The sequence below is a fragment of the Alligator mississippiensis genome, chromosome 2 (assembly GCF_030867095.1).
Source record: "Alligator mississippiensis isolate rAllMis1 chromosome 2, rAllMis1, whole genome shotgun sequence".
In the NCBI taxonomy this organism is placed as follows: Eukaryota; Metazoa; Chordata; order Crocodylia; family Alligatoridae; genus Alligator; species Alligator mississippiensis.
The window spans coordinates 201,148,061-201,284,617 of record NC_081825.1 but is presented as its reverse complement, the minus strand read 5'-3'; the positions used below and the strand labels follow the sequence as shown (position 1 = coordinate 201,284,617).

The 136,557-nt window shown below is 42.2% G+C and overlaps 1 protein-coding gene and 1 long non-coding RNA gene across 3 annotated transcripts; both read right to left on the bottom strand.

Moving 5' to 3' along the window:
• Positions 1-16,837: 16,837 nt before the first annotated feature.
• PARVA (parvin alpha) lies at positions 16,838-129,488 on the bottom strand. 2 transcript variants are annotated; one of them, XM_006267792.4, is made up of 13 exons: positions 129,259-129,488; positions 49,887-49,976; positions 49,731-49,801; positions 48,937-49,039; positions 46,426-46,566; positions 44,244-44,359; positions 35,092-35,150; positions 34,110-34,129; positions 30,408-30,469; positions 29,811-29,879; positions 26,375-26,476; positions 25,484-25,556; positions 16,838-22,410 (listed from the first exon to the last, which is right to left on the bottom strand). In XM_006267792.4, the coding sequence occupies exons 1-13, from the start codon at positions 129,392-129,394 to the stop codon at positions 22,334-22,336; spliced, it is 1,119 nt and encodes a 372-aa protein (XP_006267854.1). In that variant the 5' UTR covers positions 129,395-129,488; the 3' UTR covers positions 16,838-22,333. The 2 variants fall into 2 exon arrangements, with proteins under 2 accessions (XP_006267854.1, XP_019332547.1); XM_019477002.2 differs by lacking the exon at positions 129,259-129,488 and adding an exon at positions 72,574-72,768.
• On the bottom strand, positions 88,382-92,348 carry LOC132248700 (uncharacterized). The gene is made up of 3 exons (XR_009460042.1): positions 89,606-92,348; positions 89,067-89,136; positions 88,382-88,488 (listed from the first exon to the last, which is right to left on the bottom strand). It is a non-coding gene; the product is annotated as an uncharacterized LOC132248700 (long non-coding RNA).
• Positions 129,489-136,557: the final 7,069 nt, after the last annotated feature.

The window sequence follows — 136,557 nt, the reverse complement described above, 5'->3', positions numbered from 1 at the left end:
ACCCCTTTGTTTCTTTTCTTTCTTTTTTTCTTAAAAATCTGTGGCCTGTTAGGCAGACTAGAAATTGTGACTTTGTATTGGAGTCGGTCATTAACAGGAGTCTGAAATAGTACCTAGCAAGGTCAGGTTTGGATTTTTAGCGATCTGGATTTTCAGAATGGATCAATGCTGTTGCTGAGCTGCTCCCAAACATGCTCTGTTTTCAGGCCCCAAAACTACCTTGCAAAAATCCCCGCAAGACTAGCTAGTGTGTGTAGTCATTTTCTCTCCTATTCCTGGTCAGTCCCTGTTCAGGATCCTGCAGCTCTGGGTCCTGCAGCACAGAGGCCAGATTATCTTGCTCCAGAGGCCAGCTGAGACATAGAGGACCCCCACGTACTAGCAAAGGGACCAGATTTTACAAAAAGAAATACAGCGTATCATGGCCGATATACTCCCACGTGAATAAGAGAGGGGAGAATGCTGAGTTAGTTGCATTTCTTATCCAGAGGCCTCAGTCTACTGATTGGGTTCGACGTTGCCCTCAGTCATCTTGATCTGGTAGGCACAACTGGGTTTTTTTCTGTATTTGTTCAAATATTAAGCATATTCTACACACCCGAATAACTCTAATATTACATTAGATATGTAATAGATATGCTAAACCAAATAGTGCAGAGATTAAGAGGCAGTGTAGGAACAACAAGGTACTCCTTTGTGTATGTTTAAAAGAAAAACAGCAGCCCTACCCAAGGTGATGTAGCAAAAAAAAAAGTGAGCACTTTATGTATATGAGTATGAAAATCCCAAACATTTTCATTGCAGCAGTTCTATTACATATTTTTCTTATTTTATTTGAATGTCCTTGTTATCAAATTTCCATGACTGCTATAAGCCAGCAAAACTTTGAGGATACAGATAACACTACAGGACTACAAGCCCTGCTTACTTTAAAGTTACCTAGACAGTCAACATCTCTCAACAGTTATGGGAAATCCTGCCTGCAACTTATTTATGGTATTTGTCCTTCAGCATTTCTCTGAGGTAGGGAATTATCACCAATAATTCTATTTTACTGATAGGAAACTGAGGCAGAGAACAAATAAGATGCAGATCAAAGGTCTGGAAAACCAAAATACTGTTGGTTTTCAGTTGGAGTGGGATGCCCAAATATATTTAAGGACCTGTACCGAACTTGTTCAGCCCAGATCACACAAGAAATTGTGGCAGAGCAGAGAATGGAACTCACATCTCTAGATTCCTAGGTTAGCACCTGGCCCACTGCTTCATACTTCTTGTTAAAAGTCACCATTACTCACAACTGGCTGGACTAAACCAAAGCTATTTCAAGCCATTTCAGTGATATCCTCTGAACTGTTCTTTCAACTCTTAAACCTGTAACAAACATACATAAAAAAAGTACTGGTGATATCTGAAAGTACAAAGATTAGTAGTTGAATAAAACATAAGACACTTCTCGGCTAAGTACAGACAGTCAAAAAGTGCAAGACTGAATCAGTTCAGTCTTTGCAGGTTAGTCTAAACTGCAGAGATTAATCTGAGAAACAACTGGACACACATTTACTTTTGATTCACAAAATGCAGCCACATGCCTGCAGTGGCTCAGGCAAGAAGCCAGGGGGTGCTACAGCATGGCTCTCTGGCATGTAGTCAGCTTGGATTGTCTGTTCACTTTCTCTTCCTGCTGCCCCTGAGGTCTCTGGGATTTGCAGTCTAGAATCACTACAGCAGGACTCTCCAGGGTTGCTCATCACTTCCTTTTCCTGCTTCCAGGTGCCTCTGGGATCTGTAGTCCACAGTTGCAGCCAGCAGTAAGTTTCAGTAAGTTTAGCAGCAGGGCAGCTCTGTGCTTGAGGAAAGGTGGGTTTAACCACCCTCCCTGCCCCCAGACCTGAATTAGGGTTGGGGGGGAAGGGGAGTGGGCAGTCTCTGCCTTCACCCCCCGAACCCTTCTCTGCTGAAGCAGACAGCCCAGTCCAGCCCAGCCCAGCCCAGGGCTGGAAAGCATGCTGGGATGCTGGGGGACTGTGACTGAACTTGAACCAGGAAGGGGTCTGGGACAGAAGTTTCATAAACCAGTTTGATGCAAATCAGTTAAGTCTGATATTACATTCAACCAGGTTTATCTTAAACCAGTTCCAGGCATTTTGAAACTGGTTTATGTCAACTGAGCTTCTGTTCCATTACAGGTTTAAACCAGTTTTTGATGACTTAAACCAGTTTATGTGTAACTTCTGTCCCTGTCCCTGAGGTTCAGTTAATTAGTTTTCCTTGTTTTACAACTCTGGTTAGGAGGGGGTTAACTTTTGTAGAGATGGAGAGGAAGAGTCTTTGTATTTGATTCAACTGATGCATAGTGTTGTCCCGGCATAACTGTGAAAACCCTGTAGATGTTGCTGATCAAAAAAAGCATCCTGTCTGAAAAATACAAGTGTTCAGTGCTGATACATGAAGCATTTGTGATCATGTCAAGGATTTCCCTTAAACCAAGCCATTTATATGGTTGAATATACATACACATCTATATACACATCGATAAAGAGCTGCTCTTTGACTTTATTAGAGTATTTACTAAAATAAAAAAGCCATCCAACGGTCACCACAAGATGCCAAGTCATCAAGTAACCTGATCGTGCTATCCCATCTGTTTGAATGTGTACAAACATTTATCTGTTCTTAAAGTTCCTTTCCATTACTTCTTTCCTCCTGTTATTCTTAACCTTGCCTTTCTGAATTGCCCCTGAATGACTCTGATGCAAACTCACACTCCAGAGTCCCATTTCAGATACTGCTCTGACTCACCATGGAAAGATTATTCCCTTCCCCTCCTCATTCAGCAGCTTGCACTCCTTACTTTTCTTATTTTGTAGTCCAAAAACATGGAGTTAAAGTCATCCTTAGTGTAATTCCACTACAAACAAAGAAATGACACCAGTGATAGATTTGTCCCTTCATTTTAATTTAATTTAAGTTACTTATTCAGCATGAATAAAAATAAAAGCTTAGTACATAGCATGTTGTGCTGTGACAACTATCTTAAGTACCATTTTGGTTTTGGACAAGCTAATTTTCTGTATCTGTATTAGAGCTAAATTTTTACACTGAATTTTACACAAAAAGAAAATTAAAGTTACTATTCAAGATAGCTGACTATTGAGACATCTGAGTTTCAGCAAACGTTACTACTATGAAGGTCCTAATAATAAAATGTTCTTCTTAAAAGATTTCCTTTATTAAAAAACATTCTAGAATGCATGCAACTACCATGTACCATTGCCATCTAGTGGAAAGGTAAGTAAGAACACAGGTTTCCTGTAGTTAAAACTTACCCTCCATGATGGTCAGTGCTGATTAATTTTAGATAAATTAGAACACCTCTGGAAGACATACTGTAAAATCCATAAGTCTCCTAATGGTGGCTTTTCTGTTCTGAAAATCAATAGTTTCAGGTTTAGTCTCTCTCTCAGTATACTTAACGAAGTATTTGATTGGTCTTGAGAAACTAACAGATACATAGTTTCTCATCTTAAAGTACAGAAACTTAGCTCATCCTCTTCTCTTTGATTAATATAACACCCACTAATTCACTCATGTAAATTTAAAAACAGAATGTTAATGGACTCATATGGTGTCAGGGACATATTTCAAAGACACAATTGTTGCAAAAGAGGAATGGCATTACAGCATAAATAGAAATCACGCTATTGCAGTGCAGTTTCTCACTGGTTAGTCTAACAAAAGAAAACTGTAGTTTTATGTAACCAAAGGCATATTCAAGATTTGGGAAGGTTAGCATATAAAGCTTTAAATAAGGATCTTTTTTATAAAAGTTGTTGATGAGACTGACAGACTGGTTTCTTGTACCCGCTTCCTCAGTGTATTTACATCTGCTGTAACTTTCAAACAAGTCTGAAGAACTCAAGAGCTTGAGAGTTATTCGTTAAAATAATATTACCAAGGATGCAATTTGCCGTCTTCCCCGAAGAGTTGAGATATAGCTGAGAGTGTTGCAGATGTACTGTAAAGCCTCAAAAGCAAAATATACTGTCTATTTTTTGCTAGGCTCATGATCATTTACAGTTCACCCTAAAACTCCCACACATTTGTTTCTTAATGTCCCTCATGCTCTGTTAAACCTCACTGCAGCAATGTTCCCATAGGAATGTGGCCTTTTGCCAGCCTCTCTCATGAACATTTCATTAATCTTCTTGGCTCTCATACAAACTACAAAACATTATTTGTTAGCAATTTAACTGTTTGCCTTCCAAAGGTGCCAAAAAATCTGATCTGCCCTGGGCTTTCATTAAAAATCTGAGGACAATTAGATGGTAAATAAAGTGGGGTTTTATTTTTAGCAAGACAAAGTAGCAAAAAATGGAAAATGAATGTGTCTTGTTACTGTACTTTAAGTGTGTGCTGCACTTAAAAGCAAGGCTGAGAATGTATTCAGTTTCGCCAAGTATTCAAATCACTATCAAATATGAAGATCTAGCCTTTTACAATTAGCAAAATATATTTTAAACTGTCATTTTTATTTGAATATAGCAGACTATTCTATTAGCTTGGGGTTCTTTAATATTACAGGCCATACCTCCAACTCCTCTCAGAGGAACATTTATTTTAAAATATATAAGACTTCTGGCTTTATGAAGTCTGGTCTGATCCAAAGTCCATTAAACTTAGCAGAAAAATTTCCCCTGATTTTACTGGGTTCGGGAATGTTACATTAGAGCATAGGCGACGCGTAGGGAGAACGTGGAGGGGGGCACTTATGCCCAGATTTCTGCACTGACAGCAGGTGCAGGGCGCAAGGCTGCAGCCTGGCTAGCACAAGCATTTAGCAGTGCTGGAGGTGGCACTGTCGTCATCTTGAAGTTGTGCCCCATACCCCTTTAACACTTACGCATCATCTATGATGCATCAGAGGATGTAACATTCTGTGTGAACATTGCTTTCCAATTAGGGGAAAGCCAGTGATCTGGGTGAAAAACAGCTCCAAAATCTGCAGAGTTGGTTTTAGCACCCAATTCCAACCCCAGATGCACACACACCGCTTCTATTCATCAGAGGGAAACTTCACAAAGCTGAGACCCATGTGTCATAATATGCCATATGAAGTAAGTAACATACTTGATTTCAGTTGTGTTTAAAAAAATCAATGGCCATAAATGTTGATGATTTAGCTTACTACAACAACTTGAACTTCTACCTTCCTTGACTTTGTAGTGTAAAAATTGTAACCTTGACGTGATATCGCTCCAGATTTATACATTTAGCCAGAATAAATTGTTCAATTAACTTTTCAAATCTCACTTTGTGATTTCACCTATTTTGTTTGCTTCAGTGGCGAGTCATATGATACCAGGCCTTTATACACTGCCATTTAAATTCCTAATCTAGATCACATCCTTTGGGAATGGGTTGGTTTGATGAACTGGGGCCAGAAAGAGAGAATGGAGGACAAGTGAAGAATACAGATTAGAGAGAGGACACTGCATTGCTTACAGGAAAGGATAGGACCAGAAGAAGGGTAAAAGCATTGGTTAGACTGGGAAGGAACTCAAAAGAATGAGAGGGAGAACAATGAACACTTAGAGATCTTCTTTTTCCCTCCTTACTTCTCTAAGCAACAAGTTTCTTTGGGATCCATCTGAACTAAGCACTTTTGAGGGGTTCCCAGAACTAGCCTGATTTAAACTTTTTCAACAGTGTAATGGGCAAAAAAAGGAGGGAACTATTTCTAAATATTAAGTGGTCCTTCATTTGCCTACAGTACTGTAAGTGAATGCATAAATATTTGGCTGAAGACTAACTAACCTGAGACAAATTACTGTGTGCTAGGTTGGGTTTTGGCCCTTTGCTTAAATAAAGCCAAAGGGAAGGAAAAGATCATGCAAATTAGGTTGCAGAGAGCAGTGGATATAGTAGCAATTAATGAATTCAATTCTGTTTTTAGGAATGGCAGCATAAAAAAAAAAGGGGGGGGGGACATTATTAGTGTGGCTATAGGGTTTTGACAGCTGGGAGGTGGATGACAGCGCTAGGAGGTCTGCCAGCTGGGATGTGTGACATGTGAGGGAGGCAGTGGAATGATGGTTTTAATGTCAGTTGGAGAAGGGTAACAGAATGGTTTGTGGCTGAGACCTGACTGGAACACGTCTGGGAGGGTGAGAGCAGCTGTGTGATTTTGACAGCTATGAAAATGGTTGGACAAGGAGGCTTTGGCTTCTGGAAGGTAAGGAAGACTTGTGTGGTAACACAAAGGTTTGGTCTGAGGACTCAGAAGTGTTGCAAGATTGGAGAGGTTTGCTAGAGTTGCTCCCAGAAGTTAGCAAGCGGGTGAGCCAAGTGATGTAGAAGGAGAGTAAGGAGATAAGCGTTGGATTTTTGCATCTAGGAAAGGAGACAGTGTGACTCACAGATGGTTTGGGAGAGTTCAGGTGGTTCTCTAGCCTGTGTTGACACAAGGTTCAAGCCCTCCCTGAGACACACTCGTATTTAATTTGTCATTAGGACTCAGTGTTCTGCATTTAGCTTTGAAAGGGTGATAACTCTTAGTCAGAGCAGTAAGATACCAAATATTAATTTTGGCAAAGCTATGCTGCTGTATGGACTAGGAAGCTATGTGATTAGATGTCAATAGAGTATAACTGACCTATTTTGTTATTTTTATTTCATAACTAAAACCAACTCAGGGGAGTCCTGAACACACAGACCTGCTGCAACTCACACTGTAAGTGGACTGAGTGACTGAACTAGCTGGTTTACTAAAACTGTATTCTGATTACATCGTAAGGCTTTTTTTTCCAAGTGGACAAGCTCTTTCAATTTTGAAGATCCCCATCCTGAGTGTCACAAGAAAGGGAGCGTGCAGTGTGTCAGACAGCACTGCTGTCCTCCAGAGCAAGAAGTTATAAATAAACATGGGATACAACAGGGATCTGCAAGAGTGAAAGCCAAGATCAAGGCCAAGTGTCAGAACACTCCCTGAAAAGAACGGTGGTATGCAGTGCATCCTGCGTATTCCATCAATCTGCAGCCTAAATGGCAGGTAACAGGATATTGTGTACAAGGCATGCCAATGCTGGCATAGTACTGAATCTCGTGACCGCCTAGGCAAGGTTATGCTGCTTAGGCAATGTTGGTTAACATCGGATTAATAGAGCAAGATAAGTATTATCAAATGATATTGAGGCAGGGGATTACTAAAAGAAATGGCTTAAATTATAGGAATCTCTTTATTCGCCACAAAAAAAATCTTATACTTTCTACTCACAGGGATTGACATCTTGGAAATCTTTGCCTGACTAAGGAGTCACAGTTTACCCCTGAGTGTTTTGTATTGTGAATAAGTGACTATAGTCTGAATCATCCTACCATCAGCCACCTTAGGTAGGTGGGCACTGGGGAGATGCAAGTGGTGGCACAGATGTTATGAGCTTGACAGAGAATTTACTGGGTGAGATTCTGGTGACTGGGGAAGAGGACAGGCATCTGGAAGGGTCACAAGAGTCCTTTTCAGCCTTAAAATGTATGAATTCTGGTGGGATCCTGGTGCACATAGCATCTATGTAAATTCACAGCTTGCAGAGAATAATTTAACTTATTGTTAGCCATCTCTACTCCTTAGTTGTCTTTGATGGGAGATAGATTACCAGGGATCTAGGCCCAAGGTGCCCCGTGAGACCCACCTTGCCTCCCAGAACAGGGCACTGTGGTATGCAACTGCATGAAACCTTCATGTGGCATCCTGGTCCTGCTCCTGCCTCTCAATATACTGCACACAACCTCTAGAATCAGCAAGGAAAGGGCAGCATCAGACAGGCCCTTTCCATTACTAGATTCACATAGCGACATCATCTGAGGAGCTAGATGACTTTTGCTCACACGGGCCCAAAGAAGGAAGATCTGGTTCCAAAAAACCCACCCACGAGTATCTTGCATGTAATCAGTAATCTGCATATTTATATTATCTAGGGAATCACAAGAAACAGGAATAGGCATCTGGTGCCAGAAAGCTTGTCCAACATCTCTCCCAACTATACAGTTAGTCAAATAAAAGATATCATAAAGACACTATGCTTTTTGCACATTTCCTGGCCCATCATGGCTACAACAATATTCCAACCCTACTAAGGAATCACTTCACTTGAGCTCAGTTTAAGACATGGCCATTATTTAAAGCAGGGCTGTCCAACTTCTGAGCAGCCAGGTGTCACAGCCCCCCAGCCAAACAGACCAGATACTTCCTGGCCCCATGCCATGCCACACAGCAGGCAAATCCCTACTGTACCACGCCAGCACCCCTGTGGTGTACTACATGCCCTCTCCCTACTGCACCAGCCTGGTGCCCCCTCGCCACATTGGGTTCCCAGTTCCCACCCTGGACCCTGAGCCACAGACTCCCTTAGGCTTGTGGATTGCCTCAGCCCTAAGGGTGGAAGGAAGAAAGTGGAAGCTGAAGGTGAGAGGGGGAGTCTAGATACACTGACAGCAGCAGTAGGAGACATGGGGAGAGCAGCACCCAGACTGGAAGCCACAGGTTAACCCCTGAAGGGCTGCATGTAGCCCAGAGGCCACCAGTTGGGCAGCCTTGACTTAAAGCATTGACACGCTGATATGATTTCAGGGCAATACAGATAAGCACAGAACGGAAAAGAAAAACCTAGTTAGCAGTAATAGGAGCTTCGGAGACTAACATTCAAGGGGTATGTATCTAAAAATCAGTGCAAATATCTAAGATGCCACTGCACATTGGTGTTGGTCTTGCTTCTATAGGAATAATTTACTGATGTGTTGTAGCGATTATGAAACCACTAATAACAAATGCTGAAATATTTCTCTCTGGGGGACTAAAGACACTGCTTCCAAAGATAGAAAGTCTCTGAAAAGAAGAGGGTGGATCTCTTCAGATGAAAGGTACTAAGTTTTATATGCATGTCTAATTTCTTTGCTTTGACAGAAGGTGTCTAATGTCATTACTTAGGCAGTGAGGCAGGCAGTTTATGGGTCCTCAGTATTAATTTGAAGCAGGCTCAGCTGAGAGACAGCAATATAAAGTATGCTGAGCTTAAGCTTCCATTCTAAGTCCCACGTTGCCATGCCAAATTAAGTCTCACTTAAAGCCTGACCCTCTTTCTTCAGTTCCACTCATTGTACTATAGTTAAGACAATGACACCTGGCAAAGTGGAAAAGAGACAAGTCAATTAAGGGTGCATATGTTTGTTGTAGTTATTTATCTACCTAGGTTCTTTTATGGCTGGCTGGGCCACTACTACTTTTATGTAGTATATGAACACTTAAAAAATCATCAAGCATTCATACTAAGATACAGTTCTCTCTCTTTTTCCTAGTCTATTTTAAGTGCTTTTGCATTGCTGATTATTTTTTGTCTATAGCATTGATGTCATTGTGAGAAGCATCATATCAAACATCTGTAGGCCTGGTTCTTACTTCCACTGAGGCCTGCTCTAGAAAGATAGGTATAATTTACACTCCTGTTAGAGCCTCTGTACACTGCTAGAGTAGCATGAAAGGGCCTTAATGTAACTAAGATTTGGGCTTGAGTTCTGCAGTTTAGGCTGAAGGTGCTGAGAGACAGTTAATTAATCTTAGTTAGCAATTATTTGTGTCATTCTATTACTATTGCTTCTGGTGGCTGTATGATGGCCAGTACTGGTTTAGATCCTATCTTCATATTTGCATTTAATAGGTATGCTTAGGTGTTGTTTCAGTGAGAGAGCATACTTTCCCTCAATTCCCTATGCTATAGGCTTTAAGTCCCATTCTGCTCTTCTAAGTCTTTTAATTTTATCTTTACAAAAGAGTGAACTGCAAGAGCCAGAGCAGCATTGTTACAAGAAGTGTAATGATATTATATACCTGAGTGAAGTCTGCAAGATTTGGAATTATGGACTGAAAATGCACTTTTTAAATTTAGTAATGCTCACATTCACTACTGGTTCTTTTGTTTTGTAAACCTGGAAAAAGAGAATTAACATGATCTCGTAACATGTATTGTAGGCTTCAAATGATCTAATATCCTTCACTTGTAAAGAGCATTTATGTGGAATGTCAACTTAATTGAAACCAGAAAGTTTATATGATGGACTTTGCCTCACAATAAAGTATATGAAATGAAGCAGTTAATGTATCTTGATAATGAAGTAATGCTGATATTGTGGGGTGGGGTGGGGTGGGAGGGAAGCTAGCTAGAGGTTATGATTCTGTTTCAGCTGTGCGCTGCCTCCACAAACAGGAGGTGGCCTCTACACAGTGAAGAGCCCACAGGTGTTCTAATTTTGTCCTTTCTCTGTGCTCACGTACTACTGCAAACACCAGTTCAGAAGGATCAACAGGTTTAGGAAGCTTGAAAAACCAGGAGTGAATTACTTAACACTTTTTAATATATTTACTTTTAAAAATATATGTTCTATTGTTTTGAACCCTTAGAGATTTTCCTAAATGCAAACTGTATGCATTGCAGAGGTAGCACTAGTGTGATCAGACACCTCTGTAGGTACAATGGCTGCCCTAGGCATATCCCAGTTTGCTACATTATACACACAAGCCTACAGTCCATACCTGAACCTGTACAGAGAAGTTAGCATTGTTACTGATTATTTCTATGCCAGCTGCCTACAGGCAGCACTGCCACTTCACCAACCCATGGCATATCTGCATTGTTGAATGTACTGTACCCTGAGTCCTTACCATTAGCAGTACACTGTAGGTAATTTACTCTACCTCACTTATTGTTTTGTAGTCATATATTCATTATCCTACACAGAGAGGCAGAGTAGGTCAGTGTGTACGAATCAGTACTCAGGTTCTGTTCCCAGTTCACTCTCTCTCTCTGGTTTACCTTGTGATGTTGAGGAAAGCCATGTGCTTCTTTTCTTCTCCCACCCCTTGTCTGGGAATGTAAACATTACAGGACAGGGACCATTTCTTATGTTAGGTTTCGAAAGTGGACCCTCTGTGCACTTCTATAAAATAAAGACAAATGACACATGCACATCAAACAAACAGCTGAACAGTCAACTAGATCAGGTGAGTTTTATGTGCCTAACAAGTAGTGCCAAGGCTGAATATGTAAGGTACTGTTCTGCTACTTCGTGGATAATTTGCTTTCTTGGTCACTCTCAAGAGACAAGGCCTATATTGCCCTATTTCCTTCAGCCTGCATGTGGGCAAGCCCCTAATGACTTCTTACTACTTCCAGGATTGGGCAAGAAGTAATAGCAAATGGTATGTATTCCCTTTGGGCCAATTTATGTAATAGCCATACAGGATACTTTAAAGGAAGTAGGCCTTAGAAGTAATCTAGTGTACAGAATGTAAGAGGATGTGTTGGCCACAATGGGACCTTAGAGCAGGCCTAATGTAAATGAAAATCATGCCTATACTTAAAAGCCTCAATCATACTTGATTGAGGCTTCTAACAATAATGCCAACCATCTCTCATCCCACACAAACTTTCATGTAACACAGGACCTTGTTTATATCGGGCTTAATCTGCCAAGGAAAACAAAGGGACTACTCACATGTTTAAAGTTAAGCCTGTGCTTATGTGCTTTGCTGGATTAGGGCTAGACTACTCAGCATCTTGCAGGATTGAATCCCTACTCAGGATTAATTTCACCCCATGTACCTACAGGAACTGTTTGATGGAAAAACTAAGGAGGGTTGTTTTCAGAAAAAATATTACTGTAAAGTCTTAGTCATACGTTTTTTTTTCCCTTTTATGTAATGTAATAGTCTCATATGTTCACCTAATATAATAGTTATAAATTTGGCATATAATCCAATTGACTAATAATTCAGAGACATGACTGTAATCAGCATAGTTGATTACTCTAAGCTTCCAAAGTTCTGAACAGTGAATTGTACTGATTAGTCATAGCTGACAACTTCTGAGCCTTAATATGCTAGCATAGTATTAATTTTCACCTTATTTGAATAGTGCAAACATCAAGGGGAGAGGAGAATTGTTTAACATGGCCATCAGATTTATGCACAATGAAACTAAATGAAAGCAAATAAATAACAGGCTGAATATTTCCAAACTGTGAGGTCCTTTAGAGCATAGACCATTTTTAGAAGGAAGGTAGTAAAAACTCCATTATTTGAGGTCTGCAGCCTAAAGTACGATTTAGATATCAACACTGTGATCCTGATTCCCTTCCCCCTCTCCTCCCCTCAAACACTCAAACCCCATCAGTGCCTTCTTTTGTAACTTTAATGTTTCCCAGATGTTTAGAGATGAGCCTTTGAGCATAGCCAGAACTGCCTCCATCTTGACAGGGCTAAGGAGGTCAGTGCCTAGCTCGCAGCTAGGCCTCAGTAGGAGCCAGAAGCTAAGGAAGCCTCCAGCTCCATCTCTTCCACCTGAGGAGCTCGAGCCAATAGACATGCTGGAAAATGGCTAATACACCAACAGGATTGGGATCTATAACTTCCTTCCTATAACATTTGCAGATATAACTTCCTTTTAAAATACAGTTGGAGAGGGTATCCTTTTATATAATGGCCTAAGCACTAAGCACTTGCATAGGAAGAGAAAAAAACCCTTCTTTGCCTGAAAAACTTCCTATTTCCTGCCTCTGCGGAAAGTGCCCTAACCACTGGAGTACCAGATAGGCAGGGGGAGGGCATGCTCTCCTTCCCTTTTGTTGAAACTCTTACACTGCAAAAAAAAATACTCCCGGAGATTTAGGGAAGAAAGTGAGAGTGCTTGTATGTGCAATCCGAGTGTGCCTGGAGTGTAGAGATGGAGAAGGGAGACCTTGGGAGAAGGGAGATCTTGGTTTTGATCCTTGACCCAGGGAATGTGTATGCATTTTATCAAATTGCTGTTTAATAAAAATACAAAAACTGACTTTTGATCATGGACAGGAACCCAGACCCCCCTCTGCCTAATTGGGTGCTCTCCTCACTAGGCTACAAATTTATGCTCCTTCTTGCATTGTCCCTGGCTCAGTGAGTCTTGACTTAGCTGCAGTGGCACAGATTCAATGAGAGGTGGAGAGTACCTCCATGGTAGTCCACGGCCTGGCAGTTAGGACATTCTGGGAGGTGGGAGATGTAGGCTGGATCCCTCCCCAGCTGAGAAGAGCAATAAACCCAGGTGTCTCACTTTCTCAGTGAGTGCCCTTACCATTAGGCACTAGGCCTGTGCGAAGCGGCTAGTATTCGATTCGGATTCAGCTGATTCAGGGACAGTGATTCAATTCAGTGATTTGAATCACTGTCTTCATTCAGTTCAGCTGAATCTGATTTGGAGATTCAGCAGCAGCAGAATCTCCAAATCGACCAGGCCAGGCCCATCCCCTGCTCCTCTCCCAGCCTGGCAATGGCTGCCCTGCAAGCTGCCAGCACTTGGGGAAAAAATGCCCTGGCTCAGCAGGTGCTGCTGGGCAGGGGACGATCCCCTCTGCCCCATGCTGCATGGAGACCTCTGCCACAAGCCCCCTGCCAGCTCCGGCCCTTTAAGAAAAAAAACAAACCTGAAGAAACCCTGGGACTCACTGCGCCTGCCAGTGTGGGGGCAATCCCCACTGCCCCTGCTGCTCCACAGGGGGCTCTGCATGAGCCCCCGAAGCCTCGAGGCTGCACCAGGATTGGTGAGTCCCAGGGCTTTTCTTGGCGTTATTTTTTCTTGAAGGGCCAGAGCCCTGACAGGCAGGGCAGCTGGGGGGGGGGGGGGCAGGGGAGCAGAGCCCCCCATGCAGTGTGGGGCAGTGGGAATCACCCCCTGCCCCTAGTACTTACCAGCTCGGAGTGGCTGCAGCTCCCTGCTGCAGCCACCGGGGACTGTCTGAATCATCAAAGCTCTCCAAATCTTTGCCAAAGATTCGGAGAGCTTTGAATCGATTTGGACCTTTAAATTGGTCCCCGGATTTGATTTGGATTCAGAGATTCGGCCACCGAATCGGGCTGAATCTCCTCCAAATCGAATCACCACCTGAAGCTTCGCACAGCCCTACTAGGCACTCATATACGAGGAGAGGATGGTGCAGAACAATAAACTTCCCCTTCTCCAGCCACATTTAAAAAGAAGTCAGCTATGCTCAATTTAAAAGGAAGAGCACTGGCACCTATTTTCAGGAGAGAGGTCAAGGCTGTGAATACGAAGTACATGGAAGTTATTTCCCTGCAACCCTAAGGCTGAGGGGTGGGATTGAAGACTTGTCCCTGCCCTCAGCATGGTATTAGGTAGCTATACCGTTTCCTGCTCATCCTGCTGCCTATTTTGAGTACCACTCTGAGAGACCTACCCATGTACTATGAGAAGTGTAGGCACTCACCAGGGGTTCTGGATTCTACTCCCAGAGTCAAGGACTTAAAGGTTAAGAATTGTGGCACCTAACTTTTAGGTACTTAAGGCCAGATCCAATCAAAGACTTAAGTCCTTTAAATTGGTGTGTGCCAACCATCAACCCTCCTGGATCATGGTGTATGCATGAGGGCCACCCAGACCTTCAATACATATGCCTGTTGGCTACAAATGTCCAACTTGGGATCCTTAAAATTCTAGTTTATGAGGCGGATTGAAACATTGTAATCATAAACCTTGGGGCTGGTCCACACACACACATGCACACACATACACACACACACAGTAGCAGGCTACAGAGTCAGGTATACCTATCCTAGAAGCACTGGAGTCTGTCGTTGAGGCTTCTTTCAGTGTGGTGTTATCTTCCAGAAGGGGGTTGCCGGCTGGTCCTTCTGGCTGGACAGGTCTGGTCGAGTTGGAGATCAAGAGGGCACCACTGAGGGTCACTTTTCACTGCCTTTTATCTGTCCCTGGCAGACTTTGGTGACTCCCCAGTTTTCTGGTTTGCCCAATCCAGGGGTCATTGACCCTCGTGGGACTTCCCCCCCACCTCGGTGGCTACTGGACGGCATCTGTCAGCCCCAGGGGTTGTCCGCATGTACGTGCAGGTTTGGGAGTCCGTTGATGAATTTAGAATAGGGCTCTGGGAGCGGTCGATCTGCAGCTTCCAGGTGATAATTGCTGCCTGCTACTATGTTACACATTCAATCACTGATTCACTCACTCTTTCAGAGGCCAGCCTGATACAGAGAATGACAGTTTGATTCCTGCCCTTGTTAACATTGTTACAATGTATAACATATTCAGTTGAAAGTTGAAAGGTGAGGAGTATAAAATATAAGTTACAAATGCCATGGCACACAAATAGATAAAAATACCAAACTACAAGGGAAGATACAAAATGCACACATACAAATTTTAAAATACAATTCCTTATCTTACAGTGAAAGAGAGAGGAAGGAAGAAAAGGTAGAAAAAGAGAAACATATCCAAAGAGGGGAGAGCAAATGCAGGCAAGAGGAAAAGGGGGCTTTCTGCTACATGCCTAGGCAGAAATTTTTGGTGGAACGGAGGCTGCGCAGAGCTTCCATCCTCCCTTTAGGCCATTGAGACAGAATCCAAAGACCAGACTGAGTGTAGGTTTTTAGTGCCTCTATGGCTGTAGCTGTATAGGTGTCTGGGAATCAAACCCAGGTCTCTTGTATGGTAGATAAGGATTCTATCACTGAACCACAGGGGATTCTTTAAGTCCTTTAAAACTGGACTGAATATTTACTAGTCAATATTTCTGCTCTGGTTGGAAGTGGGTAACTTCACAGATCACTGACTCCTAGTGACCCATCACTAGATTCTTTGTTAAGATTCGAGAAAAAAGGGCACATGGATTTATGATTTTGTTTGCATCACTTGCATTCAACCTTGTGGTCAAAATCATATTAGAAGTCCAATCCTGAGGTCTTTCATATGCAGTTCAGGTCATGGAATTCACAGCCTCTTTTGTTTCATTGCTTGATCATGCTACTGAAGTGTTAGCATCAAACATCCTATTTTATTAAGTTAGCAATAACGGAGCAGGAATGCAAACTCTAAACATGGCTTTCTTACAGCTCCTTTATACACACACAGATCACAGCAAAAGAAAAAGATATCGTTATAAAAATTAGATCCCAAAAGCCAGAGATTGAGTGAGCGACTTCTGAGTCCTGGCCAGATGGTAGGGCAGGATTATGCTGACCGTTGGAGAGCAGGAGGAGGGCAGGGAGGAGACAGGAGGAGCAGAGTCTTACCTACTTCAGCTCCCTTCACTCTGAAGCAGCTGTAGTAGTGTGGGCTTGGGCTGCTTCAACTGGGGGACAGGATTGCTGCAGGATCCCTGGAGGCCACCATTGGTACCTCACCCACTCTCCCACAAAGAAATACTATTGGGCACAGGGCACAAGTTCTATGGCCAGACAGTGCAGGGCTACACTCTGGGGAGTGTGCCTGAAAGGGCACAACCTCTAAGTCAGTGCCTGATTTGAGTGCCCCTCTTGCTTCACCCTCCCATAATGCTACTGATAAAACTTTTCTAATGACACTTGAACTAACTGCAATTGCTTTCCATACTGAGGATCTTTAAGTCATTTATATAGGTTATGAATACTGCTAAATAACACAATTGATATATTTTATACATTAATACACAGTGTCCAATATGCCAACAACAGAGACAGGCTGTGCTCTGCCTACACTATTTCAAGTCAGGTATGGCATTTTCTCAAGTCTCTGATGTTAAGCAACTCAAGCATATGTTGATGTGTCTGTTTTGCCAACCCACTTTCAGCTGTCACCAGCCTCCACAGAAAATAATAATACACACCAATTATTTCCATAAGGAGATAATTGATATACAGGAAGATTCATTTACAGGATTTAGAGTTTAGGGAATATAAAACCACTTAATCTTCTTAATTTTTGTTCCGCATATCATCTTTAACATAGACAATAAAACATAGTTCTGATTTTCAGGTGCAATTTTATTGTGGATAATAACACAGCTTCCAGAAAAAGCACAGGAAATATTGATACAGTAGTGTCTCTTTTATGTATAGGGTATATAAAATACAACTTTATAAAAGCAACTAAACCTGCAGCTGAAGTCATACATGTGAATTTAGATAAACCAATACTATGAGATATATACTTCCTATAACAAGTACTGAAATGTTTTTGACTTTGTTGCACATGTAACGAAGTTAATCTTGAACTTTAAAATCAAATAATGAAATGGCACTAATAATACTGCAGAACATATAGTTATAAAACTATTAGACATTAAATAAACTCTTTCTTACTGGGTAATGGGTAAAAGTACAAATATAAACCCAAATGCAAAGAATTTAGTCCTAATAGATGTTAAATGACTCATATTTCTTTGGAAGGTAGAAAGTTTGCGATGCTGAGGCATGTATACTTTGGCTCCATTATCTGCTTAAAATAGTCTATTTTGCATGTGACCACATTAAAAAAATATTCTAATCTAATTTCATTTTGTATGAAGAATTTAATCTGTGACTTATTTTTACACTGACTTTAAAAACCCAGTAAAAGTTCTCACGGTAAAATGATATACACCACTCAAGAATGTGGCAAAAAAGGCTACAAGTATTATTCAAGGCACTACTCTATCCTGGGCTGCATGGCACAATTAGAGGTTTCAAGTGAAGATAACGTTTTGATAGGAGGTCAAGAATACCTGAAAACAGGCCTATAACTGATACATGATATACTGGATATTCACATATCTTTCTCTCCAATGAAGTACAACCTATCACCTACCTCATGACAGAGAATGCTCTGGTCTTTTGGTCCTTCATGGCAGGCTAACTTTCTGTCAGCCTTCTGTGGGCTGAAAAGCCTGTTGGCCCTCATATCACAATAAGCCCATAGAATGTCAATGCGCTCTCAAGATACTGTCCTTTTTAAAATACTATCACTAACCTAGAAACTTTCATCATTTAAAAATAATTATAATTAAAGCTACAATTGGCTTAAAGCTTAAACTACCTCTATGCCACTTATATGAACTATGGGTCAAATACTGTGTTCAGTTGCACTTTTTTAAGTCAGAAATAACATCACTGTAATTGATGACAGAATAGGTAGATTAACACTTACTTTCACATAAGGAAGGTGCAGGTCCAATGTTAAGTGAAAAAAACCAACTAACTAGAAGAATATTACTTTTTTCTATATTTTCCTATATCAAAGTAATAAATATTATATATAATTTGTATATTAGATTTTGTAATCCTTTTATAGCCTATTTAAATCTCTACTATCAGAAATATAAGCAGTGATCCACTCTTATAGGTCAGTATGTAAAATGTGTTTGTGTTTAAAAATAACATACTATTCTACGTTTACCCTGCATTCTCATATCCATAGGAGAAGCTTTTCGTTTACATGAAGTTTTTGCTGTAAAACAGATGTTCATGTAACAGTTTAGATTAGGTTTGCAAAACAGTGAGATTTTATGGTACCAAGGGTCAGACAATTACAGTACTGTAGGTATTTAACAATTCTGTGCATTGATTTTTTTTTAAAGATAGAATTAACTGATACACACAAAAGCTAATTATGTCATGACCAGAGCAGCATATGAAAAGAATTTAGACAAATGCGCAACTGGAGGCAAACAATTAGTCTTGCTATTTCTAACCTTTTATCTATGCATATATAGAGAACTCTCTTCCTGAAAGAAAGGACTGCTATGACAATAAGGACAATGAAAATATATCCACTTTGCTTATACGGGATGTTCAAAATATGTCAGATTGAACGATCTTTCTAACTAAGATTTGTAGAAAAAAAATGGTCCTAGCATTCTGACTGTTACTAGCATATAGGACTGCAAATGGACAAATGACATGTCAAGTCACTGATGGAGGGAAATCTGAAACTTTCTGGCAAAATATTAAAATACATGGAAATTACTGCTGATGCATGCATATACTATATATCATGATTGACTGATAAACTATGTATTTTTATTTTTAGCTTCCTAAGAGGTAATTAAAGCTGGGTGCATCTACATATGTGCTTTACTGTGCAGTAGACTAATCTATACATATGCTGCAACAAGGGTGCAGTAAATTAATTTAGTCCAGCACAGGACAGTCCTGTCAGACAAAGGTATTATCTGACGGTGGAGTAAATTACTGTGCTTAAATGCACGTGTAGACGGTGACATCAGGATTAGTTTACTCCAGCTTAAATTGCACTGAAGTTTATTCAGTTGCACATGTTGACGCACCCACTGAGATGTGGAACAATGGAAAAAGATCTGATCATATGTACAAATGTGTGTATTGTGATTGGGGGCAACAAGTCTCATTATTTCCATCTCAGACGGTGGACAGATGAAACTCTACAATATAAAAGGGAGCAGGGAAGAGAGTACAACACCTGCAGGTGCATGTCAGCTGATCCACTGTAACTCTTGTGTGCCCCTAAACAGGGCTGGTTTAAACCAGTATGAAATGGTGGCTATATTACTGCTTCATCTGTCCATGTCCTTAAAAAAAGCAAATAAATATTCTTTTCTGAATTTCTAATTTCAGAAGCTTTAGGGATTTTGGCGCAAAGTAAAAATTGCTGTGTGTTTAAAAGTCATTACCCAAAATGTAGGAATATCTAGATATTTCTAATGAAGATATTTGGAATGTATATAACTGTACTGACTCTTTAGTTCAGGGAACATCCTAGTTTATTGCCCTCTGAACTAAATACTGACCTTTTCTTTGCCTCAGTCGATATTTACCTTCAGAATAAAGAATCTTTATAACCACCTCTCCAGAAGTCAATATCTTCTCATTATTTAACATCACTTATTATCCATCAAAGATAATAATCACATAATTTCTTGGCTTGATTTAACACTAATGATTTCACTGGAAAAACTGTAGACAGAAAAAAACTACAAAATAAAATATTTTATGTTTTGTATAATAAGTAAAATAAAGCTGTTACTTATATTGCTTATTAGCATTGCATTCCTTCAGATAAACAGAACATAGGCAAGATTATTTTTTCACCTCTACCAATTTTACAGTGGTATACATCAGGCTTCTTAAGGCCAGAATAGATCACTAAGACCATTTAGCATGATTTTCTGTATAACACAGTTTTCCCCAAAGTCAGTCCTTCCCTGAATATATGTAAACGCTGCTGAACCAAATAACTTGTGGTTAACTTACCACATTTTCTTCGGAAGAAAACTTATCATAAAATTTAAAATGATACTTAACTCACAACTCCTTTTGGTAACCAGACTTCAGTGGACTTGTTCCTGATTTATACCAATACAGTGAAATTGCCAACATGGATGGCAATGTCTATGGGTATCTATACATGAGCCAGGAGGCTGCTCCAATGCACTGTAATTACAGTGCGTTGAAGCAGATTTGATTAATCAAGTCTGCTGGAATGTGGCAATTACTACACTTCAGCAGCCCCCCGCATCTCATGCATCAGTGTCCCCATGATTATAAATGATGGCAGGGGCGTTTTATCTGAAGCTCATTTGATGAGCTTTAGATAAAGTGCTCTCGCCACCATTTTTAAGTGCAGGGACGCTGACACATGAGGTGCTCTGGGCGCTTTAATTAGTGTGGCTCTCAGAGCCCCCTACTCCCAGAGCACATGTAAAAACACCCTATGTGCCTGGAGCCTGAGATTGGGAGGAGAAGAGAATTTTGTTCCAGTTTCATTTTCCTTTCTTCATTGATATTGCAACTGAAAATGTAAAAACATTACAGTTTAGAAATGGAACGTTCTTTTGCATATCCGTGGAAATTTCCCTTCAAAAAGAATTTCAGCAGGTCCAAATCTAAGAACAATGTTTGGGATTTTAAAGGAGTAGGGATGTTTGTGGAAAATATCAGTCTTATTTGTATGTTTTATACGCCATCAGCAAGACAAATCAATCATGAAGTAGCCAAGGGGGCAGAACATGACTAATTCTTTGTAATTAATCTAAACTAGCAGTTATGTCTTAATGTATAAAATAGGCTATAGAGTGAAACAGGTTATTAGTTGTATCATGTATTACATTTATATATATTTTTTCTAAGGTAAAGGCAAAGGACCAGATCCTATTCCACTTCTATTACGTGCAAAAGCTGACAAAGAATATGGACAAGCATTCATTTGTAGTGCTGTCAGGTGCTTCAGAACTTTGCAACATTACAAAAGTATAGCACTACTGGGGGTGTATAGTGCTATACTTCCAGACATCTAAGTGGACAGTGACAAAGTTGCCTCAAAGGCAAGCTGTCCAGCTGGAGGATGCTGGGAGAGGGAGGACTGCTCCTTGCCCCCAGGAGAGTCTGATCATGGACTACCTGCCCTCTCCCCTGTTGGGGAAGGAAGTAGGCTTTCAGTGATCAGCTAGCAGTTGCTAAAAAGCAGCAGCTGCCAAAGAGAGGCAGCAATCACCTTTAGGGATGGCTGGGGTGAGGAGAGATACTCTTTTTACCCCTGCGATCCCTGGTAGTACAGACATTCAGTCTCCTGGGAGAAACTCTCCTGGGAGTGAGTTAACTCTGGTTCTTCCTGAGTTATCTTTCTCCTAGAGCGGCCATTTTTGCTCTAAGAGAAAAAGCTTGAACTGCATGCTTGTTTTCTAATGAGAGAACAGTGATTCTCTTAGTAGAAAGTGAGTATTTGTTATTTCCCTTTATTTCTGTTTTCTACTTTTACTTTGGAGGGTAGGGCTAAAGATCCTACATTTAGGAAGGGGCTGTATTATTAAGGTACGTTCTAGTGAAATTTTTACTTGGAACTAAAGGTCTTTTTACGCACAAAATTAAATGAACAAGCTATTCTGAGTGCTTTTATCATGTATATTTAAATCAGAACATCTCATTATTACAAGTCTGAAGGAATAGGTAACTATGTCAGTTTGTACTTTAGGAAGAACCCATCATCTTAGCTCCACTATGAGTCATCACTTCCTATATCTTTACAGGCACACTGTTAGTACAGTGCCCAATACATACTGTAGTGAACATTATAGCAATACAATCTTCCCTCCAACTAGAAAAATATTTGTACATATTTGTGAAATTAACACACAGCTGAAGAAAATGTCCTAAAATTGATTCAAAATTCCAATCTTATTAAAGTTATCACGTATTTATGTTGTTGTTTTGAGTATTTTAGCGCAGTGGGAATAGGGGGATTTTACTGACATACGGATTTTCTCAGGAGGTACCTAAATTGTTTTCTTCAAATTTTTTGTTTCACAACTTTAGTTAATTTTACATAGCTCTCATTTTAAATATAGTGTATCGTAAATATTTTAAAACCATCAGTTCAAAAAGAGAACTCCTGTGAAATGATTCAGCTCCTTGAAAAATACGAATGATGCAAAGGAATGATGGTGACGAATGTGACTGTCAGAACAGGTTGCTTCATTGATAGATATTGATAGGTCCCAAATCAATTCCTCATTCCACATTCCTGTATTTGGTAAATAAATTGTACAGCACTCTCAGTGTGGACTTCAAGTCACAATTTACAATATCTAGAAAAAGACGGGGGAAAGAAGCATTACCCCTTTATAACTTCCAAGAAATAATTAAAAAAAAAAAATATATATATATATTTGCAAACGTTTAAGGCACCAACCCAACCATCACTTTTATATTGCAAATGACAACAGACAGACAATTTCCTGATTTGCTAATATGACCAAATGGTTAGAGGCTGATATGCAATAATTTGCACCCATGATTATTTGCATTAAAATACATTCACAGTTGATTGTGGGAGAAAAATTGCAGATAAAAAAACTGCAGGTAACTTTAAAAACATTTGGCACCCAGGGTCTCATCCTACAATGGACTTGTGCCCATATGCAATGGCTGCAGGACTACGCCCACTACTAACTCTGTGGATTTATCTATATTAGGGACAGATATTTTCATCACAGCTCAGGTTGATAGCATTATAGTTTACTTCATACTGAAGTGAGAATTTTCTCCATCAGGCCTGGAGGGGAAAAACTTTCAATCATGTGATCTCTCTATTTCCTAACAGAAGAGTTCTCAGGATTTTAATGGAAAAATCACTTTGTAAAAATATTTTTGACTATCCTGTTAAAATGTTTATAAACTTCCAACACCTCAATATTATTCTACAGAATCATTAAGACATCTTAAAAAGGTAGCATTTCCATTTAGTTTTATAGATCTGAATCCTGTCCAGTTCATATAGAATTCTTTTAAATTTCTGTAGAAGCATGATTATTTTAGGACTTTTCTGGAAAGAGCTCATGTCTATGGCTGATCTGTTAAATGAAGGTGACACCTAGAAAAGCCAGTTCTTGGCCATGACTCTCCTTTATAATTCTTCCTCAGGCAATGATTAGGTGATATGAGTTGAGTACAAAGATTCCTCCAAGAACTAGGAAGCCTTTACAGCTTCTGGACTAACAATCTTACTGTCTCTTTTGTACTGGATCAGTCCCTTAATTGTAGAATTACTTGTTCTGAAAAAGCCACAATTTCATTGTGTTTTTTGTTCATTGTTTTGAAATTATTCTCTCATGTAGCTTCTGATTTCATTTGCACTGCAACACAAACACTGTACCATGCTACACGCTGTCAAGACCTTAAAAGATAAAGGCTTTTGTTAGAAGAGTTATGGACAGAATTTCTTGAAACACTATGTGTACTGTCTATGTGCTGTAGTAACTGTTTTGAAAAGAGCCATGACAACTGGCAAACAAAAAAGCCCAAACATTAGACTTTTAAGTCTATACTGACTTCACTGAGAAGCATACTCCCAAGTTATTTAGGTGCTTTTGAAAAATTGAAGGCTTCTATTTTTTTAAAAATTGGCCAATGACATTAAACATCATATTTAAAGAAGTCACTTAAATTCAATGAAGTAGTAAAAGGCACAAATAAAGTGGGGAAGAGAACTTTTTCAATATGTTGCAAATATTAGAAATAATCTGGGCACTCTGAAAAAGTCATTAGTATTCAATATCATATTTTCTGATTTTTTTGTAAATATGTTTTTCATATTCTGAGGCACTTTGCAGCATTTTTTCATCAAGAAAATGCAGAGGCCATGTAGGAATGTGAAGATTACTCAGTATACACATTTAAAGCAAATTCCTTCTCATATTCTTTTGCTCACTGGATATTTTAGGCACGGGCATTGTGCCCAATGTAACAACACATAAAACAGATGTGTATTTCCATTCACATTGGGCAGGAAGTTTCATATTAAGCATTTCAATAATTGCATATGAAATGTTATATATATACTGAAATGTTTCTATGGTTGATTTATACTGGAATGGTTAGCTGCCCCTGGAGCAGCAAATACCTGAAAAATTGAATGCCCTAAGAATTTTAAACCTCTGCTGAGAGTGTGGAGTCATAGCTACTTTGTTTTCCTTGGATCCCGAAGTTTCAATATTTTCCCCTTCTCACTTTTACTGTCCTGAACTAACAGTATTGTAATACAGTTGCTGTCAATTTAGCTAAGCAGGACTGCAAATGATTGTCAGAGCCATTATAAATAGATAAACTAGGACCAAATAGGTTCAAAATATGGAAGGAGATGAGAAGCCCAAATGGTTGTTCCTCTGTCAGTTTTTTTGGAAGGGGAAAAGGAAATCCCTGTCTATTTCCCTTCAAAAAGTGCATCCATGGCTGGAGGGTTTACATGCCACAATAACCCAGCCTAGATGCATGCATTTCCTATGGCAGTACATGGCTGATATCCTGGTCCCATTTTAGTTGACAGTAAAACATTTATCTTTAATGGGACCAGTGATTCTTCATCGGGGTGCTACACAGTGTTAGCATTATTAGGTTTACAAACATGATTCACAAGACAGACCCAGAGATTTCAAATAGAAATCCATAACTGTTGTCTTTCCAAATTCTTTGCAACAGTAAAACTGCTCTATTATTTTTCTGGAGTCAAAAAAAGTGAAAACTAAAAAAGTTTGATTTAGACTATTATCCTAGCAACAAAAAGAAGGCAACTGTGGATCAGATCTAACCCCAAATTTATATGCTTAGGTTCTCCAGTCAAAGGCAAGTCCATGAATATTTGATATTTTTCTCTTCCTTCTGTAACATATAAATCTTCTGCAAAACTCTTTTAATTAGATTGCCTACTAAACCGTTCAAAATATGCAAAGGTGGGATGGGAGGTTATTTACATGTGTGGTTGATTTCCCATTTATTATTTTATCATTTTTCCTTTCAACAAATATTATATTTTGTTACTGGTATACAGTAGGCCAGTCAGGGAATGAGAGAACAAGGAGATTTCTACATCCTTTGCATAAGCACTTCTACTGGCCAGTGTGGAAATTACCAAGGAGGATTGAGGAACACATGTTGAAAAGACTTTTCTGACAAGAAGCAGCTTACATTCCCATGCAATACTTATTGCTGACTGCAAGAGAGCTGGCCACAAACCATTGACAATTTGAGCACTCTAGATATATCTTGCCTTTCCACATGTGGGTTAGAAGGCTTTTGTGTACCCTTCACCCTACTGGGAAGCTATTATACAGAATATGACTTCACTTTCTGATAAGACAATACACAATAAATACAGTAGGATACCTTCTGGCCTTGGTTTTGGTTTTTCCAACCCTCCATCCTGCATAAGCTCAAATGAGAAGGACACATTAAGGACCTGGCAATATAATGAAGACATTAATTATTGAAAATTATTTTCAGCCCAGTGTACAGTGTCAGCATAGGTTGTGTTTTAAAGACAGATGAGTCAGATCCTTAGCTGAAGGAAAGAATCAAGATTCCACATATCAGCTGAGGGTGTGACCCAGACAATTCAGAACAATAATAATTGTTCTACATATTACATTTGGGAAGAGCAAAAATAAAATAACAGCACATGGATGAGTACTGAACTGAACAGAAATTGGTCTCAACTTTCCATGGAGAGATAAGTCAAACTGGAAGTTATAAAATAATTAACAAAAAAAATAGCAAAAAAGCAATGCTAAGTTCCATATGTTGCTCTGTATTGGAATCGTCCTGGAAATCAACTGCTATTGAGTGTGAAGACCAAGGGCATTGTGTAAAGTTGTATATTATACTTACAAAGTTACATGATTCATTATTTCTAAACAACATGAAACTTCACTACGTTCAATTTCTGTTTCTCATAACTTGATTTTGCTACTGTTCCACGCACATACTTCCTATTTAAATCAATACTGAGTACAGCTCAATGGCAACAATACACACTGGCGGCCAATAAACAGTTAATATTTGCTAAATAGTTAATACAAATTTTCCCTCGAGTCAGAAGTGGCAATAACTGTGGCATTTCAAAGACCACTGTGTGGTAACTGCTTACCAATAGTGATCAACACAGTCCTCTTTTGAATGGAGGTACAGTATATCCATCTAACACAAAAAGGTTTGCATGATTTGTTTTACAGGATATGTTTTTCGTTATATAAATACGAAACTCAACAGCAGAATTACCTTTTGTTCAAAACTATCAGGAGTCAAGAAAAAGCTGTGCAGAGGTACGAAATAGCCTTCCAGGAGACCCATTAGAAGCACGAGGTACACACCGTCTGCAAACTGTCAGAAGTGCATTCTGAGTACATTTTCTAAAATAGTATTTTACTGTTTCATTTGATAGACCATATAGATATTGCCTAACGCAGAATGGTTAGGAGACCAACCTAAATATTTTCAACCATATCCAAAAAATGCCATCTATTTTGACTTCTCATGATTATATCAAGTTTTATATTGTGTTATGCTTCACAGTTCAATTGATCTCATGCTGGAGGTGTGTTAGAATGCCACTGAGGTCAGCAGGTAATGTGCAGTTAAAGCCAGAGACTGAGTAGACTTGGTAACAGGGCAGAGGAAGTGAATTCACCCCTGAAGGAAGATTTAAGCTGATGGGGTTGAGTTCCTATCAGTGAAGAGTAGACGATTAGGAAGGACCCACTGATACAGCTGCGAGGTCTATACCTTCAATTTAAATCCTATTGCCCCTGCAGGAGAGGCTCAGCTCTCTTCCACAAATAACCTGTGACATGACACATAACCGCAGAGCAGGAAAAAACAGAATAAATGTAAAAGCTAATTACTGCACAGAAATTTCAGTAAGTTGGGAAGAGGGGAGGGAATTAAAGAATCAAGAGATTTGTCCAGAGGGCAGTAAAGTCCATGTTAATCTATTTTATAGTGTAAAGAATTACAGGTAGGTGATGTCTAGCTGTTATGGTACTGCTATGTTGCATAGAGAATATAACTCCAGATAGCTTGTACAGGGTTTTAAAACATATAACTGTAATTCTTTAAACATTTTTTCTCAACATTTCAGATCACATTCCTTATTTGGGACTATGACAGTGTGATAACTGTAGACCTTTTTTGAACAGATACAGTACATCAATCTAACATAAAAGGGCAGGCATGGCATGTGTGTTATAGTTATGATTCAAGTTCCGCAAGATCATTAACGTTCTGATTTAAAAAAAAATATATATATTATTTTTATACTTGTAATACATAAAATCAGATGATTGGATTTTATCTGAAGATGAGTTAAGACCACGCACAAAAATATTTTTGCCCAAAGGGAACATTTCTCAGTCATTCCTGATTTCCTCTAAAAAGAGATTTAGAATTGAATAGCCATTTCAATCTTATCTATAGCATCATGAACACTGCCTATAACATATCTTCACTTAATCAAATTCTGTTTATCCAATTCCCCAGGTCATCTGAAACAACTCATGTCTCCCTGAAGCAGCTCATCCTTTCCCTGCTGTTAGAAGAAAAAAAAAAAAATCAGCTGCTCAGCTAAGCAAACTGAATAAATGCTTTAATAGTTGCAGGGCACAGTTGATTAATAAGAGTTCATCAAGAAGAAAACAGTGGAATAAACAAACACACTTAAAAACAAGACTTTCAAAAATATGAGACTTTACAGGCTGCCTCCCATTTGATTTCCTTCATCTTACAAAAGCCATACCATTGGGGGATGTAGACTCAGTTAAACCAGTGTTTCTGAGACTTCCTTTTAATAGAAAGACTATTCTGCTGACACTACACCTTTAATTGGTAAACATGTAGACAGATGTCCCTTCTACCTACTTCAATGTGTAATTTCTAGGGCTGTGCGAAGCTTTGGTTGCTGATTCAATTTGGAGGAGATTTGGCCCGATTCGGTGGCTGAATCTCTGAATCCAAATTGAATTAGGAGACCCATTAATCTCTCTGAATTGAATTGGAAGCCTCCAATTTGATTCGGAGAGATTTGACGATTCGGACATAGACACAGCTTTATATGTTTTTTCTACAAACCTCAAGGTACCAGGTGGCTTGTGAACACTGAGATGCTGGGGCAGATGGAGTGTCCCATGGAAGTGCGGGGGGATCCCCAGCACGCTCAGCAGTGGATCTGGAAGTGGATCAGAAGCACTTCTGGTCCATTTCTGGGTCCGCCATGGAGTATGCGGGGAACTGGTGACAGTAATCCGAATCAGTGAATCAAATCACTGTCCCCCGAATCAGACCAAATCCGAATCAAATACAGCCCGCTTCGCACACCCCTAGTAATTTTCTTGTGGCAACCGCGTCGTTTGCAAGCAACAGGTTAATAGGAAAGAGTTTAATGTATTGTTAGTCACTTTGAAATGGATTTAGTGCCAAAAACAAGAGGAGCAGCAAGCACCAGGGCTGCCTATACACGTGCTTGTTCGCGTTCTAATTAGAATGCATCAGAGCAGACTCAATTTAATTAAAACACTCCAGCATCACCTCAGTCACATGTTTTAAGCCCCCCATGAATTTAAAAATGTCTGTGGGGGCTCTTTATCTAAACCTCATCGAATGAGTTTGTGATAAAGTGTCCCGTGGCCATTTTAAAATGTGTGGGGGCTTAATACATATGACAGTGAGCCATTTTAATTAGAGCAACTTTCTGGGAACTGTTCTAATTAAAATGCACCCCTCCCACCCTCGAGCACATGTAGAGGCAGCCCAGGTGACCCTGTGTGAATCTTTCAAATCTAGAGCCCAATCATGCTACTACTTAAACTTGAGTATTTTGGGTAATTATTGTCATGTAAACAGTCCCAGTGAAAAGTCTTGATGCCATCCAATGAGATTGTTTATGCATAAAGACATAGTTAGCCATGTTAGTCTAAAGTCAAGCAGAAGGCAGGGTAGACATGCACCTTGTAGACTAACCACCAAAGTGTACGTGTACCCTGACCTCTATATGCATAAACTAAAGACAGTGAGAATGCATTTGCCAACTTGGAATTTGACCAGAACACCAAGACAACATTACTAACTTCTGGAAAAAGAATCATGGGATCTTTCATGATCAAAATTAGTCAATAATTACCTTATTAAGTGTAATGGTAATTTTAATGCTAATGAAGATATAAATCTGTTAGAGCAAATTCACATTGGGTATGTCTACACATGCCCCTACAGTGCCATTGTTATTGAGCCATCATTAAGTACTTCCATGAGGAAGTACTAAATGATGGTGCAGTAACAGCCCATACTGCACCGTGCATGTACTGTGTGGTTATTTTTAGTTATTATGTCACCATAGTGGTGCACTATACTGAGGGGCATAGCTGCAGAATCACTATTTTTGCCCACAGATGTTATGTCGCCATAGTGCATTGCAACAGTGATGTAGCATCATGTGTAGATGCGCCCAGTTATTACTAGAAACTGCTGACTGTCTTTGTTGAACAGGTTTTTATCTTTACATGAAAGACATATATATAATTAAAATAATCCTAAAAAGGTTTCTGGATGAAATAATGATTTCCTTAGAAATGGCATAATATGAATCTACTAAGACCTTTGATTAGGTTAGGACAGATACAATATAGTTCAGCCATCCTTATTAATTAGGACTATGCAATCCTACCTGTGTTTCCAGTTCTGTAACTTCCAAATTTAACTTATTCAGGTGCTTGTTGACAAAAGTGATGAGAGTCTGAAACATGAGAACACTTTAGTTAGGGCATAGAGCAGTTCTAACTTTTCCGGTAATAGTTTATTAATTTAAATCAGCAATTCATGCAATATTCATTGCTCCTAGATTTAGTAGATTTCAAAAAGAGGAACATAACTGACAATCACATAAAACAAATAATGAAAACATAGCTATAAATACACTGGTTTCTCATCAAAGTATCATAGTCAAGAGTTGCGCTATTAGACTATGCTTAAAATTGATAGAAGCTGAAATACTTGAGGTAAGATTACTGGCTAATCCTTTTGGCTTTAGTGAAGCTATGCTAGTTTAGACCAGCTGAAGAGTTTTACATAATATACAGTTCTACGGCAAATTTCTTTACAATGGAGACTTCTGTATCTTTCTCTTGGTCTGTTTCAAGGAAAAATACTGATTAAAAACAATAAATATACCATTGACAATAATCACATTCTTTTTCAGTGTAGTTTTAGTTTTATCATGTTACATATATGTGCTCTTTAACACACCAGGAAAACACTTTCTAACCTTTTTCACAACATTGAGCTTGTCTGGAGCATGGTCAAATAACGTGTCAAAAGCATCCCGTTCTGAAAAAATATTCAAAGAGGTTAATACAATGAGCAACAGTTATCCAACTGCACAGTGGGCACATCTACATGTTCATTAATGTGCTGTAATTGGCACTACTGCACATTAACACAAATTAACACTTTTTAAGTAATGATAATGCACAGTAGACTAAATCTACTGTGCAATAGCATGGTTGTTGCCAGCCGTGCTAATGCACAGTAGAATTAGTCTTCTGTCCATTAAGCATCTCGTGTAGACGTGCCCAGTAAAGACTAATTAAGGAATATAAATCTTAAGGACAAAAGCATCATCAAAATCTTTGAATTTAGTTTGTGCAGCAATAACTTTCAGAAACTAACTTTCTCTTAAATTATCAACAATGCTGCTTTTCTTTACGTATAAAAATCTAGGTAATTAGTTATAGATAGAAAGCCACATTAATTCAAGCAGAAGAACATGAGTTTGCACTTTTTGTTACTGGGATAAGAACATTTTGCTTTGAGGGCCAAAAACACATACAGTGATACTTACTAGGGCTGTGCGAAATTTCACTGGCCGTTTTGTTTCGACTTGGTTTTGACTCATTTCGAGGTAGAAACAGCAAAATCAAAAGAAACAAAGGGCCTTGAAACAGCCTCAAGGCTAGTTGAAACGTTTTGAAAGTTGAAATGATTCATCCATAGCACTGGGGATGGAAGTCAGTCCAGCTGAGCTAAGTTCCCATCCCTGGTGCTGGATCTGGCCAGGGATCCCCAGCCAATTGAGCGAAATATCGAAACAGAGTCGAAACAGCCTCACTGTTTCGACAAAGCAAAACGGAACAGCTGTTTCAAATCGAAATGAAATTTGATACGAAACACTGTTCCATCCAAACCTTGAAACTCAAGGTGAAACGGAGCGGTGCCGTTTCGCACAGCCCTAATGCTTACCCTGATTTCTGACATGGTTGTATTGCTATTTTCACTGCATTCAGAAAAATTGTCATGCCACAGTTATAATAGGACATTTTGTATTGATGAAATGTATTTTTGGGACATTTTAGGTTGCAAGAACTGCGCCCCCTCCACCCCCGACAAATGATTACGTTTCTAAACCAGTTAATCTCTAAGAGTACAGCCACACATGCAAGCATGTGCACTTGCAGCAGCTCAAATAGAAGAGGTGTAACCTTGTCGTGGAGCAAACTGTGCCACTTGGGGCAAAATAACACTGCCTGGCTCCTCCTGGATCTGCAGCCAGGGGGAGCTAAAGCTCGTGGCCAGCACCTGTGCTGTCCCCAGCAATATAAAAAGCTACCCTGTCCTGGCCCCATCAGTACAAAAAGCTGCCCTGGCAAGTAGCTTCAGGGCTACTCGCTCTCAGGAGCTTCTGGGGCCCAGCCAATTGGTACCTGGGGATACTACCCCTTGTGCCAGCTAAACTGCTGAAGCAGCCCTGAGAGTTCCCTGCACCCTCTACCCACTGCAGTAGTCTGGCAGGGAGGGCTACCACCTGGCTGTGACCTGCTGCGCACCTGCCAGCCTCGGATGACCCTTTGGGCCAGCTGCCAGTGGGCTGTAGCTGCAGAGTTGGCCTTTGTGCGGCACTATTGCCAAGTGTGCCCCCTGCCTGGCCATTTGGGCAGCTATCACCCGGAAGATGTTCCAAGTGTGGTGACTTGCTTTGAACTGTCAAAGCATGTCCTCCTGGCCCCAGTTGGCCAGGAGGTCAGCCACAGCCAGCTGGGTCCAAGGTGCCAGCTCTGAGCAGGCAGGGTCCTGCTATTGGCCACCCTAGCAGGAATTCTGGTGTTCCCTATTGGAAAACTGAAAAATTCCTGATAAAAAAATCCCAAAGTCACTCTGTAAAATATGCCAAAATCCATGTTTCTCCACAATTAAAACAAAAGATTATATATATATATATAGAGAGAGAGAGAGAGAGAGAGAGAGAGAGAGAGAGAGAGAGAGAGATCAGTTAGGCAATGTTTTATTGCTATATCTACAGTGTTAAAGCAATTTGGAAGACTACCAGTGTCTCCATCATAATAATAAAGTGAATTCTAAATATATGTTTCATGAATTCATGAATATATATTTTGCTGTCCCCCACAGAGGGGGGGGAGGGGGTTCCCCCCCCGACGCTGGGTTGTGGGGGGCAGAGATGAGGGGCTCAGGGTGGCCAAGCGGGGAATGGATCATGGGGCTGGGGGAGTGGGTGGGGCCGGCAGGGGTCCCCTCCATGGTCCCCTCCCCCCCTCCCCAGCCCCCCAACCCCTTACTTACCAGCAATGGAGGCCGGGTCCAGCTCCCTGCTGCTGGCATGCTGCCTGCCCTTATGGGCAGGCAGCGAGCTTCAGCACCAGGGTGAGGGCTAACCATAGAGACACTCTGGCAGCCAAAGCGTTTCTATGGAGGACCTAGCCTCCAGTTGCCTCAGGGCACAGTCCCAGACTGTGCCCACAGTCCCCTGCCCTGCTTTTTTCTGTGTAAGATTTTTTTGACCCCTGGATGTCCAGGGGTCTAATTTTGTACCTGCACTGCAAGTCTGCAGTGCAGGGAACATTTTCTTGTCCCTGCACGTGCCTCTTACAGCGTCTCAAAGGGGTTTGAGGTGCTGCAAGAGGCACATGCAGGCTCGTCTGGACGTGCCCTAAGAGGCCACCATGTCCTACATTCTGACTGAAATAAGCGTGACCTCTCAAGGAACAGGACAAATGGCCATCCCACCCGGAATAAGAAGTCTCCAATAACAATGCACCCAGTGTAATTGCAGTGGCAGAGAATGACCCCATAGAGATTTCCATTTATTCTGTTTGAACAGAAAAAGCTAAAGCAAATGTCAAATATTCTTGGGGGGGTGGAGGGGGGGGTAGGGGGAATGGAGAGAGTCCCACTGACTTCAATTTTGGACTTTGTATGTACTAAGGCTCTACTTGGAGTAATTAAGGTATGGCAACCAGGGCAGCTCCCTGGGAGCCAGTTTGGGTGGGGTGGTGGAGGAAACAGGTGCTCTACAGATGCACAGTTGCACCAGTAACATAGCAGCAACTGGAAGTTTCCTCTGCCCCTGTGTGTGGCAGCTGCTGTGGGCACCTGGTAGCATCATCATGCTGTTCAAAGTAGTACAGTATAACGCAAAAGACCACACCCCTATGACTGCAGTCTTTTTGAGTTAGCTGTAAATAAACAATGTAAACCTAATCAAAAGGAGCAAACACTATCACCGCAGCAATATTAAAAGGGACAAACTCAGCTTAATATCAATCCTTATCAGCTAAGAAAGACCAAGTCTTTGTATTGCAAAAAGATAAGAGCATGGTAACAAATTATGCAGAAGATATGACAGTTTGATCATGACGTATCATTGCATCACAGTGGAAGCTTGTGACTATTACTACTTTCATACTTATGTTCTGTGTTGAAATCACCCAACATCTCTAAGATCAGGACATTTGCTGCCAGCTTCTACTAAAGATGGCAAGACTGATGTCAAAGTTTTTTTTTTCTTTTGTTAACTGCCACCCCAATCTGTCAGCTATATACTTTATATATTAACCAAGACAGCTGCAAATCCTGAGCTTATTTACAGTTTGAATGAAATGACCACCTGCAGCAGAATTAACTAAAGTAGATTTTGGCAGCCTCAAGAAAATGATAGCAATCAAACAAAACTTACCATGCCTTCCTGAAAATGCCCTATAGTAAAAAGCAAAACATAATTATATGTAACTTATTTAGTTTACTGCATGGCTTGCTTTAAGCTGAATAACAGAACTGCATATTGGCCAGATGCTCAATTTTGTATAAATGGGTACAGATCGATTGAATTAAATAGAGGTCCTTCAATTTACTCCAACTGAGAATCTGGCTCATAGTATCTTGATCAACTAATATTACAGGTACTGGCTTCAGTAACTTATCATGTTAATGCCATATTGCAGACTTCCTATTGTGGAATCTGCATGCTTCTTATGATTGGAAAGAAAGGATTGTGTGTGTTCATTTAAAGGACTCTTTTCCCAGTGCCTAGATTAGGTGATTACAGATGGTAGTGTCTTGTTCCATTTGATCCTTCATATAATTATCACACTTGAATAATAAACCCATAAAGATTAATGATGAGTCATTAGCCCAAACTCTTTCCACTGTCTTTGAAAGTAGGATTTACTATTTTCTTACTGTTGCCATTTACTCTTCTCCAAGTTCAATGGCTGATGAAATAATAGGAACATTCTTTTCTTTTCTGAAAGACCTTAATTCTTTATCACATAAGCCATATCAGGTAGAAGAGTGAAACATACCTGTTCTTAAGAATTCTCTCAAGCCAATCTGAAGGCAATTTTCTATTTAAAGTATCTGAAACAGGATGCAATATTGATGCCTTCAAATGTTCAATATTGACATAAATTTGCTACCCCTTTCCTTTGGTCCTAGTCTTTTGGAGTTTTGTAGTTCCTTGTTTCCTCACTCCTTTTGGTAATGTTACATTTTGAGAGGCATGTTTGGAACCCTTGTAAAGGCTAAACTATAATCACTGGCTGATGTCTGATCCCTCCTGGAACCCCAATAATGAAATCTAAATATCAGCAAATGGTTGAATTTCTCAGACACATCTGTGTTCAATTACTGAACTGTTGGCAGCAGTGGTGTTGACATACTCAGTGTTACCAGTTATTTCCTCTTGGATTTGTCGGGACTGGAGGATTCCTTCTCGTTTCTAGAAAAAAAGAAATAGGGATTATTATTTTAGTAGAGCTTCATGTTTAAGATACTGAAAGAAAGCCTATCATCAGAAAAGAAGCACAAAAGTAAAGGCTTTTTTTTCAAACCGACTTTCTAATATTATACCCACTTGTACAAATTCCTTATAATTTTGTCTAGACAGTTTGCCTATACAACAATAATAAACTTGAAACACCACCTATAGTAGGATATATTTCTTCCTTCTCCATCCTCCCCTTCCCCCCACCACACACACTATTCAAGGGATTCAATTCAACTCAGCACTTGAAATGCTTAATGCATGAGAAGGAGGTTTACTGAAGTGGTGTGCAGGTTTGAGTCCTACTTTCAATAGGCAGTGTGGGCAGATGGTACCCACACCGCCCATTTTTTTGTAAGCCCTCCTTCCCATTCACATTATTCTTTCTGACATGTTCTTGTGCTCTCTCTCTTCACCTCCTCCTCCTTTTTTCTTTATAAATTTCATCTTTTCATATTTGGCTCCTCTGTGCTTCAAGGGCTGTATGTGTTCAAGAAGAAAATGTAAAGTGGAGACAAATTTAGATTGGTTTTGAACCAAAGTCTATGTTGCTCTTTCTACAGACTCCATGTAGACTTTCTATAGACTACATGTTTTATTGACTAGGTCCTTATACAGGAAACCCATTGCACATGCTAATTAGTGGACATTACTAAGGAGCTACATATCTAGCTCTGAGTCTAACAGCAGTCAGTCTGAGTTTTCTGGGAAAGGCTGGGGCTGAGGAGACTGAGGCTGCTTTACTTACACTGACCACAGCCATTGGCCTTTGTGTCTATATTACACATATGTTTTGCCTTAATCAGCATTCCTTTTTCTAATTTTATTCACTCATTGTAGCTAAGTTTTGTAATACAGAAAGAAAAATGACTGGGCGGTACATATTGAGGGCTATAGATTGTACAGAAAGGACAGGGTGGGGAAGAAATGGTGAGGGGTTGCGCTCTATGTCAGTGAGCAATATACATCAACCCTCATCAAGACGGAATCCAAGGATGAGGAAGTAGAAGGATTGTGGTTTAGGCTACATGGGGGGCAAGGAGAAAGGGATTTGGTGGTAGGGGTCTGCTACAGACCCCCACATCAAGGGGAAGAAAGAGATTCGGGGCTCCTGAGGCAACTCTCGGAGACCATAAAAGCTAAAGAGGCAGTAGTCATGGGGGATCTAAAATACCCGGACATCTGCTGGGAGTCACAGACAGCAAAGTCCCACCACTCACGCAGGTTTCTAACCTGTGTACAGGACCTCCACCTGACACAGGAGGTACACGATCCCACTAGGGGGAATGCCATACTGGATCTGGTATTGGCAACGGGAGATGACATGGTAGCGGACCTCCAGATCGGTAGCCATCTGGGGGACAGTGATCACCTAATAATAGAATACACCATAAGACGTCGAGTGGGTAAGGTAACTAGTAGGGTGAAAGTGCTAGACTTTAGAAAAAGCTGATTTCAATGAACTCAGGCGATTAGTCAAGGATGCACTGCAGAGTAGGAGATTTGAAAAGATGGAAGCCCAAGAAGGGTGGCTGTGCCTTAAGGAAACGATCCTTCGGGCACAAAGCAAGACGATCCCCGAGCAAGGCAAAAGAGGGAAAGGGGCCAGGAGGCTTCCCTGGCTGACCAGAGAAATCCAGGGCAGCCTAAGGGACAAAAGGGGAGCGCATAAAAAGTGGAAACAGGGAGAGATCACCAAAGACGAATATACCTCCTCTGCTCGTGCTTGTAGGGAGGCAGTTAGACGGGCCAAAGCTACCATGGAGCTGAGGATGGCAACCCAAGTAAAAGACAACAAGAAATTGTTTTTTAGATATATAGGGAGTAAAAGGAAGGCCCAGGGAGGAATAGGACCCCTGCTAAATGGGCAGAAACAATTGGTGACGGACAGGGGGGACAAGGCTGAACTCCTCAACGAGTTCTTTGCCTCAGTGTTCCTAAGCGAGGGGCACGACAAGTCTCTCACTGGGGTTGTAGAGAGGCAGCAGCAAGGTGCCAGACTTCCATACGTAGACCCTGAGATGGTGCAGAGTCTCTTGGAAGAATTGGATGTCTTTAAGTTGGCAGGCCCCGATGAGCTCCATCCGAGGGTGCTGAAGGCACTGGCCGACATCACTGCAGAGCCACTGGCGGGAATATTTGAACGCTCGTGGCGCATGGGCCAAGTCCCAGAGGACTGGAAAAGGGCCAATGTGGTCCCCATTTTCAAAAAGGGGAGGAAGGAGGACCCGGGCAACTATAGGCCAGTCAGTCTCACCTCCATCCTTGGCAAAGTCTTTGAAAAAATTATCAAGGCTCACATTTGTGAGAGCCCGGCAGGACAAATTATGCTGAGGGGAAATCAGCATGGGTTCGTGGCAGGCAGATCGTGCTTGACCAATCTAGTTTCTTTTTATGACCAGGTTACGAAACGCCTGGACACAGGAGGAGGGGTGGATGTCATATACTTAGACTTCAGGAAGGCCTTTGATACGGTATCCCACCCCATACTGGTGAACAAGTTAAGAGGCTGTGACTTGGATGACTACACAGTCCGGTGGGTGGCGAATTGGCTGGAGGGTCGCACCCAGAGAGTCGTGGTGGATGGGTCGGCTTCGACTTGGAAGGGTGTGGGCAGTGGGGTCCCGCAGGGCTTGGTCCTTGGACCAATACTCTTTAATGTCTTCATCAGTGACTTGGACGAGGGAGTGAAATGTACTCTGTCCAAGTTTGCAGATGACACAAAGCTATGGGGAGATGTGGACACGCCGGAGGGCAGGGAACAGCTGCAAGCAGACCTGGACAGGTTGGACAAGTGGGCAGAAAACAACAGAATGCAGTTCAACAAGGAGAAATGCAAAGTGCTGCACCTAGGGAGGAAAAATGTCCAGCACACCTACAGCCTAGGGAATGACCTGCTGGGTGGCATGGAAGTGGAAAGGGATCTTGGAGTCCTAGTGGACTCCAAGATGAACATGAGTCGGCAGTGTGATGAAGCCATCAAAAAAGCCAATGGCACTTTATCGTGCATCAGCAGATGCACGACGAATAGGTCCAAGGAGGTGATACTCCCCCTCTATCGGGCGCTGGTCAGACCACAGTTGGAGTACTGCGTGCAATTCTGGGCGCCGCAATTCAAGAGGGATGCGGATAACCTGGAGAGGGTCCAGAGAAGGGCCACTCATATGGTTAAGGGCCTGCAGACCAAGCCCTACGAGGAGAGACTAGAGAAACTGGATCTTTTCAGCCTCCGCAACAGAAAGTTGAGAGGCGACCTTGTGGCTGTCTATAAGTTCATCACGGGGGCACAGAAGGGAATTGGTGAGTATTTATTCACCAAGGCGCCCCCGGGGCTTACAAGAAATAATGGCCACAAGCTAGCAGAGAGCAGATTTAGATTGGACATTAGGAAACACTTCTTCACAGTTCGAGTGGCCAGGGTCTGGAACGGGCTCCCAAGGGAGGTGGTGCTCTCCCCTACCCTGGGGGTCTTCAAGAGGAGGTTAGATGAGCATCTAGCTGGGGTCATCTAGACCCAGCACTCTTTCCTGCTTATGCAGGGGGTCAGACTCGATGATCTATTGAGGTCCCTTCCGACCCTAACATCTATGAATCTATGAATCTATGAAAAATAGGCCAAGCACCAATAGCATATATAGTCTAGATACTGTGAATTATTTACTGTATTCCCCATCACACAAGGCAGTATGCATACACAAGGCAGTAAGAAGATAACTTTATGCTGATCCTAAATTTACTTACTTACTCCCTAAATGAAAGTATACAGAGAAGAAACATGATGGAACACTGGTTATTCCTCTATGCATGAAGTGTAGTTGTCATGTGGCTAATTAGCAATGAGGAGCACCTGCGAAACAGGAATGTTGTTACTTCCTCCCTTGCAGAGAAGAGATTGATCCCTCTCAGTGCACAGTCCTCCTGTTTAGACCCCACGTTGAGTTGAAGATTTGATCCAGTTGGATTATATTACTATTAACTAACCTTACTATAATATGTGTGAGATTAAATTTCGTTTACAGGAGAAAGTAAAAGCTCTTCCTTTGAGTTGCGTCAAGTCAACTGAAGTCTAACCACAAGACTGGCTGGCTGATTGGCTCTTCATACAAAAACAGTTGAAACACATCTATCCATCTATCTGTCTATCCATCTATCTATCTATCCATCCAAAGGTGTTTCAACTGCATATATATGTGTGTGCGTTACCCCTAGGGCCCCTCGACCGTGCCAATTCAACCTGATGGGCACCCTCTATTCTCGCCCACCACATCTTGATGTATTTATAATATAGGGAGTTCCCAGACCTCTTGTGGGTCCCATTTCAAAAACAGATGTCACGGGACACCCCAGCGTTATGGGCTATATGCGTGGCTCAAACCACCCCTTTATCACACCCCAAGCCTCACAGATGGCATTGATGTTGTCCGGTCTAGGCCTTGCTGTGATTTGGCCCCCTTGTCCTCTCTGGGTTCTCCGCAGCTCTGTCTCTGCGCCTCACTGGCACCTGGGGTCTGGGCGCCCCAAATGCCACGCCCTCTCTGGCGCCAGGGTCCCCACGCTGCAGTGGGCCCCCAGTGAGGCCTCCTCCTTCCCCAAATAGCCTCACCTGAACCACTGGTGTTATACAACAGCAAACAAGACATAAAACCCTGGGCTATAACATAATACAAAAGATCAGGGTATGCTCTGCCCCTTTAGAAGAATCAGATTCGGTCTCTGGCACTAAGTGTCTAGTAGGCAAGGGTACCTCACAGGGTGCCCTTAGCCCTAGGGTGCCTCACAGACTGTCCTTAGCCCTAGGTGCAGCATGCCAGGAAGTTGCAGCATCACTAGGCACTTCCTCCCTGGAGGCTCCTTCCCCTCTGGCTGCTAGCAGGGAACTGCCTTCCCTAGCTCCAGCCTGGGGTTTATATGGGCCCATGGCCCTGCCCCTTCTGGTCAGATGACCAAGTGCAGCTGCAGGCTAATTTGCTCTCTAGCCTGTTGCCCTGGTAACTTGCACCTGGGCTTCTGTCTGTCTCTGTGGACTCTCCCCAGGTAGTTTCTGTTCTTCTAGGAGCAGGCACCTTAGTGTCCTGTGACAATACATAAAGGTTGTAATATCTGGTTGAATACAACAATTGTATGTAGTTAAAACTTCCTTTAACTATCTGAAGGGTGGTTCCAAAGAGGATGGAGCTAAGCTGTTCTCAGTGGTAGCAGATGACAGAATAAGAAGCAATGGTCTCAAGTTGAAGCAAGGGAAGTTTAGGTTGGATTTTAGGAAAAACTCTCTCACTAGGAGGGTGGTGAAGTACTGGAATGGGTTTCTTAGAGAGGTGGTGGAATCTCCATCCTTGGCGGTTTTTAAGGTCCAGCTTGACAGAGCCTTGGCTGGGATGATCTAGTTGGGGCTGGTCCTGCTTTGAGCAGGGGGTTGGACTAAATGACCTCCTGAGGTCCCTTCCAGCCCTAGTTTTCTATGATTCTATAAGAACTTCTACACATTAAAAATATACACACATTTGGGTGACATTCATAAAAGTCTCAAGAAAAAGGAGGATAGCTGCTGAGACAGCTTCCTTCCCAGCACTGCTTAAATGACTCAAAAACTGCGTTATTTTGAGCTGAGCCATGACCTCAAACTGTTGCCTAGATAAGGGTCTACATTGCCCCAGGAACTGGGAAGGTACTAGACTGTAACAGAGAGCTATAACTGGGTTTTTCCCCTCTGCCCCAGGGCAGAAGGAAACCTTTTTTTGCCAGTACAGTTCATTTCTCCTCCTGCACTGGATCAGAGATGATGCTAATGTATTATGGAGCCAAGGCTTCACCCACTCGCTGCCCCGAGGGAGAATAATAGCACAGCAGTGGCAATTGTTCTCCCCATTGCGTAGGCAGTGGTGATGCAGGGGAATAATGAGGCCCCTTATATACCATTGGCTGTGTGCGGGTGAGCAAGTCTTAAGAGGTGACCAAATGACACTGTCTGGTGCTGTTAAAGAACAAATACTTCACTAACTGGAAAATTCCTGTTAATATTAATGGGAGTTCTATACCTAAGTCCCTCATTCTTTGACAGGAAAACAGGCACCATGCTTTGTTCTAGTCCAGTGATTTTCAAGCTTTTTGGCTGCATAACCCCTTTACTTGTAAAATATTGCTGCTTATACCCCTTGCACCCAATGCGTTTCTGCATGTTCAGCTTCTGATCAGTTAACGTGTGACAGTGCCACTACAGTACTTATAGTGTGCTAACCAATCAGAAGTTCCACTGACATTATTACATTTTGAGTACATACCCCTTGGCAAAACACTGCATATTGCAGGGGTACATTACTACAGTCTGAAAACCACTGCTCCAGTCTATTGCTAGGCATTTCACCAATAACATTAATGACATTTCCACACTGTCCAAATACACCACGCATCAACTTGACATTTCACTTCACATTGGTCCACCTACATGCTGTGTTTCATAAAGTATTTTCCTTTGCTTTTGACTTGCAATGAAAGAGTAGCATGGAAGTCCCAGACACAGCAGTTGGAGAATGGACCTCTAAAAAACTAATATAAGCATTTCAACACTTTCAAATGCTTCATGTAGCATTTCTTCTGTCAATAGCTGGCAAAGTACCTTTTCATTGTGTGGGTTGTTTTAAGATAGGTGGGGAATAATAACTATCCCCAAAAATAAAAATAAATACTAATAGAAATTTGGAGTTACTCATTCCAAACTGTATGTCAAATAAATATGTTAAAAAAACCACCCAATCTTCATGTTCTACTTTATCACCATTCAGAGTGTCCAGTACAAGTTCCATTGGACAAGGAAAAAAAATCCAACTGTATCAAAACACTAGATTTTGACTTAGGTCCCTAGTTGGATATTACATTTAAGCAGAGCTCATTGAGAGTAGTAATTCACATTCTGCAGGAGAGTTGGACGTTTTGCACCTTTTTTATTTCAAAGTGGATTGAAAATCTGAAATTCTAAACTGTCTTCTTGTAAATCTTCATTTTGAATAAAAATGGTTTATTTACATAGTGTTGAAATATTTTGTTTTGACTTATACCAATGAGTTTCATTGCAACTTTTTATTAGAACACAGTGTATATTTTATTGGCTCTTGTCTTATTAATATTTTGTACTATTTTGCTACTTCATTAATACTGCATTTTATATAAAGTTATAGACCGAATGAATCAAAATGCTTTAACATGTTTTGACATTTTCCCCATAAACATTTTTCTTCACACAAAATGCTTAGAATTTTCAGCAAAATGCTTAGAAAGTTTTTTCTATGGAAAACTGAAATAACAGACAATTGCCTGTTATAGAAAAATGTGAGTCATTATACAAATGTGATTGGTGTTATTACTAGTAAAATATTATATACTGGTATTCCTTAAATATTATTTATTGCTAAAATAAAGGGCAAAAGAATACCATAGGGTATTTAAAACAAAGGAAATAAATGTCGATTAATAGATTTCTATTGGGGGAAGATGAGTGTTCACTCTCATGACAATGGAAGACAGTAATTTAACAATACTTCTAGGCCATTTCAGTAACATCTGTAAGCACGCATTTCAGTTTATGAAAACATGAACTGATCACAGATTCCTCTCTGTCATTGAAGGCATTAGACATTACTGAATTAAAACCAATATCTTGAATAGGGTATGTCTGAAAGTGAATATGGTTTTGCTCTGTGTTTTTTTTCTCTTTTCCTCCCTGGGCTTGTTGGCAGCCTTTCTCTGACTGTGAGCCCAATGCTACCATCTACACTAATATAAAACTTCCACTAAGTAAGAGACCTTTATGCTCTGAAAACACCATTGGCTTCAGTAGAGTTATCCTTGATTGATAAGAGTGTATTAACAAAGAGGCAAATTGAGACTACTGACTTCAAGAGTTTTGTCTGAGCAGACTCAATATAGAAGAACATATGGTCCAACTCCTTATATACATATACATTTTGTTTCTTTCCTGTCCTCCCTAGGTCCTTTGCCACAAGATGACATGATTGCTGCATTCCTGACTTCTTAGGCTGTCTTCATTAGTATTTTGAGAGAAATGTTGATTATTAATATTTTAAAGCATCCACATCAAGAAGAGAAATTGCTTGGTTGAAAGTTGCTTTCCTCTTAAGTCTTACATTTGTCACTGCAAACTCACAACAAGTCACTTTCGTCCCCCTAACTGGAATTCTGTCACCAATGAGTTGGATAAAAGTCTTTCCAAAATGCATCTGCCAGAACTTCCCCTTAAGATTTCCAGTTCAAAAACTTGTCTGATATATGAATGGGGTTTTTAAAAAAAAGCAGCTCATTTTTTTAGATCTGAAGGGAGTCCAAGTAATACTTGCAACAGACGTTACAGGATAGCACCAGTAAACAAAATAAATATATAAAAAAGGTAAGGACTACTATGCCACAAAAAATAAAGGTAGAGCTGGTATGTAGAGAGAAAATAAATTCAATGGGAATGGCAAAACATGGCAAGTGCAAATCAAACTGAATCTAGTAAGAAAAATGACAGACAGAGTAACCTGGGAAATTGAGGCAGATGAGACTCTAATAGGGAGTATGATTGGCACAAAAGATCAAATTAATGGTCTTATGAGGGTGACAAAATTATGATTAGACTAGATTAGTGTGTATAAGGCTGAAAAGGAATACTTATTCACCTAACATGAATTTGAATTTAATAAATGATGACAATTCATCACTCACTACAAAAGCAGATTTGAATATCTACGCTGTCTAGTGAGATGACCGTCAAAAATGGGAAAAATATTAACTTTAGAGATCACACTGTGGGATTTATATACAAACGCATTCCAACAATAATAAAGTTTAATACATTTTTAATGTCATAGTCTGGCCACTATGCAATCAAAATAAGATATTCAGAGCCACAACTCAGTCTGGGAAAATACTTGTTCTTCTGCCTTTCACTTGTGAAGCACTGTGAGCCAACTCAGCATAAATATGTTTTACATTTATTACTCAAGAAATTCATCAATCAATTTCAGCACTCTCACAGCTGAGTTACACCTATCTTACCTGGACAACGACGACTTGAATAGACACATGATCTGGAAGTCTGATTGGTGCCCGAAAATATTGTGATAATGCAACCAAAAGATGAAGTATTGCTACAAGACTCTTTGCATGAACAGCTGAAATAGATATTAAAAGCACAAGTTACATAAGGCAAAGCAACGTAGGCAAATATTTCATTTTGCTTGTAGGGATTCATGGGCATATGGGATACATTTCCCTTGGTACCTGGACCAACAGATGGGTGCTTTCAGGGTACCTTTCTTTCAACTGCCTTCCATAAATAGAAGGTAGTAGGAATGCAGTACTCAACTGTATTCCTGAAGACCAAGGTTAGATTTTGCATTATGTCTGGAAGCCATTGGCCTGGGAAGATGGAAATCTAAACCTGATTTAAAAGCCAGATTTCAAGTACAGCAGCTCAAACTGCTGTCTATGCACTCCCCTTCATCCTCTTTATTTGAGTATGGATTTATGGACTATCAGAAAGATATTTTTGTATTCATAACATGCACTTTATTCATTTTTAAGTGTCACAATGTCTGTAGGATGATAAATGAGCCTATTTTGGCTGAAGCATTGAGCAATAACTTAGCAAACTCAATGACTCAAACATTCCTCATGAACTTGTTACAGTTATTCTTGTTATTTTAGTTTCTTCTCAGCAGGTTTCATACGGGTAGTTAACACTAACAAGACTTACAAGATATCAAAAGACTTACTGTAGGAAACCTTTAATCAAGTATCAAACTGCTGGCCTCAGCATAGAATCTTATTTTTAACTCTTAGTACTTCCTTTCTTCTTCTTATTGCTTGCATCCAGATTTACAGTGCATTCATTTGCTTCTCTTGGGTAGTGCTCTAATGTGATGGTTGACAGCTACAATACAATGTTGCATGTATTTCCATACATGAAGTAACCAATAACTACTAAGTTATTTCACAAGTAAAGTAGTAAATGATTCCCTGAAATGTTCTCTTTCATCATTTCCAATGCAATTTTGAACTGTGCAGTGGACCTCTCTGTATCGGCCTCATAACTTGCCACAGTCTACAACATTGGCAGGGTTGGGGGAGGAAGGAGGGGGGGAGCTGCTGAGGGGGAAGGACATGCTCTGGGAGAGTTGTATAAAGAAGCCTGCCCCACACCTATGTGTACAACAGCTGGCTCTGGCAGCTGCTGTCAATCTCCTACTTTCACACTAAAAATTTGGGAAACACATGTAACACATTAAAACAAAGACAAATTTGAATTGTAAGTTAAATCACAGGGCCCCTCTACATGCCTTGCATCCTGCTGCGTAGCCGAGAATGGAAAAAAACCACGATGAAAATAACATGATGGGGCCACATGAAGGGGAAAAGTTATGGGGAAGAACTATGCTTAAAGTTCATCCTGCCTCATCATAGTTACATCTCTCCCTTCCACGTGGGACATGTGATGAAAGATAGCATGGCTCAGGATGGGGAGAGAAGACAGGAAACAGCTGCTATAAACATACTGGGCAAAATTTTCAAAAGCAGTTGGGGATTTTGGGTGCCCAACTTGAGACAGCTTGATGAAACCTGGTTTTCAAAACTACTGAGTATCCACCTTCAGAAAATCAGGCCTTTTTAAGGTGTCTTAAATTGAGCAACCAAAGTCTAAGGCACTCATAAATCACAGCCATTGTTGAACTTTCTGCATTGTTAAATAAATATGAGCATATACCAGAAAAGATTTGGGCAAAATCCATGGGAGTTAGTTATCTTCAGTGGGTGCAGGATTTTACTTTAAATATTCAGTTGGCCATAATCCATTTGAACCACATGCAGGCAAATGTCATGTGTATGCACTGTATATGAGGCATCTGTGAGCCTAAATACTGCATTTTTAATGCACGTAGTCCCACTTTCATATGCACAAATGTGGTAATGAAAGATGCAGAGATATGTACACCTTTGAATACATAAATGCCAAGTGTTTAAAGAAGTGTAGCTATTTATTTCTCTGGAGGTGAAGCAGTACTGGAGAAAGAAAAAATGTTGTTGAATGTACACCCCTATTCACCATACTGTGCAGCTTCCTCCACAAGGAGCAGGAAAGTGGCCTTCCTTAGTGTAGTATAGTTATGACTTGTAGGTGGGGACTCTAACATCTATCCTATCAACGTCTAAGTGCTTCACTGTAAAATATGCAACTTACAGTCAACATTCCACTTGATGTTCCTTGGAGGAAGTTTAAGCGTTTCATTGATCTTTTCAAGCACTGTCTGTAGCTTTTGCTTCTGAGCAATTTCAGACTGTGTGACTTCAGCAACATTCAGTTTCTCACTCTCAAGTTTCTCTGAAGTGATAATGGAAGAAAAGACAGTTAGTCTGCTCCTTAACCCTAGATACCATGAGCAATGGAAAGACATTCCATTCCCCACACTCCAGTGCATTTTCAGTAGATACAAGGGTTCATGGTTGAAAAAAAAAATAAAAAAAAAATCGATGACTGATTTCTTGGCCGGTCCATGTAAGGACATCTTTTTTTTTTTTAAACTTCAGAGGACCTTTAGTGTCACTTATTAATCCTAAGGTTATAACCCCCTGTTTTCTCATTGTTTCCTGTAAACATTAAAGCCAAGTAGTAATGAAAACCACACTACAAGCTAGCAAGGGGTGGATGCAACTCTAGATCACTAAAGGTAGACGTTAAGCATGCTGCCTTCTTGGCTCTTCCATAAAAGATATATGGGACAAAGGTTAATTGTACTATAGACTAGCTTTTTTGGTGGTCAAATAAAAGTTTTGATTTGTCCAGTCTAGATGAACTGCCTCTTCTTCAGCCCCTAGAACAATATTTTTAAAGCTTCTGTTTGAGTGGTAGAAATCAGGTTGTATCATAGTCATGTGACTAGAGATGAAGCATCCAGGAAAATAATTCAAAGATTTTAATACACATAAAAGCACATAAAAACATGGGCAGCCTCTTCGTAAATAAACTTAGCCTACATCTACTCTCAAAACTTTTACTGGCTTTTAAATCAATTTAATTATAACTGGTACAAATCCTTAGGTTTATATCAATTTAGCTTAATTTGGTGAGTTACTGACTTAAGCTAAATCAATAAAAGCTAGGTATTAGTCAGTGTAAGTGTGTCCACACAGGGGTTTGCAGTGGTTTAAGTAAATCAATTAAAAAAACTATTTTAGTTAAACTATTGCAAGTTATGTGCACAGACAGGGCCTTTAGTAAATTAAAGACAGATTAGGTCTGTGTAATAAGAAAATGGAAAACACATTTTCAAGGTGGAACAAAAAAGTAAAAGTGATGGAGAAAAAATCCAATGAGCCACATACTCCTACCTCAGAAGTATCCACATCCAAACTAAATGGAGTAACACAGAAGGAAGTAAGAGAAAAAACAGGCCCCATTAATATTAGTAGCAAAGATAATGGCTGCTAATGTTTTTTGTCAAACTGCCAGGATCCTTACAACCATTAATTAACACGTAAAGAAGACTGCACAAAAACCTCCCTGATAATGGCACCAGAAATAAAGCAATTGATCGCCCACCAATTTAATTCACAAAAGAAATATGTTGTTCAGCTTGCAAGGTCTGGTCTTGCTCCCATTGAAGTCAATGGCAAATCTTCCCAGTATGAATGGAATCGGGCTTGTTGGCTTGTTTCCTGTAGTAAGAGCCACATGATATCAATGGGGGTCTTCTGCAAATCTAGGCAGGATTTCACTGCAGGCCCTTTAATCTGTAGAGACCTGACACATAGCCAATTAAAGTTAATGGAAAGATTTCTAATTATTTCAACAAGCATTGGATCAGAATCCAACTGTATACATTATTTCTGCCTGTAGCAAGTTAGATTATATCTGATGGATATTTTTAGATTGCACGGAAGGTCTGCCCATATAGATAAAATTCCCGGATCAGGGCCATATATATTCCATCACAATATGTTCAGTATCTTAACCATTCATAGAGGCAAACTTCTCCATATCCATGGGCTAGAAGACCATTATTAGAATGGCTCACAGATTGTTTCAAGATCCATTTCAAATACAGGATAAAAATTTACCAGAGACTTTATGAGCTGTAATAAGTAAGAAAGTGGCTTCTAAACCAGCAGTTAATGGTCACTTGCCAACTCTGAATTAAATGTCTCTTTCCTCTATCTTTTTCTCAGCTGAAGCTCAGCTTGCAGCCCACTGGGTATCATTAGTTCACTAACATTAAGAGCCAGGCAACAAAGCAGATAGAAACTCCAACTTTCCAGAGGAACTTTGAGATTTAAATAAACTATGGTATGGGAACCTGAACAGATTAAAAACATCCACCATTGTAATGGAAATACCCTTGCTTTAAAACTTAATTTCCACTTGTAACATGGTTGAGTTTCTACAGAACATATGCAGATAATAAATTTAATCAGAGCTTAAGCTGCTGCCAAGACTAGAACCCTCCCTCTAGCATCCTGGGTATGCTTTATGTCCTTTCTATCAATTCCAGTGCAACATGCACTGTGGTGTACCTAAGAAGATGGCACTTCCTCAAAACTGCAATGGACAACCTTTGCTCAAAGCTCTTATAATACCAGGCTAATTTTATATCATATGAAGGCTGCAAATGTAAGATGACACCAAACCTCCTCTAACACAGAACAACTGATCTACTTACTGACAGTGTCCCAACAGCATATACATATTTCTTACCAAATAATTTCTGTAATACTTGTCCATCATACAGGTCCTCAGCCAGATCTTTCACAATGATCCTTTCTCCTACCAGTACATCATTAATCCAGTCAATTAATACCTATACAGGGAACACAAATTTGACCATTTATGCATAGAACGTTTACAATTTAAAACATATTACACTGTACATGGTTGGGAAATACTCAGCGTAGAAAACACCAATGCTACAGTGGTTTGACTACAACTGGTATGGAATTACAACAGAAGCAAATGGAAGATGTGTAGGCTACAAAGTGATAAAGAACTTCTGCTTATTATATCAATGGAGACTGAGTGCATTACACAGAGGAAATATTGCATTAACTTTTCTTAGAAAGATGACTTAGGATAGCACAAAACTCTGCTGACTGATTCAATGTTCTTTTAAGTCAGTGTCTTTCTATTAATTTCAACAGACCCTAGATCACGCTCATAATAAGAGAAGAAAGTTAAGTGAATTGCAATAAGCAGATGCCCCAGATACAAGATAAAGAAACCACAGAAAGAAAACAGGGCAGTCTTAGATTAAAGGATGGATTCAGAACCAGAATTCTCCCACTTCAGACATTAGTTCTTGTACTCTTGGGAGCTCTATGCATCTCATCTGAAAATAGGTACTGAAATGTACTCCTTTATTGATGCATGTGCACTATGTGGTTTAGTTAATTCATGTCTGCGTGATGCTTTCAAATAAAAGAAATAGGTACACCCCCCCCCCCGGTTCATTCATTTTCAGTGAAATATTAAAGTGTTTGCATGCTTTCCAGTACCTTTGTTAGCTCTTGTAATTTGGGGTCATTTCTTGAATTTGGATCCACCATTGTTCGGACCTCATTTTCCTCTAGAAGGGTTAAAAATAGATATTAGAAAATGATTATATTTGTAGAATTTTATTTACACACGGCTTTTTTGTTGAGATGCATTACCTAGCATAGTGTCCTCAGGGTCTATCTCAAATGGAATTGGACTGAGAGGTAAGTTAATGGCATTCATTCCTTCTTCCTGAAGCTCAGACACTGAGGGGAAAAAAAAAGCTCAGTTATATTTCAGCTCAATTATACCTACTCTTTTATTTGCACTAAAGTAACATTAATGATATCATTTTCTTTATCAGAATATGACCCACTTGCATAAGTCTCTGAGAATATTTCCAGCAATAAACCATAGTTAATAATGAAAATAAGAGAGACAATTCAGAAAACCCTCTCTTATCTGAGTAGCTATTACATGGGTTACCACACAGAAGTCAGAGGGGTTAGCAAAAATAATTTCCTGGGAAAGGTCCATTTTTTCTCAAATGTTCAAAGGCCGAAATCACATTTTTGTGGGTGAGGGTCTACCACTTAACACCGAAGAGCCATTTTGGTTGAATGGCATGACAATTTCCACCATCTGTGCCATTGGTCTCCGAGTCTGACAATTTAAGCATAATCAAGTTGGGACAGAAACAAAGAGACAGGAACTCTAAAAGAAATACTCAGCATGCATCATGAAACAGGAGGTATTATGTTATTTCTCTTTCTCAAAAGAGAAAATACCAAAAATCTTGGTATTTGATATTGTTTTTTGTCTTTCTCATTAGAAGGGGGCATGGCCCTCTATCTGGGATCTCTTGAGCATATATTGACACCATTTCATAGAAGCAAGGCATTGGCTTTCTCATTAGCAGGGGGCAATACCAAAAATCTATACCAATCTGACCATGGGGTAAAATTCCTTCTTGACCTCAAATATGGCAATTGGCCTGACCCTGAGCAGAGGGGCAAGACCCTCTAGACAGGAACCTTTGGCTTTGGTCCCAGCAGGAGCACTAGTCAAAGTTCCCACCCTTCGCTGTAGCCAACACCCAATGCCTCTGAGGAAAGCTTAAAAACATGCTGACACATGCAGCAGAAAGGGGATAGGTGGGGGAAAGGCAACCAGCAAAGTCCAGAAGCATGGGAAATACTCATAGTAGAATATACACCTAGATCATCCCCAACCAATGGCTGTCCAACCTCTTCTTGAACACTTCCAATGATGAAGAGCCTACAGCTTCCACTGTCTCACTATTCTAACAGTGAAGTTTTTCCCAGATACCAAATCTAAACTTACTGTGCTGCAACTTCAAGCCATTAGTCCGTGTCCTCCCCTCTGCAGCAAGAGAAAAAAGGTGTTCTTCCTCTTCTTTATGGCAGCCCTTCAAGTATTTGAAGACTGCTATCATGTCCCCTTTTAAGTGCCCTTTCTGCAAGCTGATCATGCCTAGTTCCTTTACCCTTTCCTCAAATGACTTGCTTTCTAAGCCTTTTATCATTGCACCTGGATTCTCTCTAACTTCTCCCCATCCTTTTTTAGAATGCTGAGGCCAGAACTGCACACAGTACTCCAGATGAGTTCTAACTAGTGCCGAGTAGAGCCACTATCATCTCCCTTGTCTTGCACCTAATGCTTCTATTGCTGCATCCCAAAACCATATTTGCCTTCTGTGTGGCTACATCACATCTCAGACTTGTATTGAGTCTGTGATCTTCCAAGACTCCCAACTCCTTTTCCATACTGCTGCCATCCATCCAGGTGTCACCCATTTTATATTTATGTTCTTGGTTATTCTTTCTGAGGTGTAGCACCTTGCATTTGTCCACATTGAACTTCATCCTGTTAGTTCTAGCCCAACTTTCCAATCTGTCAAGATCTGAATCGCACTTGCATCCTCCAATGTGTTCACAGTCCTTCTCAGTTCCATGTCATCTGATAAACACTAATAAGCATGTTGAACAGCACTGGGCCAAGGACAAACCCCAGTAGGACTCCACTCAAAACCTCCTGCCATTGACCTGGACCCATTAATAATTACCCTTTGCTTGCAGCTATTGAGTCAGTTATCTGTCCACCTTGTAGTAGTTTTATCTAGCCCACATTTCTCCAATTTATTTATGAGGCCATATGGGACCTTGCCAAAAGCTTTGCTAAAGTCCAGATACACTCTATCCACAGCATTCCCTTCATCCACGTAAGTAGTCACTTTGTCAAAGGAGGAGATCAAATTTGTTTGGCAAGATTTGTTTTTCATAAATCCATGCTGGCTGTTTCTGATCAGTCTTTCCTCCTCCAGATACTTGCAAATGGCCTTCCTTAGGATATGATCCATTAAATTCACAGATATTAAAGTGGGGCAAACCAGTCTGTAGTTCCCTGCATTCTCCTTTTTGCCTTTTTTAAAGAAGGGCAAGACGTTGGCCCTTTACCAGTCCTCTGGTATATGGTCCACCTCCCACAACTTCATGGGCTGGATCCAGATGTGCAGGAGTGTGAAGTTTGTGTTGCCGCAAACCTCTTTGTGGTGCTACAAACTGCACATTAAATCATGCATGGCGCTGCTAATTTGCAGTGCTGGAGCAAAATTTGCTACTGGGACTTACCTGGTAGCAAAAAAACCCCAGAACAAAACAAAAAACAACCCCACCCACCAAAAAAAACAAAAAAAAGGAAGAAAAAAGCAGTGCAAAGCATGCCAAAAAGTGGCATGTGCTGGGACAAACGTGGAGATACAGAGCCCCTGTGCTGAGGCACGCTGTATCCAAGCCTGTCACTCCCCAGCTGGTTGGGGCACAGTGTGTCTTGAGATGGGCTGGCTGCTTCCCTTTCTCTGTGCAATGAGAAGCCCCCATGCTTCAGGCAACCTGTGCCCCAGTCAGCTGCTCCCTGGCTGGCTGGGATGCAGTATGCCTTGAGATGGAGAAGAAAGCAGCACTGGGCTGGCTGCTCCCATCTCCATGTGCCTCAGTGCAGGGGCTCCACTGCAGAACCCCCACACTGAGGGACCTTGTGCCCCAGCCAGCCATGGAGCAGCTGGCTGGGGAGCAGTGTACCTTGGGACAGGGGAGCAGCCAGCCCAGGTTGTCTCCATAGCTGGCTAGGGTACAGGATGCCTCAGCACAGAGACTCCACGTGCCTCAATTTAGGGGCTCTGCAGTAGAGCCCCCACACTGAGGCATGCAGAGACAGGGCAGCAGCCAGCCCAGGGCTGCCTGCTCCCCTGTCTGGAGGCACACTGCACTCCAGCCAGCCAGGGAGCGGCGGCTTTGTGCAAGGCCTCTGCAGCAAGTGGAGATGGGGGAGCAGGCAGCCCAGGGCTGGGGAGCAGGCAGCCCAGGGTCTGCTCCCTCATTTCCATGTGCCGCTCTGTGGCTGGCTGAGGCAAGGCTGCCTCAGCATGGGGGCTGCCTGCTGGCTAGCACCCTGCACTGCAAAACCCAGTGCTCCAAACAGACCCCACTGCAGCACATGGAGCAGCAGGACAATTTGTCCCAATCCAAAACACAAGAGCAGGGGCATGTACTGCAGCAAAAAGTAGTGGCACAAATTTGTGCTGCTGCAAACTCACAACCTTGCTCGTGTGCATGCAGCCACAGAGTTCGTTGTCAAGGACTCAGATCTCTTCTGCCAGTTCCTTCAGTACCCTGGGATGAAGTTCATTTGGTCCTACTGACTTGAATTCATTCAGACCCAACAAAAGCTCTCTAACCATCTCTTTTGTTATCTCCTCACTCAGCTTGGGCCCTTCCTTTTCTAGATAAACCTTATGAGGTGTCTGGCTGCAGCTTAATTTTTTTGTGAAGACCAAGGCAAAGGAGCTGATGAGCAGATCTGTCTTCTTTGCATGTTTGGTTAGGAGTTCCTCCTGGCTTGTTAACAAAGGACCCACGGCTTCCTTGGTCCTTCTTTTCTAGCCAACATACTTATATAGAGAATATAGAACCCCTTCTTGTCATCCTTCACCTCCTTTGCCAGGTGCAGCTTGTTCTTCATCTTCGCCTTCCTGATTTTGTCGGTTCAGGTTCTTGCTATTTCCTGGTAAGCTTCCTTGGTGACCTGCCCATCGTTCCATTGCCTGTATGCTTTCCTTTTGCATTTTAGGCACTTTAGAAACTCCTTGTGCCACCACATTGGTGTCTTGCCATTCTTCTTGTGCTTCCATCATGTCAAGACAGTTTGTTGTTGAACTTCTACTACTGTGCCCTTTAGGAGCTCTCAGCCCTCTTGGGTGACTTTATCCTTCAGTCTATCCTGCCATGCCATCATGCCTATTAACTCCTTGAGTTGGATGAAATCTGCCCTTTTCAAATCTAGCATCCTAATTTTGCTGACCTAATGTTTTTCCAGTCTCAGCATCTGGAATTCTATCATATCATGATTGCTTCTTCCCAAGTTACCCATCACCTTCACCTTCTTCACCACTTCTTCCCCACTGGTTAGGACAAGATCCAAGATAGGGATCCCCTGGTTATATCCTTCAATTTCTGGAACAGAAAGTTATCCTCTACACAAGGTCGGAACCAGCTTGACATTTTGTTTGGCTACATTGTTCTTTCAGCAGATGTCTGGGTGCCTGTGCTCTCTAATTCTAGCTGTGCAGCTGACTTGGTTTTAACTTCTCTGCAACAACTTCTTGTGTGCAACATGGATAGTTATCTCTTCCTAGAGATGTTATAAACTTGAATTAGAAAACGAGTGCTAAGAATTAGGTGCATTATTTGTGAAATGATTTGGGACCTCCTGAAGGGACGCTACTACTACATACACTGTAAAATCTATTGACACTATAGTTACTGCAATATTCTTTACCTTTAAAATCAATCTTGAAAAAGCTACTATCTTAAATAGTAAAAAACTAAGCGTCCTCTATCCTCTTTTCCTGTTAGTATGTATGTGTATTTACACACATGCACGCATACACACACACACACAAACACAATCCTAAGTAACCTTGATAGAAATAACAATAAAATAATGTTATAATGCTGACAATAACAGCTCTTTGGATCGTTATATGTTGTCTGAAACTGAAGGTTGAGAACCATGGACCAAACTAACCCTCTTATAACTCCATCAAATTTGGAGGAGTTACAGCAGGTATGAATTTGGCCCAGCAGGCACAATCTCAGGAACTAGTCATACCTAATGGCAGCTGCACATTAAGTATGATAGACCCCTGGAGAGAATGACTATGGGTTTTATTATCTCCTTTGATTTTTATGCTTTGAATCTTAATGGGCATAAAAATTTGAATGTGTAAATGACCTCTGCACAAAGACCTTAATGCTCTGAAATTTTTCAATTATGAAGGACTTCAGCACAGAAATTTCTGAGCAGAAAACCTTTTTTTTACATAAGTCCTGACTGAGAGTTAATCAAATCTGCTGAAACCAGCTAGCTTCTCAGTGGTCTCCCTTCCCAAAGTAGCAGACTGACCAGCAGGGTCAGGACAGTCATACAGTTCTACTTAGTCTGGACACGGTAGAGGAAGCAGTTAGCTGATCTTCCTAGTGAGAGGCACTGGGGAAAGCAGTCAGTTCATCTTCCCAGCGCGACAAATACTGGCAAAGCTACATGACATCTCTTTCAGGAGATTCAGTGCACTGGATGCTAAATGAAGCAATCTCTTCAAGGTATTTGTACACAGTTACTGTACTTCACTGTCTACTACTGCATTGTATCCCTAGAAACCATAATTATACTATGCCTGTCATCACCAAAATCATAGTATCAGGGTCCCTAAGGAACAAGAAAAAAACAAAACTTAAGACAACTCCCCCCCCCCCAAATGACTTGCCTCCCTACCCAAAACCCCCCTGAAACAATGAAATAGAAAGTTCAGTCAGAAGAACATCAGAAGGCTTGTCAACCGTAGGAGTCCTCCCAAGGAGACTACACATTTGGTGCCTTCCTGAGCACCAAGAATGGCTCAGATAAACACATCAATTGATGTTCAAAAATCCCAAGGAGGCATGGGCTGCCAGAAAGAGAGTGCATCAAGACTACTGGGCCTCCTGTCCATAAGCTCCATTTTACAACATCCAGGATATTGGTAGTGATCCTGCTTCTCTTATAGGCTGTGAAGGGAACCTTGTCCCCGACCAATCCTACTCCAGGCAAATAATGCAGAAATCAATGCACATGACATTAAACTGATCCTCTCCCATCACTGTAAACATGGTGAGAGGAATTTGCCACATAACAATATTCATATCAAACAAGTGCATCATAGCAGGATGTTTGTACTAAAAGGGGAAAAGAGAGAAAAAGAAATGTACTTAAAATGTGTGTACTGAGAAAGAGAAATGTGTACTGAGAAAGTACGACATAATCTAGATAAGTGTTCTTAAGAATTTCCATTATAGACCACTATTATATGCTTAAGAGTTTATAGCTCAACCACAAGAATTTGACAGGGGTTATGGCTTTGCATATCACATCATGCTTCAGCAATGGAGTCCACTTTCAAATGGGGCTGTATTAATTTGTTTTAATTTATTTTTTACCAAAAACACAACTTTGGCACTTTAATAAAAAAACAAGCATACAGGTTTGGGGGAGCTGTTGCAATTCAATAGTGAAATTTCACAAGTGAAATATTTTACTTAGTCCAATGTCTTATAGTATTTTGAGGAATTAAAGCAGTAGAAAAATGGGGGTTTAGAAATCTTAGCTACTTGAGCAAAGAGATATTGCTTAACAAAAAATAAAATATAAAGATTCTTATTATATTCTTTGATGTAGAGGCCAGCTTCCCTGGTGAACTACAGCAAAGTTGCACCACTCTTAAGTTGCAAAACTGCCCTCAAGCAATTGGATCTGTCCACTGTACGATTCTTCATGCTTTCTCCCCTCCAAAGCCCATGAGATAAGTGAACAGGCTAGGGAAAAGTCATAGCTAAAATACATTATGCCACAGTAGCCATTAACTTCTAGAATGCCCACCATTGTCATCATCGTCAGCAGTTCCTTGATACAACGATGACAGTTTTCCAGTAAATAGGAAGTCATCACTGATTCCACAGAGGCCAATCCAAGATCTGCATTTCAACTGCAGACATAGCTACATTTCCAGAAGGAAGAAGTGTCAAATCACAGCTCTTTTCTTTAATCTCTGCTGTCAATTTGCCTCTATAGTGAGACAAGTTTGCTCAAAATTGTCAATGCCTCATTGTACTTCATGGTGCCACTGGGAACAATTCAGTGTTCAAGTCTTCCAGGTATTGATGTTAATATTGCATTTCTTTAGATTGGCCTTAAAGGTGTCCTTGAATCTTTTCATTTGCCCACTTCTAGAATGGTGACTATTGGTGAGTTGGGAGTAAAGAATTTGTTTTGAGAGCCAGTTGTCAGGCATCCTTATTACATGCCCTGTCCAATGCTGCTAGTGCCATATAAATATGGCTTCAATGCTAGTGGTGTTTGCTTGAGCCAGAATGCTGGTATTCATTCTTCTATCCTTCCAATTGACATGGAGGATTTCCAAGGCTTACAGGTGTTTGTGATATGTCATCCAGGTTTCACACCTATGCAACAGGGTAGGGATGACAACAACCTAGTAGATGAGAAGTACAGTTAGGGTCCTGATGTCATGATACTCACAGACACCATTTCAGAGAAGTCTAAACACAGCACTGGCAGATTTAATTCAGTGTTGAATATCATCATCTATGTTTACTTTTTGGGAAAGATAACTACCCTGGGTAGGGAAAATGCTCAACATTTTCCAAAGACTGACCTCCAATTATAACATGTTAGGAAGCAGCTGGTTGGTTTGCTGTAGATTGGCTAAGTACCTTGGTTTTTGTGAAGTTGACAGTTCATGCACTTCAGAGAAACAATTAAGAGTAACCTGGAGCTCTTCAGCTGAGTGGGCACACACAACAGTCATCAGCGTACTGAAGATTAGTAATGGAGGTGTTGGCTATTTTGGATTTGGAACATAATTGGTTAATGTTCAAGAGAGTCTCGTCCATGTGATACTGGATGCTGACTCCAGATGGAAGTCTGTCATCAATGAGATGCAGAATAGCTGTGATACAGATGGAAAAAGTGTTGATGCAGTCATACATCCTTGCTTGACTCCAGTTCTAATGGTGAAGGCGTCTGTTCCTGAGCCACTGCTTAAGACAGTTGCTGTAATGTCATCATTAACAAGTCTGATGACAGTATCAAATTTCGGCAGGCATCTCACTAGGATCTTCCATAGGTCCCCTCTGTTGACTGAATCAAAGGCCTTAGGCCAATGAAGGCCACGTAAAGATCTCTGTGTTGCTTGTGGCAGTTCTCCTGTAGCTGTCTAGCAACAAAGATCATGTCTATTGTGCATAATGCCCACCAGAACCTTTAGAAATTGTCTAGACTACACTCACAGGGCTCCTGAAGACTGGCTTTGCTACTGTGAGGAGAGACTAGCCTTCAGAAGTGGGTTGTCTCCTCTTGCACCAGCTGCAGCCAAAGGCTAAGAGGGTCATGGACCTAATTCTTCTCTCATTTATACTGTTGCTAATAATGGAGTTACACCAGTTTTATGCAACCCGTTTAAATGAGAAGAGAATCCAGGAACTATTTACATGTTCACTGGCTAGCTGGAGGGAAGAGTTGAATTTACTCCTGTTGTAAAAACACTGAAATCAATGGAGTTATACCTAGCCCAGATTAACCTTTTCTAACAGTAACTATTTATAATTCCTAGTTAAAATTCCTGCTAAGGAGTGGGTAGCTTTCTCTTCAGCTTCAGGATTAGCTCTGCCAAAGTCATTGCTGGAGCAAGTCAGCCCAGCTCTGCTGATATCAGCTGCTAACAGCCTTGCTTTAGATTATGCCAGCAGTAAATTTGGTCCCAGAAGCCCAGAAGCTTATTTCAACAGGAATTACAGCAGCTATTTTAAGCCGGATAGATTTCTTAACGTTTTAGAAGATCTGGGATTACAAGGTCATAACTGCTATCAAATCCACAAATGCTATGAGCCAAATTTTGCCCTGTGCTTCATACACCCAACTGCCACTGGAATCACTGGAAGTGGACTGCATCTGGGGCTGGAGCATTGCCCAATGGCAGTTTAAATTGGCTTAATTCCTCCAGTATATGAAGTCTGTTGCTCCACGCTTGCATGCACTGTATTAGTTTAATTTTTAAAAGTATTTTCTCAGTCGAAGGCATTTTTCTGCCTTGTTTTGTATTCAGTGTTTTATGCTACTTAGGCTTAAAGTAAAACATATTTTACAGAATAACTGAGCTCAGAAATGCAATATTACCCAACACGCTCTCTCTATTTTGACATATGCACTAGCAAAGAGGCATGAAATAAACTTTTCATTGTGCAGCTACTCCTTCATTTGCATTTTGCATGTCCTTTTTTCCACAGTAATACTAATTCTGCACTTCCAAAATTAAACATAGCATTTCTAAGGTATTGCAAGCCAAAGATTGGGTTTTTGCTATTAACTACAATGGGAGCTAGATTGTTCATAAGGCTGATAGAGCTTGGTTAGTGTTAACACCAAGCCTTAAAAATCATAAGATTTTAAATTAATTTGAGGTTCTTTTCCTTTGTTTTGAAGAGTCCACATTTTAAGCTTTTTCTGCATTTATGAGGCTGAAGAGTAGACTTTTTCTCTTAAAGCTGAAATTTTGTAATCACATGGATCCAGAAGCTGGAGCTTTAAAAAAAAAATCCTTAAACCAAGAACAACCATGAAAACAACACCACCACCCAAAACGACCATACTCCCTAAATTATAACAGGAATTACAACTCCTGTTATAACTGGTGTTCCCCAAAATTCAAAGGTATTGTTATCTAACTTGAATTAAATAAAAAAATCTAAAAATGTTGATTTGCAAAAAAATATATTTTTTTTTAATTTTGACATCTGAAAACTAAAGAAACAATCTACTGAAACTGACATTTTACTGGGGAAGAAATTCATCTTGGTTAAATCAAATTTTCTACTCAGAATTTTTTCTGTTGAAGATTTTTCTTTCACCTCTATTTTCAGTCCCACCTTTGGTGCTTATGCCATGGCTGTCACACAGATTTTTTAAATACAATCTGTTGCCATATCTGTTAGTCTAAAGAAGAGTCAAAACAGAATGGATCGCTCTGATTGTACATTTCCCCTACAGTGTTCAGGCTTTCTGGTAAGCACCTTTGACCTTAAGGGCCCAATCCTACAGCCACTTGTGCACATGAATAGCTTTTCTCACATGAAACACTGCACTGACTTCAAAGTTTTGCACTGCAGAGCTAAGTACTCAGGGTGCAGCTTTAATATTTCTGTTAAAACAAAATAAGTGATTAATATTCTGGGCTCATACAGCAAAAATCCCCATAGTTCTTGTGGATACAAAGTTTTTGTAGATACAGTAATTTATAATGTTAGAACCTGGCACAATAGGGACCAAATTCTCTTCTCAAATGTTCCAGTTCTACCCTGATAGAATTCCAACATGGTTGTACTGGATTGACACTCATGTACATAAGAATAGGGTCCTGACAAACTAACGGTGAGATGGACAAGTCCTATTTTAGCGGTGTCAAAATCAAGGCTTTGCAAACAATAGTTTGTTTAAGCAAACTTAGGCAATTTCTATTTGGGTTATTCAGAGCTTTGCTTTCTCTTGGTAGAAGGATGCATGTTATTAATTTACCAAAGGTAATGGAAATATTAATCTAAAATCTTGATTTTTCTTGAATGGATAATTCACCTAATAGACAATTTTGGATTAAGTCTGAGACAAAAGAAATCTACACAAAAGACAATAAATCTGCATTACACATGGTACTAAAATGACCCCGTGAATTTGTAGATGTTTACAAGTTTGGAGTATGTGACACAGCGTCCACCAGAAATTCAATATTTACAGCGCAAAACATGATAAACATATGTCTGCAACTACAAAGGAGCCTTTTTATGTGGGGATCATTGCTAAAATTGTCTTCAGAACATAAACCTTAAGTTGTAAATGCTACTCCTTATTTATTCCCAAAGACATAACAAATGAAGAAAGAAAAGCAGAGCTATGTTTGCAATTGAAAATGTTTTTCAGGAAATGATCTGTACAGGAACATCATTCTCATTCCATTAACTTCTGATTCCAAGCCAACCATTTGTAAAAGTAAATAAACATGCAAACAGGTCTACAACAATATGCTGCACTGTAATGTTACTGCATTAGTACTCATTCTCCAGAAAGGACCCATTTTCTTTTCTCATTTCTTTATTAAACAAAACACAGCAAAAAAAAAAAAAAAAAGAAAAGAAGGGGGGGAGGGGAATGCCACAATTTATTCTTCTTGTATACAATGTAAATTAAATGCTTATTGCCTTGAACTTTTATTGAATGTCCAGAGCTATTCAGTGGTGCCTAAGTGCCTTGTTTGCTGTTTCTGGCTGGTCTCTATTTTTTTTTCCTTCTGCACGTAAGAAAAAACCCTAGAGATTACAGCTGATGGAAAAGAGAAGAAAAATTATCAAAGATCAAATATTCCCTATAAAATCGCTTGTACTCTTCCTTAACCACGTCACATTCAGCTCCATTATACTTCACGTGCTTTCACATTCTGTTTGTGGACAAAGATTCTTTCTCAGCATTGTCCTCTGGTTTATAACAGAGAGCAAGGGTGAAGTGTCAATCTAAAGTAGGTGCCAGTCATTCCATTTGGTTCTTCAGAGTCTCTCCTCTTATCTTCTAATAAATGCAAGCAGTATCTGTAGATATTTGTAAAATATGTCACCTGATGAAAATGCTTTAAACATGCCTGAAAAAAATGTGAGGTGGGGTACAAACAAAGGTAGACTCTACTTTATTCTCATCTGCCCCATGAATAACAGATAGTGCCAATGAGAAGTTTTATGACAGTTACAGATGCGTTTCAGAGCGTATCATGACCAATAAAGTATATGATCAGTTAGAAGCTCCTGAATCAGACTTGATTTTTAGTATCTTTTTTTTTTCGCTTGTGTGCAAAGCAGCAGTGGCAGGACGCAGCCATAAGCTGTTATTTGTTCTGCTAGTTGCATGGCTGCATACATATTTACATTATTAATGAGATAAATTCAATGTCAGTTAGGACTTCACACTTATTGCTATGCCGCATATCATGTCCACTCAGAGTGGTTGGGGACAGCAGTGAGACAACTCTCACACTGTATCAAAAGTAGGGGTCCCATCTCAGCTACTTCCTTGTCACAAAGAGTGTCTTTATACATTGTCCAGGGGTTGGGGGGGGGGTGCTTTAATTAGAGTAACTCTTGGGAGCTGCTCTAATTAAAGTGCCTGTAGTGTCTCATGTATTTCGTGTCCTATACTTCAAAAGGGCGATGGGGGCACTTTAACTCGTTCAATGAACTTTAGTTAAAACACTCCTGCCACCATTTTGAAGCGTGGGGACGCTGAATACACGAGAAACTGAGGCTGCTGGAACATGTTAATTAGCACTCTCCAGCAGACCTCATTAATCGAGTCTCCTCCAATGTGCTGTAATTACAGTGCATCGGAGCAGGCGTCCCGAACATCTACAGGCACTCAGTCATAAACGCAGACAGACAGAAGCAGTCGTCATTCCAACTCAAGGCAGTGGTTCACGTTACACATTATCCAGTCCGCTGCAACATTTTGTTTCCAAAAAATTGAGTTAAATGGAGAGAAGCTTATTTTATATTGGGTTGATTTTCACCTCATGTTCTCTGAATTACCAACCGACTAATACTAGCTTATCCAACATCAACAAGAGGCGCTCATGTGGAAAAGACAAAATCAACGATTTGTTCCAAGAAGCCTTTCCCAGCTCAACAAGTTCTTGTTATTCCTCAGAGAAAACACAAAAATAGTTCTCAAGAATGCAAGGGCACACTAATAGTGGGGTGAGATTTTGCCGAATCATTTGCTCTCTTTTCATCATGTATACACATCTAATTTTCTGGAGGACGAAAAGATACATGCTAGCTCTAGTTCTTTCCCATCATCTGTCTCACTTTCTCTGCTGGGGAAAAGGTGGGGTGGGGGGAGGAGGGAAGGATTTGGAGAAATGATTACTTACGATGTTATCATTCATAAAAAAACTAAAGTTCTTTTTTTTACAGACAGAGTACTTAAATTTATGTATCGCAAAGGGCTCCTTGTGGTTCTCAAAGTGCAGCTTCTGGAACTGCTTCTGGGTCAACGGATAAACATGTAGTCATCTTTCAGGAATGAATTCTTGACAGAAAGCCAGGAGTTCTGCTGTACTTCCAGGTACTTTTATAACCATTGCGGGGCAGGGGACTCTTCTGCCCCGTGAGAGCCGATTCAAGTTCTTCTCATTTCTCTCTCTCTCTCATGTTAAGTTGACCACAGCAAAATTTGTGAATGACACCAAAACTAAAGGGTAGCAAACACAAAGGAAGATGGGAAGAAAGTGATCCAGAGTGATGGGAACATTAAGAGAAACTACACACACGATTTAATACAGGGGTGGGCAAAATACGGCCCGCGGGCTGAATCTGGCCCATGAAACCATTCTGTTCAGCCCGCAGGGCCCCTATAAATTTTTTAAAAATTAATATTTATTTGCCTCTGGCTGTCAAAAATGACAGGAGCCAGGGGCAGCAGGACTCAGGGGAAGCTACAGCAGGCCCCTGGAAGAGCAGGGCCCACCCTGCCCCACCTAGCCGGAGGGACCATGGGGCTGTAAGAGGGGGTTGGGGGCCACAGGGCTGGGGCAGGGGGCTGGGAGCAAGGGTGGGTGCGGGAGCCAGCACTGGTGGGACCCAGAGTGGGGTGGCTCCCCTCTCTTCATGCTGGGGCAGCCCAGCACGCCTCCATGGAGCCCAGCCAGCTGCACCCCGGGCTCCTGCCACCCTGCTCTGGGCCCCGCCAGAACTGGCCCCAGGGCACAGCCTGGCTGTTGCTGGCTCCCAACCCCCTGTCCGGCCCTGGGGGCAGCGCGGGGGGTGCCTGGGGCCGCATGACCCGGCAGGGACGTGGCTTGGGGCACGGGGAGGTGGCACAGAACTTCCATCCTGCGCCTGAGGCTTGGGGCAGCTATGGCCCAGCTGCCCCCTGCCACGGGAGGCTCCAGTGGGTGCCGCCACCCCGGGGGGAAGGCCCAGGCCCTCCAGCCCCACAGGGGGCCAGCAGCAGCTTGCTCCCTGGCCCCAGGATGGACGGGGTGGCTGCACCAGGCACGGAGCCACGGCTGCTTTTCTGCTCCAGAAGTTCCTGTGGCCACAAGGAGCCCAGGGGCCCTGGGGAAGCTCCTGGCCAGTCCAGGGGGCAGCACGGGTCACCTCCCAAGGCTACTGGGGGGTGGCACAACCTGGCAGGGTCCCAGCCCAGGGTGCAGGAGGCTTACGGAGGCTGCAGGAGCTTTCAGAGGAAAAAGCAGCCATGGCTCTGCTCCGGCTCCTGGCACAGCCTCCTGCCCACCTGGGATGGGAGGGTGAGCTGCTGCCAGGCTGCTGGGCCCCTGCCCTGCAGGGTGGCGACACCCACTGGGGATGCCAGGGGGGCAGGGCAGCCAGGCCTTTGTTGCCCCAAGCCTCAGGCGGAGGATACAAGTTCTACATGATCTCCTTGGGCTTCCCGTGTCCTGGGCCACGTCGTCACCGACTTGTGCCACCCCCAGTGGCTCCAGGAGCCCCCCACACTGCCCCCTGAGTGTGACAGGCCCTTCCCTGGCAGCCCTCGGCCTCCTGGCAGCAGCAGGAGCCACCGGAGCGCGCACACGGCCATGAGACTTCAGGCAGCAAAGACCTGGCTGGCTCCCCACTTGCAACCCTTCCTGCAAACTCCACAGCCACACCCTCCTCCAGACACAATCACACATCCCACATATGCCACAGGTGGTATTCTCCTCTCTTCTTCCGGTGAGTAGGTGGGGACGGCAACACGAGGCCTGCATTGGTGAGGTCAACCGGTGCTTATGGAGTTGGTGCCGCTAGGCAGGCCTTGGGTTCCCAGACAATGACCCATGCTTTCGGGCAGGGGACTTGCTGGGGCGGGATGGGCTTTACCTGTCTCCTAAAGGCAAGCATGTCTTCTCTTCCAGGTTGGCGGATCTCATACATTGAGCTTTAAACTAGCCTCGCCGGGGGAGGGGGCCGCAGGAAGACATGGAGACACCACCCGAGCAAGACAGGTGACACATGCAAGGAGTGCCCAGGTAAGACACAGGGATCCAGACAGTCTTCCTAATCGGGGGGTGGCACACACAGCTATGCAAGGCCTTAAATAATGCCTGTATACCAATATGGGGAACAAACAGGGGGAACTCGCTCTCAGAATAGCCAGTTCGAACCCAGACATAGTAGGGCTTACAGAAACGTGGTAGGTTTCAGGACAATGACTCCTGATACCTTTTATGACTCTGAGTGCCTGTTGATGTGGCCCTCGACAGCCTGTCAAAGCTCGCTAAGCAGCCCTCCGCCCAAAATAATTGCCCGCCCCTGATTTATTAGCAGAGGTGGATAGCCTGATGCATGTAGTGCTATTCTGTACTAATCCTACACCTAATCTCTAAGAAGGTTTCTTAAATTTCACCAGTAGGGTCATCTTAAAGAGACACACCATTATACAGTTAAGTTATACAACCAGATTTAAAAATCATTTCCAGTGTATCAATTTATTTATATTTATTATTTTGCAGAAGACCCTTTGATTTGTTAAGTATTTTCTTAAAGTCTCTGTAGGTTCATCATGACACAACTTGGAAACCAAGATCTAAGGCAAACAACTATGTTGTAAGATTATGAATTAATTACTCTGTGCTTCTGGCAAGAAAATGCAGACTGATTTTTTCTTCTCGAGATAGTTTTTACATGGATAATCTTGAATATTTTTGGCAAGGTCAATAAAAAGATAGTTGCTATCTTAATAAAAATAGGATGGATTCTGGTTAAAAAAGGCAGAAAAGTAACCTGTAGGATGTTCAAGATCTAAGTGCACTTTAGTGAAATGGCCTGCCTATTGCTCACTGCTCCTATTGAGGTCAACTTGTATTTTCTTTACAAAACAATGTGCAGTCTGGGTTGTTAGAACATACCAATATAGAGCTGGAAGGGACTTCAGGAGCCCATCTAGTTCAATCTCTTCCTAAAGATAGGATCAGCCCTGCCTTTCAACCATTCAGGTCAAGGTTTCATCTAACCCAGTAATTCTCAGTCAGGGTGCTGTGGTACCATGAGGTGGTCTTGAGATCTTCTCAAGATTGCTGTGGGGTACCACACAACATCAGCACTGTTAGGTTTGCAAACACAATTCACAATATAAACGCAGAGATTTCAAATAGAAATTCAGTTGATTGTCTTTCCGAGTTTTTTGCAATAGAAAAACTGCTCAATTATTTTTCTGTAGGCAGTACTACAAGAGGTATCTCAAGTCTATCAAGGGGTGCTTAGAATCTAGAAAGGGGAACCACTGGTCTAACCTACTCTTAAAAACTTCCAAGGATGGATATTCCACAACTTTTCTAGGTATTATATTCCAATGCTCAACTACTCTCATATTTAGAAAGTTTTCCTTGTTGCAATTTATGACAGTAATATCTTGTCCTGTCCCCTGCAGCCAAAAAGAACAGTTGATCACTATTCAACTATTTGAAGACTGATACCAAATCCCTCCCTAAATCTTCTCTTCTCCAAACTAAATAACCCTGGTTCTTCCAAACTTTCCTTATTAATGATGCTTTCTAGACCTCTAGTCATTTTGTTGCTCTTTGCTGAATGCTTTCTAATTTGTCCACATCTTTCTTGGACTGGAGTGCCCAAAACTGGCTATAGTATTCCAGGTGAGGCCTTGTCAGCTCTGCGTGGAAGAATTACTTCCTTAACTTCTAAACAACGGTCTTGTTTATGTGACAGTATGCTCTTGGCCTTTTCTGCTACAAAAGCATACTGCTGACTTATATTCAGCTTATGATCTGCTATAACCCCAGGTCCTGTTCTGAAGTACTGTAGCTTAGCCAGTCATTCCCCAGTCCATACTTGTACATTTGATAGTTGCATCCCAAGTGCAGGGCTTTACACTTGTCCTTACTGAATTCCAGACAATTAATTCTGGTCCATTTCAGTTTATCAAGGTGATTTTGAATCCTAATTGTATCCACCAAAGTGTCTGTCACTGATAAATTGCTAGCTGTGCATTCAGTCCCACCCTCCAAATCATTACTGAAGATATTGAACAGTACCTGGCCCAGGAAGAACCCTAGAGAACACCACTTGATACCACCCTGCAATTAACATCAAGCCATTACTTTTTGAGCATAATAATTTCTGTTTAGACTGTATTTCATTAGTTTACTAATGAGAATGTCATGGAAGATAGTGTTGAAATTCTTGCTAAATATGAGGTATGTCAAATCCACTGCTGTTCCACTTAAAGAAATGACTACCAAAACATGGACCACTTTCTCATATCTTTCTAGGTAGGATTTCTCTCCTTTTTTTGATCCCACATCTAGAACCCACTAGTACTTTGCTGAATTGATACATCTCAAGTTCTTGCCTACAAGACTATACCTCCTTCCAAATTCTACATACAGGAACCATTCAGCAACTAGTGAATTTCCCTTCCATTACAGTCTGTGGTCACCTACCACTACCATTTACTTTTACTCACAGAGGCCAAGTGTTTCAGGAATCTTCCATTTGATTTGTGTTTGCTCACAGTCAGTGGGTTCCATCCACTGCTGTAAGACAAGCTGCATCTTTTAAGTGGGAGATATAATATGTAGCACGTGTCTAAGTAAGCAAATTTTAAGGATCATGAACAATTACAGTGTCTTCTCAATAAAAAGAAAAAAAAACTTTGGAAACCTGTTTGCTGCTGCAGCAGGGGCAATTAAAAGGAATTACAGTATATCACTATAGGTTCATCCTTAAGGAAAGCAGAGCCTTCTAATGGATAAAGCAGAGTATTGGGATCTATTATAGACTTGGTTCTTCTCTGTGTTACTGACTCCATCTGTGCCCCTGATAAGTTATTTAACCTCTCTGTACCTCTGTTCACTCCTTTACAAAAGAGGTATAATACGAATTCCATGCCACATGGGTGCTGTGAGACTCAGTTAATGTGTGTAGAGTGTTAAATGTCTGTTAATATGTATACTATCTGTAGAGCATTCAGGTCTTTGAATGGAAAAGTAATGTACTGTATTACTGCAAAATGCCATTAAACAAAAGCGGTGAGCAAGTAACTTACTAAAAATAAAAAATGGAGCAGCACTGCATTAAAAGCCACAAAGTACAGAAAGGACTCATTTGCTTTATACATATGACAAGGCCAAGAATGTTTCATTTGCAGCTGCCTCCTTTTATTTCTGTGCATTTTGTGAAGAAACCCGCAAGGGACAAATTTGTGAAAATTCGTAAGAGAAAGTAGCATGTCATACATAACTAAGCTAAGATCTCCACAGATGGCAATTTTCTTGACACAATTTTCCTCATTTAGCATAAACCATCCACATTCAAGGAGACAGTTCAGAGGCCATTTGAGAGATGTACAAGTGGCGTATAGTAGGGCTCTGGCAATTCTGGGCTAGTACAAAGCCCCTTGAGGGCTGCTGCATACTAGCATAGGTTACAACAGCTTAGAAGCTGTCCTAAGCTTGACCCAGAACCCCACCCTTCTTAATCAAGGAGCTATAATTAGATATAGTCTTATCCTTTCAAAATTATACCCAGCAAACACAAGACATAGCCAAGATTCTTGGCTACTGTTTCTTTTTTCAGCCCTTTCCATAATTGATAATATGGCTTTGATAGCGTTCCTAGAAAATGTCTAAACTGAAATTTAAAAATGCTCTCAAAAACTTGGAAGCAGGGCAACATGCCGGTGGCAGGAATATGAAACTGATACAGGACTCCAGGACCTTGGCATAGGAAACCTAAATTACCCTTCAGTTAATACATGGAATGAGTCTGCACCTTCCACTTTCGGTTACCAGCGCACTTTATCAATGTTGATAAATTTAACCTCAACAGCCCAGTGAGACAGAAACAACATTATCCTCATTTTACAGGCAGAAGCTGATGCTCTGAGGAATTAAGGGATACAGTTACAAATGACATGAGGCCCAGACCCCCTCTTTGTACATATAAACTGCACCTATAGGATTGAAACTGGGTATGTAAAAATGTATCCCTAATAACTTGCCCCTGGTCATATAGTGCGCCTTCAGCAAAGGTAGGAATGTTACCCAACCTTTAGATCAGTGTTTCTCAACATTTTTAGGCCTGAAGCACCCCTTGATAAAAGTGAAAGCACCCCTCAGAAAATGCCAGCTTTTAAGTTTTCACTCATTTTTTTGACTGGAGAAAAATAATAGAGCATTTCTTCTGTGGCAAGACCACAACAGGTCAGAACGTTTATAACACTGTGGCCTATGGATTCCCATGTGAAAACTCTGGATTTATCTTGTGAATCGTGTTTACACACCTAACACTGCTAACATTGTGTGGCAACACATGGCACCCTTGAAAGGCTCTTAAGGCTCCCCAGGGTACTGGGGCACCCTAGTTGAGAATCACTGCTTTAGATTCTTGATCCTGTATCTTACCAACGAAAAGAGTCTCGAATGGTTTTATCCGTGCCCTATGAATCAGTCTTCATAAGCCCTGGTATCATCTTGTACATTCCTGATTTATGCTCATTTCTTCCTAAGACCTGAACACTAAAGGAAACGATCCTTTGGGCACAAAGCAAGACGATCCCCGAGCGAGGCAGAAGAGGGAAAGGGGCCAGGAGGCTTCCATGGCTGACCAGAGAAATCCAGGGCAGCCTAAGGGCCAAAAGGGGAGCACATAAAAAGTGGAAACAGGGTGAGATCACCAAAGATGAATATACCTCCTCTGCTCGTGCTTGTAGGGAGGCAGTTAGGCGGGCCAAAGCTACCATGGAGCTGAGGATGGCAACCCAAGTAAGGGACAACAAGAAATTGTTTTTTAGATATATTGGGAGTAAAAGGAAGGCCCAGGGAGGAATAGGACCGCTGCTAAATGGGCAGAAACAATTGGTGACAGATAGGGGGGACAAGGCTGAACTCCTCAACGAGTTCTTTGCCTCAGTGTTCCTAAGCGAGGGGCACGACAAGTCTCTCACTGGGGTTGTAGAGAGGCAGCAGCAAGGCGCCAGACTTCCATGCGTAGATCCTGAGGTGGTGCAGAGTCACTTGGAAGAACTGGATGCCTTTAAGTCGGCAGGCCCGGATGGGCTCCATCCGAGGGTGCTGAAGGCACTGGCTGACGTCATTGCAGAGCCACTGGCGCGAATATTCGAATGCTCGTGGCGCACGGGCCAAGTCCCGGAGGACTGGAAAAGGGCTAACGTGGTCCCCATTTTCAAAAAGGGGAGGAAGGAGGACCCGGGCAACTATAGGCCAGTCAGTCTCACCTCCATCCTTGGTAAAGTATTTGAAAAAATCATCAAGGCTCACATTTGTGAGAGCCCAGCAGGACAAATTATGCTGAGGAGAAACCAGCATGGGTTTGTGGCGGGCAGATCGTGCCTGACCAATCTAGTCTCTTTCTATGACCAGGTTACGAAACGCCTGGACACAGGAGGAGGGGTGGATGTCGTATACTTAGACTTCAGGAAGGCCTTCGATACGGTATCCCACCCCATACTGGTGAACAAGTTAAGAGACTGTGACTTGGATGACTGCACAGTCCGGTGGGTGGCGAATTGGCTAGAGGGTCGCACCCAAAGAGTCGTGGTAGATGGGTCGGTCTCGACCTGGAAGGGTGTGGGCAGTGGGGTCCCGCAGGGTTCGGTCCTTGGACCGATACTCTTTAATGTCTTCATCAGCGACTTGGACGAGGCAGTGAAATGTATTCTGTCCAAGTTTGCAGATGACACAAAGCTATGGGGAGAAGTGGACACGCCGAAGGGCAGGGAACAGCTGCAGGCAGACCTGGATAGGTTGGACAAGTGGGCAGAAAACAACAGGATGCAGTTCAACAAGGAGAAATGCAAAGTGCTGCACCTAGGGAGGAAAAATGTCCAGCACACCTACAGCCTAGGGAATGACCTGCTGGGTGGCACAGAGGTGGAAAGGGATCTTGGAGTCCTAGTGGACTCCAAGGTGAACATGAGCCGGCAGTGTGACGAAGCCATCAGAAAAGCCAATGGCACTTTATCGTGCATCAGCAGATGCATGACAAATAGGTCCAGGGAGGTGATACTTCCCCTCTATAGGGCGTTGGTCAGACCGCAGTTGGAGTACTGCGTGCAATTCTGGGCGCCACACTTCAAGAAGGATGCGGATAACCTGGAGAGGGTACAGCGAAGGGCAACTCGTATGGTCAAGGGCCTGCAGACCAAGCCCTACGAGGAGAGACTAGAGAAACTGGACCTTTTCAGCCTCCGCAAGAGAAGGTTGAGAGGCGACCTTGTAGCTGCCTATAAGTTCATCACGGGGGCACAGAAGGGAATTGGTGAGGATTTATTCACCAAGGCGCCCCCGGGGGTTACAAGAAACAATGGCCACAAGCTAGTAGAGAGCAGATTTAGACTGGACATATGGAAGAACTTCTTCACAGTTCGAGTGGCCAAGGTCTGGAACAGGCTCCCAAGGGAGGTGGTGCTCTCCCCTACCCTGGGGGTCTTCAAGAGGAGGTTAGACGAGTATCTAGCTGGGGTCATCTAGACCCAGCACTCTTTCCTGCTTATGCAGGGGGTCGGACTCGATGATCTATTGAGGTCCCTTCCGACCCTAACATCTAACATCTATGAACTTGCTCCAACTTCTGAACACCTCTTCCCTGAGAGCCTGGTGACTTTTATGAGTACAATGTTAACACATTGATAAATTAGAAAATAAAGCAATATGCTACAGAAACAAACAGTTCTGCAGGGGTGAACTGCTCTGATCTACACATGCTTTGCTATTCTTTCGTTCCAAACAAGCAGTAGGTCATACATACACTTGCCACCCCACCCCACCCCATCAAACAGGGCAATAACCATGGCTACATATAGTACACCTGCCGGTTAAATCTATTCCACTCACACTCCTCACTATTATGTTACGTTTTTCAGTATCGAAGCTATTAAGACTAATAACAACTGAGTTACAGGATGTATATTTCCTACTTTGCATTGGGCATACGCATTGACAATAAAATAAACTAAGTAAATGATCTTAAATGAATTTTTTGGTTCAGCACTAACTCAAATTCAGAGTTTTCCAGAATGCATTATCAATTCTGGGGTTAATACCATACTTGGTTTAATTTTTAAAAAATGCCTTCATTGACTTTATGCATCAAAAACTCCTTAACTTGAAAATGACTAATAGTTACAACTATTCATATTAAGCTGTGTATAGGAAAATGAAAATATAATACTCAACACAAATATTCAAATAAAGTACCAAATCCCAAACAGCCCATCTAAAAGTCCTCATGTAAAGCATACTAAACAAGATAGTTTTTTAACATACAGAAATTCTGACTTCACTGTTTGTTTCAAATTATTTTCAATTAGTTCAAGATATTACTTAGGGCCTGGTCTTGCACTGAAGTCAACAGCAACAGTTAATAGCAATGCTCTCAGAGCTCATCAGTGGGAGCAGAATCAAACCCATCATTAATATTTCATATTGCAGAAATATTTTAGTAATAGAATAATGTTTGAAACTACAGGATTGGCTTCTACTGTTACCCTCACAAAGCAGTGTCTGAGCAAAACAAAAGGAAAATAACCACATGGCCTTGATTTAAAAATATTATAAAGACCAGTACTTACAAATTTTAAGTGCAGAAAGTAGTATGCAGAAAGCATTACAGAAATCGACATGAAAAACAAGCTGGTGGGTAGTGCAGCATCTCCTACCTTTAGGACAAAGTGCTCCACAGCCCATTGTACGTTGTCCAAGCCACCCTCATTTTATCTCCACACTGAGAACTAGCTGTCAGTACTGTATTTCAAGTTCCTTTCCTACAAAGCTTTCCTCTCTTTCTGTGGCTCTCTGTGAAGCTGTATTAGCTTTAGAGCCTGTTTTTAAACAGAATGCTCCATGCACATCAGATCTCCCTGCTCATTGCATCGCTTCAGAACAAGTGACTGACTGCCTATATAATTTAATATGATGCCACATGAGACTCATAGACCATCTGCAAAACAAACTAAATCTGCCTTTCGCGGCTTAGTAAGTTGCAGTCTGGAGAGCCAGAATGCGGCTTTGACTATACCTTTTGTTATCTGTTATCCCCCTGAATGAGATTCAAATGGCATTGATGCTTTCATGCAGTCTCAAAATCTATTTCTGCTGTGAATCGTTGCTATTTTTCCAACATTTGGTTATGTTGTTAGGCTTAAAGAATGGGGTAGGCCTGAATATAGAGCACGGGCGGGCAATTATATCGGGTGGAGGGCCGCTTACTGAGTTTTGGCAATCATCGAGGGCCACATGACAGACAGCTGGGGCAGATATATATTAATTTTCTAAATTTTTTAGGGGCCCTGTGGGCTGGATAGAATGGCCTGGCGGGCCACTCCTGGCCCGCGAGCTGCATTTTGCCCACCCCTGATATAGAGGAACAGAGGAAGTGAAACACATTGACTTTTGCTCATTAGGCCAATTAAAAAAAAATCTAGTTAAAGACCAAAATTTAGTGCAAAACTGATTTTGTGAAGGACACTGGCCAAATTGTGATGACTGTGTAAAATGGTCTGAGGGAAGTTCAAAAACCACTCATGGTCACTGTGCCTCTTTCTTCAAGCACAAGTACTGTTCCTGTTAAAATAAGTGGTAAAACTCCAGGGGAAGAAGGATCACGGTGTAAAAATGAGCAACAATTACATACAAAAAGCTTGGAGTCAAGGAATGAGAAGATAAGGGACATTAACAGGACAACAGAATGATGTGAAAAGGAGGCTACATTACTCTCTTCCTCTGCAGTGATTGTGCTCTTGGGCCCCTAACGCAAGGCTGCGATGGAAAGCAGAACAAAACAAAGCAAAACAGAACACTTACTCAGGAATAAAACTTACTTCCTATGAAGCTTTTCAACTTTGCACAATCTGTAAAACTTAAGTGTCCCCTTTCTACTCTCAGAGCATAATGAAGGACTTGTCTGATCGTGACTCAATCCTAAATGCTAGAAAGCAGTTACCTTTCCAGTTTCCATTTAAATTTCATCAGAGTTATGGCAAAGTTATAAATGGACAACTGGGGGCTGTTCAGCTGTGCTATGCATCAGAGATCACCCTAGACTGTGTTTTTGAAGTGATCAGCCATAAGAAAGATGCAATATATTCTGTTCAACATTCCTATGGGGTCACCATTATGGGGAATTTTAAGAGCCTCTGGTATATGTCAGTGTGTATCTAAAGTCCCCCAGCTTTAGATGGGGACTTTTATCTCCCACGCTTATCAACGATAAAGCTGCGTCCACTTCGCACTGACCTGCAGCTACCCTCCCCCTCCCTGTTCAACTACTGCACAGCCCTCCACCATAGTCGTGTGGACTGTCCTCGTGGCCTACAATAGCACTGCTCTGTCACAGAACTGAAAGATGGAGTTCTTTGCTGTTGAGTAACAGGAGTTAATCGCGGAGAGGAAAAAATAAGCTGTTGAAGTTTTACCCTGATGTTTTCTCTTTATTTTTCTGAATGGAGCAACAAGTGCTCCAGGTATCCTACAAGTCAAAGCAACACAGCTGTGGAGTACATAAAAAAACCAAGTGCAGCTAATGAAAAGCTGATATCCATTCACTGAATGGAAGTTACCGACTGACTAGCATTCTTTAAATGTTAAAGGCTAGCTTCTCTGTTGTCCAATATAAATCGGTGCATCTCAGAGAGAAGCTGGAGCAACAACCATTTATAGCAGCTTAGGTTCTCAGACTTTAATTCCACTTTTAAAATGACTTTTCCGATAGGCCTGTGGGACATGCAACAAAATTATTAGGTTTAAAAGACATAAATGGAAGCTCTTTTTCCACAACACGTAATTAAGTTATAGAATTCACTGCCACAAGATGCTGTAGAGGCTGACAATTTAACCAGGTTCAAAAGAGACAAATTCATGCAGGATTGGTCCATCAGTGGGTATTAAATACGATGACAGAGCTGCAACCTCCAAGTGGGAATTTCTTGGGCCTCTAAATGCTGAAAGCTGCAAGGAGGGCAGAAGCAGAGGACAGATTACTCCAGACAGGCCCTATATTAATATTCTTCGCTTAACATCAGCTCTCTGCCACTGTGAGATGCAGGATACTAGGCTAGATGGACCTGTGGTTTGACCCAATATGACATTGGTTATATTCTTATGATATCAGCGATTTAAATAGCTGAAATAAGCTATCCTATGCAGAAGATAGGGCAGGGTGGCACCTTAGGCAGCATCCAGATGAGCACTGACGTGCGGTATGTGGTGCTGCAGAGCCATCTGTGGCACCACATATGCAGGCATGCACAGCTGGGTTTTTTGACCTCAGGAGATCCTGGGGTCAAAAAAATCCATGACATAAAAAGGCGAGGTGGTGCACATGGTGACAGCGCACACCAGACAAAATCAGAGCAGAACCTGCTGGAGCCATGCTCTGGCTGCCAACCAGGCTCCCAGCTGCAGGAGCGCTGTGGCTGTAGCTCCCCAAGGCCCCCAGCTGCTGGCCCCAGCCTCCTCTACCTCACCTGGGATAGCCTGGCATGCACCAGAGCACATCTGGCACAGGCGTTTCCTGGGGACAAGTAGCAGCGGCACACTGTGTGCCACTGCTACCTGTCCCCAGGGAAACAAATGGCCATGCTCATCTGGATGCAGCCTTAGAGTATGTACACACATCTAAGTCAACTAAGGCAACTTAACTAAGGCGACTTAAGTCATATTGGAGTGTACACATGTACAGCTCCTTGACATGGTGGCAGCCATCTTGTGAACCTTCCCCTGCAGAATTGATTTAACTAATGCAACTCAAGATAATACACCTTAGAGGTGTATTATCCTGCACTGGATTTAAGTCAACTCTGCTACACATATGCATGTACACTCTGACTGTTAAGCTGGCTTAAAAAAGTCAAGTCAACTTAACTGCCAGAAAGTTAGTATGCGTGTAAGGACCCTTAGAGACCAACTGGTTCACTTCATCAGATGCTATGAATGGGCTAACAGAAAGAAAGAGTTTTATGTTAATGGGAAAGAGATAGAGGGAGGGGACACTGCTCAGAGAGATAAAGTGTGGGAACGACTGAATGGTCAATCGAGATGAAGGAGATACTTAATACCTTGAAGGACACTTGAATTAACAGCTGGTCCAGATAATGGGCTAAGAATCCATAGTCCATGTTGGCACCATGTTTAACCCAATACAGGCTACGGAAGATTTCTTGTGCAGTTTCACGTGCAAGTTTCTTTTAATTTTTTTTTTTTGTTTAAGGAGAAAAGGAGTCACTACTCTAAGATCAGCCATGGAACATCCAGAGAACTTAAAATGTTTTGCCATGGGCTTTTCTGCGTTTCTGGAACTGATGTCAAATCTGCATCCATTCATTCTTTTACTTAAGGATCAGCTTATCTGGTCAATGTAGACAGCAGAGGGACACTGGAAGTAGGTGATGGCATATATGTTGCTGGCAGAATGAACTCTGTATGTTATAATTCATATTATTTAGCCCACTAATTATGTGATTTACGTTGATAAGGTGGCACAACTGGCATTCTCACAAGCTATTCTATAAAAGTGCTAAATGAAAGGTATCTTTGACTTGCCTCAATTTAATCTTCTTTATAACCACTTCTTGTACCTACAGTAGTTCCTGGAAGACCCTGTCCAACCAAACTAAAGTATACATAGTTATAGTACATTACTATAAGTGGGTAAAAATTAGAGCACTGTATTCAATAAAAATAGAATTGCTTTCTGAAAGAGATAATATTGAAGGAATCTATTTTTTGGAAGTTGAGAATTCATGTTTTGAAATATATGCTGAATGGTAGGAACACTGAATAGAACAGTTTTGTAAGTAAACTCTCCTGTTCATGCCCTTTCACCTCCTATTTATGACTTCAAGAGATTGCACTTCTGTTATAATCTAAAGAAATGAATATTTTTTATAATATTACTGATTCTGAAAATACAAGCGACCCTTTCCCCTGAACTGAAATTGCTGTAGGAAAGAACAGCACATTGGTGAGAGGCTTTGGACCCAGTTTTCCCCCAAAGTGTTGATTTTCCCAAAGGGCTGATCTTCAACCCCTTAATTTTCAGGTTTGTGAAAACAGGAAGTTTAGCCATGGAAGAGTGAAATCTTTTTCAAGTGGTTTTACCCCTCAACACAGGAAACAATTCAAAGGCAACATGACACTGATAGCTTAATTTGTGAAAATGGATAAATACCATATCTGCCCCATAACACATTAACCCATGTAACAAATAAATACAAAAATAGCACTCCAATGCTTGGTTAAAAGGTTTTGATTCACAGAGGAGGAAATTTAATTAAAGCATGTAATGTCAATTACTGTCTACTGTAATTGTGTTATGCCTCCCTAGAAATAATACAGGCCCAGAATTCTAAAGTTACCTGCGCGTTTGATGTAAATGGGATAAAATTATCAGGGTCCTGAGAAAATCCAGATAATAGGAAAAAATGCATTCTACCTAACTTCAGATGTCATCAAATTTAATTATTTATGGAACTTTAAATTGTCAATTACATAGGAAGTGACGTGCCTCTAACATATGCATATGAACCATCAAACCTGTACCTGGCACAAAGAGTTTGTGTTTAAAGATACTGTTTTTGGTTTGTTTTGTTTTTTAAATGAAAAAATTCTCTGCTACTGTAAATGGGTATAGCTTCACTAAAATCAATAAAACTGCATCAATTTATATCTGTAAAGAATATGGCCTGCAGTTTATATCAATAAATTTGATAGAAAAATTACAGGGAAAAATCACTAATTTTGCTCCATTTCTTCTGCTCTATTCTATGCAAATAGAAAAGTAAGGTAATTTTATTCAGAAGACTCTCCAGGTACCATAAATTCATCCTATGCCCTCTCTGGTACTGGGATATTTTTAGCCCCCTGGCCCCCCACCCCGTGGACCAGCCACCCCCTGAACCTTATAGCCCACAAGCCATTCCAGGTACCACCAGGTCAATCACTGTTTGCCACTGCCGGAACTGAGGAAGTAAAGGGGGGGGGTGGAGGGGGGCTGCAGGTTTTCTATGGGTCGAGGCTAAATATAACCGTAGGTCCCCTTCAAAGCCCCCTCATGGATCCCACAAACCTCCCTCCTGACCCCGTCAGACCCTCTCAAACCTCAGCAATCCCCTGCAGACCCCACCTGCCTCCCTGGTAGCTCCTATGGATCCTGCTTGCCCCCCCATTCCCACTGTAGACCCCTGATCCTCTTCCCAAGCCTGCTTGCCCCCCTGATACCCTCCAACCTCTCCCCATTACCCCCCCATCCTGATTTACCTTACATTGGGTGGGCATTTTGAATACAGTCCAACATGCCCCTAACCTCCCTGAATGTCTGCATTTAACTTAAGGTGCCATCCTGTTCTGCCTTCTCTCTGACTTCAGACTAACACAGCTAACTACCTCTCTCAGATACCATAAATCCACAGTTTTATATCAGCCCTCCCCAAATATGTATCTGCTACCTATTGTTTTTCTATTAGTGTAATTTTTCCCCATGTTGTAACAGGGAAACACTAGCAGAGAGAGCTAAAGTGACTTTCCTAGTAATGTGCATCAAACTGGTGACAGAGCTGAGAGCTGAACATAGGGCTTCTGAGCCCCAATCTTGTGACCAGCACTCCACAGCTTCCCTTCCTGTATTGTGAAAGTTAAGGTGCCATGATATTGCTCTCCAACCTTCAGCTGAAGTTAAGCTATTCCCAAACCGCCACTGTGATTGGAGAGTAGAAAGCTGGTAGAAAGCTCCAAGCGTGCCACCACTGACAAATATGTTAAGTGCTGAATCCTTGAGGACAAAATTGTCCTTACCAGTGCAGTATTACAGGAGCGTGGTAATTAAAATACACTAGAATTATAATACAGAGTTTGAAAAAATGTTAAAGCCAATCAGACTGTTTTTTACAGTTGGTGAATGACACACATACATCACATTTGTCAAACTCTCACCAGGCATTTTAGCAATGTGCAAAACAAAAATGATGCGGGTACACTTTAAAAAAAATTTGCATCTAATCTATGTATATGAGAAAAAGCTGGACCTGTGTAAAAGGAGGAAAAATAGATGTCAGAATGTATGAATAAGAAAAAACAAGATGGATATCATCTAAGAACTCAGACAGTCAATGTTACAGGCCAAATTTTTGGCAATGCCAAAATCACATTCAGTGCAACTGTAGGTGAGGAAATGATAATCCTAGACTATCTTCCTACATTCCCTCCCAATTCTGGAGGATTTGACTGGGGCCGAAATGGTCCTGCCAACCTTTAAAAAGACAGATTCAAGGGTATTGTACGGCACTGCTCTGACAAGACAGGACTCAATGGAGCCTTGTGCCCTCCAGTTAAGCCCTCCAGCTCTATCCCTAGAATACTTTTCCATACTGGTTATATACTACCCACAGCCAGGGAAGGCATAGAAACAAACAGCATAAAATTTGCCATGCTTGTTGTATGCTAGACCAGAATCTCCCCATGCTAGGGAAATCCTCCACAGTTCCATTTGGGTTGGTTTAAGGTTACTTTACAACCTTCTTGCAGCCAAAAAAGGGGTTCTTAATTACAGCAAGAATTTGATTTATAGACCACAACGGGCAAGATGCTCACTTTTCACTTAGTAATATGAAGACTGAAGACCAGAACCTATTCCATTTGGCATCAGTCTTATCCCAACCTACTTGAGTCCCCAGGAGTCATAATGTTTGTAGCGTATCTTCTTCATCTTAGCCAGAAGACCAAGTTACAAACAAATAGAGTAACCAGCTTTTACGTTAATGTTTCTTCAGGGACTCGAGCATGGTAATCCCTGAAATAAATAATTTGTAGAGATTTTAATGAGACCAAAGTAAGGTCTCCACTGGGGGTCTTTGAAACCCCCAACCTTATTTTTCTCTTACATCAAGAATCTTAAGAGTGAGGTGAAATCTACAGATGAATTCTATTGAAACAGACTGATATCTTGCAAAAAGGGCTGGAAAATATCATGGCTATTTTTTTTGATGTGCAAATGTACCAAATCTACAAAGAAAATGTAAGTGAACTTTGGCAAATATTGTTCCAGCTGGGTAATTCTATAGGACTAAGACCATGACAGCAAAATTTAAATTATCTACAAAAATAGAATACCATTGACATGGCATGACAGATCCAGAGGGATGCAAGTATTCTTTGCTTTGTACCTTGCAAAGACCCAAGTATGAATAAATGTAAGACAGACCACCATCTCTCATCTTGCAAGATGCTTGGAAGGGCAAACACAGAGGAGGAAAGCAGCATATTATATACATATAAGGCTTCCAGGTGCTTTACTTCACAAGCACCATCCTTAACAAAAAAATCAGCTCATAAGCCTTTAACTTGGAATACTTAGCAACCTCCTTCGACATAACCTCCTTCAACATAGGTAAAAGGAAACTGAGGTATAGAAGGCTTGAATTTAAACTCACTAGTGCTAGTGTTAATAAGGTTAGTCGATAAAGTTCCAGTTGTGATCACAGTATCCCTGGTGATTTCAGTGGGGCTATTTGTGGAGAAGGTACTATAACAAGCGCAAGGGCAGCAAAACTGGGCACTAAGTCACGTTCGCATTAGGAACTCACTTCCACTTCAGCCTCATATTCAGGCACAGAGTCTCAACAGAACAAGGAACAAAACCTTTTGATTTTCTTGTCTCTTTCTTATCAATTTCTCTTTTCCTTCCCTTTTTCTTCAGTTTACTTAAATTGGACTCCAGTTCCTTTCAGCTGAGACTCTTATTCACTGAACTGCATTAATACTACACTTCTAATTCATTTTCCCTCTTTCTAGGATATTGCCAAGTGGGAAATATGGTTCCTGAGAAACTGTTTTCCCAATACACAGCAAGCCGTTTACTGACACATCAGTGTTCCCATAGTTTTGTATCTAGTCAGTGAATTGGATAGCAGTTCCATATGTCAAAGTTGTTACAATTTTCTGAAGAATTGTATTACTTTGGAGAAATAAAAAAGCTAACAGCAGTAGGAAAAAAAAAATATAAAAATGAAGTTGAATTTGTTTAATCCTGCCTTCATCAGCAAGTTTGGTCAATGACCTCTGTATGAGTCATGAAAATGCTTTGAAACTTACAGTGATTTATATTCACAGGATAGGAAGTTAAAGGCTTACATTTCTATTCTCTAACCATACATTATTTCTCTCTGTACAAAATTCCTTGATAATTATCTATGCACTAAAGTATATAGGCATAATCTTTTCTGCTTTGTGGTACATATTAACCAAAACCATTCATCTCTATAACAATCTCTGTTTTTTGGGCTGATTACAGAGGATGTGTAGGTTATTCCTGGAAAGCTAGTTGGTAGATGCTCTCATCACAGCTTTAGTTATAAAAAAAACAACCCTCTACTGAGAGGCATTAGTGAGAGACAGGAATACTAAAACGAAAAAAATCTTTGTTTTCATGCAGTATCTATTAAAATTAAGAAGTGCTTTTTTTGCTATAATAATAACATTAACTTCATCTTACATAACATTTCTTTAAAGTAGATCTCAGAATGCTTTACACAGGAAGGTAATTCTCCCCATGTTACAGATGAGAAAACTAGGGCACAGAGAGGTGAATTGACTTGACTAAGTCAAATGGCAGTTCACTGGCCAAGCCAGGAAAAGCATTCAGCTGTCAAGAAGTAGTATACCGCCTCTCTATCCAGACGGTCAATCTGTAGATTGACTGCCTCTAAAACAGGGTTAATATTCCAGAGATCCTGCATTTGTAAACTCCCGAAAAGCAAAAACAACCATAATGCAGCAGGGAAAATAGTAAAATAAAGACTTCCCTTGAAGTCACGTGTAACTTGCTTTTCAGATAAATTGATAAATTTATATCATGCTGCCTTGCTGCTTTCCATTCTGCTACATCTGATCATTAACACTCACTGAGGCACTTCTGAATCAAGAACTATTTTGCAGTTCTCTGAAGAATTGTCTAGCTGTTTTATGGAGTCAGTTTAACTTTTCTTGAGTCTACAGTGTTCTTTTTATCTTTTGCAGCATATACGAGGGTGTGGGGAGATAGAAGGATAAACATATGTCAGGCAGGGTCTGACCATAAGTTCCTATTTAAATACTGAACTCTAAATTCAAAAGGTATAATATCAGTAGCTTGAGTAGAAGGTCCCTTCAGAAACCAAGAGGGCACTTAGTGATAGATAAATAAATGTTTCAATTCTGGGACATTTAGAGATCTGGTTCTAATACAGAACCTGTTCTGAAAAATAGATGAACTACTGAGGCAGTATTGCTTTTTCTAAACTTCATCAGTTTAGGTTTTGATTTTGTGTAATTGTTCAGAGCTATGTTTCATTTGATCTGGATCACCATGTTCAGGAAGAAAGAGATAAGAAATTCAAACAGAAGTCTGATGTTTTGATATATTATTCTAATAATCCAAGGTTGGCATTTTTGGAAAGTCTCATTCATTCAGTTTTATTACAAACCTAGTGTGAGTCACGTGCTGATTTATATCTGCACCACCAACCTCTACTATCAACATTGTGAAGAAAAACTTCTGGTTTGGGCCCTGTTCTGGTTTTAAGGAGACTTCTCCCATTCCTTTGCAACATAGGCATGAAAGAAGCATTTTGACACAGAACAGAGATTTAAATTAAGCAATATTTACTGTGAAGATTCTGAAAAAAGCAGATTTTACCTTTCTATCCGTCTATTCACAGTATTCTCTAGAGCAGTGATTCTCAACCACAGTGCTCCCCTGTGGGAGGAGGTAAAAACTGGCTCCTCCACACACTGGGCACCCTATGCCTGCTCCAGCATCCTGGCACCACTCCCTGTGGCCCACCAGCTCTGGGAGCAGGAAAATGAGTTGAGCTGCCCTCCAGCAGTCTTTGTGCTAACAGCCTCTGTGCTCTGAACAGCATGCTCTTCTGTGGGCAGGCGGCGAATTTTGCCAACTGTCCATAAATTTATGGTCAGTAAAAATTCAGGTTGAAAAAGCCTGTCCATAAAATCCATAAATTAATGTAAGCCTTCTGTAAAAACAATCAAGCTTTGGCTGCTTGGTGAAGCTTCCTCTTGGAAAGAAACTGGAGAGCTGGACAGGGGCAGACTGAAGTACAAGACTCAAGGCCCCTGCTAATCATAGGCCCCCTGGGGTGCCAGGGGCAGCACAGCCCAAGCGGGCATCCTGGCCCCGGGCAACTGGGGTGGGCAGTGCACACTTCCTCTCCTCTGGCTGGGCCAGGGTGCTGTGGGGCAGGCATGGGGCTCTGTGCAGATGGCAGCAGCTTCCCAGGGCCATCTGATGCCAGGGGGCCCCCCCATGGGTGGCCACACTCCTGCTCCCATTCCCTGCCATCTGCAGACAGCCAGCAGCACCAGAGTTGCTGGGACAGGGCGGGACAGCCCCATCCTGCCCTGCTCAGGCTGGCAGAGGGGTAGGTGGGCAGCCAGGGGTGGAGCTTGTGCCTTCCCTGCCCATCCCGCCAACCCAGCCCAGGCCTGCCCCAGCCCGTTCTGTGATGTGCAACACCCACCAGAAGGAAGGGCCAGGCTGGGACCTTCACCTCAGCAGTGCTCGCACCACCTGATTTGCCCTGGATGCACTGAAGAGGCCGGCCGGGCCCAGCCACAGCCCTCTGGCAAGTGCAGGAGGAACCTGCCCTCGCCTGGTCGGGGGCCTCTAATTTTCTGTTTGCCCAGGGCCCAGTAAATCTTAATCTGCCACTGCAGCTGGAGCTTGATTGGAGGATGGACAAAGCAGAGCAACTTTACCTGTTGTCTGAGAGAAAGGGCACTTGGGGTACTTAGAAAAGCCCTAGGAGGTACGCACGGGTGGGCAGGGATGGAGCACCGCCACCCACCACCCCATGCCACTGTCTCCCAGGAGCATGGCCTGGGGTGGGGGAACAAGGGCAGCAGTGCCCCTCTGCGGGCTGCACAAGCGCTGCTCAGCTGGCCAGACGTGGAGGGAGGAGTTGGAGGGGGAGAGAGCTTGCATGCGGCAGCCGCTGCCGCCACCCACCACCCCGCACTGCTGCTGCTCTGCGTCTGGTCGTGCACCCCCCACCCCCACTCCACATCCAGCCACTGGGGGTACACTTATTAAAAAAGGTTCAAAACCTTCTGGGCTGGGGTCTTTTGGGGCCTGTGCTGGAATGGGGGACTGGGGTCCATAGGAGTGGACTGGGAAGTGGGGAGCATTGTGCAGGATGTGGTCTGAGGCATTAGGGTATAGGGGTAGCACAGTATAAAACCACTGCTGCAGTCAAGCAGGTTTGCCAAACCAAGAAATTCTTTTTCACTACAAACTTTTCACTGGCAATAATTTTTTTTTTTTAACTTTTTAAAATTTTTTTTAATTTTTTTACTATGCTTGGTGTTAAACCACTAAATTTGAACACAGCCCTTCTACAGGGGTCTGACAGCTGGGCAGGACCTGGCAAAAGAGTTACATTTACCTGACACAAAACATAAAATGCTCATGTAAAGATGAGGGCAAGGAGGAACCAGAGAGCAGAAAGATCAAGGCAGATTCTGCCCCTGCTGCCTTCACCTGGCACCAGCAGCCACTTACACCGCTTTCTGCCTCCTGCAGAAACAGATGCTTCCTTCAGGGATCCAACAACCCACTACCAAGCTCCCCAATCTGCTTTGTCAAGCAGCCCCTACCATATCACCTCGCCATGTTCTCAGGGGCGCCCTGTCCACTCTACCGCTCCATAAGATCCTGTGGTGCTGTGGGGTTCAAGAAGGTAAGCACTATAGGAAGGAAATCAGTCTTTAAATGGGGTGCCACTAAATTCCAAAGTTATGGAGTGGTTAATTCTCTATTCTAAGTGACTAAACAATCACAATGTCACTATTTCTTTTCTACTACGCTAAGTAACTTTTTTTTTTTAAAGAGCTGTAGGTAAGACTATGGATAGTGAACTCACCAGATACTAACATCTATAGGACCTAGAGGCTTTTATGCCCTTGGTACTTGGTTCTGAGCCTGTGGTGTGTCATAAATGCTACCAAGTATCTAAGACCATGTACAGACATTGAGTTTCTCCTGGAAGAGTTGCACCCAGGAGACAGGGTGGACTCTTCTGCTCCAGCCAAGCAGGGAGCAAAATGCCCCCTTCACAACCCCCACATTCTGCAACAGGGAAACACAGCCTGATAGGCAGCCTGGGTCAGCCAATCCAGTCTGGGTCAGCCAATCAGGACTGCCAGGCGCACTACTGCTATCTTCACCAGGCAGACTGAATGAGCCTACAAAGCACACCAAGATGTACGTACAAGGGCCCCCCGACTGCACAGCATCAGCACTGCAAGTTCTCTGCTCTTCAAGGATTCAGCATCAAATAAGGTCAGGCACTTCTGGGTAAATTTTTCTACCAGGAGAACAAAGCTGGGAGAATGCTTCCAGATCATTTGCACATGAGTATGCAGTCAAAGTCTAGTTTACCATAGCAGTGACCTCATTAGAAGGCACTGACTACAGTACTCCCTTACCAATTGGTCTTTTTCCAGATAATTAGAGGTGCACCGATACATCAGTCTGATATCGGACTGGCACCAATACAAGGAAAATTGAATGCATCAGAAATCAGCCTGATGTGGCCAATAATTTGGCTGATAAATGCCCATGCGTGTGCACAGCCGCAGCGCAGCATGCAGGCAGCAAGGAGCACAGCCTAGCAGCTTGGAGAGCTGTGAGCAGCTGGTAAGTCTGTTGTAGTGGATGGGGAGGGGGAAGGAAAGGAGCTGGGGTGGGCGCGGATCAACACCCCTCCCCCCATAGTTAGCGGGGGAGTAGGGCTGAGGTAGGCACTGCCCAGCTGGGGTGGGGGGAATGCGAGATGGAGCCTAGGCTTGTCCAGGGGGCATGGGGAGGAGGGGTAGCTCCTGCCACTGTGTGCACCCTGGGAGGCATGCCCCCAGATCTGCGCAGGGTGGAGCAGGGCAGGCTGCAGCTGTGGGCTGAGACCGGGGACCATGACAGGGTCTTCCCGGCAGGGGCTGAGTTGTGCTGCACTCAGGGTGGGCAGCAGTGGTGCTGGAAGCAGGGCTACGGGGGGGAGGGAGGGCTGTAGCCACCCCAAATTTCACCATAGCCCTCCTCCTAGTGCCACTGCCGCCTGCCCCGAGCCCAGCATAGCCTAGTCCCCTCTGCTGAGAAGAGCTCGGAGTGGCCCTGGCCCCAGTCCACAGCTGCAGTCCACCCTGCCTTGTAGGCACATTCCCCCCCCCCCCCCTTTCCTCCTGGGGTGCATGTAGTGATCAGAGCTGCTCTCCCCCACATTCCCTGGATGAACTGTGGCTCTGCCCCACACCCCACTGTAGCTGGGCAGCACCTGCCCCAGCTGCAGCCCCTGTCCCACTCCCTTCCTCACTATGGGGGGCATTGATCTGCCCCCCCCCACGCCCCTTCTCTCCCCCTCCACCCAACAGACTTACCAGCTGGACGCAACTGTATTGGAAATTGGATCGGTATTGGCCCATATGCCTCCTTAAAAATCAGCTATCAGTATCAGCCCTCAAAATCTCTATCGGTGCACCCCTACAGGTAATGATGATTTTATTCTTAATTTTCTAGTTTATTAATTTTGAATGATACTTCTTATGTATTCAAAAGGCCATCTATCTATAGACACTTAGGGATTGGTAGGTGACAGAAAATTTCTCCCATGCTTCTAGTTTGATCTATAACAATTTTGTGCTAACCCTGGGAAAACAATGCTTTAAAACTCTGTACCAGAACACCTACCACTTTCGATTAATTCCCAATTTTTGTGACTACAATTTAAAAAATTTACAAAAGCAGAGAAAAGAGCACGTATCAGCTTTGCTGAAAAATTACTAGCCAAAGCATGAAATCTGTTTGTCTGCAAGTTACTCTCAAAATGGTGACAAATAATCTGTGCTGGGATGAGGTAGGTGCTGGTAGGAGTGGACTGGGGAGGGAGGAGTGGACCGGGGAGGGGGGAGCATTGTGCATCCTGTGGTCTGAGGGGTACCACAGTATAAAACTATTGCTGCCAGGAGCATTGCTTTGAACTCAACATGGTGGTTCAATACATAAAGCCTACATGTGTACCTCTCACCTCTCTCTCAGTTAACTTGTCTTTGTTCCACACCTGACAACTGCCCATGCCCATTTCAACTGGTCAACTTAAGGAAAGTGTGGTGCAGGTGATATAAGCAAGATGTGGTACAGGTGAACTAGTTGATCTGAGTCTTCCTAACTGTCAGACCTCTAATTAGGAAGAGTTCTGAAAACTTCAGGGTTCTAAAAAACCACAGGTGCTTACTTTTGCACAACCACATGCTAAGTCCAGTAAGCAGGGGCATAAATAGCAGTTTGTGCTCTAGGCAAAACCCTGCTGAAGAGCAGGGATGGCGGGGCAGTGTCACTGAGGGCCAGAGGTGAGGGGGTGCTGAGCATGGGTAGAGGAGGGAGTCTTAGGTGCTCCAGAGATTCCAAGTCCCCAGCTGATGCTAGTGAAGCATCATCTGCTTACCCCAGGTATTACTGCTACAGGAGTCTGCACTGCTCAACCATCCCAAGTTACACTACTGCCAGTAAGCATTCAAGGCCCATCACAATATTTTTTTCTTATGACCTCTGGGAATTTTAACCCAGCTGTTAAAAATTAGTATAGTATATTTCACTACTTAGTGCCATTATACATTCATATTTATCATTCTATGTTTTATCTTAAAAGTAGATCTGTTTTCTTCGAAAAAGTCTAAATTGCTATCTTCTGTTCTTTTTATGTTAGTAAACCTTTATATTGTACAGCTTTCAGTTTAATTGCCAACTTCCTGAAATTCTTTCAGGGTAAAATATGATTTTTCCAATGCACCAATTAGTATTATCAAAAGTTTTTGTCCATTTTATAGCATTAGTGATTGAAAGCCAAATTCTGCCCTCAGATACTCCATGCATCTGGAAGTCATTGAATTTATATGGATGTAACCAAACCTAACAAGTTATCTGAGAAAGACTCAAAAGCAGACAGAACTAGAAAACACTTCTTCGACCTTCTGTTTAAGCCTAGGTGTAATAAGAGAGAGTATTATGCTGTCAATATGATCAAAGAAAGCTATGGCTGAAAATAAAATGGCAGCTATGAAGACACAAGCCAACACATTCCGTGTACGAAACGAACTGTAGTGATAGCCTATTGCTCCGCAATGAAACTTGTTGTTCTCCTCATTCACATATCCATGTGTTTATTGAACTTGGTGATCGAGTTTTTCAGTCTCTGGGCCTATTCCTATGTTGAACAGGTTGATGGATGTGGCCCTGTCTCCCCCTAAGGCAGGAGGAGATGCAGACTGAGGGTCTGCTTTCTACTGCAGTGGCACCTGCATGCAAATGCTGTGGTGTCAGCTATGGGGCTCCGAAGGGAACCACTTGCCAGAAGAAAATGCAGTTTGACAGCAGTTCCTAACAAGAGGCAGGAAATGAGGGAGGGAGAGAAAAGTGATAGGAAACAAAAGGACTTTATAAAACAGGGATTTATTGCTTTCATTTGTAGCAATTTTCTTTTGTTCTGTTTAAGCACTGTGTCTTCCAAGTCCACGCGCTGCACAACAGAGATACCTGTCTAAAGAAAAAAACTTTTATTCCAACCTGGAATTGACTTTCAAGATTCAACACAAGCTTTAGTAAAATATTATGGAGGGACAACAATAAACTAGTTCTAATTAATTTGGCACAGCTCTTGGCTGTGATACCAATCAAATCAATATTAATAGAGATTGTGTGCTCTCTCTCATTAGAGCACAAAATGGGTACCAATCTTCTCATGAAGATTTTGGATCATAAAATTGTGCTTGAGGTCAGTGCATTTGGCTTGTCCTCCTTTCCTTTCCTTTCCTTTTTTTTTTTTTTTGGAACAGGATGGGAAAATATATAATGATGATATGTTATTTAGTACCTGAATAAAAATATACATTCAGGCTGCCCATGATGCACAACTGAAACTAGTTTAATATGAAGAAACCCTGGTTTAAGAAAATAAAGGTTTTAGTAGCTCATAGGGCTCAAATTAAACACGTAAATAGGTAACACTAGCTATTTCTCATGCTGCCTCACATTTCTCTATTTTTATCTGCAGGATCAGGCATGTTAGAGAGGGAGGCCTGGTAAGAATTGCCTCAGCCATCATTCTTGGTTACTTACATCTGTGGTCAATTTTCCACACTTTCTTCCATAAAAGGTAAACGAGGCACTGTACTTGCAACAGGATAATCTAAACAATATGAACAATGTTACTGTTAAAGACCATCTGGCTCATCAAGCGCAGCTCCAGACTTTTAACTCCTTGAGTGTGGAACCACGTAGTATATTTTTGTCTTTTCAAAATTCATTTTTAAAACTGGTAAAAGTAGAGCTCCTAAGAGTAGAGCTCAAAAGGGTCCAGTGCACAAGGAATTCATTCTCCTTTCTTTACTGTTTTTATTTTTCATATGTTATAACCAGGACTAGCAATTACCATTACCATTTTTCTACAAAAAGGTCTTAGGATCTTCTGTAAGAAGCCACTGTCTATCAGGTTATAGACCTTTTTTTTGTCTCATAATCATCTTAAAAACTAAGGGCCAGATCAGTCTCGCAACTTTTAGAAAAGGGAAATAAAAAGAAAAGCAAAAGCAAGTGTAGCTTTTAGCAACTGGTATCTACATGTTTCTTATCTTTCAAAATCCATCAGTTCTTTATACCTCTCATTACATGGGTGTGGAAGTCACCAGGAGGATAGCCCTGCAAGAAAAGGGGGAAAGCACAGAATGAAGGAGGAGGGGAGAAGGAAGCATTTTAGGTATTCAACATGACTGAGTTTACAGAGCACAAAACTGAGAGCTAGGAACACATGAATTCAAGGGCTGGTTCAACTATGGCCTTACTTGGTGTCACACATCTGGTCTGCATGCATCCATTTGTCATCTGTAAAATGGGGATGCTACTTACATCACAAAAGTATTGTCAGAATTAATTAAAATTCTATAAAACAATGTTGAAGATATAAGACCCAGTGTTGCCTTAGCCAATGGCAATATTCCCATTGGTTTCATTGGAACAGGTTCATAATCATGCAAGTATCAAACAATATTATAATTGGTAGCCAGTTAAGTACGTAAATTTGCCTTCTACAGATACCAAAGCCAAAAGACACTTTCTTAAAATAGGGACAACAATAACTGTGCATGGAGTGGGTTAAATATTGCTCTTAGTTGCGCCTTGGAACTCCATGTGGCCAGACTGTAACATAAGATAGGTTTGGGTTCTTACAATTTTTTTCCTCCAGTTGTTGACTGTATCGAAAAAAAACATGGTTCCAACAACTTAATGTTCCTGGAAGGAGAAGAAATTAAGCAAAAAAAGAGTTAAAGCAGAGCTGGAATTTTTTTTTTTCGGAGGATAAACAACACAAAAGGGGGGTTTTCACATTCATCAGTTTCTGGCTCTAATTCTGTGTCACCACTTTAAACAGAAGCATCACCATATCTGATTTCTAGGTAGGGTGCACACATTACCAAATCTTCTACTCCAACAAATTCTTCCACCCACTCCTTGCAGCATGTGTTGATAAACTCCTTCTTTGAGGCTATTACGATCTGGATCTCATTTTTGTTTAAGCCATTATATAAAAGTCCACTGGAATATGCATTGCCATAAGTTTGGGGAAGCAGGAATTTAACATAAATTGTTTCTGGGAGGTAGTGTTGTTTTCTTTTCCCCTTCAGAAATCACACTATGCCCATGACTCATGTGGGGAGGGGGGGACAGACAACTCTATAAAAACACCAGAACAAAACAAGAATTATAGTGAGTAAGATATGTCAGAGTGTTTTCTGATTACCAGGGTTAAAGTTAGGATTCACATATAAAACTTAATTTGGTCACACTGAAACAATTAAGTATTGCTGCAGAGCACCAGCTGTACAACTATTTATGCAACCAGCCAAATGTAAGAGCTTTGCAAGCATAAACAATAGTATTTCACAAAACAATGATTTTAGATCACTCAAAAAAATTCCTTCTGTGTGTCAGAAAACTTATAGGGATGAGCTTTTTCAGTGTTGTTCTAAGATGTACTATTTGCCTTTCTAAATAACACAGCAATAACTTTTTGCAACTAATCTGGAGCCCTACCCTTAAACTAATATTGATTTTAGCAAGTAGAAAGTTCCACTTCCAGTCAACAAAGATTCTCTTACCAAAGTCTCCCATATTATGGTGTGATATCATCATTCATATGGCAAAGGGTCATTCTAGACCTTGGATAAAAATAATTGTTTTTAAAAACTCCATGGCCTATTTTTCTAATCTGGCTTCATTCTCTAAAATGGAAAACTCATTGACAGTGGTATCAACTTTGCTATCAACCTCTATATTTTAATTAAGAACATGCCACTAGAATAATAATGCAAACACATGCTGAATGATCAGAGGGTGTGCTCTAAAAGCAGTCTGCAGAGCTTTAAATGATATAGGGGCCAGGAACCTTTTCAAGCCGCAGGCTGGAACAACCCAGCCCCAATCTGATGCAGGCTGAGTGGCTCTGCTGATGTCTCAGCAGCAGGGGGATTTGCCAGCACCCACACCAGGGCCAGGCACTACCACTCCTCCTAGCCCCAACATTGCTCGTTGGTCAGGGTGCAAATACAGCTTTCAGCCAGTGGGAAACTGAACTGGGCCAAGGGTAGGGGACAGTTGGGAGCTGTGCCTGTGCCACTCTCACTTCTCCCCATCCCCTACTCCCCAGCTGCAATACGGGCACAACTTCCAGCTGGGGAGGGACTGAATTAGGGCTGGGCAGCTGGATGCTGAAGCTGCTTCTTTCTACCCCCCAGCTGCAGTGCAGGCACAGTGGGAAGCCCCAGGTCAGTTCCCCACCAGCTGGATGCTGTTCCTGCACTGCAGCCAAGGAGCAGAGCAGAGGGTGGCGAGAAATGGTGGTGATGCAGACACAGCTTCCATTTGCCTAGCCCCAGCTCTGGCATGGGCATAGGCAAAGCCCTCTGGCTCTGTAGGCTGCATCCAGCCAGCAGGCCAAATGTGGTTGACCACTACTCTAACTTTAAATCCTCCTACATGCTAATGCTGTTTCTTAGGGTTATTACTTGATCGAGTCTGCTCCAAAGCACTGGGATTCCAATGCGTCAGAGCAGCCTCCACGCTTGTGTATAGGTGCCCATAGTCACAAAGCCAAAAGTAAACCTCAGGTCCTTATTCCTAGTGTGATGCCCTAAACCAGTGGTGCTCAACCTTTTTGGCTGGCAGGCTGGATGGGCTGTGCCCAGCTATCCATGGGCTGGATCCAGTTGGTGGTCCCAATCTGGCACCCAGGACAGTCACAGCAGAGCCCATCCAACCATACAGAGGGGGAAGGGAGCCTGATGTAGTCCCAACTCAGCCCCACAGTGGGGAGGGAATGACTTAGCTCCAACCCAGCTTGGGGGGGGGGGGAGGAGGAGGCAGGAGGGGGCATAGCTAGGCCCTGACGCAGCTGCACAGAGCTTGGGAATTTTGCAGCAGGAAAGCATGGCCATATTAATTGCCACTGCTTCCCCACCACCAAGTTTCCCAACCCATGGAAACTCCCATGAGCCAGATACCATGGCGTTGTAAGTGCATTTGGCTCATGGGCCAAAGGTTAATCAACTCTGCCATATATCAACAGAGACCAACCTGCAGCATAGGTGCCACAAGTGGCATAGGCAGCCTGTGTATGTGGCATGGCGCACAGCAGATTGAGGAGGGGACAGGCAGCATGATGGCAGCAGGGAATTCGATCAGGCAGGGAGCACAGGGTAAGAAGCAGAAATTAGAGCTGCAGCTTTGTCAGGGAGCACAGAGCAGGAATCAGATAGCTCAACAGCAGATCGAGCAAGGATAAGGGCCAGAGAGGCACTTGGGGATGGTGCAGGGTGAATCTGTGGAAACCTGTCAATAAAGCTGCCCCCCCAAACCCTGTAAATTGGAGAATACGTATTCCTCATTATCAAATAACCTCGAACCATCTGAAGCCAGAGGCAAAAACTGTTTTTAAAAGGCTTTTTTAAAGTGAAAGTTGAAAAAAAATTAAACCATAGTCTGATACTCTTAATTAGGTGCTGTAGGGCACAAGAGAATGTTATATATTAATACAATTGTTAGTAACAAGTTGAAGCTGACTATCAGTGAATAAGTTTCTCTCTCTCTCTGTAAAGTACAATTTCATATGATGAGTAAAAGGGGTTTGATATCCATGTTCCACTACTAAGCAGCGCTACTAAAATACTAGAAGGATAACAACCAACCTAAACCAAGCTGTAAACCTATGAGATGTCTCTCTTGCTTTAGAGACAGACCTGGTTATTTCCTCATGTAAAAATATTTCAGAAGACTGCCATAATTACTGCTCTCCATTAAGTGCCCCTGATTATTATGAGGAATATCTACAACACAAGTGCCACAAGTGGCATGGGCAGCCTCAATGCATGGCATGTGACAAATCAGGGAGGAGACCGGTAGCACAGCTGGAGACGGGGCAGGAAGGAAAAGAGCAGAAAATCAGGCAGGGAGCCCAGGACAAGAAGCAGAAAGCAGAGCAGGGGACTGGGCAAAGGAAGGGGATTGGAGTGGCACTTGGAAAGGGTGCAGGACTAATTTGTGGTACACCCAATAAAAATGTTGGCCTCCACTGGCCTACCACATTTCTGTTGAAAAATAACTAGTTGGCTCAATTCAGTTTCCAGATCTGCCGGTGGAGCAGAGCACCAAGTAAGGCCCTGCTCTAACTGCATCTGAAACATGCTGATGCAGGCCACAGTGGGCTAGGCTAGAGCAATTTAGAGATCTACTGATCCATTTACTCTCTCAAGTAGACTCTGTTGATGAAATTTCTGAGGAGGTTTTGAACAGAACTTGAGGTTATAGACCAGGTTTGTAGACAGGGATGCAAATTTCTGTGTTCAAACCACATACTGTACTGTACACATGATTTGCTTAGAGCTTCAAGCTTGCACTCATACCCAAGCCAGAAATGGTTGAAGAGCTCTAGGTTTGCTGTGCAGAGGGCCAGAGTGGCACAGACTCCACACATGGGAACAGTTTACACAAACACACTGCATGTACCACAGAGGTCTGAGCAGGTCACCAAGGATGGCAGTGGTAGGGATTGCGGGATCGACGTTGCATTGCTTCCCCCCCCTCTGCCCTGCTCCTTGTATAATCCTGTAGGTATCAAGGGTGTACTCTTTTGTATATGCAGTTATTGACCAACTTTAAAATGTCACAAGAAGCCCTAATCCTGGTATCAAAGTAGCTTGGGTAATAGTTCTGAAATAAAACAGGAAGTTAATTCTTTAAAAACTTCATTCTGCTCAAGGATCAGCTGGTGAAGGAATACAAGTGCATGAGCCATTCCTTCTTCTGTCCCTCCCCTGGTAGCTGAGATTATCACCTTCACACAAGGCTCACAAACTGAAACTGTCCAAGGTTTCTCAAACCTCTCACATCTACAGCAATACAAAGCACTCTCCATAAGGTCATGGAACCACCTCTATACATCCAGCTAAAATAAGCAGCACTAAGGGATCTAAAACCTATTGGTTAATATGAAAAATCTATTTTCTCTTTAACTATTATGAAGATTGAAGTTCACACAGTACACTAGTAAAGACATTTGTTGCATGAACAGTCACTTGCATTCAGAAGTTTATTACAAATGGGAATCATACAGACTTATTTCTCTTCCTATACATAAATCATTCTTCTTTTTTATTTCTGATGCTTTGTATTTCAGTAATTATATCACAATCTTCACACATGCCTTGAAATAAATGACCTGCGTCCTTTCAGAAGAAAGTGTGAAGGTAAAAGCAGATTATTTATTTATTCCTGTCCTTTCATGGAGATAGATGTTACAAAAATGAGTGGTAGGTTTCTGTAAAAAGAAATCCCCAAAGATGGAAACTGCATATTCTGACCTGCACTCTGTGGTAGCTGGCACTGAAACAACAGATAGAGTGTTTTGGGGTTTTTTCCTCCAAAGATTACGACGAGCTATGTTTATACTCCCAAAGCATCAGGAACTAAAAGAAAAGGAGGATTCTCCTAAATACCTAATGACTTACAGTGACTAAATGAGACAACTGAAGAAGAGAAAACTGCTGCAGCTGACTGTGTTGTCTCGAAGTTTTGGCATTCATTATTTAAGTTCAGTGGAAACTGTTCAGCCTTGAAGCAGACTGACTCATCCTCTTTAACTTCTAATTTCCTGTAAACGATCCATTAGCTTTTGGCAAGGTTTATGTTGTATAATGCTTCCATCAAAAGCACAATTCTCAAACTCTCATAATTTTAACGCTGCCTTTTGTGGCAGAATTTTAATCAGGGTAATATCTGAAGACACTAATCCAATTTATGTCTTTGGATATCTGCATTTAACTTCCATTTGAAGTTGCCCAATGTGCCATAGCCAAAAGCAGAATCTGTCTCGCTGTTCTTAAATGTCCTCTTCAAATGGACATGTAGGGTCAAATCCCAATGCATGTTACAGTATACAATCCCACTGAGTGTGGCAGAGGGTACAACTGGACTTTCTTATGGAATATAAGCATTATCCAATTATAAAAATATTATCTTAGACTGGCAAGTCTCCATATGATAAACTTTTAGATTTCTTGGTTTCTCATTTCTCATGGTAGTTCTGTGAAAAGTAAAGGTTAGTTTGTGACTTGCAGCAATTGTCATTTTTTAACATCCAATTTCATATGAATATCTACCTCATAACCAGTGGTGTCTAAAAATGCCAGTATTTCAAAACAGAAAATAACTGTGGTGTTTCTAATGCCACCATTTGCTAACTTTGAGTAAATGTCAACACTGAAATGGTGACTGCTCTAGTTCTACTGCCACCTGATGTAGTTCTCTAAGCATCATCAATTATCATTCAATGAGCAGGGTTTCTACAAGAGATCTTTCTAATGTGTCGACTACACAAGCATATATGCTCTGTCAGCTGGTCCAGTAAAAATATTTCTTCCTCCTTCAATTTATTTTTTTTTTTTTTGTGCTTTACAATGTGTAAAGGTACCAGCTGCGGAGACTGGAATCCTCCATTTATCCACACACAAAGAATGGCCTCGAGAGCATGTGTATAGGCTTCCTCATCTTAACATGCTGCGTCTTTGACCTGCAGCGAGCGGAGGTTTCAATGCTCATTCATTCATCTCCCTGGCCTCTCTCCTAGGACTGTCAACAAGTGCAGATAATTAACCAAGATTTGTGAGATGGACATCTGCCTAATGGGAACTGAACTGATGCCACCAAACTAAATCTTACAAGCAAATTTACTTGTTATCAGATGGTAACACCTTTTATTTACTAAGGGAGCTATTTAAAAGCACCAGCATATGGGCCAAATGCTGTGTTTCTTCCCATCAGAAAAAAGCCATCACCATTAGACATGATGTTTTTTTATATAAAATAAACCTCCACGATCCTTTCAATGGGTTCTTTTTTTATTTAGGTTAAAATGCACGGGACTAGATTTACCAGAGGCCTTTGGCTACCTAAATTCAACATTTGGGCTCTTCTGGTATTCACATATCCCCCACCAAACCCTGCAGGAGTCTCACCACTAAATTCCCACTGGTAAAGTCTACTAAGCACATCAGTTCTATTGCTGGGCATGCACACAACTCCCCAAATCCTGAAAATATTGAGCAGCTAGTTCATTGCTAAGATTTGATGAGATTCTTAAAACAGCTGTCTGTCTCTATTCAGGCCTCCACTAAGTGAGTATGTTCAGAGGACCATTAACCCACACAAAGGAAGAAGGGTAGGTGACAGCTTCTTCCCGCTTCCCCAGTAGCCCAGTAGTTGCAGCTGGCAGCCAGGAAGTAGGAGACCCAAGCTCAAATCCCTCTTTTCTGTGATGAAACCTGAATCCTCTTCTCCCACCCCCCATGTGACTATTCTAATTACCAGGCTCTCGGGTATTTTGGGACCAGGTTCAGCAATCCTGCCTGCCGAAGCTGTTTCACATTGCATGGAATAATTAAATAGTCTTTGGAGCAAAAAAATGGATTTTGCCATTGACCAACAAGCATATGAAGTGGCTAAAAACTGAGGTGGAAATCATGGACATGACCTATTTCTTTCTAAGTTTTGTTACTCTTATTTTTTTTTATATTTAATTTCCTCATTTTTATATGTGTGATTTCTTTCGGCAGTGCTTAACATTTAAAGCATGTAACACGAGCACACTGTTCCTTTTACTACAGTTGATAACATGGTGGCATTTATGGCTTGGTCCTGTAAACTCTGAATAGTCTGGCTTTATCCAGAAAAGCACATGCTTAACTTGAAGCATGTGAGTAGTTCCCTTCACTTGTCTACTCACATGTTTATTATTAAATATAGAATTGAGTGCTTTGCTGAGCCAGAGTGTCCCGAATTTGACAGAACTGACTCTGCAGCTATGCAGGGAAGCATTTTCTAAGTGTTCCCTCCCCTGAAGTACAAATTGGCAGCATATGACCCCACTTTCCTGGCTGAAATTCACAGATAACCTTATCTGTTTGGGATTTATAACTCAAAACAGGAGAGCTGGAGCTGAAAATGTGGAGCCCAATGAAGCAGAGACTATATGCTAGTCATCTAGGGGTTAAGCTAATTTGTTAGTGCCCTTGCTGTTTCTTGCTGTCAGACGCTATGCATCTACTCTTTAAATTCTGAAAAGAACACCGACCTTTAATCTGTGGGATTAGTTCCTTTGACAAAATGGAAGATTATGTCTTTTTTCCCACAAGCCTTCATGCAAAGCTTAGCCAGCTTCCATCTGGTCTGGCTAATTAAATGTAAGTTAACATTAAGTTAAGAGCCAGCTCCAACCCACAGACCTCCTATTCTGCAACTGGAGATCTATTAATTGGCCAAACTAATTCCAATTTTTGATTACTTCTGTTTTCTTCACTCTCTCATGAAAACAGTGAAATGTTTTTGAAGACATATTTGCATATTTTCTGTTCCTGAACACAAAACACTAAGATATTCTAATAAGACACTGAGAAAATACAAAAATCTCATCTTTTTTTTCTTACAGGCATACAGATTATGAAAGCAGCATCACAGTATCCCAAAGGTTACCTGTTGTGGCTGAGAACCTTAATCTTTTAAAACCAGAATAACCATGCCTGTTAACACCTGACCCGGATCTTGCCTGTCAGGTATTTTAATGTTAGCGGGCTAATGTTAGTGGGCTAAAGGATTTATTCAGACAAAACTGTCTTTGAAGTCAACTCAGGAGTTCTGTCTGAGTGAATTAGGAGAGGAACAAACCCAGCAATCAGGGGTCACTTGATTTATATTAACTTCAAAAAACAGCTTTTGATTAAATTAAGATTGAAAATAAAAAGGGCATACACCACTTTGACTTTGCATACATCGAATTTAGGATCTCAACTCCTTATATTTCTTTCTGATGACTAGTTTATTTTTACTACACATTATGATTAATATTTGGGAGAAAAAGTACTACCTAGTTAATGTTTCTAATACGCAAAGCAGCTAGCTTACATCCATAAATTAAAATGCAACCACTAGACAATAATTCCCCTTGAAATCTCAAGGCCTTCTTTTAACACATTAAACTTTGTATCTTGATCCTCCTTCTTTGTGATGTTACACAAGGCAGACATCCACTTAAAAAGGAAATGCTGCCTTATGATTTTTTTTTCTGATTTAGCACAGTGCCTGCAAGGAACCAGAACCTTAAACTAAAATAGTCTCACTGCTTCACAAAAAGAAATGGAATGCAAGAAAAGAAAAGCAGTTGGTTCTCATTGAACAACTGAGGTCAGAACACTTGAGGTTCTGTTTTATTAATACCTATAACTCCATCAAATATAAGCAGACAAGACATAATCCAAAAACAACTTCTCCACAGATAACAGGCAACATTAGAGTGGCTAGAGAAGCAAGGTGGGAGACAGGAGACCTGAGTTCTATTCCTAGTCATCCGATAACAGATCAAGTCACTTTACCTCTTTTTGCCTCAGTTTCTTGCTATATAAACAGAGACAACATCACTTAACCTCTTTATTGCATAGGGCTCTTCTATGCTTGGATGAAAATTGTCTATATAAGGGCAAAGCATTAGTGACTACTATTAAGTTGCAAACAGAAACAACAAGGAACTAGTTCATCTCTAAGAGACACCAAAAACAAAAAAAAAATACTTTAAATACAGAGCATAAGATGAACAGTACAGTAATAAGAAGCTTTTGCTCATACTAGATTACTACATTTTCTTACCAAACAAGTTTTATTCTAATTTTACAAAAGCTAGAACTTTTGAAAGGAAAACAAATTGGAATCTTATAGTGTAACATTTGTCTACATAAAACTATGGTCTACACTAATCTTCCTCATAACCATTTGCATCCAAGCTTTAGCCTCTTAGCCAACTTGTTCTACACTCCTGCTCTAATTCCATGGAGTTTTCCTCCGTAGTTTCCACAAAGCATGTCTCTGGGACATGGTTCTTTACACTTAGTTATTACCATTTATTCAGAAGGAGCAGCTTAGCTGACAGTGTTTTATAAGACTCGGGGCTGATTCCCTCAACAATGAAGTACAAAGACATCTGGGATGAAATGCTGTGCAAATTTACCCACACCACCTTTTAAGACTGAATGCACTGTACTTCCAAAAAGACCATTAAAACCAAAACCAAATTCAAGAAATATCAGCTCCACATTACAGTGAAATGTAGCTCTCAGTCCTAACACACTGTTGGTTGATTTCTGTGAAATCATTCTTGGCACTGATTCCAATTTACCCCAGCTTTCCTCGTGATCTGGCGACTGGAGCCACCTTGTGCCCTACTGAGCACCTGCACCCTACAATCCTTGTGGCAGCTTGTTCACAAAACACCAAACGCATCCATAGTAGGGTATGCACCAGAAAGTGTTTAGGTAATCAGTTCTTCAGATGCCATATACATTTATGATAAACATATTAAAAGTGGCTGAAAAAAAAAGGGGAAAACATGAGGGGGAAAAAACGAAATAGGGAGTCAGTTTGATTTTTTTTTTTTGAGCCAATCCACACATTTTTAAAAAGCAGCCAAGGACATTTTGCAACCATCCTTAGCTATAAATTGGCACAACTTCACTAATTTCCAGTTAATGCCACATAAAGAGCCTAGCATTCAAAACTAGGCGACAGGAATCTGAGACTGTAAACCACTCTGCAACCTGTCTTATTATATGGTACAGTATAAAATTCTTTGTCCAATACATTAAGGGTTCCACCATTAATCTATGGGAGTCTGACTTAACTGAGGTGCACAGAAAAGCACTTAAAATGTGTATAAGTATTATAACTCTGTCTTGGGTGCCATCTACAAAATTCAGATCTACTTTTAAACATACCCAAAATTCAGTGTAAGGAGTTTTTGTTTGGCTCATTACAAAAATGGGGTCATATACATAAAAATAGATTTACACCAACTCCCAGAAGATGTTTGGATGTAAATTTTTATTCAAAGACAACTCAACCACAGTTATGTGCCTTTATTTTATCTTGAAATGAGATCCAAATCAACTGCTTCCCTCCCCACCCCCCAAGTTATTTTAAATGTCTCATTTCCACCCTGTAGAATGATCTTATTTCTATGCCTATTGTGGGCAAAGAGGAGGAGCATCCATTCTTGCTAGTCAAATTAATATGTATAATTTAAATGCATAGTACCTGACACTTTTTCCAAAGCATATGCAGTTGGAGAAGCTGAAAGTATGAACCATAAAAACAGAACTAGGTATGGAAAAAATACCCTGCTTTTTAGTATTCTCCATATTCATGTATTCTGATAACACAGTGGGCATATCATCTTTTGAATCCAGTGCAGCAATACATTATACTGCATTTTCCCTGGCCACTCAGACATTATCATCGTTTCTTTTTTTTTTTTTTTTTTTTTTTTTTTTTTTTTTGCCTAATAGCAATTGTAGCTCCTGTGATGTCATTATTTTAATTAAGAACAATCCGAACCATTGACAGAATTACCTTGTTTGGTCCAGTCTCACATCTCCTGTCCATTATTGTTCTTTTGAACCAATATTTCAATATTAATACTTGCTGCTTTAAAACTGCCTTAGGTCCAGGAAAAATATTATTAGCTTTCAGTCTAACTCCAGAGCCAGAGAAGAAACTTGTTAAGAAAAACAAATGGAGAGCTGTACTCTGACAAAATGTTATGCTTTTCTTACACATGCACAAACTCATGGAAAATGGATTCACACCCTGCCAACCTATTCAGCCTCTTGCCCAGGTGTGGGAGCTTATTTTGGCTGGTTCTAAAGGGGCCACCTGCCGAGATACAAAAGAAAAATCTCTCTCCCCTTCCTTGCTCTATGTGTCCATAGCACTTCTCTGCCCAATTCAATCAAGTCCCAAACTCTCTCTTTCATTAATCCAGCTCAGGGTGGGATTAGCAATGGCACAGCAATTTAGACATTCCTGCCTGGGAAATCCTGACCTGAACCCCCACACTCGATGCACATACATGGTCTCTTGGCTGCCTGTACTCATGTCCATCTGTTTTCATGGCATGATGCCTGCTCATTTGCCTACCCTGGAGTACCAGGGTGCCTGTACTCTATGACCGTACATTTTCTCAGCACCCCTGCTTTACAGAAAAGGTTGTGCAACTGTGAAAATACTCAAAGAAAACAGAAACACAGAAGACAAGTCTGTTTCTTAGATGCCGCCTTCCCATTGACAGGATTAAACTGACACAGTGATTTGCGACTACCAGCAACGAGCCCTGAAAATTCACAGCCAGGCAACGGGAAGCAACTTGCACATTTCCTTTGAGGTGAATGGACTGCTGGGGTGTTAAGTCCTGTATGTAAGAACCCAGAGGTCAATGTCTGTATTCTGTTTGAAGAGGCCTGTATTGAATCTATTCAATGTCACTGGTGCACATAACTATTTTTATAGATGGTATGAGAAACTACTACTTGCTCATAAACAACCAAGGAAAAAGAGCTGAACTGCAGGGTTTCCAAGTATGAGCATATAAAATACTCCGTGCCACTCCATCCCCTGTTTTTAGTGTAGCTGATATCAACAGAAATCTGTTTTGTGTTTTCATTGGCACAATAACCGAGGTCCACAAGACAGCTCCGAGTATAGTATACAAAAGTTTTCTTTTACTGTTGGGGCAGCAGAGGCAGACTCAAATACCACATATTGTTTCTGTATAAATGCTAAAGGTTCAGTCATAGACTTATATTATTGCAAAAATATATTTTACATTAAAAAAGATTATATATATATATATATATATATACACACACACACACACACACACACACATATTAGGGAAATGCTCAAAAAAAACAAAAAAAACTGTTTACCTTAACTCTTCCCCTTTGGTTTCTTGCCTAACAAAAATCTAGTAAAATGGTCTTGGTAAATCCTGCCATGTTGCATCTTTGTTACTTACTTTCACCCTTTTCATTGTTACAACCTAGTAGCTAGTCACTGGTAGCTGGTTTCCGAAGAAGATGGAGCTAGACTGTTCTCCATGGTGGCAGATGACAGAACAAGGAGCAATAGTCTCAAGTTGCAGCAAAGGGTGGTCCTGCTTGGAGCAGGGGGTTGGACTAGATGCCCCCCGATGTCTTTTCCAACCTTAATTTTCTATGAGTCTATGATTTATCAGATTTTAATAATGCAGTCACCCTCCAAACTGGATCACTAACTTTTCAATGGCAGTAGCACAGTGAATATTTCTGGCAGAAAGGAGTTGTAGAGGAGGAGGTCTCCACAAGTTTCTCCCAACTGCTTCTGTTTCGGGGTACTTGGATTGCCCTTCACCATGAAACAGGCCACAGTGCACGGTTCCTGGTAGTTCAGGAAGCAGTCAGACCCTTTGCTTCTAGAGATACTCTGAGTTCCAATGGAGCATATTATTTCATAGGGTAGTACTAGGCTGCATTGTCTAAGAAATCTCCACAGGGCTGAAAGGTATACAGCTGTTCCTCATTCTCTCAGCCTACCCAGTTCTGCTCCCTCTTCCTGGATAGTCCCTCCAGAACCTAGTGTTCAAGAAAGTTGATGGTACTTTGCAACTGACTAACAACCTCTGCTTCCCTGCCTTGCCCTTCTCCACTCTGCTTCCATATTAGGAGGGCATAGGGTTCCCTTAGAGCAGTAGCTGTCAACCTTTTTAGATGCGAGGCACCCTTCAGTAAACTCAACGAGCCCTTTTGAAAGTGCCAACCCTTATTTATTACCTTTTTTTTGACTACCAAAAAAGGGTTTATTTTGTGAATCATGTTTGCACACCTGGCAATGCTAACATTGTGTGGTACCACAAGGCACCCTTCAGTGGCTCTTGACGCACCCCAGGGAGGACAGCACTCTGGTTGATAATCATGGCATTAAAGTTTCTGGATTCCTACCCAGTGGGACTACATGCAAAGCACATTACCAATGAGCAAAAGATGATGACGTCAGGCGCACAGTAAACAGAAATCAGAAAAAGCACTAGGGTTTAACCATTTTTATAAGTGCAAAAACCAAAAATGCCATGTTATTAGACTCACAGGTGCTCTATTTTCTACCTAAAAATGCTATGAATAAGCAATAATGAAAATATTGAAAACCCTGAACTGCTATAAAGCACTTTATCTACAATGTTAATAAAGTACCAAAAAAGATAAATGAAGAACTGAAGCTAACCAATCTCTCTGTTCAGGCCAAACTTGTTTCCTTGAATTTCCTATTTACTGTAGCTTACATGACATCAATGCTTTATGCGAACACGTGCGACTGTTTCACGCTGATGTGCCCCAAGCAGCTGACACTATTACTCAAGTGAAGGGGAAGCAGAGTATTTAGGACACTGCAGTACCGTATCACTTAACCCTTATTTGGGCTTAATGCTCCTCCTCTGATTTTTTTCTCCTTTAATGTTTTTAGTGAGTTTATCAGCTGCCTGAGCTGAAGCACAGCTTAGAGCCAGGTGCAGGATTAATGCAAGCAGATGGTGGCTAATCTTCCCTACACAGCTCTGCCAGTGCTTGACCTGTAGCATCTTTGTTTTCTTCTGGTCCTAGGCCTCCCTGGCCAGCACACAAGTTGTGATGCCCAACTTTGCCAAGTTGTTTGGTTGGCTAGGGACTCATTTAAGACCGCTGATATGATTTAAAGGTCCAAGTCACGTTTCAGTCATGCCACCATAACTAGAAAGGTAAGTAAGTTAAATCCATTGGCTCCCTACCCCTACTCCCCTAGCCTCTCTTTCCAGTAGAGATAAGGATACTAATACCAAGTAACATAATCTACTAATAAGTATTATTTGACATGTCAAACAGAAAATATACGTTTTTATTAAATAAGGACTGGATTGTGATTAACCTTTATACAGCTGCACAGAAGACAAGGATGGGAACAAGGGACCCCTACTGTCTGATGTAGCCACAAAAGAGCTGGCCAGAATTGCAGCTTTTGCATTCAAAGGAGCACAAGAACTACTTAAATTAAGAAAGGGCACAGTATGTAGGCAAAGAGTAGGTCAAGTACAGCTCCAACCCCTCTCCCCTCCCTAAATTTAAGCCAGCAGAGCTTGCTAAGTGGGAAGTGCTCTGCCTCCTGTCCATTACATATCTCCTCCCAAAACTGGAGGGTACCAAATGCCTTCCAGTGTAGGGCTGTGGCTAAATCCACAGATTAACATCCTTCTTTGTATGGTTTGATTTTTCCCCATCTGCATTACAGGTAAGAAACTCAGCCGAACAGAAGAGCTTTGAGTCAACAGCAACTTTCACCAAAGTTGAACAAACTAAGAGGTAAAGTGGGACAACAGGAATAGGTCTAGAAAATAACATTTTCAGGTCTTCAGCCACTCCCTCTACTAAGGCTCCATCCTGGAAGGTCATGTCACAGCTATTAATTTGAGCTGAAGTGCAGGAAGTGCAGGAAAAGGCTGTAGAAGTTGGTATACTAAGTTAATGGGAAGTCCACGACCAGGACAAAGTATGTAATAACCAAGAGGCAACTCAGGCAGCTCTTCCCTCATTGATGAGAAATGTAGAAAGCCTGAAATAACTTATTTGTCCATCAGTGAGGAGGAAGACTTCTGAGATAATTTACTGTTGCACATTAAAAAGTAAAGGATCTACTGGAAAATAAGCTGCAATTCAGGGATACTGCACTAGTGAGATTTACAAAATTTTTGACTAGCATACTAGGGCAAGTTGTCTAGGAAAGTTTTGGGTGTAGAGTATTAGGAATTAAAAGGTGTCCAACGCATTAGCAATTCAGCTTAAAAACAGATCTCTTCCACTGACATGACTGAAAAAGGAAGTATAAAAGAAAACACTTGAGGATTTCTTCAAGACAAATTCTTGTAATCATAAGAAAAATACGATGGGTTTTTTTTTGCTGGAATCCTCATATTAAAGGTTCTTAACACACTTATTTTACTGAGACAGTGATGAAACTACAAGACAACTACTGGTTTGTTTGGTTTTGGGGGGGCGGCAGAGTTTTTGTTTTGTTTTTACATTGGGCCAGTTTCATTCAGCTGAATTTACATTAACCTTTCTGGTTATGTGCACTTTTTTTCCAACTAGTTGCTGGATTTTCATGCTGCTGAATCTGAAGATGTTAGCAAAACTCACAGTAAATTAATCACACAAGAGGCCAAGCTGTTCTTGGCTGTTCTTTTCTTATTTTTATTGCTTTTTTGTTTAATGTGAATTGTCCATGATGAACCATTGGAGGCTGTTCTCCCATGCTGATTTAATTAATCAGTTTAACTCTTCCTACCTTTCATCTGGGTAACTATATGTATCTAGCTTACTACAGCCACTAAACTGATAAGCTAACATGCTTCAGTGTTCACCACACCTGGTGCCAGCCTGGGGCTCGACTTTGATGGATTTTAATTGTGGATCAGCATGGCTTCCCTCTTCGGAGCTATTTATATTTTTGACATAGAGCCAATGCTTGTCAGTACATACTAGGACAGGAGTGACCAACCTGTGGCAGGCATGCCACATTTGGCACAGGTAGCCTCTGTGTATGGCACAAAGCAGACCAGGGAAGGAACAGATAGCACAGCAGCAGATAGGGCAGGAAGCAGAAAGCAAAGTAGCAGATTGGATAGTGGAAGGGGATCAGAGTGGCACTCCAAAAGGGTGTGGGACGAATTTGTGGCATGCTGGCGAAAAAGGTAGGCCCCACTGTACCGGGGCATAACATTTTGCCAGTCGCATCACATGATTCTTGGCAGCATCTGTAGGATGAGGTCCATAATTTGTGGTCAGCTGCTATGTAAATATGGCCCTGAACGTAGCATCAGACAGGAACACACGATACTGTATTCTACTGGGAGTTCTTCACACAGGCTTTCATTGTGTATTTTGCCATGTTAAATTTTAAACATATTTCTTAGTGATAATAAGTCCTCTCCATTTAATTCAGCAGACAAGACTGAATGTTTTAAAATACTAAATCCTATATTTATTCCCTTTAATTTATAGGTGTAAATTTCTGTTCCTTTCTGTTTTGAAACCAGTAAGCTCAGAAAATGGAAAATAAAAAAAATAAAAATATGGGAAAAGGTGTTCTTTGCAGTAAGGAACTTGCCCACTTAACCTTAGCAAACTGAGTGCTTTAGAGAGAAGATAATGGCTCTATGTTCAAATGCAGATTTTCACAAGAGACAGAAGCACAAAGATTCAAGAAATCCTATTCTACAAGGAAAAGGTATTCAGCCCTCAAGAGGGACTAAACAGGATTGTAGACAAAAATAGCAAATCAGACTCAAAAAAGGTAAGTCAGGAAAATTAATAAAAACAGGAGTTGGGAGAACCTATAGGCAACTCCATGCACGTCTATCAAATCAGGCGATACCATTTTTGGCATAAAAATGTACACTGATTGGATAATTATTTCCCAGCAGTATACAGGAGGATACTTCTGTGACAGGAGGGGCAGCAGTGATATTCCTGACTTCTACAGGTGTTGTTAGACAGTATCTTTCCCATGTATTAAATGCTCTTAAGATAGGAGTGTCCAAGCATTAAGGCAGGAAAAGACAGAAAAAAAACGACCCTCTGAGCATCTCTAAGTTACACCTCTTCAGGTGATGATCATCTCCAGCTGGTGTTAGGCAATTCATGTTGCATTACCATCAATCTGCTCCACAGGGCCAACTGCAGTCCTTCAGCATCTCAGCATACACCACTCCCTCCCCCTTCCCCGCCCCCCCCCATATGGACATATCATCCAGAATTCTACTGCCCCAGACTGACAGAGACCCAGGTAGCCCCAGGGGAGTAGGGAGCTACTGAGCAGCCATGGGTGGGGAGAAAACCAAATTAGCATGGAGCCACTGGAGGGGCAGAGCCAGGAAGCCAGAGGGCAGACTCGACAGCTTCTCACCATGCCCGTGCTCATCAACCCTCTAGTGCAGTGGTCACCAACTGGTTGATCCCAACTGACTGGTTGATCGGGGAGCCCCTGACAGTCAGTCAGTCGATCTTAGTCTTGCGGGGGCTAGCCTGCCCAGACTGAGATCAACTGCCAGAAGCTCCACAATATGGAGTGGAGCAGTGGGACGTACCAGCAGCAGGATGCATGTGGCTGGGCTGAGCCCCCTGCCACCAGAGCCAAGTTGGGTGAGTAGGACAGTCAACCCTCCGTGCCCCCTGCCACCAGGTGAGTGGGGCCACACCTGGGCTGAGCCGGGGGAGGGCCAGAGCCCAGGTGGCTCATCCAGGCACGTAGGGGGACTCCCACCACTGCACGCACCCCAGTGGAGGCCTGGGGGGCACATCCCCTCCTCCCCCACCCCCAATCTGTGCACAGGGCAAGGCGGCTGTAGTTGTGCACTGGGCTTTGAGCTCCGACCCTCTCCCAGCCCGGCCTGGGTCCTGCTCACCTCTGCCCCACTCCCTCCCTCGCTGCAGGGGCCTCGGTCTCCCCCTCCCTTGCCCCCGACTGACTTTCTGGGCAGGGGTTGTGGTGCAGAGGGCGCAGTAGATCCTGGACTGCCCTTTACTTGAAAAAGTGATCTTCACCTTAAAAAGACTGGAGACCACTGCTCTAGCGGGAAGTCAGAGCTGGGCACATTGAGAGGACATTAACCCCTAAAGTGGAAGTTGCTCACAGCATGTGCTAACTTTAATACCACCTAACATTGCTTAAAGTTAGCACGTACATATTGTAACATGTAGCAATATTCTAAGTGTGTGTTGTTGGATGTTTCTGGTTTGCAGCTCTTCAGGTTTAGGACTTCCCAGTGTTCCAATGCAACTGGTAGCATCTGCTCTTGAGGATCCAGAAAGAGGTACCTTAAGAGCCAGGGAGCCCTGGAATCAGTCCCTTACATATGACCACCACGACTGGCAGAGGGATAAAATGGGGAAAGGGAGAAGAAGCTAGGACTTACTTGTGTTTGCAAAGCACATATGGAAAGATCTCATGGGAAAAAATAACTGGGTAGTTATATGAGTCACTTCACAAGTTGTTTGCTGTTTCTGAATGATTATTTTCTGTTCTTTTACTAGTCACTAGCATCCAGATGTTGCTTCTCCATTAGCTTCCAGTGTGAGTTAGTGACATACAATTTCTGTATATAAGGAAAAACGTTTTCATGGTTCATGTGACCAGACTCTGGAATAGACTCCCAGCTGGGGTGGTGCAGGCACCTACCCTGGAGATCTTCAAAAGGAGACTATAGTTGCATACCTTGCTGGAGTTATTTGACCCCAGCAGTCCTGACTGCACAGAGCAGGGGGGCTGAACCCGATGATCTCATGAGGTCCCTTCCAGCCCTAAACTTCTGTGAATCTGTGAACCATATTTCTCTGCATAAACAAGTCCCAAAATATAATACATACCTTTTTTGGAAAGGCAGAACAAAAAAAAAGTTCTTTCCTTGCAGCAAGGGAGCAGAACTGCAAGTTGAGTACAGATTCTACTTACACTTTTGCCTGTACTAGAAGAAACTGTTATTACCCTATGGGCACATCTACACATAGTAACTGCCTGTGCTGTGCTGTGTGCACAGTTCACAGTTAGATTTCACAGCTACTTCACTATAGTGGTGCGCTAAAACAGGGGAGTGTGTCACTACGGCTTAGTAGCTGCTGATCATGTGTAGACTCACGTGATCGCTATGTTGCTGTAGCACACCATATGGTGACGCAGCACAGCACTACAGTGAGATGGGGAGACATGTACACATACCCTATTTCTTACATATAATGCACACTAAAATTTCTAACAGTTTTTTTGGGGGAAAAACTGCATGTTATAGGTGAGAAAATATTGCATTTCAAACACATAGCACCTCTCAAATGTGGACATTAGACAGTTGTCTGAACTCTTAACTTTTTTTTTTGTTTGCTTTTGGTTCTTCCTTTCTTCTACTCTTTTTTTTTTTCAAACAGAGCAGAAATAAATATGGGGTAAAGGTTAAGGAAAAGGAATCAGGCCTCTAAAAGTTAAATAAAGTAGTCATCTTAAAAAGAGAAGTTGAAAAAAAAATTTAAAAGACTGTATTAATGTCAACCATAAGTGAGCAAAAATCAGAAACCAGAGGCCACAAGATTGTGAGATTGGCTTAAAATCATCAGATTTTTAAAAGATAACAATACTGGAATTCTTCTTATTTGCCTTCTAGTCTTTGGGCCTCTAGGGTGCACTCCCAGGTCACATATTCAAGCTTTTTTCCCCAAACCACAGGAGCTAGAAACTTACTTTAAAAAAATGAAAGCTGAGATTTGACTATAGCAGCTGAGGCTATAACAAAACACGAAATATTGCTAGACTCACGATAAAAATCACAGTGGTTAATAATACTGACACAGAAAGGAATTGGCATGCCAGAAATATTCTAATTTAAATGTTACAAAGCCCCTGGAGAGGGAAAAGGTAGAAGAATATTTAAATGAACAGAAAATAACATGGACAAAAATTATATTGTGAATTTTTTAGGGAAGGGGCAAATGTACAATGCACGATCAAACATTCATTCCCGACTTAAGATTCTAGACCCTACCATAATACAAGTAGTAATGCATGTTTTGGAAAACTTTTTTATGATGTTCTTAAACAAAGGATGTTTTCATTGCCAACAGCTGTGCTGGGAAGAAAAACACATGAACAAGAAATTGCAGGGGATAGACTTGTAAGTGCCCAAATGCCATGCCAGTTGCTCTTCGACCTGTAAAAACCCAGCGAAGGAAAGCTTGACAGAGTTGTCAAAGCTGTCAGATTTATTACTGTAGACTGGGCAGGTCCCTGTGAGGTTGCACTCCATGGGTTAGCTGCATTATTGAGGTGTAAAGCTTAATATTTTTAATCCACAATGGCATGGTAACATGACAGAAAGACTTACCTTACTATGGACTATCAGTTCAGGTAGCAAGAGACCTGGGTCCTCCCTGCCATTAAAGATGCTGTGATGGTTGAATGTTCGATACATAGCTTCTGTGACAGAGACCTAAGTCAGTGAGTTTATCTGGATATCATTTACATGGGCAGATACAGAAGGTAGACTCAACAAGGAGTACAACAGGGAGTGACAACAGATTAAAGGAGTTTAACTCCTTCTGGGAGAGCAACAGGGATACTTTCTTTTCTTATGTCTTCCCTCCTTCTTTTCAATTGTTTATTCTATTTAACTTAAAAACCACTGCATCATCCAGTTCTCAATGTAGGTTCCAGACCATTTTTCAGAGGTGATGCTACCAGATTTCACCTGACACCTAGGACCACCGTGGGTTAGGCTCTCCACCGGACTACACAAGCAAAGGCAATGTGTAATTTAAAGGTAGGACACAGGTGGGAACAGGTTAAAAGTACCTGTCACACGTCAAATATCCAGAGATAAAACATACTACAGATACAACCATTCTCCAATTATAACAGGAAAATGAGACCCAGACTCAAAATACAGTTATATTTCATTTTATAAAATGTTACCCACTTTCCCATACAAACTAAGGTGGCCTTGATATTTATCAATTCCTTTTCCAATTGCCTGTTCTTTTTAAACAAAAATCCTACAGGCTCCTTTAAAAAGGCTTAAAATCCCTAGTTATTACACCAATTAGTGCCAAATACAGAGGAGTAAACCTCAATCCCATATTTCTATACAATTTACAATGTGCGGTCAAATTCTGCACCTCTTGCTCACACTGAAGAGTACTTATACATGCAAGTAACTCCACTGATTGTACAAAAGCTGTCTGTGTCAATACTGAGTTACTCTGCTTGAAGAAGGTTTGCAAGAGTGTTCATAGAAAGTAATGCAAACGACTCAATTAAAAGCAGATAAAATTCTTTGTACCCTGAGGAACATATTTCTTTCATAGCAAGATATATATCCAGATCAGATGCATTTCTCAGTCCTTCAATAAGCCATGTAGTATGGTATTTTAGCTACTGACATTTTATTACAGAGAAACATTTCAGGTTATTTGAAATAACTGAAACACTCTCATCACTGCATGCTCATGGCCAAGTTTCTTTTATTTTATTCTTAGTTTTAAATTCATTACTTTTAGCAATCCAACTCAAAGGGTGAGATTTGGGGAAATTTTTAGTTAGAAATCTAAAATATACACTTTATCATGAGCTTCCCTTACAAGTCAAGAGAAATACAAGTTACTCTGACCCCATGCACCAAAATGAAAACAAGACAAAAAAGCAAACAGAAAAATTAGGGAGAAAAAATGTCACAAAAGTGGAAGCTGGAAGGAAATTTATTCTACCTCTTGCGCCATCAGCAACACATAAGCTAGGTAGAAGAGTGGCCAAATTACTTAAATTGATGTCATATCAATTGAAAAACTGACCGAGTCCATACAATGAACAGTAATTGCTCTCCATCCAATTCATGGGACCAAACTGTCTGTTTTCCATCTGCTCCTATGCAATTTAAGCAATTTTGAACTTTGCTCTTGCTTCCTGAATGTATCACAGATTTATAAGTGTGTCAGGGTCCAATTCTAAAGAGTCCCTACTAAGGTAGGCTATTATGAGGTGTGAAATTTTTATGTCCATCAACCCAAGCCAGGAACATTCAAGAACAATCAGATGTGACCTTACTGAACTCACCATGGAAAAACTCATAATGAAATACACCAGAAAATAAAAAAGGAAGAGATCATTTTGTTCTCTTCTTGTGCTACTATAAAGATTTGCTAGAAAGCAGTGCTGAACATTATGAAGAGCTAACAAAAACATTTCTACCTAGTAGAAAGCACTACTGTTAGTCAAATAGGCTTTACAGATAATACTAAAGTGTTTATTCCACTGGAACAGAAGGACATAACCTCTTCTAACTGCATGTATGGGATATATTAAACCTTTTGCTACTCCTTTTTAGCCCTCAGTCTTTGTTTCTCCATCATTAAACTACCCACAGTGTTGGGTACATCTGGGCACATCTACACGAGGCACTTTACTCAAGATTAGAGTCAATTACTGTGCAGTAAGTGTCACCGTTTACATGTGTAGATGCCTACTGCACAGTAATTTGCTACCTGTAAATACAAGTAATCAATTTACTCTTGATTACTTACTGTGCAGTATGGCATGTGTAGATGGCCGACCGGGAGTGAATATGCTCCCAGTCAGCCGGGCAGCAGGAGCAGGAGATTGCTCCCAGGAGCTGCCTGCTGCCGGGGTGGGCTCCATCACTGGAGTCCAGGTGGAGACAATGTCCCACTGCTCCAACAGCATGGAACTACCAGGCCCTGCTTTCCGATTGTGATCGGGGAGAGAGAAAATTCTTCGTATGTAAGAATCTCGCAGCTCTTGCTCCACAGTTGTAATCAGGAAGCAGAGCCTGGGAACTCCCTGCTGCTGGGGCAGTAGGACATTGTCTTCAAGCAGATTCTTATCTCCCAGCCCGAGCTCTGCGGCCATGGGGCCTGGGCTGGGAGATGCTCCCAAATAAGCATCTCTCAGCCTGGGCCCCGTGACCACAGACCTTGGTCTGGGAGACAAGCATCTCCCTGCCTAAGCCCTGTGATCAAGGAGCTGGGGCTGAGAACTCCCTGCTGCTGGGCCAGGGACTCCCTGCCATTGTCCCCACCCAGGCTCCAGTGGCACAGCCCACCCCAGCAGCAGGCAGCCCTGGGGACAAGGAGCAATGTCCCAGGTCCCACCAGGAGATAGCTGTCTCCTGGCCACATGCTCCCTGCCAGCTGCTGAGCTAGCACCCAGGGGGAGCCTTAAGCTCCTCCTGGGTGTTGCAAGGTCCTGGTGCAGGGCCGCAGGGAGTGGAAGCAGTCTGCTGCTAGGTGAACCAAATCTGCTCCCTATCCCAGCACATGCAGATGCACGCCCAGGACAGTTTACTCTGAGTAAACTATGCTAGAATAAACCGATCCCGCATTATTTGCACGTGTAGACACGCCCACTGACACCAAACAGAGTGCAGGACAAGTGCATATGTCAGAGAAACTTATGTCAGTAAGTTGTACACTCTTCCTTCCCCAAATTTAGGTTTTGTGAAGTATTGTTTTTAAAAGAAATCTCATTAGTGACAACATATTTTGCCTATAAAGTTTTCCTTACTCTAGCACGAACGTGTGCCCAAAATAGATTATAATGTGTATCACCAATTATAATGGTTCTCATCAATTAGGCAGGAGCAGATTATTTTCATGATTTTGGTGCCGGCGTGCCTCATTAGAGACTGACAAGTTCACAGATGACATTAAGATGTGGGGAGAAGTGAGCACGCTAGAAGAGAGGGACAGGCTACAACTAGATCTGGACAGGTTACAGAGGTGGGCGGATGAGAATAGGATGGGTTTCAATATGGACAAGTGCAGGGTGTTGCACCTGGGGAGGAAGAACCAGCAGCATACCTACAGGCTGGGGAACTCCTTTCTCATCAGCACAGAGGCAGAAAAGGATCTTGGAGTCACTATTGATTCCAAGATGAACATGGGCCTCCAATGTGGGGACACGGTCAGGAACGCTAACCGCACCTTGTCATGTATCCATAGATGCATCACGAGCAGGTCCAAGGAGGTGATCCTCCCCCTCTATGCGACATTGGTCAGGCCGCAGTTGGAGTACTGTGTCCAGTTCTGGGCGCCGCACTTCAGGAGGGATGTGGATAGTATCGAGAGGGTCCAGAGGAGGGCCACTCGGATGATCAGGGGGAAGCAGGGTAGGTCCTATGAGGAGAGGCTATGGGACCTGAACCTGTTCAGCCTCCACAAAAGAAGACTGAGAGGGGATCTGGTGGCCGCCTACAAACTTGCCAAGAGGGACCAGCGGGCAATGGGAGAATCCATTCCCCCGAGCAATCCCGGGAGTAACAAGGAACAACAGCCATAAGCTGACTGAGAGTAGATTCAGGCTAGACATCAGGAGGCACTACTTCACAGTCAGGGCGGCTAGAAGCTGGAACAAACTTCCAAGGGAAGTGGTGCTCACCCGTACCCTCGGGGTCTTCAAAAGGAGGCTAGACAACCACCTAGCCAGGGTCATTTGACCCCAGCATCCTTTCCTGCCCATGGCAGGGGGTTGGACTTGATGATCTGCTTAAATCCCTTCCTATCCTACCAACTATAAAACGATGAAGTATTTCTGTAGTTGGAAAGATGTGAAATTTTCCTTGTTTTGTCATTTACTTAAAGAGCAGCCTGGCAGAAGTCACTTAACTCTTCCAAGCCTTTTATTATTTTCATCTCTAAAGCAGGTATAGTTTTCATGCTTGCAAAGAACTTTAAAGTCATTTTACATTTGCAAAGAACTTTACTGTCAAGAATGAAAGTCTCGCTATAAATGCATTTTATATGGGTAGTCTAAAATTCAGAATATTTATTTAAAATAAATCATTTAGCTTGATTTGGAATTACATCAATTTTTTTGTTGCTTCATAAGCATTCTACATAGCTCTTTACCAAAAGACATTTCAAATGCCTACCAGATGGCAATTTGGCTGAGTATTTTGGCACTGGTTTTGTCGTAATTTGCTGAAGTGTTCAGTGCTGTATTGACTCAACAAAGGATTTTTGATGACACGGTTATGAAATCGCATGCAAATATGTATGATATGTTATTTATATCAGTTACCAACATACAAAATACAAAAATGTTTGAAGTGTTACCGCCCGCATTAGATAAAGATGATACCAACAAGAGGTCAAATATAGATTTTCTTTAATCATTCAAAACTACTGTTAAATTTCTAGTCTTTATGGTGCAGAGCTAAAGAAAATAATCTTAAAAGTACAGCCTTGAAAATAAAAGTATGATGTATACAGAGATATAAAATAACACATATACTTGAAATTATAAAGGGTGAAATTTTCTAAAGCACTTGTCGGACTTAGGAGCCTATATATCGATGCCAAAAGCTCAGTAATAAACTGAAGTAATTGGAATTGCTAAACCATGACAGAAAATTGACATGGGTGATATCACTGAAATCTGGTGGGAGGGTTCATATTACTGGAATATTAAAATCACCGGGCACAGCAAATTTAGGAGAGAAAGCTTTGCTGCCAGTAGGTCTTCCCAACCAATGAATTCAAGAGATCAAGGACAGACTAAGAAACAAGTCCCAAGGGTTAGCACATTAGGAGTTGGTCGTAAGGTGAATACCCTTAACTTGTAAGCAGCATAACTGTCGAGTAAAGGATCAATACGCTTTCACAATTCACAGTGGTATCTTAGGTAAAAGACATTAGTTATGGAAAAAAAAGATGGTGAACTTGAAACATGAAATGTTTTGAGCTTATACAGGGTGGGAACAGAGCAACTGAAGCCATGTGGCAGAGCAACCTGAGAGATTATCAAGTGCACATCACAGCCTTACAGGAGATAAGAGGACCAGGAAATGTATCCCTCCAAGTTAGCAAATCCTTGCAATGGAGAAAAGACTAAAAGGCATGAAGTGGGAATAGGTTGTATGGTGAATGATACTATATCAAGCACTGGTAAGTCGTCAGGAGTTGTGAGTTGAAATTATTCAACCTGGTCTGAGGCAAGCTGACCTTCCCAACCTAGCCACCACTATCCAGCTACTGCCACTTCTCTCTGCCACCTGGCAGCTGCACAGATGAAGCTTCCTACTGCCAAAAGACCCCGACTCCATCCCCCCGCAACCCTCCAAAAACACCACAGAAGCCCCACCTTCAACAGCTGGCTCCATGGGCCGGATCTGGCCTGCAGGCCCCAGGTTGATGATGCTGTGGTATATCAGCAGTTACTGGATTTTATAAAAATATATAGAAGAGAGGATGTCAAACACAAGAATGTCTGACAAGGGACCAAAGAAGGGATCTTTTATTTATAAATAATGCAATTATAGGAAGCTGGAGGGAGTACTTGAATGAGCTCGTTAATGGCGCAATCATAAAGGAGAACAACAAATCACCATTTTCCAGACAGCTAGGCTGTTTGGAAGAACAACATTTTGAAGAGGTAATTAGAAAACTAAGGAACAACAAAGTACCAGGAACCATTAATTTTTCCACCAAAACACAGAAAACAGGAACAAAAAAACTAGTTTTGGTAATTTGGAGGTGTGAAAAATTTCCAGAGGAATAGAAGAATGTAGTCATACATCCAGTGTTGAAAAGGGAGGGGCAGGCGGGAAAGAGAGAAACAATATAAAAAAATATTGTGGTATCTCTTGCCTCTAAAATCCTGTTTTTATATCTGCTTACATACAGACCCAAGACAGAGGAGAGACTAGAAAAGATAGATTCTGGAAAAATAGCTCAACTTTGGATCTACCATTTTTACTCAACTATAAGATACCCCACAATAATTTGATTCTATATATAGAAAAATTATAAATTTGTTATAATTTTTCAGATATAGAATATAATTTTTGGAGGTTTGCCTTGAATTTCTCTGTCTCCACTGTTACATCAGGGAAAATAGATGTGGGGGTATCAGGTAACCCCTTTGCCCTCTGGTCCTCCCATCTTCTTCACCCTTCCCCCCCTCCTTACTGTCAAACCCTGCTCTTCCTGAACACATGGGAGTGAGGTACAAATTTGAAAACACTGACCTTGAAATAAACACATGCAAATTACTACAGGTAGCCATAGACTGAGTTCATTATGGATTGATGCATTTTCCCTGTTTTGAAACTGCTGCAAGTTTTAGCACAGGTATTGTATAAACACAATTTTAAGCAGCAATTTATACTTATTGTATATCGCACAAACTCAGCATGATATTAGTCCAAAGCCAAAAGGCTCATGGTTTACTATATAGTTCATTGGGCTGGGCCTCAGCACAGTCAATGGTATTTCAAGCCACGGTGACCCCACAGCTCAGCACTGCTCAGTTTGTGTGTGTACTCCAGATACCCCACAAAGGATCTGTGTGTTAATTACCCCCAACTCATGACTGGAACTGGGTGTTCTTGTCATGCATCCTGAGGTCCTACAAAATTTTATATGAAAATGAAGTAAAGGGCAACTGGGTCCAGCTCTATCTCACAAAGGGCAGGCCCACACTACTCACATACAACAAGCTGAGAGATGGGGGCGACAGAGAGATTCTGGGTGAACTGTTTGGGGCCCTGTTTGGTGATGTTTGCCAGACATTTAAGGTTGGGGAAGAAACAGGAATCACTGGAAATGGGAGAGAAAGGTGCAGCTCAGCTGTGGGAATAGAGAGGAAGTTGGAATGTATGCCGTGTAGTAGCTTATTATGTCTTGAAAAAGTCAACAATTAGGGGGACTGCACTCAAAAGGTCCTACCGTATATGTTAAATATATATGTTATGTATATACTTATCCTTGTGGTGGGTTCCTATCAGAATCTCAGCCTTTCTGGCTAAAATCAAATGTAGCGTTTTTGGTACCAAGGGGAAGGCGTCAGGGTTGGCTCTCGCCCTCCCAGTGCTGGCCTGGTATTATAGTATTTCCAGGCCTGGTGCCAGTTCCCTGTGGAGGGAACACCCACCCATTTAATTTTTTTTTTTTGGGGGGGGGGGGGGGAGGAGGGCATTAAGGGCCAAAAAAGGTTTCCTATAAGTATGATTTCCCAATATGGGCCTTGTATTTTATAGTCACACTCAGTGTTGGCTGCATTTAATCAAGCAGAAGGATCTTGGACACACTCCAAAGAAGAGAATAGGAATGTAAATATCGTTTAAAATGTTATCCATCTAACTTGGGATTGGCAAAACACAGTCTGCGGACTGGATCTGGCTCACCAGCTACTTTCATCCGGCCTGCAGTGCCCACCAACGAACTGTACCCCACCCAGCCCTTCTGCCCACAAGGGTGGGAGAAAGGTGCCTACACCGACCCCTAACTTACCCTATTACACTTCGTACCCACTCTCATGGGCAGAAGGGCCCAGCCCCGCCAGCACGTGGGACTGCTGCTGCAGGCTTCCCTGGTATCCTGCTCCCTACAGGCAGCAAGTAGGGAAGCAGGGAGGCAGAGGTGGAGCTACAACTGGGAGGGAGCACAGAGCATGGGTCTGGGTTTGGCCCCATCATGGAGCCTGTGCCCAGGGGTGTGGGGTGGCAGCACAGAGCTTGGCTGGGCAGGGTGTGGGTGTGAGGGAGGGTAGAAGGGGTATGGGGACCCCTTCCACACTCCCCGCCATGGTGCGCAACCCCGGGGGGAAGAAGCAGCAGCAGGAGGGGGTGCTTCAGGCACTGGAGCTTGGCAGAAGCCCCAGGTGCTGGAGTGGCTGGGGTGGGGAAGCCAGATGGCTCCAGCATGTGGGGCTTCCCTCTCGCGCCGCAGGAGTGTGAGGAGCGCCAGTGACACACACAGCCCAGCAGGGGGCTGTGCTCCTCGCTGTGATGTGCAATGCTAGCTGGAACCAGGCACCAGCACCCACCGAGTCCCCCTGCCTGCTGTTGCACCATGGGGGGAAAGGTGGGGGAGGGATCCCCACACCCCTCCCACCTTTCCCTCACACCCCACAAACACCACACACCCACACAGCAGTGTTGCCTACATTGACTGCAGGAGAGGACAGTGTGTTCCAGAGCCACACACCTGCACACCCCCAAATGCCACACAACTCCCCAAAATACTCTATGCCCCCCCGACACACAGCCACACTTCCCCCCACCCCCTCACCATACATTCCCCCCACCACACACTCTCCCACCATACACCCCCCCACCCTCTACCATACACACACACAAACACCTCTACCCCACCATACACACACCTGCCACCATATACACAAACACATACCCGTCATACAGATACACTCACCCCTACCATACACACATCTACCCCCCACAGAATATAAAAGCCTAAGAATTTATTTTGAGTTATTATGCAATCACTTCTATATACAGTACCCAAACACATGACAAAAAAATTTTTGTAATAAAATTAAAATATTTCATAGTAGGTGTTTGACTTCCAGTGTATGATTTTGGGTATTTCTGGTTCTAAGATGGGACCGCGCCCCCCCGAAGGAGTATTTCCAGAGGAGGAAGGGTGGGAGGGGGGTGTTGGCAAGATGAGGGACTTCCGGTGGCAAAGGTCAGGGGTTAGGGGTGGGACTTACAGTCCCAAGATAGAGAGCAGGGGGCTGGGCAACCCATGCAGCCCTTGAAAACTCATCAAACCTTGTTAAGCAGCCCACCGCCCAAAACAATTGCTTACCCCTGATCTAACCTCCTCTAATTGTTAACTGATAACACATACCTAGTCCTGGCTAGGGGGTGCAAAGCCCCGGGCTGGCACCTGCCCTGCCCCACTGTGAGGGAGGAGCCGCAACTGCCTGCCTGGAGCAGCACAGGGAGCCAGAGTCCAGACACCAAACCATTTGGACACAGCTGCTGCTGGGAGCCACTTGCCAGGGCCTTTTACCATGGGGGTAGGCTGGAGGAGGTGGCAGTGGCAAGAACCACCAAACAACACAGCCTATGTGAAGCTGCAGGTGACAGCAGCAAGCAAGGGACTTTCCAGCAGGCAAGGGGCTTTCCCAGTCCACTGCAGCTGTTGGTATGCTGGGATGGAGGGAGCAGGTAATAGGAGTGAGCAACTGGAGGGAGCTGAAGCAACTGGGACTACAAGTAAGGGAAACAGAAATCAGAGTGTTAGGGATTCCAATGCTGCAAAAGAGAAAGGCAAGACACCATGGGAAAAGGCGACAGCAAGGGTGTGGCAGGCAATAGGGTTGGGGACCAGAAGGATGTTGTCCTTCACAGGAAGAGTAGTAGCAATTAAGGCTGAGCAGTCTATACACTGGAATTGTTCCAGTGACACAGCAGCAGATAGCAAGAGTGAAGAGAGAAATACATGCATTTTTTTGGAAAGCTAAAAGAGAAAAGCTGGCTAGAGCAGAACTGTACAAGAAGAGAGAGATGGGAGGATGGGGACTGTCAAACATGGGGTTATTTGCTTATGTGAACTACATAAGCACAGTGTGGGGAGCAGTGACAGTATAAGAGAGGAAAGCAACGCGTTTCAGCCATTTTTTTGTGGGTGCAATATTGAGGAGACAGGGAGTGTATCAGGGCCCTTTGACAAAATCATGGGTGTGGCAGTCACGCATTTACTATGTACAAGTGGAAAGTTTTAAAAAGCTTTACAAGATAGGGAAGTTGGGCATGGAGGTGCTGAAACATCATAAGCAATTGATGGAGACTATAAGAGAGGGAGACATGATGACAACGGTGAGGAACTTCATAGAAGGGCAAGTGCAGAAAATGTGAAAGGTGGTGACAGCCAAACAGCAGACCAGGGAACGTGCCAGTGTAGCTTAGCTTACTGTAAGAAACATTCTGCCAGCACAGGAGGTCCAATACAGGTGGCACTTGGCAAGGTTGTCACAATGCCCACCAGAGTTGTGTGGGGGAGAAGAAATGGTAGGCCACATATTTTGAGAGTACACATACGCAAAAAGGGTGTGGGAGAAGGTTCAAAGATAAGCAAGTCTGTCGTGGGAGACAGTGTTATATAGACTTACACCAAAGGACCGGGAGAGGCAATACTACGATCAATTTAATCACCTGTCAAAACAAGCTTGTGGAAAGCGAGGAACCTTTGGGCTTTTAAGGGGGTAGCTTTCAGTGAAAGAGTGCTTGAAGCTAGGGTATTACAAGCTGAAGTTTTTTGTCTACTGAGACTGTGAAGACACTGGAGAAGAAGAAGCAGAGAAGTGGAGGAAAAAAGGAATGGACACATTTCTAACTGAAACAACAGTGGGTGGGTGTTATGGAGCGTTTATGTGGACACTGGTTTAAGAGGGTGACTGAATGGTGTTTTAACAAGTTTTTATGAGCGCTGGAGTTTTAGGTTTTTGTGAAGGTGTGTCAAAATAAGGTTTAATATATGTAGTTTATTAGCAGTTATTTATGTGCGTTATAATATGATATGAGAAGTTTGTAAGTTTGTAGTGATAAGCTAGTTTATAATAAAATTTGTGGTAGGTTCTCATCAGTACGTTAGGCCAATATGGGCCATGTATTTTATAGTCATGCTCAGTGTTGACAGCAGTTAATCAGCTTCATAGTTGGTTTCCATTACTATGCACATGCTGCTTTTGGCAGCAGTTTAATGATAGGCAATGTATTTAATGAGGTTTTCTTGTATACAAATGTAAGATGAGGGGCTTCCCCTTGCTCCCCATTCTGATTGGGGAAAAAACACTTTAATCTTGCATTTGAGTAAATGTGGTAATATTTTCAATTTATCTTAAAAAAAGATGGAAATGCGATCAGAACTCCTATATGTTATAGTTGTTAAGAAGGTATATGATAGCATTGTTTCAAATCTCAATGGAAGAATTTGAATCTCTTACAAGATATATATTTGAAATTAAAAGAAACAGAATATGACTAGGAAGCAAACTCTTTATTGTATTTGGACATGGACTCATAAATTTGGAGCCACTTCAAAAGGGAAGCGGGGGACTTCCTCTGAACTGCACAGCAGCTGTTACGTTCTAACAGTTACTGTGGACAAGTTGAGAATGATACAAATGAAGCAAACTCCAAACTCTAGCTCCAAACGTAACACTGCATGATTTAAGTTAAAGTTGGAGCGCTTGCACTCCAGTTGTATCACTCCCAACTTGTCCACTGTAACTGTTAGAACATAATAGCTGCCGCACCCTCCACCTCAGGGACTCCCCTTTGAAACATTCCCTTTTGCAACCACTCCAACTGTACATGTGCCCAAACCCTCTTACATCAATATAGTATTAAAGCAAGAAGATGCCTTATCCTCAGTGCTTTTTAAGGTAGCTGTGGAAAAACTGTTACAGTCATTACTGAATTCTTAGATGGGGTGGGTTTAAATGGCCCACATCAACTTATAGCATACCCTATCAATTTGGCTATCACAGGAATGAAAGAAGATAGGGTATGCAGGTTGGATGGAGAGTTGAAGGAAAATGAGATTTAAGATCAGTGAAGAAATAAAGCCAAATGAAATCCACCTATGCAAAGATCTTAGACAAGTTTATCTACCTGCTTATAACCACAGACAAGTTAAATATAGTTTAAATAAATAGGGGTATCAATTAGAGGAACAGTTTGATAAGGGAGAAAATTAAGACATGGGATGGGGCACAGAGGAAATGCCTATTTCTACAGAGAATTCTACTATTTTCTACAGAGAGTGATTAGTTTCAGACAACTACTGAAAAAAGACTAAGCTTCAAATATACGGGACTGTTAAAAGGTCTACTACTTTATATAGGTGTAGCAGATGGACACTTATTAGGAAGGAAGAAAAACAAAGGATTGAAAGTAGAGGACTGATGACTTTCTAGGCCAGTAAGAGAGAACAATGAATGGAGAAAAATATTAGGAAAATGCATAAGAACCACATGTAGTAAATGCAGTGAAATCCTGACGTTAACCATGGACAGGCTACATGGTTAAGATTACAAAAGACAGCATATCTTGGATGGCCATTCCTTTTGGACAACCAAGAAAAAGACGGAAGGACAATGCTTAAGAGCTCTGCGTGCAAATTCCCAGAATGAGAAAAATTTGCTCCTGACAGAGAAAGTGAAAACAAAAAAGAACAAAGAAAAACTGTTACAGGGTTTATAAAGCCTTTCTAACGCAGGAAGCATTATACCCAACAGAAGATAATTCAATGTCATGTCGTCTTACAAAGATAAAAGTAAAAATCAGTTTATATTTTTTATAAACATGATTACATCTAGTTTGAGGCTTCTTTGTTGGGGTTGGTTTGTTGTTGGTCGGTTGGTTTTTGTTTTATTTGTTTGTTTTTTCTGCAAACTGGATATAGTGTCAGCCAGTATTATACATACCAGTGGGTGCATCTACACAAGATGCTTTGAGTGCAGTCAACTAATTCTACTGCGCATTAGCATAGCAGGCAAAATCCCTTGTTAATGCAGTAATGTGCAGTAGAGTTAGTCAACTGCGCATTAATGTCACTAAAAGACCGTTCATTTCTACTAATGCACAGTAGCACCGATTACAGTGTACTAAGTTAATACCTATCATTGCAGGTACTAAACTTAAGCACTGTAATTATGGCGCATTAACGAACATGTAGACGTGCCCAGTGCTTCTCAAATTCTCAGAGCTAAGATTGATTATAAGCAGAATTGATTGAGAGGAAAAATGTAACAGACTAGTATACATGAAAATTAGGGGTAAATTAAGAATACATAAAAATGAGTCCATGACAACTGGAAAAAAAAGTCAAGACAATGAATGTAAATTAGAAACTTAAAAAGGCAGGCAACTGATATAAAAAGCTAAATATATTAAGTTAGAATCCATTGTCAACAAGATTATAGAAAATAAGCAAGGCAAGAATTTCTTGGGGTGGTGTCTTTTATTGGATGGACTATGCAGCTGCGATAAGGTTAGAGAAGGTTTTGAATGCAACAGCAAAGAAAGTCTTGCATGCAAAAGCTTGTCTAATTTTATCTTAACTACATAGACAGTCCAATAAAAGGTATCACTGGAAGAAATTCTTGCCTCTCACTAAATTTCTGGACCATCATGGCTACAACACCACTCTTATGCTACTAGAAAATAAGATATCTAAAAAATTATCACTTTTTAGGTAGGAATGACACAATTTTTTCTATAATGATGGAGAAAAGATTAATAAACATTTCAATTCTATGTTTGGAAAATAGACAGACTATGTCATATAAAGATGACAAATTATTTAGTTTTATCACATTAAGTCACCAAGAATCCATTTAAATCAAAACATTTTCACTCAAGAAAGTCTATATAACTCACATGACAGAGTTTTAAAATAACTGACTCTCCAGACTGTTGTTGTTCATTTTTGATAAATTACAGAATTATCGGGAAATTACAGAAGAAAGGGAGAATGCCAATGTTGTTGTAATATTTTAAATGGGTAAACAGGATGATTTGGATACATTTAAACTAAATAAATTTAGGTTAGGCTGATATCAATCCCAAGCAAAATAATAGGAATGGCAAATACGGCACCTGTTGATGTATAATTTAATAAAGAATTAAATAATAGAAATAAGTTATGGCAAGCATTATCCCAAATGATCTCAATATTGTTCTTTGACAAGAGTGCAAGATGTGTTGATGATAAGCCCCATGTTGGGTGAAACATATTTCTAATTCTGTAAGATATTTTACTTAGAACTACATTACAGTCTGATAAAAATGTATCTTCCTGTATTAAAAACTATGTGCCTGTATTATTCCTAAAGAAAGTTGCCCCTGGACTTCACAGGAGAAGCCCAGCCTCTCTCATCTTTCAAATGAACCACTGAAAATATTTAAGTGTTGTTGCTTATCAAATAAAAATCACAGCCTCTTGTTGTATGCTTGCAGGTGTACTGAGATATGTATATACTGCGTATATACTGCGTATAAAGTATATGTATATACTGCGTATAAACTTTATACTGCATATAAAGTTTTCTTACAAAACATGAAATACTGTATGAAATCTAACAATAATTAAACTGAAAAAAGATTTGTGAAATTTGTTTTGAAACCACATATACCATGTGTTGGCCTTTTAAATGAACTACGGAATTATTTTTTCAACAGTTAATGAACAATTATCAACCTCTTTTCTTCCTGCAAAAATGGATATATTTACATTAGCATACTCTGCCTTAACCAAGTGTAAAAGTAGAATGGACACATGAGATACAGCCCTACACCGGTATAAATCCACTCTGTCATATAATTAGGTTTTTTAAAATTGGGGTAATAATTATACACCACTATAATTTACACTGGTGTGCCTGTCATGTGTCCACAGCTCTAATCATTTTCAACTCACTGAGGATAGCTCTGCTCTGGCTATTTCCTGCTCTCTTGAGACCTCATGACAGGGTACCATGGGTGCATACACGCATACTAATTTTCTGATAGTTAAGCCAACTTAACTTTAGGTCAACTTAACTGTCAGAGCATACACCTCTATGTGGAGCAGAGTCGACTTAAAAGCAGCACAAGATAATACGCCTGCAAGGTGTATTATCTTGAGTCGTATTAGTTAAGTCAACTTAGCTCACAAGATGGCTGCCTCCATGTCAAGAAGCTGTATGTGTGTACGCTCTGACATGGCTTAAGTCAACATAGTCGACTTAGTTAAGTCGCTTTAAGTGGACTTCATATGTGTGTATACACCCTGTAAGAGCAGACTACAAGCAGTGGTGCCCAACTTATCCAGCCCCACAGGCCAAATAAGTTGTGCAGGGCCAGTTCATGGGCCAGACCAGGTTGGCACACAGGATCAATTTGTGGAAGGATCATGCCCACAGAATGATCCTGTATGCAAGATCCAGGCATGGACTGACGCTGTGCACCAGCCTGATCCAGCACGTGGGGCCATATCATCTGGCCTGAGGCTCCCCAGTCATAGCAGGGCAGCTGGGCAAGGAGCACCACTGGCTGCTGCCATGCCAATCGTGACAGTGAAGTCACCTGTCACTGTGGCAGTGGCTATTTTTCTGTCCCCTCAAAGGCAGAGTTTGGGATTGCTGTTTCCCCCTGCTCCCTAAAGTGATGCTACTGGAACTCCCCACAGCTAGATGACAGCTCCTTGTACTGGATCCAGCCTGTGGGCCATAGGTTGAGCACCACTGATGGAGGTATAACACCACAGCTAGGCTCCTGGGGCAGTTGCAACACATGGGGACAGCAGCAACTTCTGGCTGCTGTTGTGCTTCCAATGCAATGATATGGCTGTGGTGGCACTGTTTTTTTTCTGTTCCACTCCCCTTCACCCCCCTCAAGTCAGCACCTGGGATAGCTGCCCTGGTTGCCACACTCTAGTTATGCTACCGACCTGTGTATGGACCCATGTAATACTTATTTAAAACAGTTTAAATGTAGTTTAAACCTGAAACAGACATTTAAAGCTGCCTGGAATGGCTCAGAAGTGTACCTGGAAAATCAGTGCACCATGTGTTAGTACACTTGTGAACCAGGTGCATCCCATATTACATAATTCCTTACTTCCCTCCCTCCCCCCCCCACTGCAACCGGTCACTCAGCAGCCAGAACTCTACGGTTCCTTTATTTTTCCTTTTGTTGGCACTTCTTATCAATAATCTCCCTTGCACTATTTGTTAAATAAACAGCTTAGTGCGTCCTTACTCCCTGTTTGACTGCAGCCCATCATTATGCCCTTCAAGCCCCTGGGAATGCTAAACATGGGTCCAAGCATTTCCCTCATTCTACCTGGAATGCTAGGGAACTATAGATGCAGACTTCTGAGCAGCAACAATGGTGAACCAGTTCCCAGTTGATAACATTTAGGTATGGTTCAGTTGTTACATCTGCTACTCCAGGGAAGTTTGTCAACTTTCTGAACAAAAGCAGGGTATAAATTACATTGGTATACAAAACTGATGTACATCACGCAACAAAAACCTGTTGTGGGTCCACACCTGCAGCTTAGTGAGAAGACACACTGATGCCACTCACATACATAAAAATAAATTACTTTCTTCAAACCAGATGTTTAACTTTGATGACAACAGAAGCAGCTTGACCACATCTTTGCCATTCTAAGCAATATAACCCACAAATAGTAAATGCCGTATCTTTCAAGTTTGCTGGTACAAGTGTTTAGAAGTAAACAGCTCAATTTCTAACTTCAAGGACACTGATGAAATCTCTTTTACACTCACAATGTTTCGAAAATTTAATGTTTGAACTGAGGGCAAACTCCAGTTCTCAGTCTCGCTTGATTTTAACTAGGCAACAGATTCAGGCATACAATGCTTGTATAATTTTGAACAAGGCTGCTTTATCAAAGTGGGGATAAATATTAGTGAAAATTATCAGCAAAAATATTGGTAAAAAAAGACTACTGTGTACTTGGAATTTGCGCGTCCCTTTGCATAACGACAGTGGTATTCAACTTACTGGCAAAGTTAATTCACAGAGGAGCAGACCTTTCAAGAAGGAAGAACATTACATTCAACAACTGAATCAGATTTTTTTTATATTCAGCCTTTATTAACTGCTCAAGGCTTAGATGCTACATCAACCTCTCCAATCAACCCACCTATGTACTAGGTGTTGCAAAAACTTGCCTGGACAGGATAAGCAGAGGACACAATACCTTGAGCTTTGAAACTTGTTGGGTTTTTTTAAATTAATGCCATAATCTCTTTTTAAAAAATACCCGGGTCATATTCGCACATATTGCAGATCAAGGTACGCGTGCTCCAAGCTCCCTTTTGTATTCACATGTTCCAGCAGGAACTCTGCAGGGCTGGGTCCCATACACCAAGTTAGAGCCTGACAACTGATTCATCTTAAACCAAACATAAGCCCTACACGAATTAACTCACATTCCCCACAAGAATTAACCTGCCAATGCCCATACTGATTCCTAGCATGGAAGGACCAATATGACAACTCGAGCAAATACAGAAATGATGGGGTACATGGCTTTAACGTGCCTGGACAGACCTGCAGATAAGTGATTCTCTTGTGACAGTTAAACCATTTCACACTAGCACAGTAATATCAGGGATCTGCTTGGGTGCTTTATATGAAGCACTTCAGGTCTTTCAGCAAATTGCTGTGAAGACTTCAACAGAGGCCCCCTTCATTCAGTATTACACCCCCCCAGCTCTGGTCCTATAGTCCAAGAAAACAATCGAGCCTAGTGCAAGAGTGATATTGTAGCCATGATGGTTCAGAAATTATGCGAGGCAAGGATTTCTTTGGGCGGTATCTTTTATTGGACCAACTCTGTAGGTGGAATATAGTTAGACAAGCTTTCAAATACAAGACATTCTTCCTCAGGGACCTAAAGAAAGTCCCCAAGCAGATGCTTGATATGGAGCAGTATTACCTTGCTAGTGTGAAATGAACTTCACCTGGTTTAACTATCCCAGGAGAATCACTTACCTGCAGGTCTGTCCAGGCACCTGTTACAGCCGTCTGCCCCATAATTTCCCCATCTACTCTAGTTGTCAGGTGGGTCCTTCCATGGTAGGAATCAGCATGGGCATTGGCAAGTTGTCCCTGAACCACTCCCAGTCTCTCATGTGGTTTCATTGCTGTGTGGAAAATGTTTGGTTTAAGATTGTGATTCCCAGCCTCGGGTCACGACCCAAATAAGGGTTGTGGGGGCAGTGGCGGGGGTGCCTCACACAGAGGATGAGCCACACCTAGTGCCAGGAGCTCCCCTGTCCCCACCCTTGGGCTGCCGCCACCACGCTCTGCTCCCAGCAGCGGGTTACTGCAAAAAAAAGGTTGGGAACCGCTGATTGAAGACGATGCAGTTACCAAGCTCTCACTCTGCGTCAGGGTCCCAGCCCTGCCCAAATCCATCAGGAAGAGGTGACTGCAACGGGAAGCTTGCAGCACTGCAGGGCACCTTGACCTGAGGAAGAGCGTCTGACACCGGAAAACTTGTCTAACTTTAACCCAACTCCACGGCGGGTCCAATAAAAGATCTCACACCAAGAAACCCTTGCCTCCCCCCCTTAACCCTTTCATCACCATCTGCCCCTCTTCTGCCAAGCACCCCTCCCCCACTGTCCCGGAGAGAACCGCGGTTCTAGAACGCCTGGCGGCCCCGCCCCACCCCGCCCCGCCCCGCCGCACGCCCACGTGCTGCTCCGAGGAGCGCCCTGGGCCGCGGTGGGCGCCCTGCCTGCAGGCCGCGCGGGGTGGGGGGTGGAGCCTCCTCGCCCCTGCCCCTGCCCCTGCCCCTGCCCCGGTCGTGGCGATGCGCCTTGCCACGCCCGCCGGAGGGCCCGCAGGCAGCCGCCGAGGAGCCCGCGCGCCCCAGCATTTTTGTGGCGTGACGCGGGGCAACCCGCAGCCCCGCGCCCCGGGGGGCTGCGGGTCACAGCCCGGCGGGGCTGTGCCCCGCCGCCTGTTTTGTTTTTTTGGTTTTTTTACCTTCCTTGGCTTTTTTCCTCCTGGCCAAAGTGCCTCCGAGTTTGCCCAAGAAGGAGTCATCTTTCTTGCGAGAAGGAGGAGACTTGGGCGTGGGGGACTTGGGCGCCGAGGGCGACTTCTGAGGGGACGTTGCCATGAGCGGGGCGCGGGGCGAAACAGCCCGGTCCAGCGCCCGACGTGAGGGGAGGTAGGCCGGGCGCCCAGATGTAGCGAGCGGCTGGCTGCCCTGCTCCAAACGGAAGCGGAATTATTTCAAGCATTTGAGGCAGCTCCTGCTCTCCCTCCTTCCTTCCCTCCCTCCCGCCCGCCCGCCGCCGCCCGGCCACGGAAGGCCGCTGTCGCCGCCGCGCGCGCTGCTCTCTCCGCACCTGCCCCGCAGCCCCTGTCGCCCCCGCTGCCGGGCTGGGCTGGGCGTTAGGCCGGGATTGCTTGTGCCACAGGCGGCTGTCTGGCGCTGGAAGGAGATCTTCGCAGTCCCGAAACAAGATCCCGGATCCTGCCTGATCTACTGCCCCTCTGATCCAGGCAGAAGCCACCCCCAGCCCCCCTGGCCTGTGCTTCTTCGGGCCCTGCCTCAAATTAAACCTGGACTAAAGAGCTGCTCTGTGTTTTCAAGCCTTGATTTTACTGTGGGTTGGCTCTTTCTATAGCTGGACCGTCATTTTTACCCTGCAATTGTTATTTTGCACAGCGCAGTTTGTCACCTTTGATCTCATGAGCCTGGCCCACCAAGTTTCTTACTGGCCTCCCTTGGGCAGCCAGGCTACAGGAAAAGGTGCTGACAGGCTTGGGACAAATCATAATTAAAGAAACGGGGATTGGCATGCTGGTCACAGGTTCAAAAGAAGAGTGCCAAGGGCGCAACACAGAGCAGAGCACACTGGACCAGCCCTCAAGCGAGTCCAAGGAGCCAGCGGACACTGCCCAGTCCACAAATGACTGGTCTAAATTGGCGGCACGATTAACCAGTTACTTGTGGGGTCAGTACTTTGCACTTGTGGCCCATCTTACTTCGCGTGTGCGGCTAGTTTGAATTTATGCCATGATTAAGTAGTGGATTTCACAATATATGTAATGGGTAGGAGGGGCCTTTGTGAAGCTTTTGACCCGTTACAAATAAGAAAGCAACCATGTTCCTCATAACTTAGAGGGGGCTAGGCATTTGTTTCCTAGTGGATCAGACAGTAGTACCACTGGCTTTATAATATGCTGAGGTATACGGTGGTTGGGACAGCAGTGGCAGACTTTCACACCTGGCAGACTTTCAGTAGTCTTGGAATAGAATTTTCTAATAGAAATAGATTACATATAGGGTGTGCAACCCCCTTAGTATCCTCTTTTTACCTAAGTTGTCCAAAGCTGGGCCTAGGCCATAGGTCAGTGACCACTGTAGTGAGGGAAGGTGTAAATAAGCATAAGCGCTGACTTTGGTTTTTGCCGTGGGTGGTTTGGTTTTTTTTGCATTCCCACACCGAGCCCTGCGCACGCCTAGAAGAGACAGCACGTTACAGGCATTGGGCGAGCTGGGTTGAGGTAAAGATCAGGTGCTTATTGGGGCTTTTTGGGGGCTTTTATCTAATAGCTTATTGAATAAGCTTTAGCTAAAATTGCCTAAAAGCCCCGCTGAAGCACCCAATCTTTACAGACACTGCAGAGCCAGGTTGAAGTAATGCACTGCTTCTTCCAGTAAAGTGCAGTTTGGTTGGGTTTTTTAACATCCACAAGCAGCCACAGAGATCTAACATGTAAAACCAAAACAGCTGTGTGGGGCTTGTGGGTGCTGAGAACCTGCCAGTTTTTTTTGATGGGTGCTTGAGCCCCAGAGCACCCATGGAGTCAGCGCCTATATAAAGAAGCACCTGCTTTTCCAGTCCGCATATATAGGGACAAGGTAAAATTGCGGCCCTGTGGTCTTGGCATTGCTAGTAACTTATTTACATTACAAAAGCCATCGGGCTTCTTTGATTTACAGTGGGGACTGGACCAGCATCAAGATTGGCTCAAGATAGATAAAGGCAGCTAAAAGCCAACTGCCCTGGCTCTACATCCCCTCCCACTCCGCACAACTCCAAGCTTCCCAATCCTGCAAGTGCTCTTCAGTCACAATTGAAGATTCTGTTTTATCCCATTTATATTTGTATGCTGCATCCCTTGCTATAGGTTCTGGGCCACAAACTAAAGCCCCAATCTTTCATCCCCATAGAGATACTGAACTTTGCACGTGGGATTAACCTAAATCAATAGAACTACTTGGGTACCAAAACTGAAGCACATGCATACACGTTTGTGGGAACGAAGCTCAGATTAGGAAATTGTGAAACGAATTCTGTCAGTTCGATGAATTTTTCCAGCGTATATGACCAAGGAAGAAGGCAAAGAACACTAAGAGGATACCATCGACTTTTCTTCAGGTTAACATTTAGGTTTCCAAATGTAATCTCAGATAAGCAAAATTCCATCTACCACCACATTTCTGTAGCACCCATCAACATATATGTATATGTGATTACTTTGTAATCGTATGAGAATGACAAGATGGCAATGTACGGGTTAGTAGGAAAGAAAAGAAAAAAAAAAACCTTAGTGACAGGACAAACTTACATGAAAAATGAAACATGTTCCTGGTGAGGAACAACATCGTTTTCCAGTTCTCCTATTAGATTTGCAAACAAGTAGCTTAGAAGAAAAGTATGTCAGAGGCACACAATTTACCATGATTGACAGTTGATTCAGGAGAGGCCCAGGACTGGAACAGCATTAATGTCTTACGGATGTGCTACTTTCACTTACCGTTTAATCACTCGATTAACAATTTAAGCAAAAAGCCACACACACTTCATGCAAATATCTGGCTATCCATTAGGCATAGTAAGTGAAATGAAATTACCATGAGGATATTTCTAAATCAGTTAATAATTGTTGTGTTTTTACAAATCAGTAACAGGTATCTGATGAGAGGGAGGCATCAACAAATATTTACTGTACGTTGTTTGTACATGCTCTAGAGACTAACATTAATCAACCATACAGTGCCATTCTTTTAACAGAAAAGTGGACTAGAAGGCTGGTAGAATACCACATTTCTTTATATTTGCTCTCGCTGCATTTGTCATTTTGAACAGTTACTTGCATGGTCTACAGTTTCACATGCTACTAAATAAACTCTGTATATTTACAAGTTTTATTTATTTACACACTGTTTGGATCAGGTCACCAGCTGCTTTGAACAGATTTTTTTTTTTTAGGAATATAGAAACTTTTTTAAAGGAAGGAGAAACAAATGTCATATCTACCTATTGTATATGCATGCAACTGTGCCATAGGCATTTACAAGTAGAATAGTTTTGTGAAAAGGGATCCATTTATGCCAGGGGCAGGCAATTATTTTGGGTAGAGGGCTGCTTACTGAGTTTTGGCAAGCCATCGAGGGCCACATGACAGGCAGCCCAGGGCAGATAAATATTAATTTTCTAAATTTTTTAGGGGCCCCACGGGCCAGATAGAATGGACTGGTGGGTCACATCTGGCCCCCGGCTGCATTTTGCCCACCCCTGATTTATGCTCACCTGGCTGCATCTGGATGTAAACATAGGATTTTATAAAGATACCAGAGGTGGGATGAGGAGCAAAATTTGGCAAATGCAGGTCACCAGATTCTGTGGCACCCACCGAGGCAGATTTTGCATCCTGCAGTGGATTCTGAAGCGCACATCCCCACAGTAAAGGATATCTTAATGTTTATAAGAAGCCACGCTATAATTGCATACACTCCCAGCTTTTATTGACGTAAATTATTAACCATAAATACAATTACAATAATATGGTGTGGGGTTGTTTTTTTCCCTACAGGTACACACACATTTTTCAGGGGTAGTCATTCATACCACTGTTTTATTGATTTAACCACAGTGTCATATCACTCAGAGTGATTCATGTTAGAATTGCATAAGATGACAACAAAGAAAGATTTTGTCTGAGATGCTTTCCAAAGTAACTCAGAGGGGTAGAATACGTTATATACCTACCATGGTATAGAGCCAATAAGAAAGAGAACTGATGCAGCAGAACTAATAAGACAACCTATAACCTGAAATTATTGATTCATGAGAAAGATCAGCTCTGATGTTACATATGGTTTTTGCTGCTTTCCTGCATTTGTTCAATTGAATTGTCAAACTGTTGAGATGGACTGAGGTCATGCAGTAAATTAGTGACTGATCTTAGATTAGAACTCGGAATCTTTTTTCTAACTAAAATTTTGATTCAAATGTCTTTGGATCAAATACTCTTCTGATTCTTAAGGGTAAGATTGTCAAAAACACTTAGTTTTGGCCTGCAACTGTTCCCTTCCTAACAGTAAACTGGTTGCTGGTTGTGCAATACACTGTGGTAGTGATATGGTCATTGCAAACTTTCACTGTGGTGTTCAGGAAATTAATTGGCTGGGTACAGTATTCCAGACTCAGTTTGATGGACAGATGGAAGTTAAAGTCTTGGTGCAATTTCTCTAAAAATGCCTTCCAGTGTGCCCATATGATAAAGATATCAATGCACCTTAAGTTTTCCAAGGTATACGGGGCCGAGGGGAGCACAGGTGCAGAAGAAGCGAACTTTAAGGTCTGTCATAACCAAGGATCAAGGTTTTCTGTTTCTTGTAGAAACACATGGACTTACCTCTTTAAAAGAGAAAAACACAGATTTTCCACTTTTAAGTGAGAAAACATGGGTTTCCCCTTTTGGAAACAGCTTTCTGCAGGCTGGCAGAGTTCCAGCCTACAACAAGCTGCTTGCAAAAAGGATGCAAACCCTAAGCCCTGTCCAGAGGGGTAGGGGAAGGGGATGGGGCCTAACAATTTGAGACCAGCCAGAGCTGGCTCAGATTCACTTTGCCTCCTGCAGCCTTTCGGGTAAAAAGAGCCTGAGGGGACGGGGCCTGAAGACAGGGGCTGGGGGCCTCCTCCAGTACAGCTGGGGAGGGGCAGGGGGTTGCAAGTGGGAACGTGGGGGCCAGTAATTTTCTGGTTCCCTTGCAGCCCCTGGGCCTGATTTCATATGTTTCAGGGCCCACCGACTGGCCTTGCAAGGAAGGGAATCCTAGTGATAGGGCAGGGCTAGTGGGATAGAGGAGGAGGAGGGGAAGTGGGAGGGAGAAAAAGCAGGGGCCACCCAGGGGGCCAGGTGGGGTCTGACCCAGCCATCAGTTAGCCCCCACCAGATGGGGACCACTGCCACCTGCCCACTCCCCCCATGTGGCCCACTGCAGTCCTCACCCCACTACCCCTATCCTGCTGCTCCTGGCACTCACTGCCCAGATGGTTTCAGATGGTGGTGGCAGGCATGTAAAAGCACTTGGGACCAGTAGTAAATGGGTTGAGCTAGCGCAGTACATCCTGGCAGAGGGGCTCCAGGATCTGCAGCAGGGACAGGTGTCAGTGACCGTGGGTAACATACAGTGGGCAGGGGAGATGGGGGTGGCTAGGTGGCTCTGAATGAGCTTGCAGTTGTCAGGAGCAGCTCCACTCTGATGGTCTGTGCTGCACTGCTCCCGCTGCTGTCATCTGGAACCATTTGAACAGTGAGTGCCTGGGAGCACTGGGGCAGTAGTAGTAGAGTGGGTTGGCAAGTGGCAAGTAGTAGCAGTGGGTTGGCAAGTGGCAACTCACATGGGGGCAGCCGGTGGGCGGCAGTAGTCCCTTCTTGGCAGGGGCTAAAAGGCAGCTGGGACACACCTCACCTGCCCCATAGATGACCCCTGCTGCATCTACCTCCTTTTCTCCTTCCCACCTGCTTTGCCTGCTGCCAGGCTTCCCATGGCTGGGGGATGACAAAACACAGGACTCAGGGGCACTAGCAGGGTGGGGGGGGGGGGACTGTGGCTTGGGAGAGAGGAGCACCAGCATGGGCAGGGGCAAGGCATTAGCATGTCAGGGCTGCTCAGGGCTACACAGCAAGCGTGGGACAGCTGCAGGTGGACCTGCATTCTGGTGCAGAGGACAGGAAGCTGCTGTCGGGAAAGAGCAAGTGGGGGATAGGTAGGGGCTGTGGATTGGGAGTGAAGGACGCTGGCATATCAGGGCTGCTCAGCACCACAGAGCAGGGGGAGGACAGCCACAGCTGGACCCATGTCCTGGTGAGTGAAGGGGGCAGGGGGAGCTCTGATTTTCCATGATAAAAAAACCAGATGAAACACCAAAATATACAGGTATTTAGAATTTATTTCATTATTGTGATTGAGGCACTGGTAGGCTTGCAAATTGCTTTAAAATTGTAAATATATCAATAAAAACATGGTGTTCAATGGATACCTATATATATAGTGGCATTTCATTTTAATCACAGGAAGACATGGATATGGGGTTTTTATCAGAGAATTTTGTGTTTTTTAACAGAGAAGACCAGAATCCCTGGCCATAATTATCATATGTACTTAAATCCAGGCAACTTCAAATTTAAGATGATTCTCCAATAATTAGATTCTAGACATGGAATTTATTATAATTTTCCGTGCCTAGAATCTAATTATTGGAGGGCCATCTTAAATTCATGCCCACCATTACTACAGCAGGGCAAGCAGCAGCAGGATGACATGCAGTAGTGGGGGCAAGTGGCGGCCTGACCCCCTACCTCTTGCCACCTATCCTGCCTCATCGTCTCTTGTGTTTTCAGAGGTAGCTTCTTTAAGACTTTATCTAGTTTCTTATGGTATTCTGCCATGGGGTCCTTGGTCAGAAGTTTGTAAAACTCTGCGTTGGAAAGTTGTCTCTCAGCTTCCTGTGCGTATGCTGTTTTGTCCATGACAACAGTGGCAACCCTCTTATCAGTCTGTCACATGATAATATCAGGGTTGTTTTTAAGTCTGATTATCGCTCTCCATTCTGCAGGACTGAAGTATTGTATGCTTTTTGGCACTCAGAGTGGGTGCAGAGATGAAAACAGTTTATATAAGAACCCAGAGTGGGGCTGCGGCTCTCAGATAGCATCCAGGAGCTTTCTTTTTTAAGCTGTGTAATGCTCAGGTCATTGGTGACAAACCTGTTCTGACTTACAGGCAACCCACCAACCTCAAACAGCGTCTCTCCAGCAACAGACTACATAACTCCTATTCTCATCAAGGTACTAGACCTTGCTCCTGACCCAGATGCTGGCTGTATCTCCTCATCAATACGGGCCACATCATCACTGGACTAAATAACCTGGATTATAATATCCAAGGTTTATTTATCTGAACCTTTACCGATGCCATCACCCATATAGTGCCCCTCTACTGTCTACCTTGGACAGACATGAAAAAGAATGAAT

Coding starts and splice junctions, on each gene's coding strand:
- PARVA (XM_006267792.4), bottom strand. CDS start 129,394: ATGGCAACGTCCCCTCAGAAGTCGCCCTCGGCGCCCAAGTCCCCCACG. Junction 49,977..129,258: donor GAGGAAAAAAGCCAAGGAAG/GTAAAAAAACCA, acceptor TTTTCCCCTCAG/TGTCTGAGCTTCAGGAAGAA. Junction 22,411..25,483: donor ACCAAAACCAAGGCCAGAAG/GTATCCTACTGT, acceptor GTCTTTTTCTAG/ATATTGTAAATTGTGACTTG.